At 50.0% G+C, this 115,863-nt stretch overlaps 2 protein-coding genes across 11 annotated transcripts; both read left to right on the plus strand.

Moving 5' to 3' along the window:
- Window positions 1-29,882: 29,882 nt before the first annotated feature.
- FGD3 (FYVE, RhoGEF and PH domain containing 3) lies at window positions 29,883-74,547 on the plus strand. 3 transcript variants are annotated; one of them, XM_047779303.1, is made up of 19 exons: window positions 29,883-30,026; window positions 36,462-36,630; window positions 42,024-42,201; window positions 43,330-43,862; window positions 48,805-48,894; window positions 49,617-49,753; window positions 51,768-51,924; window positions 53,321-53,459; window positions 54,056-54,114; window positions 57,120-57,266; window positions 57,630-57,722; window positions 58,760-58,839; window positions 60,426-60,456; window positions 61,660-61,767; window positions 62,559-62,621; window positions 70,980-71,102; window positions 71,398-71,538; window positions 73,263-73,409; window positions 73,640-74,547. In XM_047779303.1, the coding sequence occupies exons 4-19, from the start codon at window positions 43,380-43,382 to the stop codon at window positions 73,847-73,849; spliced, it is 2,208 nt and encodes a 735-aa protein (XP_047635259.1). In that variant the 5' UTR covers window positions 29,883-30,026; window positions 36,462-36,630; window positions 42,024-42,201; window positions 43,330-43,379; the 3' UTR covers window positions 73,850-74,547. The 3 variants fall into 3 exon arrangements, with proteins under 3 accessions (XP_047635259.1, XP_047635261.1, XP_047635260.1); XM_047779305.1 differs by lacking the exons at window positions 29,883-30,026; window positions 36,462-36,630; window positions 71,398-71,538; XM_047779304.1 differs by lacking the exons at window positions 29,883-30,026; window positions 36,462-36,630; window positions 62,559-62,621.
- An 8,577-nt stretch (window positions 74,548-83,124) lies between these two features.
- SUSD3 (sushi domain containing 3) lies at window positions 83,125-115,550 on the plus strand. Of its 8 annotated transcripts, XM_047779310.1 has the most exons (6): window positions 86,327-86,346; window positions 87,137-87,319; window positions 100,438-100,626; window positions 102,215-102,362; window positions 103,295-103,450; window positions 110,370-111,569. In XM_047779310.1, the coding sequence occupies exons 3-6, from the start codon at window positions 100,440-100,442 to the stop codon at window positions 110,578-110,580; spliced, it is 702 nt and encodes a 233-aa protein (XP_047635266.1). In that variant the 5' UTR covers window positions 86,327-86,346; window positions 87,137-87,319; window positions 100,438-100,439; the 3' UTR covers window positions 110,581-111,569. The 8 variants fall into 8 exon arrangements, with proteins under 8 accessions (XP_047635267.1, XP_047635270.1, XP_047635269.1 ...); XM_047779311.1 differs by lacking the exons at window positions 86,327-86,346; window positions 87,137-87,319 and adding an exon at window positions 83,125-83,226; XM_047779314.1 differs by lacking the exon at window positions 87,137-87,319 and having other exon boundaries at window positions 86,037-86,346.
- Window positions 115,551-115,863: the final 313 nt, after the last annotated feature.

A 115,863-nucleotide genomic window follows, 5' to 3' on the forward strand; every position in this document is an offset into this window, starting at 1 on the left:
AAGGAGAGCCTGAACTGTCATGTCCAGAGGTAAACACTGCTTTCCCACCCAGAACTGCCCTTCCTGAGGAATTTTAAGTTCCTGAGGCATTTTTTCATGTTTTCCTCTGTGAATGGCATTAATGATGCCTACCTCCCTGGGGGCAAGTGATGATATTCTTATGTGAGGGTCTGGCACGCACCAAGTGTCCAAAATGGCACTCATTACGTGTTCAGTATGTGAATATTTAGTAAGTGTTCTTATTTAATTTATATTTGATATACCATGATAGTTTATTCAGAGTTCGTGCATGTCTGGGTGGTTGATTCACTATCTGAGGAAGGCTGATCTCTGGGCTGTCAGCCGGCAGGTCTGACACATGCCAGTGCTGAAGGTGTGAGTTGTCTCAGCTCATCACACTAGCTCAGGAATTTGGAACATGTGGGTGCTGCCACCTGCTCTTTCTCCTAGAGTATCAGACCCATGGGGTGGGGGCTGGCAGGAGTGGGTACAAGTTTGAATCTGCTGAAAGATAGGGAGCTTGTACTTGTGCTTCTGTAAAACGTCCAATGCTCACAGCAAATGCTTCAGAGAAAGAAGGCATGTCCAGCTTTCTGGGGACAAAGGATTTCTGCCCTTTGTGCGCTGTCTCATTGCTGGAACAGCTGCTTGGATATATATTGTCATTTTAGGGCCACACCAGAGGCATATGAACTGCGTCCTCGTGAATGCTAGTTGGGTTCTTTACTGCTGAGCCACACTGGGAACTCCTGCTTGGATGACTTAACCCAGCAGGTAAATGCTTGGAATTAAAGTATTTCTGGGAGTTCCTGTTGTGGTTCACTGGTTATTGAACCAGACTAGCATCATGAGGACGCAAGTTTGATCCCTGACCTCACTCAGTGGGTTAAGGATCCGGCATTGCCATGAGTTGTGTTGTAGGTCACAGATGCGTTTCGGATCCTGTGTTGCTGTGGCTGTGGCATAGGTTTGCAGCTACAGCTCCTATTGGACCCCTAGCCTGGGAACCTCCATATGCCATGGGTGCTGCCCTAAAAAAAATAAAAAATAAAAAGTATTTCTTCCATTTTTCTATGTGCCACAGGAAAATCACACTGCTCGAATATCACATGAAGACACCCTTTTCTTGGCTGAAGTTTTTTAACAAAGAAGTCAACCATGGGCCCAGGCCCCTTGGGACTGAGTTATCTGGTGACACCTGGTGGGGTTTGCATGAGGCCAGCCTCTCAGTAGGGTGAGGGGCTTCTCCTGGGGAAAGACCTGAGTTGAACCCCAGAGGTATTACAGGGCTTGTCCTCCTCGATATTTTATTTTTAAAAATATTTATTTTATTCTTTAAATTTATTTATTTATTTTTGGCCACACCTGTGGCATGCAGAAGTTCCCGGGTCAGGTATAGAACCCACGCCACAGCAGCAACCCAAGCTGCTGCAGTAACAACACCAGATCCTTAACCCACTGAGCCACAAGGGAACTCCCTCAATATTTTAGACTGAGGAGCCTTTCTCTGAGAGGTGGTCAGGTCCTAGTTTGGGTGAAAAGACCTGGATTTGGATGATTAAATGAAGCCCCCTATGGAAAGCACCTGACACATAACTCCTGCTCAGGAAACAGAGGAAATTCCCTTCTCTCCTGGTTTTTGTTGATTATGCAGTTTTCATCACAACAGCATGAGAAAAAACATTTTGGTACAGTTCCACTGTAACTTTGTCCCTTCCTCATTTTCAGAAGTCAGTTTTACAAAGCGGTAATTTAGTTTCTACAACTTGGCCTTTTTTTCCCATGTTGCTACACAACCCTCCTAATTATTTTAAAGGCTACCCATATGTGCATCAGCACTTCAGGAACACATGAGCCTTTAGTGAGACAATGATATTTTTCCTAGATCACAAGCCTGGGTTTTTATTTGCGGATATTCTGGGCATCGTAAAGGCCACATCAGGACATTTGGAGTTATCTCCAGGGGATGGGACAAAAGGAGCTGTGTCACCTCCTGTCACTGACACTGTGGCCATGTCCCTCATCATGTAGGCACACATGTATATGTGTGTGTGTGTGTGTGTGTGTGTCTGTGTCCTTTGATGACAGTGACATGGTCCCAGGAGGCTGGCACTCTGGGTCATAGACTCTGTGGAATTGGAGTGAAGGACGCCTGCCATGTTTCTCCATCATGCCTGTCCTTCTCCAATGTGAGACCTGAGAACACGCCAGATATCTAGCCCTGCAGACCTAGACTATGGGTCTGTCCACAGAATATGTGATCCAGAGGGTTTTGGGTCTACATAGCCTGGCAGCGAGTGGTATCCTGGCTTCAGAGTAATTTCTTCAACCACATGAGCATGTAAAATGGGTCACTGTGGAGTTCCTGTCATGGCTCAGTGGAAACAAATCTGACTAGCATCCATGAGGACACAGGTTCAATCCCTGGCCCCGCTCAGTGGGTTAAGGCTCTGGCATTGCTGTGAGCTGTGGTGTAGGTCACAGACATGGCTTGGATCCTGCGTGACTGTGGCTGTGGCTGTGGCTGGGAATTGTAGCTCCAATTCTACCCCTAGCCTGGGAACCTCTGTATGCATCGGGTGCAGCCCTAAAAAAATAAATAAATAAATAACATAGATAAAGGGAGGAGTCATTGCATGTGATGCTATGACAGCAGTTAAAGCTGGGTGAGTTCTGTGGTTCAGTGCTGAGGGGTACCCATCAGAGAAGGAGAAATCACCTGATCGCTCTTTTCCACCCATTTCCACCTGGTGTCAGGCTGAAGGGGCGGAGGGTAGAGAAGCAGAAAGATGCCCTCCCTCACCCTCCACATGCTCAGCCCTGGGGAAGCAGCACTGACTGGGGCAGAAATAAGAGCATGGCTACAGGAGAACATTTACTAATAGAGGTAAGTTTGCAATATGTTGTGGGGTGAGGGAACCAGTTTCTAAAATGCATGGCGGCCTCTGGTTGGAAAAGAAAAGGCATTCTGGTGAGCTCGCATGAAGGGAGTAATTGCTGTGAGCTGTGCCCTGCCCTGAAGTGTGTGTGGAGCAGCACCTCACGGAATCCTCTGGCAGCTCAGAAGTGGACCCCAGTAGCAAGACCTCCACTTTCCAGATGAGGAGATGGGGCCACCAGGCAGGCAAGGGGTGAGATGAGACTTGAACCTGGGCTGTATCAGCACTCAGGGAATCTTTTTCCTTTAAAAGATCTTCTCTTCATTGCATTTATTTTTAAATTCACATGTACCATATTAGCACATTCTCTCTGCAAGATGTTTGTTTTATTTGTTTAGGCTGCACCTGTGGCATACAGAAATTCTTGGGCTAGGGATTGAACCTGTGCTACAGTAGTGACCCAAAGCACAGGAGTGACGATGCCAGCTTCTTTAACTGCTAAGCCACCAGGGAACTCCTGGAAAGGGGTTTAAATGCTACCACAAGTGTATATGTATAGATAAATTCACAGAATGAGAAGTGAGGACTTTGGGGTTTCAGACCCTCCGTGACCTCCCGGGCCCCTCACCGAGGGAACTTAAGTGGGCATTTATAGGCCTGCAGATGTTGAATTAAAAAGACATTTGGTGAGATTGTGGGTGTGGGTGTGAAGGACGCTTGGAGTTGGAACCCAGACCCAGCAGGAAGTGGAGCATCTCTCCTCAAGCCTTTGGGCTACCAGTCCGGGAACTATGCCCAGCCTGGGCTGCCCGGCAGAGCTGCCCGCTTCACACCTGTGCCCTGCATCTGCCCATTGTGCTCACCGGTTGTGGTTTCAGCACTTACAACAGTGTGTGACATGGCAGGAGTAAACAAATCTGTGTCAAGTTTACAGACAGGGCTCAGGAGGTGACATGCCCCGAGGCTGTGAGTTTCACTTAGCTTTCCCAAAATTGAGGGATAAGGCCAAGGTGTGAGGGTAAAATGTGAGTTGGGGGGCAAGCCTGAATGTGAGGGACACACCAGCATACACACACACACCAAGTCTCTGAACGAAGACCTCTTTAAGAAGATGTGGGAATTCCCTTCATGGCACAGTGATTAATGAATCAGACTAGGAACCATGAGGTTGCGGGTTCGATCCCTGGCCTTGCTCAATGGGTTAAGGATCTGGTGTTGCCGTGAGCTGTGGTGTAGGTTGCAGACTCAGCTGGGATCCCACGTTGCTGTAGGGCGGCGTCTACAGCTCCGATTTGCCCTCTAGCCTGGGAACCTCTGTATGCCATGGGAAGTGGCCCTAGAAAAGGCAAAAAGACAAAAAAAAAAAAAAAGATGTGGATTTCCCTGTATGCCTCCCTAGGCATTTAGTAAGTGTCCACAAACTACAAAAGGAGGTTCACTGTGGTGATGGAGCATTTTAGAAGCCCTGTTGCCTCAGAAACTTCTAAGAGGTCTGTAAGAGAGGCTGAGTGGCAGGGTGTTCAGAACAAGAAATAACACCCCTCCTAGCCTGCCTGGGCTCCCTCCTTAGCCCATGGCTGTAGGGACATCCTGGGTTCTAGGTCCCACCAGCCCATTCCTCACCCTCCCCTCCCTTCCATGTTGCCATGGTGACAGTTGGCAACCCCAGGCTCCAGGCTGCTGGCTGTGCTCCCCTCACCCCTCCTGCTGGCTCTGGAGGAGCAGGCGGGCTTTGTCAGGGCTCAGTGTCTCCTTGCAGCTGCGAGACGGAGAAGAAAAGGGGCTGCTGAGGGTGCAGTAGGAGCCCCTGGAGGGCCAGACCAGGAAGGCAGGGCCACTCCAGACCACCAGCCTTGAGCTTGTGGGGTCCCGGCCAGCCTCACCCTGGAGTGACTGTGGACAGCACAGCATGCCCAGAGGGAGGAGGCCTGCCTGGCCCCAGCGTGGGAGCCCGGGGCAGCGTCCTGCTCCTTGGTGACCCGCTTGGGGATCCTCTCCAGCAAGCTGCCTCAGGCAGGAGTGGCCAGTGGGGCTGCACAGGACACTGTGGGGAACCTCTGGCTCTGCTTGTTTGCGTTTTTCATGGTTTTCCTCCCCAGGGGAAGGCGGTGAGTAGACTGGTGTCTGAAAAGGGGAGACTTTTTCTCTTTTCAGGTGGTGTTGAAATTCTGGGTGGGTTACTTCCCTGGGTTCCTTGCACGAGGCTGATTCTCCAGGGGTGTGGGGCTCTTGCTGTGTGACCTGAGAAGGGGTTCCCACCCCCGTCTCAGCACACTAGGGTCTAGGCTGACAACCTTGGCCAGCTTTGCTGAGGGGTCCCTAGCTCTGGAACAGAATATTTTTTGGGCAAATGCAGGATGTTGGATGCTGTGTGATGGGACCCGGTTTATTTCTAGATTCCCCTCACCCTCACTCCACTCCTCTCATTTCTTTTTAAATGGATGGGAAAGGAATAGAGTGTATGCTTTAGAAATACCATTGCCCAAGTTTGCCAGGAAATTGGGTACTCCATTTCAGAGATCAGGATTGTCTTTATTTAAAAATACAGTTTTGTTTTTTTTTTAAGAGAACTTTAAGTTCACAGCAAAATGATGTGGAAGGTGTAGATATTTCTTTTCTTTCTTTCTTTTTTTTCTTTGATGTTTCTCATATACACCCTGGCCCTGGCACCTGCTTCCCCCATTATCAACATCCCCAACCAGAGTAGTGTATTTGTTACAGCTGATGAACCTACACTGACACATCGTAACCACCCAGAGTCCACAGTTTACATTAGGATTCATTCTTGGAGTTTGGACAAATGTATCCACTTTTATGATATCATGTCCAGTAGTTTCATTGCCCTAAAAACCCTTAGTGGTCCATCTATTCTTCCCTCCTCCTAACCCCTGGCAAGCCCTGAACTCTAACAGTTTTTCCAGAGTGTCACACAGTTGGAATCATATAGTATGTAGCCTTTTCACACTGGCTTCTGTCACTTAGTAATGGACATTTAAGGTTCCAGGATTGCCTTTTCTCAAATGTCTTTCTCATTCTTACTTATGGACTTTCTCATGAGGAAAACCAGCCCTTCAGATTAATATGGGTGAAGGGACTTTTTCTTTTTCTTTTTTTTAAATTTATTTATTTTTTCCCACTGTACAGCAAGGGGATCAAGTTATCCTTACATGTATACATTACAATTACATTTTTTCCCCCACCCTTTGTTCTGTTGCAACATGAGTATCTAGACAAAGTTCTCAATGCTACTCAGCAGGATCTCCTTGTAAATCTATTCTAAATTGTGTCTGATAAGCCGGAGCTCCCGATCCCTCCCACTCCCTCCCCCTCCCATCAGGCAGCCACAAGTCTTTTCTCCAAGTCCATGATTTTCTTTTCTGAGGATATGTTCATTTGTGCTGGATATTAGATTCCAGTTATAAGTGATATCATATGGTATTTGTCTTTGTCTTTCTGGCTCATTTCACTCAGTATGAGATTCTCTAGTTCCATCCATGTTGCTGCAAATGGCATTATGTCATTCTTTTTTATGGCTGAGTTGTATTCCATTGTGTATATATACCACCTCTTCCAAATCCAATCATCTGTTGATGGACATTTGGGTTGTTTCCATGTCCTGGCTATTGTGAATAGTGCTGCAATGAACATGCGGGTGCATGTGTCTCTTTTAAGTAGAGTTTTGTTCGGATAGATGCCCAAGAGTGGGATCGCGGGGTCATATGGAAGTTCTATGTATAGATTTCTAAGGTATATCCAAACTGTTCTCCACAGTGGCTGTACCAGTTTACATTCCCACCAACAGTGCAGGAGGGTTCCCTTTTCTCCACAGCCCCTCCAGCACTTGTTATTTGTGGACTCATTAATGATGGCCATTCTGACTGGTGTGAGGTGGTATCTCATGGTAGTTTTGATTTGCATTTCTCTTATAATCAGCGATGTTGAGCATTTTTTCATGTGTTTGCTGGCCAACTGTATATCTTCCTTGGAGAAATGTCTATTCAGGTCTTTTGCCCATTTTTCCATTGATTGATTGGCTTTTTTGCTGTTGGGTTGTATAAATTGTTTATATATTCTAGAGATTAAGCCCTTGTCGGTTGCATCATTTGAAACTAACTATTTTCTCCCATTCTGAAAGTTGTCTTTTTGTTTTCTTTTTGGTTTCCTTTGCTGTGCAAAAGCTTTTCAGTTTGCTTAGGTCCCATGAGTTTATTTTTGCTCTAATTTCTATTGCTTTGGGAGACTGACCTAAGGAAATATTCATGATGTGGATGTCAGAGAGTGTTTTGCCTATGTTCTCTTCTAGGAGTTTGATGGTGTCCTGAAGGGACTTTTTCTTTAAAGAAAGCTGTAAAGTGGTCACCATTCCAAGGTCTTTGGTGATGCCAGGCTGCCCCTGGCTCTTTGGCGGTGTGTTTCCTGCACCACGTCTATGAATCTGGACAATGAGAATGTCTTAGCTGTTGTGTGGATTTCTAGGGTAACTGGGGAACACAGCATTGCTACCTGAATCAGCTTGAAGTTAAAAATTAAAAAACTGAGTATGTGTGTCATGTCTGTGCACACATGAACACAGACTCAGTGTTAAACTATTGAAACGACAACTCACCCCAGCCACAGATAGGTTGTTCATGAGAGGCTGTATTGTACAGAAAAGTTAAACATGTCTTGGCAGCCATGACTTTTCCTTCTAGGCCCCTGTGTTGGGCCAGTTGGTCAGCTGAAGGCCAGCTGCCTTTGGACACAGGGCCTGCTCTGTGTAGGCGAGGTTTCCAGCCTTGTTCACTCAGTTAGTGACAAGGTGATGGGCGAGCCGGGCTGGGCTGGATCCTGCTAGCACAGAGACCTCATCAGGCAGAGCTTGGACTGGGGCCTCAGTCTCCTCTTCTGAACTTTGGGGGGGCTTCTGAACTTGACAACTTGTCCTCAGGCCCTTTGTGGCCTTAGCTGGGATTGTGGAGAGGGGACCTGGTCATGCTCTAGGCACTGGGAACAGATAGCTCACATGGGTCTGGGGGGCTCAGAGGAGGACACATCTGCCTTCCATGCAGGATGAGGGAGACACACAACTCCAGGGTATGGTCCCCCCCATTCGCATGACCTTGGCCACTGCTTCACTTCCCCAGCTGTCCAGCAGGGCTTGCTGTGTGTTAAAGCAGTTGAAGGGGTGCCCAACCCAAGCTCTTGGATACCAGTTTTGCCTGAGTCCTGTAGCTCTGGGCCAATTTGGAGGACATTAGGAGGAGGGGGTCCCCAGAGCCTTCCAGCTGCCTGGGTAACCCTTGGGAACCAGCAGGTTTGGAGTACAGCCACAGCTCAGCATTCCCAGCCCACTTGGAGCCACCAGACATCAGCTTTGACCAGTGTGTTTCTGCATGGGCCCTGTTCTGTGAGAGGCAAGGCACCAGTGTTTGCTGCAATCCACCCAGGAAGAACCAAGGAACAGTCCCTTCCCAGCCAGCACCACCCTGTGTGCACTGCTGTGCCCACACCCTGGATATGTTTCCAAGGGGTGTGGTGGCCCCTGTCCTCCTGCCACGCTCCTGGAGAGGCTCTCAGCCATCCACTGGCCCAGAACCATAGGCAGAATCCCCATTAGGGTTTGACTAGCCGACTAGCCAGCCACTACGCAACTGCTAACCAACTAGCTGAATTCCTCCTTCTCTGTTCTCACCCACTCCCTCCCTTCACATATTATTCTGGAAAGAATTTGGTTCAGGATATGAAGGATAAAGAGAAGCAGGTGAATCCAAGGGAAGAGCTGGTTGTATTTGCAGACAGAACTTGTGGGGGGGCAATTGGGGGTAGGGGTGAAGCCCCATCACTGAGTTCTGTGTGACTTCTAGACCTGGGCCTGTCTTCTAAGAGTCTGGCATCTTGGGAGAAGGCAGAAGAGGGCAGGGCTCCGTACCCGTGTGTTCAAGTTTGGCCACCTTAGCCCAAGCCCACTCCCCACTTCCAGGTGAGGTCCTTGTGAGTACCTGGAGACCTTCAGTCTAAAGAACAGAACCCAGAAATACATCCAAGGAGCCTACTCAGAGGGGGTCTGAAGAGTGGGAGCCCCTAATTGACCATCTTCCTGGCTGTCTCTCCAAGCTGTCTATCCTGTGTCCCCTGCAGGAACAAGGGAGAGGGGACAACATGGGGTGGACAACCCCTTCCCTGCTTCTTGACCTGTCTGGGAGGTGAGAGCTGTGCCCAGAGGCTGAGCCCCTGAGGCCGTGTCTAGTGCGTTTAGAGGAAATCCCAACTGGCTTTTTATTTTATTTTTTGTCTTTTCTAGTGCCGCATCCTCCACATTTAGAGGTTCCCAGGCTAGGGGTCTGATCAGAGCTGTAGCCACTGGCCTATGCCAGAGCCACAGCAATGCCAGATCTGAGCTGTGTCTTTGACCTACACCACAGCTCAAGGCAATGCCGGATCCTTAACCCTCTGAGCGAGGCCAGGGATCAAACCCGCAACCTCATGGTTCCTAGTTGGATTCATTAACCACTGAGCCATGACGGGAACTCCCCCAACTGGCTTTTTAGAGATCAAATTGGGGCTTTTAAAATGAAAAGTTACTAGTGATGTACCCTTGAACGGATAAATGAAGAAGGCTTGTGTTCTCCTGGTACCTAATTTGGCATCTAAGACTATTCCACCTGGATGAGGCTAGAATTTTTGCTGAATGCATCTCACATTGAACTTACAGCATTCTAAAATAAGTTGCTGTCCAATACAGATGTGGGGTTATATCTGTCCACGCCCATGTTCTGAGTCCTTCATATATCGTGTCTAAAGTATCCCTCACTGCTGTATCCGTGGCTGCCAACTGGATAAAACCTCTGGCCTCTGAGATATAAGCTTGGGGCCTCCTGGTCAACAGGCTGTGACTTTTCAGCACCCTGTGCTGCTTTTTCAAAGACTGGGCCCTGAATAGTGTGGCTGTTTCCTTCTTGTCCAAGGTGATTGGTTAGGGAACCCTGATGTGGGTGGGAGCCTGGCCTGTGTCCACCTGTACGTGGGCATCGTGTGCAGGGAGTGTCTGCAGGAAACCATTGAGGTGGTGGCCTTGCTGGTGACAGGGCTGCTTCAGAGAAGGTCCTCCCTGCTCCCCACCCTCATACGTATGGGGTCTGGGGCAATCTCAGAGTCTAAGATGTTCTGTGGCAAAGGGGGTATGTCCTCAGATTGCCCCATGATCCTTTGTCTGAAGCCAAGTTCCAAAACTTTTTGTCTGCAAAATAAACCCTGCTGCTCAAGAAATAAGTGCAGGTGGGCAGGTACTCCCAGCCTGCTACTGCTTCCTGAGACTGTCCCTCAGCTTCAGACCGCAGCAAAGGGACACTCAGGTCCCTTCCCATTCCCTTTTCCTCTCCCACCTTCTCTGTCCCCTTCCTCCTTTCTCTTGGATGGTGCTGCTGTGATCAGATTCCAATTCTCTCTAGCATCCTTCCCAGATGCTACCCTAGGGTAGTGGTACCCTAAAAGGAAGCCCTCGAAACAAGCAGAGCTGCTGAGTCCTGAGTTGCCTTTGGTTGATCAGGAACTGAGATTCAGGATCTGAATAGGGAAGGAAGGGTCCAAGCGACTGTGCAAATGTCAGATTCGGGTTCAGTCCCTGGCCTCACTCAGTGGGTTAATCTGGTGTTGACATGAGCTGTGGTGTAGGTCGCAGGTCTGGTGTTGCTGCAGCTGTGGTAGCTGCAGCTCTGATTCGACCCCTAGCCTGGGAACTTCCATATACTGCAAGTGCGGCCCTAAAAAGCAAAAAACAAAAACAAAAAAACACAAAAACTTCACTATTTACACAGTATTTTTTTTTCTTACAGGGTTAAAAACAAACAAACAAACAAACAAAAACAAAAAACAAAAACACCCAGACACAGCAGTTTCCTTTCAGTGTAGATCATCAGAGCCCTTTGTTAAAGATGAGGTTGCTTCCACTTCAGGCTTGAATGTCACCGCAGCCCACATCAGTGCCTCTCTGTAATTATCCTGTCCTGTCTGGATAGCTCTTAAATGCCACTTCATCTAAGGGTTTGAGGCTGCAATTGCTTCTCCAGTGCAATGCCAAAGGCTCCTCTTGTCTGAGATGACTAAACTGTCAAGTATTTTTAGAGCAATTATTAAAAAAAAAATGAGGAAGTAAATCAAGTGATGATTAATCAGTTCCTCACTTCTCACACCTTGGCATCTGATGTACACTTTCCCAGGTAGTCCCCATAGCCTGGTGTTGGTGAAAGGGCTCTTTCCCTGTCCTCTGGCCAGGATGTGGCCTCATGGACTCCAGGTCCTGGCCTGACCCTCCTCTGCTTGACCGATGTTGAAGGTGGGTGAAGTTCAAGGCAGGGCCCAATTTTAAAAAATCATTTCTGTCTTTGAACAAAATGCATTTTCAGTTTAGAGCAATCTAGAAAGCTTTTTGCAAAAGTGTTTTAGAAAGCACAATTACATTCAGAGTCCCTTCTTTTTGGGTTTCTTGACCACATTTTTCCTTGGAGAGATTTAAGACAGCTAAGTAGAAATTAAAATTTCCATGTGTAAACAGACGTGGAGACAACTGGCTCTGACTGTGCAATTGCTGGAGGTTTGAATCTCAGATGAGGAATGGAGAAGCTTTTATTCTCTTATTTTTAAATAGATTGGCTTTTCTCTCGAAGCAAATATAATAAATATTCTTTGTAGAAATTTAGATATTACCGAGAAGCATTGGAAGAAAATGAAAGTTCCCAGAACCTCAACACCCAGAGATGGCATGGTTTGTGGAGGTCTAGAAAGATTTCTCTTTTCCTTTTCTTTGTCTTGTCTATTTATAGGTGGAATATTCATTAGGATTTGTCTTGGGGCCTGAAAACTGATAAAGTTGTACCCCATCCAAAGCCTGTTGGGGTCTTACCCCAATTTCCTGCCCAGCTAGTTTGGCATCTCTGTGGCTCTTGCCTGCCTTGTGAGAAGGAAAATGACAGCGCTGGACACTTTGTCCCATCCTTATGGTCTGACAGGCGTCCCTGGTGCCTGTGTGGACCATGTGACCAGTGAGTGGAAGGGGCCTGAGCACAGGGCCCACTTGTGCCAGTGCTTGTCTTTCTCTGTCCAACTTATTTCACTTAACATAATGCCCTCAAAGTCCAACCCTGTTGTCGAAAATTGCAAGATTTCATCTTTTTCATGGCCAAACAGCATTCCATTGTGTATTAACCCCTTATACATATACCGTATCTTCTCTATCCATTTATCTGTGGACACGTTGCTTGCTTCCATATCTCAGCTATTATAAATAATGCTGCAATGAATATAGGGGTATTCAAGTGAGTGTATTTGTTTTCTTTAGAAAAATGTCCAGAAGTAGAATTGCTGGACTGTGTGGTAGTTCTATTATCAATTTTGGGGGAGAGCTCCATATTGTTTTCCATAGTGGCTGCACCAGTTTACATTCTACCAACAGAGCATGAGGGTGCCAAATGCTTACCAACACTTGTTTTTGGTCTTTCTTTTTTTTTTTTTTTTTGCTTTTTAGGGCCACACCCATGGCATATGGAGGTTCCCAGGTTAGGGGTCCAATCAGAGCTACAGCTACCAGCCTACACAATAGCCACGTCCAGGATCCAAGCCGCGTCTTCGACCTACACCACAGCTCATGGCAACGCCAGATCCTTAACCCACTGATCGAGGCGAGGTATCAGACCTGCAGCCTCAGGGTTCCTGGTTGGATTTGTTTCCACTGTGCTGTGACGGGAACTCCAACACTTGTTTTTTGTGGTCTTTTTGATAACAACCATCTGACAGATGTGAGGTGATATCTCTGTGGTTTCGATTTGCATTTCCCTGATGAATGTTGAGTATCTTTTCATGTGTCTGTTGCCCATCCACATGTCTTCTTTGGAAAAATTTTCAGCTTCTCTGCCCATTTTTTAATTGGGTTGGTGTTGAATTGTATGAGTTCTTTGAATATTTTGGATATTGACCCTTTTAAGATATGTCGTTTGCAGGTATCTTCTCCCATTCAGTAGGTGGCCTTTTAGTTTTGCCAGTAGTTTCCTTCACTGTTCAAAAGCTTTTTAATTTGGTGTAACTACTTTTGTTTATTTTAGCTTTTGTTTTTCCTTCCTGAGAAGATATATCCAATGAAATATCACTAAGATTGATGTCAAAGAGAGTGCTACCTGTATTTTGTTCTAGGAATTTTATGGTTTCAGATCTTACATTTAAGTCTTTGAACCATTTTGAGTTTATTTTAGTATGTGGTGTGACATAGTTCACTTTGATTCTTTTGCGTGTAGCTGTCCAGTTTTCCCAACACCATTTATTGAGGAGGCCATATTTTCCCATTATATATTCTTCCTTTGTCATAGATTAATTTTTTTTTGTCTTTTTAGGGCTGCACTCATGGCATATGGAGGTTCCCAGGCTAGGGGTCCAGTCAGAGCTATAACTGCTGGCCTATGCCATAGCCACAGCAACGTCAGATCTGAGCCACCTCTATGACCTACACCACAGCTCACAGCAATGCTGGGTCCTTAACCCACTGAGCAAGGCCAGAGATCAAACCTGAGTCCTCACAGAATCTTGGTGGGTTTGTTAACTGCTGAGCCACAACAGAAACTCCAGATTAATTGATCATTTAAGTGTGGGTTCATTTCTGGGCTCTCCGTTCTGTTCCATTGATCTATGATTCTGTTTTTGTGCCTGTACCACACTGTTTGGATGACTATAGCTTTGTAATATAGTCTCATAAAGTGTGATAACTCCAGTCCTGTTCTTCTTTCTCAAGATTGTTTTGGCTATATAAGGTCTTTTTTGTTTCCATATAAATTTGAGTTACTTATTCTAGTTCAGCAACACTAATTCTTCCAATCTATGAGCACAGTATATTTTTCCATTTGTTTGTATCATTTTCCATTTCTTTCATCAGTGTCTAGAGCTTTTCAAGTATAGTTTTTTTTTCTACCTTGTTGTTTAGATTTATTCTTAGGTATTTTATTCTTTTTAATGCAATTATAAGTGGATTGTTTTCTTAATTTCTCTTTCCAATAATTCATTATGAGTGTATAGAAATGCAACAGACTTTTTCTTTTCTTTCCTTTTTTTTTTTTTTGCTTTTTAGGGCTGCACCCACAGCATATGGAAACTCCCAGGCTAGGAGTCGAATTGGAGCTGTAGCCACTGGCCTATGCCACAGCCACGGCAGTGTGGGATCTGAGCCAAATCTGTGACATACATCACAGATCACAGTAACACCGGATCCTTAACCCACTGAACAATGCCAGGGATCGAACCCACAACCTCATGGTTCCTAGTTGGATTTGTTAACCACTGAGCAACGATGGGAACTCCTAGATTTCTTTATATTAATTTTGTATCCTGCAACTTTACTGAATTCACTTATCAGTTCTAATATGTTTTTGGTGGCATCTTTAGGATTTTTAAGGAAACAGGTTTAAGATGGTGGAATAGAAGGACTGGAGCTCAACTTCTCTCCTAAAAACAACAAAATTACAACCAAATGCTGAGCAACCTTCAACCAAATGGACTGGAAGCTTTCAGAAAGATATCCTACTCCAGAAGACAAAGAGGAGGCCACATCAAGAGGCAGGAGGGGCTATTACATGATATAAGCAACCCCATGCCTCCAGGGTGGGAAGCCCCACAGACTGAAAAGTAACTGTATCACGGAGACTCATCTACAGGAGTGAGAATTCTGAGCCCCACGTCAAGTCCCCACACCTGGGGATCTGGCACTGGGAGAAAGAGCCCCCAGAACATCTGGTGTTGAAGGCCAGTGGGGCTTGTGAGCAGGAGTTCCACAGGACTGGTGGAAACAGAGACCCCATTCTTGAAAGGTGCACACAGACTTTCACGTGCAAAGCAAAGTCTCTATAGGAATCTGGGTCAAACCTGACTGCAGTTCTTGGAGGACCTCCTGGGAAAACAGGGGTGAATGTGGCTTGTTGTAGGGGAAGGACATTGGAAGCAAAACTCTTGGGGATATTCATCATTGTGTGTGCGTTTTTCTCTGGAGGTGGCCACTTTGGGAAAACCTGGCCCCACCTATCAGCTGAGAAGCCCCAGGCCAAACAACAATCCTGGTGGGATCACAGCCCCACCCATCAGTAAACAGGCTGCCTAAAGACCCCCCCAGGCACCCAGCTGCCTCTAATCTCACCCAGAGACAAAGCCCCACCCACCATAGGGATAGGAATCAGCTCCACCTACCAGTGGGCAAGCATCAGTCCCTCCCATCAGGAAGCCTATAGCAAGCCCCCTTACCAACTTCAGCCACAAAGGGGACAGACCCCAGAAGTAAGAGAGGCTACAACTGTATTGTCTTCAAAAAGGTCACCATACCAAAAACCTATAAAAATGAAAAGCCAGAGAATTATAACTCAGATGAGGGAGAAAGAAAACCCCCAGAAAAACAGCTAAGTGATCAGGAGATTCTCAGTCTCCAGGAAAAAGACTTTAGACTATTGATGCTGAAGATGATGCAAGACACTGGAAATAAACTGGAGGCAAAGATGGATAATTTACAGGAAACACTGAGCAAGGATTTTTTTATATTTGGTATCATATCATCTGCAAATAGTGACAGTTATACTTCTTCCTTTCCAATTTTGATTTCTTTCATTTCTTTTTCTTGTCTGATTGCTGTGTCTAGGACTTCAAATACTATGTGGAATAAAAGTGGTGAGAGTGGGCATCCTTGTCTTATCCCTGATTTTAGAGGAAATGCTTTCAATTATTATTATTTTTTTTTTACCATTGAGTATGATGTAGATTCTTAGGATTTCCTTTGTAGACAATCATGTCATCTGTAAATATAGGCATTTTTGTTTCTTCCATTCTGCTCTGTATCCATTTTTAGTTCCTTGCCCTGCCTTATTGCACTGACTGAGCATCCACCACTTTGATGAATAAGAGTGAAATCAAACATCCTTGCCTTGTTTTCATTCTTAAGGGGTGTTATAGGCTGCATTGCTTCCCCCCAAATTCATATATTGAGGTGTTTTTTTGTTGTTGTTGTTGTTTTGTCTAGTTCCCAAGCTAGGGGTCAAATCAGAGCCATAGCTGCCAGCCTATACCACAGCCACAGCAATGCCAGATCTGATCCGTGTCTGCCACCTACACATCTGCAGTTCACAGCAGTATCAGATCCTCAATCCACTGAGTGAGGCTGGGGATCAAACCCACCCTCACGGATACTAATCAGTTTTGTTACTGCTGAGCCATGATGGGAACTCCCATATGTTGAAGTCTTAACCCTCAGCACTTCAGAATGTGACTAATATTTAGATATTGAGCCTTTAAGGAGGTAATTAAATTAAAATAAGGTAACGCAGGTGGACCCTAACCTGATATGACTGGTGTCTTTATCAGAAGAGGAGATTAGGACATAGACACATACAGAGGAAAGGCCACATAAGGACACAGGGAGAAGACTGCTCTCTCCAAGCCAAGGAGAGAGACCTCAGGAGAAACCAGCCCTGCTGACACATAAATCTCAGACTTCCAGCTTCTAGAACTGTGAGATAAGTTTCTCTTATTGTTTCTACAGTATTCTGCATTCTCTTCTTGTTGATACAGTATTTTGTTATTGCAGCTCAAACAAACTAATATAAACCGTCCCACTCCAGAGCCCCAGAGATTACTGGTGCTTCAATTTCATGCTAGTTCTGCCTGCTCTTGAACTTCATCTGAAGTAGTTTTTTGTGCTTAGCCTCTTCTGAGATGCATCTGTATTGTTGGTATATCAGTAATTCATTCCATGTTATGACTATACCATTTTTTCTATTCATTCTCTAGTCTGTGGACATTTGGGTTATTTCCAGTTTTGAATTATTATGAATAGGGCTGCTGCAGACATTTGTGACCAGGTCTTTGTGTGAACAGATGTTTTTTTTTTTTCTCTTGAATAGATCCCCTAGGAGGAAATCATTGGGTCACAGGGCAAGTGTTTAACTTCATGAGAAAATGCCAAGCAGTTTTCCAAAGCAGTTGTATAATTTTATACTTCCACCATCGCTGTGTGAGAATTGTGTCACTCAGCATCCTTGTCAACACTTGGTATTGTCAGTCTGTTGCATTGTAGCCCTATGATAGAGCATGGTGACATCTCATTGTGAATTTAATTTGCATTTCCCTGATGACATAGCACCTTCCTATGTGTTCACTGTCCATTTAGATAATTTTTCTTAGTCAAGTGCTTGGTCTAGTCTTTTCCTCAGATTTTTTGTTAGCTTATTCATCTTTTTTTCTTATTGATTTGTAGGAATTCTTTATATATATTATAGACATAAGTCCTTTGTCAGACAGACGTATTACAAATATTTTCCTTTAGTCTGCTGCTTGCCTTTTCATTTCCTTACTGGGGCCTTTGATGAGCACAGGTTTTTTATGTTGATGAAGTACAGTTTATCAAGGTTTTTTTTGTAGCTAGTACCTAAGAAATCTTTGCCTACCCTGAATGTGCAAATGCTTTCACCTGTGTATTTTTAGAAACTTTATACTTTTAGTGTTCACAGTTACGACTGTGATTCATTTCCAGTTATTTCTATGTGTGTGGTATGAGTGGTGGGTCAAGGTTCATTTTTCCATATAGATAGCCACTCATCCCAGCCTGTTGAGAGAGTTTCCCTTGTCCATTGATGAATATTAGCACCATCACTGAAAATCAACTGACCATGTGAATATGAGTCCATTTCTGGATGCTTTATTCTGTTCCACTGGGCTATTGCTCTATCCCTGTGCCAATACCATGCTGTCTTGATTTTTTAAGTTAATTTAATCATATTATTATAGTAATTATTTTACACAATAAATGTGCTTTTCTAGTAAGTCCTGTGCCATGGTAATATTTTGAACTAATTCTCTGTTGTTGGACATCCAGAACATCTCTAATGTTGCCCTATTACAAATACGACTGTACAAATATGAATGTCATATTTGTCATATTTGCTCATCTGTGTGACCATGAAGGATTGATAGCTGGGGGTGGGCACGGCTGGGTGGGAGGGGGGGGGGTGTGAGCTGTGTATTGTCATCATTGTTTTGGTGGAGGCTCCAGACTGGCTTCCATAAGGTGATGGGGAAGGGGTGCACCCTGACCACGACCTGGCCCCTTTCCAGGCCTTCCTGTCTCTCTAGCAAGGCTCCCTGGTGCTCCTTATGCTTCCTTGTGCTCCCACCTGTCCTCTTCCTCCCCCGCACCCCACTGTTTTGTGCCTGTGCAGTTCAACCCATGTTCTGGTTCTGTGCTTCGTCATGGAGATGAGCCATGAGAAGAAGTAGAATTTTGGAGTTCCCATCATGGCTCAGCAGTAAGGAACCCGACTAGTATCCATGAGGACACTGGTTCGATCCCTGGCCTCACTCAGTGGGTTAAAGATCTGGCATTGCTGTGAGCTGTGGTGTAGGTCATAGACGTGGCGTGGATCTAGTGTTGCTGTGGCTGTGGTGTAGGCCAGAAGCTGAAGCTCTGACTCAGCCCGTAGCCTGGGAACCTACATGTGCTGTGGGTGCAGCCCTAAAAAGAAAAAAAAAATTAGTACCCAGAAAGTAGAATTTTTTTGGTTTGTTTTCATTATTATCGTCATCTTACAAAATGATTAAATTAAAAATAGATGATGTGGTTATATGGCTTAAAAAAAACCCCAAAGTGATACTACGGAAATCTTACTTCCATCTGTCTCCATCTACTTCTTTCCTTTTGTTCTCTATAGATAACCATTTTAAAGGTTTTTTTTTTTTTTTTGGTCTTTTTGTCTTTTTGCCTTTTCTAGGGCCACTCCTGCGGCATATGGAGGTTCCCAGGCTGGGGTCTAATCGGAGCTGTAGCTGCCGGCCTACACCACAGCCACAGCAACTCGGGATCCAAGCAGCATCTGTGACCTACACCACAGCTCATGGCAACACCAGATCCTTAATCCACTGAGCAAGGCCAGGAATCGAACCTACAACCTCATGGTTCCTAGTCAGATTCATTAACCACTGAGCCACAACGGGAACTCCCATTTTAAACTTTTTAAACATTTTCAAACTTGTAAGAAAAATTGTAAGAATTGATTTACCAAGTGTCAATATTTCCCCATATTTGCTCTCTCTCTCTCTGTGTACAGGCAGATATTTTTGTCAGAACCATTTGAAGAATAAATAAATAAATAAATAAATAAATAAATCTTTCCGTGCTCACAGCCAGAGCATTTTGTGGCTAGGTCCTTCCTATTGAGTCACTCAGGCTCTGGATATCCCATTTTAATGACTAGCTGCATCATCCTTTGAGAAGGTTTTGCCTGATGCCCCCACTGTGCAAATGTCCCTCTGCAGTTAGCAGGTGGCCATGTGGTTTATCAGCAAGTCGTCCCTGGTGGGTTTTGGTTGTCCCCAGCCCTCCTCTTACCAGCCCTGACACCAGGAACCAGCTGGCATGCTATACCTGTGCAGGTGTGTCTAAAGAACTGATTTCCAGAGAGATGAAGGCTGGGTCAAAGGGCAAATGTGCCCTTTCACCCTCCCACTCAGCATGTGGAAGGGGTCTCTTCCCACAGCCTCAGACCTCACCCCTGCAATCTCTGGCAAACTGACAGGGAGAGAAGTAATCTCAGTGTGACTGTGGTCTGGAGTTCTCTCATTACCTGTGAGGTGGCGCCACTTTAAGAGCCACTTACCTTTCCTGTGAATGATCTCTTCCTACCCTTTGCCCAGAGTTATTGGTTTCTGGATCATTCCACAACTCCACTCACCCTCATTTGGACTAAATGATAGCAGGTGACTCATCTGATGACAGATCAGCCATCCGAATCTTTTAAAAAAATTAAAAACTGAGCTATTTTGCAATAAAACCAAATCTGGGTTGAGAAAAATTAACTCATCTAACTCTTCATGTATAAATCAAGCATCAGATTGCTTTACATCTGGTAGTCGTTTTTACCATCCCTTTGTCACTCACGCTGCCTCACTGATTGACGCTTGAGCCAGGAGGTTATTTAGAGTGAGAAATACCATAAGAGACAAGATTTTGAGAGAAAAGTAATTTGCTCGTGGCCCCACAACAAGAATGTTCCATCTCATTAAATTATTCAGTACTGAACTAATGTTATGTTCCTTTTGTTATGGAACAATTTTAGATGTACAGACCAGCTGCAAAGATAATACGAGTTCCTGTACCCTTCTCCCAGGTTGCAGCGACGTGGCATTTATACAATCAGGCTCCATTTTCAAGAAATTGGCATTGGTAGAAAACCATAAATTACAGTCTGTAGTCAGATTTCACAAGCATCCAGTCTGGGGTACTATATTATATCCAGTATATTGGATTTTAATATTGTGTGTGCCTGGAGTTCTACAGAAGAGAGAATTAGGTTCTCTTTGTATATGTTTTTATACAAAAAAACCAAACACCTTAATTCTTAATAGTTCTAATGTCTTAAGTCACAGTATATATATATATATATTTTTTTTTTGGTAATGATTTTTATTTTTTCCCTTATAGCTGATTTACAGTATTCTGTCAATTTTCTGCTGCACAGCAAGGTTACCCAGTCACACATACATGTACACATTCTTTTTTCTCACATTATCATGCTCCATCGCAAGTGACCAGACACAGTTCCCAGCGCTGTCCAGCATGATCTCATTGTTTACCCACTCCAAAAGCAATAGTTTGCATCTGTTAACCCCTGATTCCCAGTCCATCCCACTCCCTCCCCCTAGCCCTAGGCAACCATAAGTCTATTCTCCAAGTCCATGATTTTCTTTTCTGTGGAAAGGTTCATTTGTGCTGTATATTAGATTCCAGATATAAGTGAAATCATATGATATTTGCCTTTCTTTTTCTGACTTCACTTAGTATGAGAGTCTAATTCCATCCATGTTCCTGTGAATGGCATTATTTTGTTCTTTTTATGGCTGAGTAGTATTCTATTGTGTATGTATACCACATCTTCTTAATCCAATCATCTGTCAATGAACATTTACATTCAATATCTTGGCTATTGAAGTCACAGTATATTTAATAAATGTTGGAGTCCCCGTCGTGGTGCAGCGGAAACAAATCTGACTAGGAACTATGAGGTTTCACGTTTGATCCCTGGCCTTGCTCAGTGGGTTAAGGATCCAGCATTGCTGTGAGCTGTGGTGTAGGTCACAGACGCAGCTTGGATCTGGCATTGCTGTGGCTCTGGCATAGGCCGGCAGCTGTAGCTCTGATTAGACCCCTAGCCTGGAACCTCCATATGCCACGAGTGCGGCCCTGAAAAGACAAAAAGACCAAAAAAAAAAAAAAAAAAAAGAAGAAGAAAATAAATAAAATAAAATAAAAAGTGTTGGTTTTACCATGTTTTTATCTTTCTATGTTTACAGCAACAGTGAGAGACTTTTCAATGTCCTGACAAACATTTCTAAAGGTGTTGGAACAATGGCAGTTTTTCTCTTTGGGCAGGACCACTGTGCAGGCCATTTTCTTGGTTCCCCACTGCCTTGCAGGGGTAGTGGGATGCTGCCTGCTGCCTGCTGCCTGGTCTGTTAGGAGGAGCTTGCCAGCTCTGGGTCATTGCATTGGTCATTGCATTGCATTAGTACCCCCATAGGGATGCTGAGGTGGTGTCAGCCATGCCATTCTACCCTGATCACCAAGGACATGGAGGGAACTGTGAGGGGTTGGGGACATGTGCAGGGCCCAGCTGCAGCCCTGAGGGAGCTCTGATGGGAGACCAGTAGGGCTGACAGCACTTGAAAGACCTAGAAAAGTGGCCGCTCTGTATGTCTCCCAAGTCACCCAGTACTGAAACAGCGACGGCCTAATGCCCAAGGTCCAGATTGTCCATCTAATGGTTCAAAAGAATGTCCCTGCAGAGGTCAGTGGTACCTGCTGCAGAGAGCAAAGGCTGGGTCAGCTCTGGTCAGCACCTGCAGAAAGAGAGGTCCCCCCTCAGCCCCTCCACTATCTTGGTGACAAGGAAACTGGAGCCTCCATTTCTCCACCCCACCAGGGCCAGAGGATTTGATGAGATCTCCAAGTGCCCACCCAGAAGATATGGGGGTGGGGTAGGCCTCCCCTTTTCCAGCAGGGGCTTCTCCATTGCTGGTGGCTGTGAGTAAAATCTGAATTTGTCCCCACAGGAAAGTGTCTTTTTTTTTTTTTTTTCTTTTTAGAGCCACACCTGCAGCATATGGAAGTTCCCAGGCTAGAGGTCAAATCAGAGCTGCAGTTGCCAGCCTGCGGCGATGCTGATCCTTAACCTACTGAGCGAGGCCAGGGTTCAAATCCTCAATCCTCATGGATACTATATCGGGTTCTTAACCCAGTAAGCCACAACAGGAACTCTGAAAGTGTCTTAAACAGCTTCAGAATCTCGTATGGGAGTCTAGCTATGATCTCAAAGCTCAGTGCTACAAATAGTACGAGTGAGAGGTGACCTTTGCCCAGAACTAGTGCCTTTGCTTTTCTGTGTCCACAGGAGAACTCAGTGAGGCCTGGCCATGCATTTGCTTCTGCATGTTCTGGTGCCATCAGATGTCCACAGCCAGGGACACCTCTCTCTCACCAGAGGACGTACCCCAGTGGATGATCTGACTCTGAGTAACATGTAGGGCAAGCCAATGGGTGCTGAGTTAACCCACAAATCCAGCCCAGGCAGAGTCTAGCTAAGGCTTGTGCTTAGTAAATACTAGTTGGGAAAGAAGAGTCTGCTAGCATGCCTACCAGCAGATTGGAACCACGACAGGAGACTGATAGAGATTCTCATGGAAGGCTGTGGCCCTGCTTCTGGGGCTGGGCCTGGGTTGATGGCAGTTGTTTTGGGAGATGCGGAGTTGGGCAGAGAACGGCAAGGAATGGGATGAACTGGAACCTGCCAGCTCTCCTGTGTGGGTCTCTCCCAGCAAATCACAGTGACTGTGGGGAAAGGGAGGCGCTACTTCATTATCATCTAGATCTTGTTCAGATTTCCCCTGTGACCAGCCCCAGCTTGGGTCCCCAAGGAAAAGGGATTCTGGGAGACATGGGTCCAGCTTCATTCATCGACATTTTGGGGCCTAGTCCCCTCTATCTGGTGGCTCCTGTCCTGACTTGCATGCGTTTGCCTGGCAGATCCTGAGGAAGGTGCTGGAAGATCACGCAGGCACTTTTTGAGCAGCTAGGCCTGGAGGGGACATGTCACTCCCTTTGTCCAGGACTGGCAACATGGCCTACCAAGCAGCAGGAGCAGGCAGGAGTGATAAGATGTGGTCACTCCATTCTTAGAAGAAAGTGGAGGTGATACTGTTCCAAACTCCTCACACTCAAGGAAGTGCAGATAAAAAAGCAGGCATATGCAGAGTTCCCGTTGTGGCTCAGGGGGTTAAGAACCCGTATCCACGAGGATATGGGTTCAATCCCTGGCCTCACTCAGTGGGTTAAGGATCCAGTTTGCCGTGGGCTGTGGTGTAGGTCACAGATGCAGCTTCGATCTGGCATGGCTGTGGCTGTGGTGTAGGCCAGAAGCTGTAGCTCTGATTCGACCCCTAGCCTGGGAACTTCCATATGCCGTGGACAGGGCCCTAAAACAAACAATCGTATATGGCCATTTTATGTTTAATATTTTATACTATAAAATTACTCGTGTGTTTGTGTGTGTGTGTGGGGGGGGGGCCAACCTGTGGCATGTGGAGGTTCCCAAGCTAGGGGTTGAATTGCAGCTGTAGCTGGGCCGGACTTTGACACAGCCAGAGCAACCCTGGATCTAAGCCACGTCTGTGACCTATACCACAGTTTGCAGAAATGCTGGATCCTTAACCCACTGAGCAAGGCCAGGAATCAAACCCTCATCCTCAGGGAGACTAGGTTGGGTTCTTAGACCACTGAGCCACAATGGAAACTTCAGCCAACCTGTCTCTTATTCCAAGGAACTGCCCCATACCTTCCTCAGTGAGGGCTGAATGCTAGGCAGCATCCCCACTTGGGAATTTGGACTCTGCCCCATTTAGCATCTCCTGGACCAGTTTATCCTGGCTGGCTGGGGGCTCTCTCCCTTTGGATCACCTCCTGAGTGAAATCAGTGGACATCCTCTCTAGTAGAAAGGTCTCTGCTCACCTGCTCTCTCCAGCCTTCGGTTCCACACAGGTGCTTTTCGGTGACAGCTTTGAGGGTTCCTCTGTCCTCCTCTAAGGTCATTGCCAGCTGTCCTGGTAGGTGGGGCTAGAGTTTCTGGGGGAAGCCCTCACAGTCCAGGGGTCGAACCCACATCCTCATGGATACTGGTCAGATTTGTTTCCGCTGAGCCATGATGGGAATTCCAAACTACTCATTTTGGATGACTTCTGAGTCCCTGGAGCTGGGGTGCTATACACACTCTCAAAGTGAACAGTGAACCAGGGAGTTCAGGGTTGGGCAGGAAACAAATGTACAGATGTACAGAGAGACTCCGTAAGTGCTGGACTTTATCACCAAGGCTTTTTTCTTCACTCTTTCCATTGTTCTTTGTACAGGCCTGTTTTGTCAAAGGGCACAGAAGTGCGGCCAGGTACAACTCACAGGATTGGAGATGCATGAAATGTAGCCAACATTCAATTCACCAATCACTCGGTTTATTGCTCACAGTTCAGCACAGCTCAGTCAGAGTATGGAGAAAGCAGGAAAGGGGATAATGAACCTTTCCAGGGAGAAGTCCAGGAAGCAGACATCTCAGTGAGCAGGAGTCATCTGGGTCTCTTGACAAGCGTGAGTGGACTTCTCCCTGGAAAGGTTCATTATCCCCTTTCCTGCTTTCTCCCTGCTCTGTACCCTCTGTCCTCTTCCAAGGTCATTGCCAGCTGTCCTGGTAGGTGGGGCTAGGGATTTCTTGAGGGAGCCCTCACAGTCAGTGCCACCCCCTGTGTGGCGAGCTGCTTGAGGGAGGACTGAGCATCTGCCTTGGAGGGCAGGCAGGCAACGGGATGATAGGTTAGGGCACTTGGCCTTCCCCTGAAGAGGCTCTGACTCATGAGACCACTCAAGGCCATCAAGTGTGAATGGCACAGAAGCTTCACCATTGCTACCAGGGAAACCTTCAGGTTTGAGGACACAGTTTGGACCACTGGTCACTAATGAAATAATGGGATAGAGAATTAGGAATGTGTGCCGTTAATGCCCTGTTGTTACCTCTCCACGTGGGCTAGTGCTCCCTGAACTTATGTCACTCTCTGTCCATTTCCTGATAACCATATTATATCATTGCATAATGAATCTATTATTGCAAAATGAATTCCCCAGAGTTCCCATCGTGGCTTAGTGGTTAACGAATCCGACTAGGAACCATGAGGTTGTGGGTTCGATCCCTGGCCTTGCTCAGTGGGTTAAGGATCCAGCTTTGCCGTGAGCTGTGTTGTAGGTTGCAGACATGGCTTGGATCCCACGTTGCTGTGGCTCTGGCGTAGGCCGGCCGCTACAGCTCCAATTGGACCCCTAGCCTGGGAACCTTCATATGCCTTAGGATCGGCCCAAGAAATGGCAAAAAGAAAAAAAAAAAAAAAGAATTCCCCAAAATCAAATGGCTGAAAATGACAGTAAACACTTACCAACTCAGTTAGTTTTAGCGGGTCGCAAATTTGGCTACCATTTGTCTCTGGCTTAGGATCTCTCGTGGGGCCCCCAAGACTTTGCTAGGGCTGGGGGTGCCCTTCCAAGTGTTCACTCCCTCATGGCAAGTTGGTGGTGGAAGTTGGCTGGGGGCTCTCCCCAGAGATGCTTAAGTAGCATCACGATATGGAGGCTGGCTGGGTATGGCGGCAGGCACCTTCCAGCCCAGGCTGGGAAGGACTCAGATGGTCAATCTTCCATAGGCCAGGCTCTTGTTCCTCACAGAAACTTCAACCACACATCCTGTATTATCTCCATTTTATGGGAAGAATTGGGGCTCCAAGAGGCTCAGGGACATGTGAAGGTCACACAGCCCATGAGCCAGAGTGTGAACCCAGGTGCCCCTGAGACCTAGGTCACTCTCTTTTCTGTCACCTGCTGGCTGGGCTACTCTGCATCCTCAGCAAAGGCTGGGAGCCAGATGGAGCTCATCCTCCCCGTGGTCTTCATATTCCTGCAGGGAGATGCACCTGTGTGTCCTGGAGCTGGGCCTGAGTCTGGGGTGGCTATATTGCTAGGGTCCAGCATGTGGTGGCCCTCGCTGAGATTAGACATGGAGGTGAGCAAGAGCTCATCAGTGTTTAGTTATAAAATTCTTCAAATTGGGCTTAAAGGAAGACTCTCTGGAGGGGAAAGTGGGTAGCATCTCTCAGCCTAGTAAACCCTCTCAAACAACTGGCAAATATTTGGTGGAACTGAGGCTGGAAGCAAGTCTCCTCTCCAGCTGGTGTAGGCATCACTTGGGGACTCGTGGAGAAACATGGCTGTGTGCTCTATCAAGGGAGATCAGATGGGCCAGAGGAAGTATCACCCCTTTGATGACTCCATTCATTACACTCACATGTTAACTGTATGTGAGGTGCTGCCTCTGAGGGGGCTCAATGGGGACCCCCATGTAGTAACAAGGAAACCGAGGCCAGTAGAAATTGGTTTGTGTTTTAAAAAGCATATGAGACTGGATGAAGAATCCATCCTTTAGTCATTATTATTATTTAAAATCTTTTTGGCTGCACTTGCAGCATGTGTAAGTTTCCAGGCCAGAGATCGAACCCACACGACAGCAGTGACCCGAGCCATAGCAGTGACAACACCAGATCCTGAACCTGCTGAGCCATTTGGAAACTCCAAGAATCCATCATTTAAATTAGGTGGGAATTCGTGGTCTAAGTGTTGACTAAAAAAAATGTGCACAACCTCAGAGTTGAGAGTTATGTTTTATTTGGTGGACAAAACTCAGGACTTAAGCCAGGAGACAGCACCTCAAGAAACCCTGAGAAAACTGCTCTGAGGAGGTGAGGGAGGAGCTAGGATATATAGGTGTTTTGCAACAAAGGTCAGGCAGTAAGTTTATGCTATCACTTATATGTGGAATCTAAAATATGACACAGATGAACCTATCTGCAGAACAGAAACACACACAGACATGGACAGCAGACTTGTGGTTGCCAAGGTGCGGGGGTAGGGTGGATTGGGATGGACAAGGAGTTTGGGGTTAGTAGATGTAAATTATTACATTTATTTTTTGAGTGTTTTTTATTGTTATTTCCCAATACAATTTTTTTCCTACTGTACAGAGTGGTAACCCAGTTACACATACAAGTATACATTCTTTTTTCTCACATTATCATGCTCCATCATAAGGGACTAGACATAGTTCCCAGTGCTACACAGTAGGATCTCATTGCTTATCCATTCCAAAGGCAATAGTTTGCATCCATTTACCCCAATCCCAATCCATCTCACTCCCTCCCCCTCTCCTTGGCAATTGCAAGTCTGTTCTCCAAGTCCATGGTTTTCTTTTCTGTGGAAAGGTTCATTTGTGCCATATATTAGATTCCAGATATAAGTGATATCATATGGTATATTTCTTTTTCTTTCTGACTTACTTCATTCAGTATGAGAGTCTCTAATTCCATCCATGTTGCTGCGAATGGCATTATTTTGTTCTTTTTATGGCTGAGTAGTATTCCATTGTGTATATATACCACATCTTCCTAATCCAATCATCTGTCGATGGACATTTGTGTTGTTTCCATGTCTTGGCTATTGTGAATAGAGCTGCAATGAACATGCAGGTGCATGTGTCTTTTTTAAGGAAAGTTTTGTCCAGGTTTACTCCCAGGAGTGGGGTTGCTGGGCCATATGGTTCTATGTATAGTTTTCTAAGGTACCTCCGTACTGTTCTCCACAGTAGTTGTACCATCTTACATTCCCACCAACAGTGCAGGAGGTTTCCCTTTTCTCCACACCCCCTCCAGCATTTTTTATTTGTGGACTTATTAATGATGGCCATTCTGACTGGTGTGAGGTGGTATCTCATGGTAGTTTTGATTTGCATTTCTCTGATAATCAGGGATGTTGAGCATTTTTTCATGTGTTTGCTGGCCATCTGTATATCTTCCTTGGAGAAATGTCTACTCAGGTCTTTTGCCCATTTTTCCATTGGATTGTTGGCTTTTTTGCTGTTGAGTTGTATCAATTGCTTGTATATTTTAGAGATTAAGCCCTTGTCATTGCATCATTTGACACTATTTTCTCCCATTGTGTAAGTTGTCTTTTTGTTTTCTTTTTGGTTTCCTTTGCTGTGCAAAAGCTTGTCAGTTTGATTAGGTCACATTGATTTATTTTTGCTTTTATTTCTGTTGCTTTGGGAGACTGACCTGAGAAAACATTTGTAAGGTTGATGTCAGATAATATTTTGCCTATGTTCTCTTCCAGGAATTTGATGGTGTCTTGTCTTATATTTAAGTCTTCAAGCCATTTTGAGTTTATTTTTGCTCATGGTGTGAGGGTGTGTTCTAGTTTCATTGATTTGCATGCAGCTGTCCAGGTTTCCCAGCAATACTTGCTGAAAAGACTGTCTTTTTCCCATTTTATGTTCTTGCCTCCTTTGTCAAAGATTAACTGACCATCAGTATCTGGGTTTATTTCTGCATTCTCTACTCTGTTCCATTGGTCTGTATGTCTGTTTTGGTGCCAGTACCATGCTGTCTTGATAACTGTGGCTTTTTAATATTGCCTGAAGTTTGGAAGAGTGATGCCTCCTACTTGGTTTTTGTTCCTCAGCATTGCTTTGGCAATTCTGGGTCTTTTATGGTTGCATATAAATTTTTGGATTGTTTGTTCTAGTTCTGTGAAAAATGTCATGGGTAATTTGATAGGGATTGCATTGAATCTGTATATTGCTTTGGGTATAAACTTTAACATTTACAGTGGATAAGCAATGAGGTCCTGCTGTACAGCACAGGGAACTATATCCAATCATTTGTGATAGAACATGATGGAAGATAATATGAGAAAAAGAATGTATATGTATTATAATTGGGTGACTTTGCTGTACAGCAGAAATTGACAGAACACTGTAAATCAACTACAATAAAAATTTTAAAAAGATTACTGTTAATAAAAAGAAAACTAGGTAGCTCAAGTTAAGAAATTCAGTGTTTTTCTATGTATGGGAAGATGCAAGAGGCAGGGCTCAGTGAAATTCTTCCTTTAATAGGCACCTCAGCTATTGGGGGCCAGTATCTGTGCTTTCACATCTCAGTCTGATGGCTGCTAGATGGCAGGCATTCTTTTTTTTTTTTTTTTTTTCTGGTTTTTAGGGCCACACCCGCAGTGGCATATGGAAGTTCCCAGGCTAGGGGTCAAATCATAGCTGTAGCTCCTGGCCAGATCTGAACTGTGTCTGCGACCTACACCACAGCTCATGGCAACGCCAGATCCCAGACCCACTAAGAGGCCGCATCTTCATGGATATTAGTTGGACTTGTTTCTGCTGTACCACAATGGGGACTCCGATGTCAGGCATTCTTCATTTCCTTCCTGAGTTCCCTCAGGGCTCACTGGCTTGGCTCACCCTCAGAGGTGAGCTGATAACTGTGACATCTTTTATTTACTGATATGGCGGGCAATATTTTATTTCTCATAAGCCTTGTAGGAACCCCATATCTTTATAAATTTACTTTCACCCTAAAGTCACAGAGCCATCCCCATGGGTGCTGGGGGAGGGGCTGGATCTGGCTGGAGGGACAGGTCTCCTCAGGAAGTGTGAGTAGAGGGGGCACTGGCTTCACTCTTGGGCATACTCTCAGTTTTCAATGGGGCCTTTCAGTTTCCCAACATCTGTGACCACTTTCACCTTTCCAACCTAAGAAGACCCTGGTGGTCCACTGGGCCCTTTCTTTGCGCTGGGAGCCACTGCACACATGGTCTGGGGCCAGTGTCACCACTCAGGCACTCTGCTGAGAAAAGCCCACAGAGACAGAGGCAGGATGGCTGCAGCCTCCACGCCCAGAATAGCTCAGGAGCTCCCAGAGCAGCCTGTTAAACTTTAAACCACTGTCGGTCACAGTGGGGCCAGCATGGCCTGGGCCTCAGACAGCGTTCGAGCCGGTTTGGGCTGTATTTTCTCACAGAAGACTGAGGGAGAACCAGTGAGCTTGGGTGTGAGTGAGGAAATGCAAATACGTCGTCGCTGGGTGACCCGTATTACGAAAACCAGCAAGAGGAAGTTGTGTTTTGTTGCTTCCTGAAGTCAGTCTTGAAGAGAAGTGTGTGTGCCTGCCCAAGACAGGTGAGTGGGGCTGAGTCTGGGGTCTTTGCCAGCCCTGAGCTCTTGTGCTGGTCTTAGAAGGGGCACTTTGTGGGTCCCAGGAAGTTCAGAGCAGGGGCTACTTGGGGTCTGATGTCTTCAAGGCAGGAAGTTGCCATGGTGCCGAATGGTGTCTTCTGTCCCTTTGTCTTCCTGTGGTGCCTCTGGCATGATTTGTAACAGGTCAGGTTATTGTCATCGGACGGCAAGTGAGCAAATCTGCCAGGACAGTGTTGGCTGTCATCTGCGGCAGCTTAGACTCTAGCAAGATGAACCTGAGGACAGGGTCCCTGAGGAAGCTGGGTCACCAAGGAGGGTGAGCCGTCCCAAACACAGTCCCTAGGGGGCTAGGCGTTTCCACACAGTGAGGCTCCAAAAGATTCCTCTGCATGATGCATTTTAGCTACTGTCAGACTGGGCCTGTCCAGGGTTGGCTCTGCTAGGAAAGAAGACTGAGCCCATCAGGGCCTCTTCAGAACTCTACACTGTGCCCAGACAGTGCAAGGTGGTGGCCACGCCACCTGTGAGAGGTTCAGAGACTGGGGGAAGGTCATGGGCATCCATGGGATACTAGGTACCACTGTGTTTGTGCCCATTGTACAGATGGGGCATGTTTAGCACACACCTGCGTCCAGAGCACTTGGCTCCTGGGACCCTCTGGCATTTGCAGTGTCAGAGTCCTCGTGATTGCAGACATTCAGCCCTGTTTACAGCTTCTTGTGGTCAGGGAGGTGCTGTGGAGTCCCCTGGTGAGGTGGAAATATGGGCCTGGGGCTTTCTGAGTCCCCGTTGGAGAGGGGAAGCTGGGCATGGGATGGCAGGTGGCTGGCACCCTGGTGATATTTGTGGCCCACTGGGACGTTTGGCTTGCGGCCCCTCTGCCAGCTATGTGACTTGGGGCAGCTGCTTCAATCACCTGGTTTTTCTGTCTGTGAAGTGGGATTTGAGTGGTGCCAGGCTCCTGAGATGAGCACAGAGCCTGGGAGGCCAGACGTGCTCAGGGGCAGCTCTGCCATTATTCGGATTAGTCCTCAGAGCAAGCCCAGGCGATCTTGCTCTCCCATTCTTGCAGGAGAGGAAACTGAGGCCACTCCTTACTCTCGACCATGGCCTGTGAGCTGCCAAGCTGGGCTCAAGCTCAAACTTTTGGAGCCTGGTGGCTTGATTGGTGAGCGGCCGGGTGGAGCCGGGGGCGGAGGAGAGGAAGTGGTTTGTCCCCAGATAGGTGGTTGCAAGAGGCCAGGGCCCTGGTTCCTCTCCTCGGGCTGACGTCTGTCTCTGCACACAAAAAAAATCATGTCTGATGTACAGTACCCCCCACCCCATAAAGCCAGACAGGACTGCTTCCTCTGCACACACAGAGGCCTGAGCCAAGGCTACAGCTGAGGTGAGATGCTGAGCAAGGCCCCAGAGGATGGGTGAGATTTTGCTGCCCTGATCCCTTTGAGAATCTCGGGTGGGGGATGTCCCTGGACTCAGAGCAGTGACCATGGAAGAGTGGCTGGTCCAGTGCCAGGAGAACCTACCTCTCAATATCCCCTCTACCTGCCCCAGCTGGGCCCCGAGAACCCACTGACAGATGAGGAAACAGGTTCCATGGAAAAGTGGGTGAGCGTGGGAGTCAAAATGTAACTTTGGGTCAGTATGGACTGTAGGACAGATGGGAAACCCAGACCGGAATTGGATGTCCCTTACCTGTAGGATCCCCTGGCTGCCCAGCTGTGTCCTGGCTCCAGCCCCCAAATTCCGTCCCCTTCCTCTCTGGGCTTGCTCACCTGGCACACTGCCAGCTCTTCAGCAGGCCTGACTCACTCTTGTGTGCCTTCGTTCCTTTCCCTCTGTCGATACTGTTCCCTCTGTCTAAGACAATGTTTTCTCTGGGACAACGTTCTCCCTCTGTCTGGAACACTGTTCTCTTGGTCTGAGATTTCCCTCTGTCTGAGATGCTGTTCCTTCTGTCTGAGCCTCTATGTGTGGTGGTGATGACTAGTCACCTAGGTCCCCAGGGAAATGGTGACCAATCTTACATGTCAGTTCTATGGGTTTTGGTAGGGCCACTTGGAGTCCCTTGGTGCCTAGGACACAGAGCTCTTGCTGGTGCAGGTCTGTGGCTTTGGGAGGGTGAATCCACTGTCTGGGCCCCCCTTTCTTATAATAACCTGACGGGGTCACTGTGTAGTTAGATGAGACAATGTGGGGCTGTTGAGTAATAATAGACTATAGGAGGTGGGGTTTGACCTTCTATATTATTGATTTGGATTTTATATTTTCAAAATTTGGACTCAGCCAGAGCACATTTTTGTATGTTGTAAAGTACGTAGTAGAAGGGCAATAAGGCTGCTTCAAATTCATCAATTCACTTACTCACAGAACAGGCTTACTGGCTCCTGCTCTTTGCCAGGTGGGGGACCATGTAAAGGAGGTGAGGTTTCCACCTGTGTGGCCTGCAGCCTGTGGGGAGTGGAGGGGGGTGGTGTGGGTGAACCTGGGAGTCGGGGGGTGTGGGGTCGGGGTGGTGGCCTGTCATGGAGCAGGGTGTGAGTACACAGGGAGCTGAGCCAGGCTGTTCCTACAGAGGGAGCATCTTGCAAAGCCCGCTGAGGTGGCTTTGTGTGGAGGGCGCAGCAGGGTAACATCTGTGTTAAGGATTTCAGTGTGGATTGGAAGCTATGGGAAAGTTCTTTGTTTCATTACTTTTTAAAAATAAAATTTCAAATGTAAAAGTAAATAGAAGTATGTAGTAAGCCCAGGATGCCCAACAGGGGGAGGTCAGAATGGAACAAGAAGCCCCTGCAACCTTGCCCTACCCCAAGTGTGGGCCTAGGGGTCTCAAGTGCTGTAGGCATAAACTCTTTTCCCCAAAAACATTACTGTGAAAAATTTCAAATATACAGCAAATCTCCAAGAATTCTACTTGCTTTATCACATATCCAGCTCCCTATGCAAGGAAGGATTTTTTTTTTTATTTAAAGGTTGTGATTTTATTTTTGGACTTGCTTTAATGTTTGGTAATGGACGGTGTTTATACTCCTTCTATATTTAAAGTAAAAGCAGAAACAACATACAAATTGAAATAAAATAATTAGGTTTAGGAAATTTAAAAATAGAAAAAGTAGGGATTAAAAGAAAAACACTAAGTACATACGTAAAAAGATTGAGAAAGGGAGTTCCCGTGGTAGCACAACAGGATGCAAGTTCCATCCCTAGCCTGGCAATGTGGGTTCAAGGATCACGAGTTGCCACAGCTTTGACTTAGGTCACTTCAGATCCCTGGCCCAGGAGCTCCACATGTTGGAGGGCTGCCAAAAAAGAAAGAAAATTTTAGTAGAAATGGTGCAGTGGTCTGTTTCCTGGGACACCCACCCTGCAGGCAGTGCAGCCCCCCAGGTAGCTCTTCTTGTCATAGCTGCTTGCACCGGGCCCAGTGCACCCCTGCCTGGGTTTGGCATCCGTGAGTTTCTGTCCATCTAGCTTTGGGCACACATCATCGTTCCTGGGCTCGTTGTGTGATCTCACCAACTCCTACTGTAGCTAAGCAGGCCGTGTGACAGGGGACCTGGAGCTTCAGGGGATGCTAATGGGCAAAGCCCACTAGCCTGGCGAGGTGCCCAGGCCGTGTTTGTTAGAGCCACAGAAAACATACGACATGGCCAGCTGGCGGTAGAGTGTTGCATGCTGCCTCAGGCTTTAGGAAACTTTGCAGGACTGTTGTGTCCAATTTCACAGTCAAGGAAACTGAGGTTTGGGAAGTTGAGCTTATCGCTGGTTACCCCAATAAGTGGTAGAAACTGATCACTCTGGACACAGGGCCTCAGGCCCCTGTGTTCCTGCCTCCACACAGGAGGGCCCAAGTTTCATCCTTCAATCCATGGGGGCCCTTGTACCCCCAGAGACCCAAGGGGATGACCTGGGCCTGGAGCAGGGAGGAAGCAAGGCAGGGCCTCTGAATTCTGGAGTTGGCTGCCAGGGTGGTCACACTCTCCCCTCCCTGGGAGGTGCCCCTCCCTGGGAAGCATCTGTGGTCTCAGGAATGTGATCAACCAGGAAATCCCCGCATTTTCCACACAATCATTTATTGAGCCTCTAATACTCATGCTCTGTGCTGAGCTGTCTCTGAGCCTCGTCAGCTGGGGGACCCTAAGACAGGTCGGGGCCAGAGCCACACAGAGTGTGGGCTGTAGTCCACCCACACCCTGGTCTGTGCGGGGCCTGTCCTGGGGGCCCGGTGTCCCAAGGAGCAGGGGGCCCTGCAGGGTTAAATGCATCACCAGCGGGGTGAGAGGTTCACAGGCAGCTCTGGCCCCAGGCCAGGCCTCACCACAACTGCAGATCTCCATGGGCCTCAAGGTTTCCGGGTCGGGCGGGGAGAAGGAGGCAGGGGTTGAGACCCAGGGCGACAGGAGTGCAGGGCAGGGGGTAAGTATTCGGTGCTTTTGAGTCATTCTCATTTTGGCCCTAATTCATTGACCTTCTGATGAGAACCTTTCTGAAATGCATTCCTTTTTTTTCTTTTTCAATGATTTTTATTTTTTTTTCCATTACAGCTGGTTTACAGTGTTCCGTCCATTTTCTACTGGACAGCAAAGTGACCTCATCACACATACATACGTATATACATTCCTTTTCTCATATTATCATGCTCCATCGCAAGTGACTAGATGTAGTTCCCAGTGCAACACAGCAGGATCTCATTCCTTATCCATCCCAAAGGCAATAGTTTGCATCTATTAGCATTCCTTTTTTTTTCTAAGTTTTTTAAAGTTGTGGCACAAAATGCATAATATAAAATTTGCCATTTTAACCACTTTTCAGTGGTATTAATTACATTCACTTTTTTTTTTGTCTTTTTGCCTTTTCTAGGGCCGCTTCTGTGGCATATGGAGATTCCCAGGCTAGGGGTCTAATCGGAGCCATAGCCACTGGCCTACGTCAGAGCCACAGCAACGCAGGATCCAAGCTGCGTCTGCAACTTACACCACAGCTCACAGCAACGCTAGATCGTTAACCCACTGAGCAAGGCCAGGGATCAAACCCGCAACCTCATGGTTCCTAGTCAGATTTGTTAACCACTGCACCACGACAGGAACTCCTACATTCACATTTTTATACACCATCACCCTATGCAGGTCCAGAACAGTTTTTTAATCATTCCAAACTGAAACTCTATTCCACGAAACAGTAACTCCCTATTTCCCTTCCTCAGCCCTGGAAATCACCTTTCTACTTTCTGTTTCAATGATTTGACCACTCCAGGTACCTCATACCAGTGGAATCATAATATTTGTGCTATGTGTCCAAGTTGTTTCACTTGGCATGTTCTCAAGTTTCATCCGTGTTGAAGTATGTGTCTGAATTTCCTTCCTTTTTAGGCCTGAATAATATTCCATTGTATGTCTTCACCACATTTTGTGTATCCATTCATCTGCCCTTGGACACTTGGTTTGCCTCTACATTTGGCGGAGAATAATTGTGAATAATGCTGCTCTGAACAAGGGGGTGCAAACCTCTGTTCGAGTCTCTGCTTTCAATTTTTATGGGAGAAATGCACTCTTGAGGACAAAGGGAATTCATGTTAGAATTTGGCGTTGAAACAAATCCAACTTCTTCAGGAAAAGCAGCAGCACATCTAGGAGCCTTGGGACCTCACACCTCTGCCCACTCACCAGCATCCCACTGCTAGGGCTGATGAATAACTTTTTCTTCTTTTTTGTTTTTCCATAATTTCTAAGTTTTCTAGAAAAGCACCCATCACTTAGATGGTTTTAAAATAACAGTAAGGGGAGTTCCTGTGGTGGCGCAGTGGTTAACGAATCCGACTAGGAACCATGAGGTTGCGGGTTCGGTCCCTGCCCTTGCTCAGTGGGTTAAGGATCCGGCGTTGCCGTGAGCTGTGGTGTAGGTTGCAGACACACTCGGCTCGGATCCCGCGTTGCTGTGGCTCTGGCGTAGGCCGGTGGCTACAGCTCCGATTCGACCCCTAGCCTGGGAACCTCCATATGCCGAGGGAGCGGCCCAAGAAATAACTAAAAAGACAAAAAAAAAAAAAACAGTAAGTTTTGGAGTTCCTGTTGTGGCTCAACAGTAACAAACCCGACTAATATCCATGAGGATGCCAGTTTGAGCCCTGGCCTTGCTCAGTGGGTTAAGGATCTGGCATTAACTGTGGAGTAGGTTGCAGACGCGGCTTGGATCTGGTGTGGCTGTGGCCATGGCCGTGGCCGGCAGGTCTGTTTTGAACCCTAGCCTTAGAATTTCCATACGCCTCAGGAATGGCCCTATAAAAGACAAATAAATAAGTAAATAGTGACAGTAACTTTTAAAAGTGATGGTGTGATTTTTTGGGGGAACCTCTGAGCCGGTTGCCCGAGCCAGCGGGGACGATGCTGTGTTGATCCGTCTCCTTTCCTCTCCCCTCAGCTGGCCCTGGAGCCCCATCCTGCCCTGAGGTCCCACTGACCCCTACTGAATCCCGAAGCGTGTGGCACCCCACAGTGTCAGTGTCCACCTCCGTGTTCTCAGCAGCCAGGATGGAGATCGCAGATGGCGCCAGCTGCAGCCAGAGCTCTTCCCAGGCTGAGACCCCAAGGCAAGTATTGTGCTCCTGGATCCTGACGCTGGTATGCAAGCACCTCCGGGTCATGCACAGGGCAGCTTGTTAACACTCCATCAGCTATTGCAGCTGGCATGGCCAGCACAGCCAGACCTTTGTCACTGCTGATACAGCTTTGGGTGTGTCGCAGCCTCGTCTCCCAGCCTGTGACTGCATGCAGGTGTGTGCAGTGCAGAGGTGCCTGGTGTTGCCTGTGGCACTTTTAGGATTGTTTGGATTACCTCCTGCACACAAACAACCACCCAAACCTGGTGGGGCAAAGGGCAGCCCCGCTGGGCACTGTCATCTCGCACGATTCTGGGCCCATTCGGGTAGCTCTCAGGGTTTTTTTGGGGACTATTGCCAGCCAGGACTAGAGCTGTTTCAAAGGCTTTTTCTAAGGCTCACATGTCCAGTGGCAACTGCCTGTCATCAGCTGGGGCCCCATGTGCCAGGGCCACTAAGCCACGTTGATGACAAGACAGCAGAAGTCCTTGCCCACTTGGGGCTTCCAGGGTACCAGGTGACAGGCAGCAAGGGAGACAGGCATAGTGGTGGTGTCCATGGGGCTCCTTCACTGCTTCCAAGTTGGAGAAATGTGGTGGCAGATGCAGCAGACTTGAGACCCATCTGCAGGACTGTCCCTGCCTGTCTCTGGCAGCTACCAAGTGGCTCTTGGGCTCCAGGGCAGGGACCACAGCATTCACGCCACCCCCATCCACTGGCTGCTATGGATGGGATCACTGAAATGATCCACAATGCCCCTAGAGGGTGGGGCACATTTAACTTCTTGATTCTTCTCCAGTCCCCGCACCTCTCCTAGTCCCAGCTTTGGGGACTTTGATACGTGGTGGCAGCCTCGGGTGTCAGGGGCCCTGGGCCCTGTCTGAGTTCTGCAGCAGGTTGGCTCAGGGAGCTCAGGGCTTTCAAAGGGGGAGCTGAGTGGCTGGGAAGACAGAAATGACAAGTGCTCCTTGGCTCCTGTGTGGTAACACGTCCCTGGCCTTGAACATGTCAGAATGAGCCCAGAGTCTAGTGTAGGAGGTTCAGAGCAGCATGTCTGGTGGAACCAGCTCCTGGGTTCTGGTTCACCCCAGGCTGGCCTGGCCAGGGTCTTCTTTGGTGTCCTTGTCTGAAACACGGAATGTCACCTACCTTGGCGATTGTGACAGAGCAAGCTTACAAAAGCTCTCAGCATGACTCCTGGCATATGGGTGTGTGTGTAGGTGTAATTGTGCGTGTTTATATGTATTTATGTTTTGTGCATGTGTGTATGTGTGCACATGCATCTGTTTTGGAGGCATGTCTGTGTTTACATGTGTGTGTGGTGGGCACCCTTGTACATGTGTGTCCTCTCCCCCCACCTACCCCCCTGCCCATCCCCTCCTCCTCTAAGCAGTGTGGAGGGGAGGCTGGAACTGGCTAGTCTGCCCTGCACTCACTTTGGCCCTGGAGAGGTAGCAGGCAGGCCAATCCTGAGGTAAGTGAGACTGTGAGCTATATCCTGCAGATTTTTTAAAACTATGATTACATTTAAAAAAAAATTATAGTTAAAAAAAAAAAGAGTTCCTATTGTGGTTCAGGGAGTTATGAATCCAACTAGTATCCATGAGGATATGGGTTTGATCCCTGGCCTTGCTCAGTGGGTTAAGGATCAGGTGTTGCTGTGGCTGTGGCATAGGCCAGCAGCTACAGCTCCAATTCAGCCCCTAGCCTGGAAACTTCCACATGCCACAGGTGTGGCCCTAAAAAAGCAGATAAATAAATAGAGTAAGTAAGGCTGATTTACAATGTTGTGCCAATTTCTGCTCTACAGCGAAGTGACCTGGTCATATATGTACATGTGTGTATATATCTCTACTCCTTTTGTTGTATTATCTTCCATCATTGTCTACCCCAAAAGGTTAGAGATAGTTCCCTGTGCTGTAGAGCAGGACCTCATTGCTTATCCTGCAGTCTTTTGAATCAGATCAGAGTGTGGTCTCAGCTGTTCTTTAATCAGGAGCTCCTTCTACCATGTACCCTTCTCCCTGGAGGATGTCTTTACGCTGGTGGAGTATGGTTCGGCTACCCTTGCACAAAAGCCCTTGGAAGATAAGATGGCTGTGGCCAAAGGGCCTCCAGAGGAAGGGGACCTCCCTCCCCTTGACGGGACATCCAGGCAGACACCAGGCTGCTGCAGGCTCCTTAGGCTCTGGGCTGCCACACCCCTCACCCATCTTCTACCTGCTCCACCGACCCTTCTGTAACAAAGAAAATGACACCAAGTGAAAGTGAGCAATTCACCAAGTTTGTACAACACAGAGGTGTCATCTCCTGCGGGGTATAATTAGCATACAATTAACAGCATATGTTTAAAATGTACAATTTGATGTGTCAACACGTGCATATACTTGTGAGAGTCTTGCCACTGTCACAATGATGAGCATGCCTGTCACACCTAGAAGGCTTCCTGCTGTTCTATCATAACCCCCACAGCACACCCACCCCTTCTTCCAGGAAACCCTCCCATCTGCTTTCTGACACCACAGATTAGGGTCCTTTTCCTAGAATTCTGTGTCAATGGAAAAACAAGTAGGTACTCTTTCTTTTGCCTGTCTTCTTTCACTCTGCGTAATTGTTTCTAGATTCATTCATGTCATTGGGAAGTATTCCCTTTACACCTCTGTGGTCGAAAGTTTTGTGTAGAACTAGCATCATTTCTTTCGTACAGTTTTGATAGAATTCACCAATGAAGCCATCTAAGCCTGGAGTTTTCTGTATGCAAATATGTTAAAATACAAACATTTTTTGTGCTTGGTGTTTATTGGGCTTCTTAAATCTGTGGATTTATAGTTTTCATTAAATCTGGAAAAACTTTGATCATTGTTTTTCTCAGTTTTCAAGCTCACTCTTTTTTGGGACCCCAAATATATTTTTCATTTTATTTCATTTATTTAAATTTTTCTTTTTTTTTTTTTGTATTATCTAGGGCCGCACCTGTGGCATATGGAGGTGCCCAGGCTAGGGGTCTAATCGGAGCTGTAGCTGCCGGCCTACACCAGAGCCACAGCAACGCCAGATCTGAGCTGCATCTGTGACCTACACCACAGATCACAGCAATGCCAGGTCCTTAACCCATTGAGCGAGGTTAGGGATCGAACCCGCAACCTCATGGTTCCTAGTCGGATTCGTTAACCACTGCGCCACAACGGGAACTCCCCTTTCTTTCATTTTTAGATAGTTTCTATTGCCTCTTCAAATTTGCTAACTTTTCTTCTACAATATCTCTTCTGCCATCACTGCCTTCCAGTGCATCTTGATCTCACACTCTGTGGTTTTCATCTCTGGAAGGTAGGCGTGCCTCTTTCCATGTCTCTTTTGACCTGTTGAATATAATGCAGGTACTGCATCTACGGATTCTAACATCTGTGTCAGATGTGGGTCACTTTCAAGTCCCTGACTTTTCCTCCCCTCTATGGATTGTGTATTCCTGCTCTCTGTATCTGGTAATTTTTGGTCAGATGCAAGACACTGTAAGTCCTGCCTTGCTGGGTGCCGAATATGTTTGTGCTCCCCTAATTGTTCTTGAGCCTTGTTCATGGCTGCAGTTAAGTTGCCTGTAAACAGATTGACTTTCCTGTTAAAATTCATCAGTGTCTATTAGGTGGGCTCTGAGCAGAGCTCACTGTGGGGCTAATGATGCCCTGCACTGAGACAAGACCCTTCCAAGTTCTCTAACTTCCCATGGAATTTGGGGGTTCCAGTCTGGCTGGTGGGAACAGGCCTATTTCCTGCCCTATGTGAGCACCAGGTGATGTCCTCTGACCCTTTCAAGTAGTTCTTTCTCCAGCCCTCTAGCTTCTCACCCACGCACCATCAGTGCCCTCTTCAGCTCTCTGTGCTCTCTCTGTGCAGCTCTCTCTCAAGTGCTCCGTCCTGGGACCTTCAGCTGCCTTGGTGTTCCCCGGACTCCCAGCTTTGTTGCCTCACTTGGGGGTCAATCTGGGATCCCCTTCACTGGGCAGGAAGTTGCAGTGACAGAGGGCTCACTGTACTCATTCCCACCTCTCAGGAGCACTGTGTGCTTTGCCGCCTGGTGTAAGGTGTCTCTCAAGCCGTTGTGTCGTATATTTTATCCATGATTTGATTTTTTTCAGGTGTGAGAGTAGCTCCGGTTTCTATTATTCCAAAAGCAGGAAACCCTGAGGTGGCACCTGGCCCCAGATGGCTGCACTAGACACATGGAACCTCAGTGCATGGCCTGCATTCCATCTGGCATATTTTTACTGCTGTGTCATGTCTGATTTTTGAAAACTTGAGTTCATCTCCTGTACTATGAGAAGAATGCAACAAAGCATTTATTTTCTCTTTAGAAATCTTGGTATTTCTTCCCATTAAGCCCTATAAGAATGTGGCAGAGCCAAAGATGAATGTCCACCCTGTACTAGTTTTGGTGCCACTCAAAGAAAGGTCCACTCAGAAGAAATCTGACTGCACTAAAAGCCAAGATCACAGAAGACCATTGCAGGGGCTGGCGGTGATGCTTGGCTCCTGGGGCCTTACAAGCCCCTAATGCCACGCGTGTGCAGAGGTGGCTCATGTTTCCCTTCTGAGAACACTCTGTCTGGAGGCCCTTCTGCTGCATGGGCAGCCACGGATCAGGCTTCAGTATGTGTGTGTGTGTGTGTGTGTGTGTGTGTGTGTGTGTGTGTGTGAGAGAGAGAGAGAGAGAGAGAGAGAATTGTCTCTCCGCTAATGGTTCTTTATTTTGTTTTAAGAGTGAGGAAGGGAGTGTGTGAAGAAGCTACTGGCAGCAGAGTTGAGTGTGAGTGTGAGGACAGGACATGTGTGTGTCTAGAAGGGTGTCTGGTGGTGCCCGCTGGCTTTACTCACACTCAGCAGGCACTACACACTCAAGGGGACCCTGCCTACCTGTATCACTGTGTGACTGGGTCAACCTCAATTCTGGCCCCAGTTTTGTTTCGTTTTGTTGTTACTTTTTTTTTCTTTTGACAGCCACACCCATAGCTTATGGAAGTTCCCAGGCTAGGGGTCAAATCAGACCTGCAGCTGCAACCTATGCCACAGCCACTGGAACAGAGGATCCGAGCTGCATCTGCGACCTATGCTGAAACTTACAACCACGCCAGATCTGGCCCCAGTTTTAAGCTGGACCCTAGAAGCTGCTCTACACCATGGTCATTGCCATAGGTGCCACCCTGAACCAGGGGCTAGGGACTCAGCTGTGCTCCATCCACTTGCAGGACTTGGAAGAGGGTGGTGGCATGAAGCTGCCCTTCCATCTTTTCCCTTGAGACCTGGGCCTGTCACTCAGGCTGCTCCAAGTGCCAGTGAGCAAAGGTGTTTTCATTTTCCTTTCCCTTTTTTTTTTTTTTTTTTTTTCTAAGAACCTCCTGAACTGCTCCACTTCAACACTGCTGGGCAAGAAGAAGATTTTCAGCAGATCCCCCTAGCCCTGTGCAAGGCCTGAGGTGGCCAACCTGGAGCGCACCTGGACCACAGGTAGCAAGGAGCCTGACACCCACCCTTCTACCTCAGTGCCTTCACAGAGTCTGACCACCTCAGGTGAGCCACCTGTCACCATGGGTACTAACTGCCATTTCTGGTCCCCCTCCTCTCTCACAGCTCCACTGGTTCAAGTGGAAGATTTCAGGCAATGTCCGTCTCCCCTAGTCTAGCCTCACCTTTGATCCTCTCTGCACACCTAGACTGACACTTGAAGGTGCCCTCCTCCACAAGGGTTTCCGGAAGGGGCACCATGTGAGAGCATAAAGTTGCTCCAGTGTGGAGGAGGAATTTGGGGCCAAGGTCCAGTCTTCTCAATCCCCTAGTCTCTGGAAAGTGTCTGGTCACCTGTCAGACAGAATAGTGACGGTGATGCTGTGGGGGGTCTTGGTGGGGATTCTGCCAGACCCCAGAGCTGCGTCGTAGGATGAAGAATGCCACGGCGCCAAAGCACTGTACAGACCAGAGCCCCTGTGCTTATGACAGTTATAGCTATTATTTTGTGCATGTGTTTTGAATTGAGGAGCAGGTAGCTTCACCCTTCAGGATTCATTCCTGGAACCCTCTCCTTTCTTTGTCTTTCTTTTCTTTCTTCCTTCATTCCTCCCTCCCTCCTCTTTCTCTCTTTTTCTTTCTTTCTTCATTTCTTCCTTCCCTCCTTTCTTCCTTTCTTCCTCACTTTTTCTTTCCGTCCTTCCCCCTCACTCTTCCTTCCTTTCTTCCTCCTCCTCTTCCTTCTTCTTCTCCTTCTTTCTCCTCCTTCTTCTTCTTCTTCTTCTTCTTCTTCTTCTTCCCCTTCTTCTCCTTCCCTTTCTTCCTCTCCTTCTTCTCCTTCCCCTTCTTCTTCTCCTTCTTCTTTGGTAATGCCTGTGGTATGTGGAAGTTCCCAGACCAGGAATCAAACCCACTCTGCTGCAGTGACAACACTAGGTCTTCAACCCACTGCACCACAAAAGAACTCCCTTTTAAAAGGGAAAAAGAAAATTATTTTTAAAATAAATGCTTTCCATTTGCCATTGCCTGAAAGCCAGGACCCAGGAGGCTGATCAGGTGTTGACCTCACATTACAGTCCTACCTCACTCTCACCAGCCCCCCCCCCACCGCCATATTGACTTTCTCCATGAGGTCCTACCTCAGGGCTGGCCCAGGCCCAGCTGGCATTCACTGCACTCATTTCTTTCCCACAGGAAGCTCCCGGCCAGCCCCCCCAAGGAGTTCAGAGAGCTCAGCTTTGAGGATGGAGCCAGAAGGGGGGTCCTCAATGCCCCCTGCCCCCATTGCCACCCTGGGGGAGCCAGATGCTGGGCCTAGCAGCTCCTCCCTGGAGCTCCCAAGCACAGACCCAGGAAAGCTCCAAGCACTCCCTGTTGGACCTGGAGTCCACTGTGGGGATCCTGCCTCTGGGAGCCCTGACAGCCAAGTCTCTGTGGGGGACAGTCCCCAGGACACGGGCTCCATCGGGGAGCCCAGCAGCAGCACTAAAACCCCTAACCGGGACAGCGGAATCGACAGCCCCTCCTGCAGTGTGGTCAGTGAGCACTTTCCCTGTGAGGAGGGCAGTGAAGCAGCCCCAGGCCCCACCATCAAAGGGCTGCACCCAGAGACAGCTCCGGAGGGGACGACACCTCGGGAGGAGGCCGATAGCGATGTGGGCGAGGGCAGCAGTGAGGAGCCAGAAGCGGAGAACAGCCTTCCAAGGGCTGACGCAGATCCAGCCAAGGTAGGCCACCTTCCTGTCCCAGGTGTCAGGGGTTGCAGGGCTGTCCTCCGAGGGCATTTGGGGTTTACAGTGGCATCATGCAGGGCTGGTGCCAGCAGTGGGGTGCACGCTCGGGTGCCATGCTCAGAGAGGGCCCTGTGATGGGTTAAGCTGGCCCTGGGGAAGGATCAAGCAGGCAGGGGTCTCCCTGATACTTTGGGAGATGATCTCACTCCCAAGTCTCTGTTCCATGGCCACACAGCGGCACAGGGACTCCACCCCAGGGTGGCTGTGGCGGTCAGTCTTAGTGGAACACCACTCTTGGTCCGTGCTTGGTGCCTGCCTTGCAGAACCCCCATGAGGAAGACAGCATGCCTTTCACCTTGTTTTATGAATGGGGAAACCCTAGGTCGCCCAGGGGGTGTGACAGAGGCAGGAAGGGAGCCCAGGCATGTGGAGTGGAGACCCGAGCAGATGGCCCTGGGAAGCAGGTGTGCCCACATATGGTGGGTCAGCCTTGCGAAAAAGCTCATTCAAGTCCCTTTAGCATTTTGGGCTCCTGACTCTACACTGGGACTTGCAGGGACACAGAATTAAAGCCGATAGCCCCAGGCTTAGAGGGACCGCCTATGCAGGTGGTGGGGAGCATGGCATGGCTAAACTACAAGTGACTGGGTCCCAAGAAAAGCACAGGTGCCACTTGCCCAGAGTCAGACCTGCTGGCTCCCAGTGGAGATGGTATTGACTAGCGTGGACGTCAGTTACATTGGCATCACCCAGGCCTGGTGCCAGCAGTGAGGTGCGTACTCGGGGGCCATAGTCAACCTGTCAAGAGGCAGCCTTGGTGGGCAAAGCGCAGCCACGGGCCCGCAGCATTCGTTGTAAGCCACAGTCTCAGTGGGTGAGCTAGGGCCTTGTTTTACTCTAGGTTTTATTATTTCACTCATTTGTTGTGAAGCTACCAAATCAGGAGAGGACAACTGCCATTGAAAGACAGTCTATTTCTCCTAGTTTCCAAGAGGAGGGGGCATTTCATGCCAGGGGGACCAGAGGGAAGGCACGAGGGTGGGTCAGGAGGCAGAGGAAGTGAACTGTGAGCAAAAGTCTTTTTCGAAATCATGAAATCATTTAATTTTTTTAATTGAAGTACAGTTGATGTACAAATATTATATGTTACATATGTAGCAGGAGTTTTTATCGTGGTTTCTGAGGAAAGGGATGGGTGAGATGGTCATCAGGCCTAGGATTGGCCAGCCTGAATAATTTCAGTGGGCTCTGGGCATAGGGGCTGTCTCTGGGTATCTGGCACCTTGCCCTGTATGATGAGGGCAGGAATAGGGGAATAGCAAATATAAAGAAGGTGGTTGGGGTGTGGGCTCTGGATGGGTTGGTTTGCATTTGAAAGACATTCTTGCAGGTGAATCCCTTATACCTCTAGGAATTAAGGAACCCTAGGAGGGACCATCCCCCCAGGGTCAGCAAGGCCCTAAAGCTTTGGTATCAGGGTAATGCTGGCCTCACGGAATGAGTCAGAAAGTGTTCCTTCTTCTTTAATTGTTTTGGAAAATTTTGAGAACAATTGGTATTATTTTTCTAGTAAAGGTGTCTGGTCCTAGGCTTTTCTTTGTTGGAAAGTTTTTTTTCTTGCTTATTTAATCTCCTAATTTACTATTGGTTTGTGCAGATTTTCTATTTTCTTCATGATTCAGTCTTGGTAGTTGTGTGTGTCTAAGAATTTATCCATTTCTTCTAGGTTATTCAACTACTGGCATTTAATTGGTCAGAGTTGTCTCTTATGATCCCTTATGCAATGTTTCCTCTTTCATGTATCATTTTATTTATTTGAATCCTCTCTCATTTTTTGGTAAGTCTTGCTAAAGATTTATCAATAGCGTTTGTCTTTTTAAAAAACCAGGTCTTAGTTATGTTGAAATTTTTCCATTGTTTTTCTACTCTGTTTCATTTATCTCTGCTCTAATCTGTTATTTCCTTCCTCCTGACTGCTTTGGGTTTAGTTGCTCTTTTTCTAATCTTGAGGTATAGTTAGATTGTTGATTTGAGATCGTCTTCCTTTTTCAAGTAAGCCTTTACAACTATAAGCATCCCTCCTAGCACTGCTTTTGCTGCATTCCATAAGTTTTGATATGTTGTGTTTTCATTGTCATTTGTCTTAAGTTATTTTCTAATTTCCTTTTTGACTTCTTTGGCTCTTGTTTAAGAGCACATTGTCGAATTTCCACATATCTGTGATTTTCCAGCTTTCTCTGTGCTGTTGATTTCTAGTTTCATTCTGTTGTGATTGGAAAAGATATTTTATATGATTTCAATCTTCTTGAGTTTTTTAGCACTTGTTTTATGGCCTAACATGTGGTCTGGTCTAGAGAATGTCCTGTGTGCACTTGAGAAGAATGTGTTCTGCTGCTGTTGGATGGAGTGTTCTGCATGTGTCTATTAGGTTCATTTGGTCTAGTGTTATTCAAATCCCCTGCTTCCTTATTGATATTGGGCATATCCTGTCCAGTGCTGAAAGTGGATTATTTAAATCTCCTACTACTATTTGGTGGCTATCTGTTTTTTTTTTTTCTTCAATTCTGTCAAAGTTTGCTGCATATATTTAGGAGCTCTGATGTTTGGTGCATAAATATTTATAATTGTTATATTTTCTTGGTGAATTGATCCTTTTACCATTCTATAATATCCTTTTTTTTGTATCATGTTAACAGTTTTTTATTTAAAGTCCACTTTGTCTGATGTAAGTATGGCCACTCAATCTCTTTTGTTTACAATTTGTGTGAAATATCTTTTCCATCTTTCACTTTCAGCCTAAGTATGTCCTTAAATCTAAAGTGAGTTTCTTGTAGGTAGCATATAATTGGATGCTTTAAAAAAAAAAAATCTGTACAACCAATCCATGTCTTTTGTTTGGTGTGCTTAATCCCTTTACATTTAAAGTAATTACTGATAGGGAAGGACTTACTATTGCCTTTTTTTTTATTGTTTTCTGTAAGTTTTGTAGTTTTGTCCCTCTCTTACTGCTTTCCTGCTTTAAATTTAGTTGGTTTTTTGTAATAATATGCTATGATCATCTCTAGTTGCAACCATGTTGCTGAAAATACAGCCTTTAATTCTTAAAGTAAGCTCTGTGCTCCTTTCACTCTCTTCTTCTGAGACTCTGATATTGCTCCATTTGATAGTATTCTTAGGGAACTTTGCTTTGCCTTCATTGTTTTTGCTTTTTGCTCCTATGATTTGATGAGTTCAAATGATCTAGCTTGAGTTTTTCAGGCTAGTTATTAAATTTTTCAGCTTTAAAATTTCTGTTGGCTCTTTTTTATAGTTTCTACTTATTAATTGATACTCATTTAGTTCATGCATCAATTCTGATTTCATTTAGTTTTTTGTGTTGTTTTTTAGTTCATTGAGCATCTATATGACAGGTGTTTAATATTTTTTGTAGGTTGCTCATAGATCTATGTTTCTTGTTTTTTCTTTTTTCTTTCTTTCTTTTTTTGGGGGGGTTGCTGCATGTGTGGCACATGGAAGTTCCCAGGCTAGGGGTCAAATCAGAGCTGCAGCTGCCAGCCTACATCACAGACACAGCAATGCCAGATTGGAGCTGCGTCTTTGACCTATACTGCAGCTCACAGCAATGCAAGATCCTTAATGCACTGAGCAGAGCCAGGGATTGAACCTGCATCTGCATGGATATTAGTCAGTTTCATTTCTGCTGAGCCACAGTGAGAGCTCCATAGGTCTATGTTTCTTAATGGTTGATTTCTGAAATTTTATTTTGTTCCTGTAATTGATCTATGTTTTCTTGTTTCTTTGTAATTTTTTGCTGGAATTTGGACATCTGAAAACCAACCACCTCTCCAGTCTTTGCATGCTGGCTTTGTGCAGGGAGAACCTTCACCAATCAGGCTGAAAGTTCTGAGACCCATAAACTACGTCTGATCTCTTGCTCCCCTGTCATCTGCCTGCAGCACATCAGCTCCAGTGTCCGGCTTGCCTCTGCTTTAAGTGGCTGTCAGGCTCTGGTGCTGGTCATGACAACACTCCAAGTCAGGCAAGACAGAAACCAGTCCCTCAGGCAGTTCCCAGCCAAGGCAGAACATTGGATGCAAAATTCCAGCCTTTGTTTCCATCCAGAGGAAGGAGCCCCAGTAGAGGAGAGGATTCCTCCTAGTCATACTGCGCTGCATGGGGGAGAAGCACAAAAGGCTGTGCCAAACATACCAGATTTCCTTCTCTACTGCTAGACTCTCTTCTTGGTTTTACAGTGGCTTGGAAGCTGTAGCCTCTCAGCTGGTGTCCAGAGTTTTCACAGAGGTATTCTTGTTGCTATATGGTTGCTAGCTCCATGTTTCTGTGGGAGAAGGAGGGCCTATAGCTTTATAATCTGTCACTCCACAATATACATGGAGTTTGTTTGTTTGCTTTTTTTCTTTAGGGCCACACCTGTGGCATCTGGAAGCTCCCAGGCTGCGGGTCAAATTGGAGCTGTAGCTGCCAGCCTGCACCACAGCCACAGCAACACAGGATCTGAGCCGTGTTTGCAACCTACACCACAGCTCACAGCAACACCAAATCCTTAACTCACTGAGTGAGGCCAGGGATTGAACCAAGTCCTCATGGATCCTAGTCTGGTTCGTTACCACTGAGCCACAACGGGAACTCCCTGCAATATATTTTGATTTGACTATTGCAGCTGCTCTGTAATCAAAGCCCCGGGAGGACAGAATTTTCTCTGGGCTGCAGAAGCTTTGGAGGTAGTGGTGGAAACTGTTATGCCTTCTCCAGAAGTTTCCCTGGAAATCCTGTCTCTGAGAACTGAGCCCCACATTCCAGTCTCAGCAGCCTCCTCTGGCCCCTCAGGGCCCCTGATAAAGCAGGTATCCATTGTTAGAGGCTGCTTCTCCAAAGCTCATCTTCCCCAGGTGAGCTGTTGCTCTTTTCTTTGCAGTGCTCTAAGCCTCAGAAGCTGCTCCACATTGCCCAGGAGCTCCTGCACACCGAGGAGACCTACGTGAAACGGCTGCATCTGCTAGACCAGGTAGCCCTCTTGGCTTGAGACCTGCCTGTGTCCACTTCCAGAGTTTCAGTGAGCAGTCTCAGAGGCAAACTTTCTATCTTAGCACTAGCTAGGCCTTGCAATTGGAGTATGACTGTTATGAATACCAAAACTCAGGCAAATTTAAGTCTCCTCAAGAAATTCTTAGTTTTTGCTTTCAGAACTCATGACTCTGGGGCAAAAGTCATGTCCAATTACCTTGGATTTTTCTCTTCCTGGCAGTTAAATTATCTGAGCATGTAAATGGCCTCTGGACTCTTCCTGCCTAAATAGTTGGGACAGTGGGTGGCAGTCTCCTTGCTCACTTGGCAACTTGGGGTTAATAAGCACAGGAAGTAAAACCCCAACAGAAACTGGTGCCGCTTCTGTTTGTAGCTCACAAAGCACAGAAAGGAAATTAGGACTATCCATTCCCCAGAAGAGGTGGATGAAAGAAAGATGCAATGTCCCTGTCTAGAGGGGACCGTCCCTGCCTCACCCCCAATTCTTAGCCATAAGTGAGCTTGCTTTAAGACCATAAGTTTCTTTGAGCTGCACTGATGAAGTGGGAGGTTCATCAAGAAAACACTGGGAGCTGTGTTTTCTTGATGAAAAGAAAGAGGCAGCCTCTCTCCAGCTCCTATACCTGCAGCAGAAGCATGATTATAACTATATCTGCAGTGATGCGCATCAAGTGACCACTGTGCGGGCTTCTCTGTGCCCAGGTTTTCTGCACCCAGCTGACAGAAGCAGGGATCCCTTCAGAAGTTACCACAGGCATCTTCTCTAACATCTCCTCCATCTACCGCTTCCACGGGCAGTTCCTCCTGCCTGAGCTGCAGACGCGGATCACAACTGAGTGGTAAGTGCAGCGCATGGTGCAGAGAGGCAGAGGGGCCGGTATCTCCCAGGCAGTTTCTTTCCAATGCCCTTGGTGGTTAAGGATCATGGTGATTCTGTTGTGGGGTTTTGTTGAATTCTCCCTGCCAATCAGCCTCTAAATACAGGGTCTGCATGCCCCAAAGCCAGGAGGAAGCACCTGGGGGCAGTGGAGGGCTGTCTCATAGTGCCCTGAGCTCTCTTTCTGCAGGGTCCTGGGTCAGTCCTGACCCCACAGCCTCTCTGTGTCTCCAAGTCTTGACTTCTTCATTTGCAAATTAAAGGGACTTTAATACCTGGTCAGAGCTTTGTGGGATTTAAATGAAGTTTGAGGAGTTCCCAGCGTGGCTCAGTGGTTAACGAATCCGACTAGGAACCATGAGGTTTTGGGTTTGATCCCTGGCCTGGCTCAGTGGGTTAAGGATCCGGTGTTGCCATGAGCTGTGGTATAGGTCGCAGATGCAGCTTGGATCCTGAGTTGCTGTGGCTCTGGCATAGGCCAGTGGCTACAGCTCCGATTAGACCTCTAGCCTGAGAACCTCCATATGCCTCAGGTGCAGCCCCAGAAAATAAAATAAATAAATAAATAAATAAAGTTTGACATTTATAAACACCACACAAAGAATAGAGCATACTTGTCGGTTTATCTTCCCTCCTAGGATATAATGCGCCTTTGCTTTAAAAAAATGAAAAGCTTTTCTCCCTCAACAGTGTCCCTGTCTGTCCATCCCTCTGCTGCTTCTATTCACTCATAGCAGAGGAACAGCTCAGCTGCAAGAAATGGTAATAAAACCTCACAGGCCTGGCCGCCAGCTTGCCATTCCTCACCTATGTGCTCCCCTCTCTGTTGTGGGTGCTACTGCAGCTTTGCTTTGGTGGCTCTATCTCCCCTCTTCGCTGGCCTGGCTTGAGCCAGTGTGCAGTTCTCCCACGGTGTCCCCGAGAGCCCATTCTCTAAGCTGCAGCCTCACCAGGGAGAGCACAGAGACTGGGGGGTGGGGGGCATAATTGGGGGGTGTCCCTGCCCCCGCAAGGCTCAGTGAGAGTCCAGGTAAATTTGTAATCTTTAGAAGGACACTCTCCATCTGCAGAGCAGGTTATACTCTGTCCCTAAGGCCAATGGGTTGAAGCTCAGGGCTGGCTTGGCCTTCCTAGTAACATTGCTGAGGATGACTTTGTGCGTACACTTTTTTGATGATTTCTTTAGGATAACTCTCTCACAGTTCTAAGGTTAAAGATTATTAACGTATTTTATGCTTTTTGAGCTTTATTTCCAAATCTTTGTCCAAACCAGTCGTTATTACACAGTGCTGCTTTCCCATAACTTTGCCAGAGTTGATTCTCTCTCTCTCTTTTTTTTAATGGCCCTACCTGCGGCATATGGAACGTCTCAGGCCAGGGACTGAATCCAGGCCACAGCTGCAGCAATGCCAGATCCTTAACCCACTGTGCTGGGCATCGAACCCACACTTCTGCAGCAACCTGAGCCACTGCAGTCTGATTCTTAACCCACTGTGCCACAGTGGGAACTCCTTGGTTCTCTGATAACTGTGGCTTCTCACTGGAGTGGTTCCATTACTGCTAACAACTTCTGGGGTTTTTGCTGTTGTTATTGTTACTGTTTTTGGCTGAGCCCACTGCATGCGGAAGTACCTGGGCCAGGGATTGAACCTGTACCACAGCAATAACCCATGCCGCAGCAGTGACAATGCCACATCCTTAACCTGCTGAGCCACCAGGGAACTCCACACCCCCTGCTTTTGTTCACAGAGCAATGTTTCTGTGCCTGCACTGTTTAAGTACTTTACACGACCCTTTCACTGACCTCCAGCTAACACTCTATTTCTCCATCCTACATGACATAGAGGGTGACCAGCGTGCCCACATCACATGGGGCTGGGAGCAGACCACTGCCCCATAGCCCCCCAGTGAAGTCCCTGTCCTACCTTCGCCCTCTGCTGAAGCTATTTGTCTGATGCTCTCACTCCCCCACGAAGGGATACCAACCCCCGGCTTGGAGATATCCTGCAGAAGCTGGCCCCATTCCTCAAGATGTATGGCGAGTATGTCAAGAACTTTGACCGGGCTGTGGAGCTGGTGAGCACCTGGACCCAGCGCTCACCACTGTTTAAAGACATCGTCCAAGGCATCCAGGTAGGGCAGCCCCACCTCGGCTTCATGGACACAGTGCTGGGTTTGTGTTTCAATGTGGAGAAAAATCAGTAAAATTGGGAGATATGTCCAGATGCTCTACTGAGTCTTTGATCCTTAAAAGAACTCCACGAGACAAGCCATTGTTCTCATTTCACGGGTGAGGAAATCGTGGCTCAAAGAGGGTGTGCAATCTGTGTCGTCACAGTGATTTGCTAGAATCTGGATCATTAATGCAAGCACTTAGGAAAATCTTGCATAAATCTTTTCTTTCTCTTTTTTGCAAAGAGCCTGTTCACACCTCAGGTTGCTGTTGCCTATTGCCATGTTGCTCTTCTTGATTCATTAGGTTTTTATGCGTTAAGAATGTCAGCTGTTGGAGTTCCCATCGTGACTCAGCAGTTAACAAACCTAACTAGCATCCATGAGGACGCGGTTTCTATCTCTGGCCTTGCTCAGCTGGTTAAGAATCCAGCATTGCCGTGAGCTGTGGTGAAGGTCGCAGACAAGGCTCAGATCCTGCGTTGATGTGGCTCTGGTGTAGGCCGGCGGCTACAGCTCCAATTGGACCCCTGGCCTGGGAACCTCTATATGCCAAGTGTGTGGCCCTAAAAAGCAAAAAACATGTCAGCTGTTAACTGTCAGATGCGTTGCAAATTATTTTTCCCCATTGATGTTTCATTTTTTCACTTTATGATGTTGTTTTCTATACAGAGTTTTGGGGGTTTAATTAGCCTCATTCACCAATTTTAAATACAGTAATTTAAAAAAAAATCTTTGAAGTCTGCACCACATGCACATCCATGCACACATGTAGTACATACACACATGCGCATGTGTACATACATGTGTTTCAACACGTGCATAAGTGCATCTACATTCCATAAGTGTATCCTGGAGAGTTAATGGGCACTGAGCCCCTCTCTGCTGAGGATTTGGAGGGCCAGGCCAGATTTGGGGTGGCCCCTTGATAACTTTCTGTGTTTTCCTCAGATCCCACTGTAATCAGGTCCTGCTGTAATCATGATTTCTTAGTGTACAGTCCTAGATCTCCTGCATCTCTCAGCATCCTCAGCCCTTCCCAGAGAGGAAGCTCTGATGCTATCTGAGTGTCTTCTTCTCCCTTCTGCCTGCGCCCCTGCAGCCGCAGCCCCTCACTTACATCTGGGCCTCCCCAGCTGTCCCCAGGGACAGTCCCCAGTGAGGATGTGTATCCAAATGCCAGCACTAGTCTAGAGCTGGCCTGCCTAGGGGTCAGCTCCCTACTCCCTTGTTCAGCCTCCCCAAGCCTCCATTTCCTCTGCTGTAAGATGTGGTCGGCAGGCTGCCTCCTGGGGGCTGTAGAGGCTGGAAGCAGAGGGTGGTCCTGGGACCCATGCCACTTCTGTCTCCCCCACAGAAGCAGGAGATGTGTGGAAATCTGACTCTGCAGCACCACATGCTGGAGCCTGTGCAGAGGGTCCCCCGCTACGAGCTGCTGCTCAAGGACTATCTAAAGAGGCTCCCAGAGGATGCCCCGGACTGGAAGGATGCAGAGAGTGAGCCAGGCCAGCCACAGGCTGAGGGGCTCCTGGGTGGTGGGAACTGGGGCCCCTGCTGAAAACCCACATCTGGAGAGACAGAGGCAGCAAGTCAGAGGCAGAAAGAGAGAAGCAGACAGAGATACTGAGATAGACAGAGAGAGAAGAAAGCTCCAAGTGCCCCTTAAACAAGACACAGGGAATGACTGAGGGTAGCTGAGTGTGAGGGAAAAATGCCCCCGCCCCCATTGCAGTGTAGGGGGTGGATGGTGATCCTGTGGAGAGGGCTGCTAAGTGCTGGCAGAGCTTAGGACCCAAGGAAGACCCCGTAGGGCTGGCAGGACTGCTCCTGGCTTGTTGACAGCAGCTGGTGAGCAGCATGTGGCAGGGTGTGCACAGGAGAGCAGAAGGCTAGCCTTGCAGACCCCCCAGCAAGTGGGATGGATCTGCAGGGCTGCACCCCACCCCCACCCTGGGCCAGGCCTCATGAGCAGCCTAGTACCACCATGGGAAAGGGTGGGAGCAGGGCAGAACCTGGCACCCAGCCTCCCAGGGCCACAGCCTATGTGGAGCCCCTAGGCTTACTGCAACTTGACCCTGTCTTCCTCCTGCAGGGTCTTTGGAGCTCATCTCCACCGCTGCCAACCACTCCAATGCTGCCATTCGGAAAATGGTGAGTCTGGGGGCTCCTGGAAGATGCCCAGGGACCAGCAGTTTGGGGCAGGGAGAGCACAGGGTGGGCCAGGCCTCATCAGCATGCACGCTCACCCATCTGGCCGCCAGGAAGACAGAGGCTCCACTGACATCTGGATGGGCCTGCCCCTTACCAGCTTGGTGATTGCTGGTAAGGTATTCAGCACTCTGTGCCTCAGTTTCCCCATCTGTAAAATGAGGTCACTGACAGAACCTGTCTCATGGGGCTCTTAGTCTTAACTCCCAGTGTTAGCATCATTCATTTCATTGTTCATTCATTCACTGAAGCTCTGTCTTCATTAGTGGGGGCTGCTATAGCAATGCATGGTGGACCAGGCAGCTTCAACAGCAGACATTTACTCTTATTGATCCGGAGGTTGGGAATCCAAGGTCAAGGTGCTGGCAGATTTGATCCCTGGTGTGCAGACAGCCACCTTCCTGCTGTGTCCTCACATGGCAAAGAGAGAGAGCAAGCTCTCTGGTGTCTCTTTTATCAGGGCTCTAACCTCATCATGACAAACATATCCTCACCCCTTCTCCCTTTCCCTCCCCCCATGACATGACCTCCTCTGCACCGAATCACCCACCAAAGGCCCCACCTCCAAATATAGCCTGAAGGTGGAGGAGACAGCATCCCCCCTTGTAGATTTAACACCTCCAGGTAATGGGGTCTGCGGATGGGGAGGTCTCCTAGCCTATATCAGTGCCCTTTGAACCAGGTGGCCCTGCCTCACAGGCCCTTGTTTGGCCCCACACTGCCTGCACATGGTGTAAGAATTTCTAAATCTTTGCCCAGAATTAAAGTTCAGAGCATTTCACAGGAGCATTCAAATTCCTGGCTTTACTGGAAAACCTGGAAAGCCCCAGGCCCACACTACAACCTGGGACAAGGTGAGGCACCCCTTCCATGGGCCAGCTCTCCAGGCTACCACAGTCCCCACCCAGCCCTGGTTCTCTCAATCCTGAGACCTATTTACTTTCCCAAGGCCACTGTTGTTTTTCGAGAGGAAAAAGAAAGTGAAATATTTCTTTGACCCCACATCTCTTAAAAGTGAGAAAGGAGACAGGCCGCTTGTTTGGGGACAGCTCTTGCCATGGGTGGGCCACATCCTGGGTCCTTCTTACCTGCCTGTCCCAGGTTTGGGTCTAGAGCCCCCAGACCAGATGGGCCGCTGTGGGGCACCCATGACACCCTAAACAGGTGACATTTCATTCTAGGTCTTTTTTATCTGCCTCCCCCTTTCATTATTCCCTAAGACTACATCTAATGAAGGAGAAAGAGCTCCTTCGTGGAAGTCCAAGGTCCTGAGCTCACACACAGCCTGTGGACCTTTGGGGACCCCCATGGCCTACATCTCTGAGGGGCATGGACGAGGCCCTGGGTGTGGACACCTGTTCCACTGTAGCATGCCCATGTGTGACAGTTCTCTCTCCAAGTCTGGAGAGTCCTCTGTGACAGGCAGGGGGCTCTAGTCAGGGGTGGGGCAAGGTCTGTCATCAGTGTGTGCTCATGGGAGCCTCCTCATGCTCCCAACCCCTCAGCCTGGACCACCACCCCAGCCTCCCCACTTCCAGTCTCCTTGGCTGCTTTTTTATCTTTTAGGGCCACACCCGCAGCACATGGAGGTTCTCAGGGGTCTAATCGGAGCTGCAGCCTCTGGCCTACACCAGAGCCACAGCAATGCTGGATCTGAGCCGCGTCTGTGATCTACACCACAGCTCACGGCAACGCTGGATCCTTAACCCACTGAGCGAGGCCAGGGATCCAACCCCGCAACCTCATGGTTCCAAGTCGGATTCATTTCCTCTGCACCAGGGAACTCCCTCCTTGGCTTCTGATCCACACTTCTCCACCCAGGGCTTTCTATGAGTCACTTATTTTGTCATTCCCTATTCAAAACCCTCCTGGCCTGCCACTGCCTCCCAGGTACACACAAGCTCTCCTACATGCCCACTGCACACCCAGCCCCCCAGTACACAAGCCCCCTCTGCGGCCCTGCCTTGTCTGCTCCCCTCACCCTCCGTGCTGGCGCCCCCTCCTGCTCTCATGCCCACATCTACTACCTGTGTCCACACCAGAAGGGCCAGCCAAACCAGCCTTGTCCCAGGGGCCTGCAGGCTAAGATGTGTCAGGTCCAGGGGCAGTGGCTGCTGCAGCATGGTGGAACCCAGCTCCCTGTTGCTGGGCAGAGGTTCCTGCAGGCTCAGCTCTGACTTCTGCTGTGTTCACTCCTTCCTTCCTGGCTCAGGCCCTAGTCCTGGCAGCAACTGGTCAAGATCTGTGGCCTCTCAGCTTAGAGCTAGAGCAACGAGCTGCCTACTCTCTTCCCTCACACCCCAGGGGTGTTGGTTGGCCATTCAACCACCACCCAACCAGTCTCGAGGCCAGAGGGAGATGACGTGCAGATAGGCACAGGTCTGGTCCCATGATGCTCTGGGCCCTCTGATGGTGGAGCAGGAAACCAGGTTAAGGCTACCATAAGAGCAGATGACTGTCCAGGGCAAAAGCTGCGGCTGCCCAACATGTCTCCTCTGACCTGATGCCCTTCGCTGCTCCCCCAGAGAAGGAGCTGGAGTGCAGTGTGCGAGCTGCAAAGGCTAGTCCCAGTTCTCTAGCTGAACCATCTCCAGCAACTCACCTGATCTCTCTGTGCCCCAGTTTCTTTGTAAAATTGAAGATAATAATGGCACCCACCTCATAGGATCAGTGCTAGAATTAAACGAGCTGATACCTGCATTGTGTAGAACAGGGTTGGGCACATAGCAATGGTGTTAGCAGTTATTATTATTTATTATTCTCTGCAAAGGGCAGTGACCGTCTTTAGGGTCACCCCGCGTTTTCCCTCCCACCTTATTGTCAGCAGGCTGTGATCCCTTCCTGGTTCTGGACCACACTTGCAGAGCAGGGTTCCACTCACCTCTCGGTTCCCTCCAGTCCGTGTGGCTGCACAGCTGCCTGAGCCCCAGTCTCTCGTTCTCTCATAGGAGAAAATGCACAAGCTCTTGGAGGTGTATGAGAGACTGGGTGGGGAGGAAGACATCGTCAACCCTGCAAATGAGCTGATCAAGGAGGGCCACATCCAGAAGCTGTCAGCCAAGAATGGCACGGCTCAGGACAGGCACCTCTTCCTGGTGAGCCCACCGCCCCACCCCCACCCCAGTCCAGCCACACCCAGCCCAGCCTGCATCTGCAGCAGAGCTACTCCCCTGCCACGCCATGCTCAGCCTGCTCAGCCCAGGTGCAGAGCCTGGCCCCACTCAGTGGCGGAGCCACACCCTCGCCCAACCTAGGTCCAACCAGCTGCAGAGCCACGCCCATCCACCAAGCGAAGCCCCCAGCCCAGCAAACGCCACACCCACAGTCAGCCCAGCCCCACCTAGCCACACACCCCCCGCCGCCCCGCCCTACTAGAGCCACGCCCCACCTCCTCCCTGGGCGCTGAGTGGGATCCAGCGCCCCTCGCTCCGGGCCTGCCCATCCTGTGCTTATCGCAGTTCAACAGCATGATCCTTTACTGTGTGCCCAAACTGCGGCTCATGGGCCAGAAGTTCAGTGTCCGGGAGAAGATGGACATTTCTGGTCTCCAGGTGGGTGAGCCCCTCCCACCCAGTCTGGTCCCTTGGGGGAGAACAGAATAGCTGTGGGGACACTAGGCTCTAGCTGCTAAAGCCTCACTGCTGTGCACCTGGTCGCCTGCGGCTTCTCTGAGCCTTGGTTCTGTCTGTGACCCCAGCAAGGGGGGAACATCTCTGAGGGTGCCTTGGCCTGATATCCTAGGCAGAGTGGGCAGAATCCCCTGTCCCTCTACTTGGCCTACCTGCCAGGGCACGGCTGGCCTCGTGTTCAAAGGATGGACAGTGCCAGGACCTGGGCCATCTCCTGTCCCCTGTGAAGTCAGCCCTCAGGGCCCCATTTCCAGACCCCCAGGGAAGCTTGGGGTGAATGCAGATGAGGTGCCTGTTCTGCCTTGTTTCTGGTGCTCGCTCTCCTGCTCTCTCCTCTTCTGCACCAATTTGGAACCCAGATGAGGTTCTACTGTCACCTGAGCCCAAGGTCCAGATGACCCCTTGTCCTTGATGTCCCTGTTCCCTGAGCCCGTCTGAGTCGCCAGTGCTATGGGACTACTGGAGCTGGAATCAGTCTTTGAATTAACAGGCACTTCAAAAATACTGGCTAAATCAAAGATCTAATCATTCTAAAAAGTGAAGATTTGCATTAGTGATGCAGAAAAAACTCCTGCTGTGGTCAGCCTCTGCACCACATCCAGCCCAGGGCAGTAGGAGTGGGTGTCAAAGGCGATGAGGCTTGGCTCCCCCTTGCAGAAGCCTGCAGACTTGAGGTACCTGCTCACAGGGCCTCAGAACCCCCTGCAGAGTTGTGGAGATCCTCCTGGCTCTTCCCTGAAGATTCCCATCCCCATGTCAGGAGTGCCTGTGGGTACCTTTGTGGGGAAAGACACTGGCACTGACTTCCTGGGAAGCCAGGCACCTTCCCTGCAGACCCTCTGGGTCAGCTCTGCTGCCTTCTCAGAGAAAGATCTCCAACTCTAAGGGTATGAGTCCGCAGTTCAGAGTCTGCTCTGTGACCCTCTGTTTTCATTTTGTCCTTGGTTGGATGTCTTTAGGTGCAGGATAGCATCAAGCCAAATGCAGCCCACACGTTCATCATAACCGGAAAGAAAAGGTCCCTGGAGCTACAAACTCGGTAGGCCCTGCTGCCTCAGTGTTTGCCGCCACGTGAATGTGCTAGACCTGAAATTTTATTTTATTTTATTTTTATTTTTAATTATTATTTTTTTGTCTTTTTGTCTTTTCTAGGGCTGCTCCGTGGCATATGGGGGTTCCCAGGCTAGGGGTCTAACCGGAGCTGTAGCCACCGGCCTACACCACAGCCACAGCAACGTGGGATCCAAGCCGCATCTGCAACCTACACCGCAGCTGATGGCAATGCCGGATCCTTAACCCACTGAGCAAGGCCAGGGATCGAACCTGCAACCTCATGGTTCCTAGTTGGATTCGCTAACCACTGAGCCACGATGGGAACTCCTAGACCTGAAATTTTAGTGAGTGGTTTGCTTTTCTAAACTGGATAACCTTTTGGTGTGTTTTTATTTATCCATCTTACTCACTTATTTATGGTTTTAAATATAGCACTACTAAGGAGAAGTCAGTGAAAATTAAGCCTCTGCCCACCTCCTATTCCCCAACCTCAGACATCCTTGGGTTTTGTTTGTTTGTTTGTTTGTTTGTTTGTTTGTTTTGTTTTACTTTTGAGGGCCGCACCCTTGGCATATGGAAGTTCCCATGCTTGGGCTTGAATCATTGAATCAGAGCTGCAGCTGCCAGCCTACACCACAGCCGCAGCAATGCCATATCTAAGCTGCATCTGCGACCTACACCACAGTCACGGCAATGCCAGATCCTTAACCCACTGAGCAAGGCCAGGAATTGAACCCAAAACCTCATGGTTCCTGGTCGGATTCTTTTCTGCTGTGACACAACGGAAACTCCTCAGCAGACATGCTTAACCATCTCTACAGAATCCTTCCAGAATTTCTGTGCTCATATATATGTCTTTCTTTTTCAAATCACAGCTGACTGTTTTCCATGTAATCTGTTCTGCATCCTGCTTTTTTCACTTAGTTTATCAGAAGTCATCCAATATATGAGCACCATTTTCTAAAGCAACACAGTTTTCCATTGTGATCATTGGCAGGCACCTAGGCTCCTCTGGATCTCTCTTGCAAATGGTGCTGCAAGCAGTGTTCATGAATCAGGTTTTGTATATATGTGTTGTTATGTCCGTCTGATAGATGCTAGCCAAAGGGTAGCATGGCTGCTTTAAATTTTGGTGGCTATTGTCACACTACACTGTAAGATGGTGCCAGGCTCTCACTCTGACTTGTGGCAGTATTTGGGAGAGCCTCTAACTTCCACCCACGATGTGAGATCTTTTCAGTGATATGCCGTGGCCCAGAGAGGTATTGATTTACACCACTGCAGAGGGCTTTGCTGCACAAGAACTTGAACTTGACCACACCCAGCCACACCTGACCCCACATGAACCCACGTGGCCACACCTAACTCTCCCTGGCCACACTTGACCTCACCTGGCTTCATCTGGTGATCCTGGCCAGTGTTCAGAGCCTTTGGGGTCCTTTCATCCAGGCCTTGAGTTGCATTTCCAGGCAGTGAGCTGCTCAAGCATGTGCTGCCAGGCTAAGAGAAGTCTGGCAGGTTATTGCCTGTATCCAGGACCAAATTAATAAAATACTCTTTTGACTTTTACAGGACGGAAGAGGAGAAGAAAGAATGGATTCAGGTGTGACATTCCTAGAGTTTTAAGTAACTAAGTGACCAAATTGGTTTCTGTTTTGTTTTGTTTTTGTTTGTTTGTTTGTTTGTTTGTTTTGTCTTTTCTAGGGCCGCTTACATGGCATGTGGAGGTTCCCAGGCTAGGGGTCTAATGGGAGCTGCAGCTGCCAGCCTATGCCAGAGCCACAGCAATGCGGGGTCTGGGCCGAGTCTGCAACCTACACCACAGCTCACAGCAACGCCAGATCCTTAACCCACCAAGCGAGGCCAGGGATCGAACCCACAACCTCATGTTTCCTAGTCCAACTCGTTTCTGCTGCTCCACGATGGGACCTCCCCAAATGACCAAATTCTTGAGCAGTATGGCCATTTCCTGTTGGAGTAGGGGATGGGATGGCCCCATGTCCCCCCAGCTACTGCCTACCCATCTAAGCCACCTTGAAGTGATGGAGTGACCGAATTTGTAACCACCTTCAGATGTCACAAACCTCTCAATCCATTCTCTTATTTGGGGGCTCCCCAGGAAATAACTAAACATAAAGGCCTAGAAGTGGGCATGCTGGGGGGGGGTGCCCTCATCCTGGGGGAGGATCTCCACTATCTGGCAGCTCCAAAGGGGGACCCATGTTGCCCTCCTCTCCAAGGCTGGCAGGAGCAGTAGGTCTTGCAGGACAAGCAATTTGACTTTCAGGACCAAGCCTGCACTTCCAGAGACAGGCCAGGCAATGCCCTGGGACAGCCAGAGTAGGCTCAGCTCAGAACCGGCCATGGTGGGAACAGGGCTGGAGGACCAAGGCAGAGCAGGGGCCAAGGCAGTGACAGATCACCATCAGGCCAAACACCAACCACTCCCAAGATTCATAAGCAGAAATGTGAGTGAGAGGGAAAATTCATACAGAGATTAGATGGGAATGCCGATGCAGGAAATGGAAATGTGGCCTCTGATCCGTATTAAACGTTCCCAGAGAGCATCTGCCCCTAGCTCAGAGTGGAGCACTACACACGGGATGGCCCCAGGACCCACGGGGATTGGGGTGTGGGAACCTGGTCCGCCGCTGGTCAGATCCCAGAGCCTCATTTCCTCATCTCAGAACGGGGCTCTTGCCAACACGTGAGGCTATTGGTCAGGGGAAATGCAGTGACTGCAGGACTCTGCCCTCGCCCTTCTGGAAGCCTCTCTGAGGACTCGTTCTTTGTGGTTCTGTTTCAGGTCATTGAGGCCACCATCGAGAAGCACAAGCAGAACAGCCAGACCTTCAAGGCCTTCAGTGGCTCCTTTGGCCAGGACGAGGACTCCTCCTTCACTGCAGACCCACCTGTGAGTGCCAGTGCCCCTGAGGGGTGACCCAGGGCTGCAGCCATCCCTTGGGGGTCACCTTGGGCCTTGGCTTCGCCCTCTGTCTGGGCACAACCAAATATGACTTCACAGTGAGGTGCCCTCACTCCACACCCCCATCAGGGACATCCCTGAAGCTGAGGGATGCTCAGCCCAGCCTGGCCAGCAGCCCCAAGTCCTAGGCACCAGGCCTGCTTGTCCCTCCTGTGACCATACCAGTTATCCACATGTTATTTTGTTATCCATTTAATATTGGCTTCAAGTCTCCTTTTTGTCTGCTTTCTGGACCATTTCAGAAGAAAACTTTGTCACTCCCAGGCAGGGAAAATACTGTCCCCTACCTTGAACAGAGATCACCTGGACATAGAAATTCGCCCCCAAACCTGCTGTTAAAGTAGGTGCAGAGGCAGAGCTTGACCATAGAAGGCAGGGTGCAGAGCTCTCCAGAGGAGGCCTGAGAAGGAGCTAAAACCCAGGGCCACCTCACTGTGGTGTGGTATAGCGGGCCAGGCCCAGTGAGCCTCACAGGGCTTCACGCCTGCCCATCCCCCACTCCGAGCTGGGAAATGAAAACTCTCCTGAGATGCCTTCAGGTTACCTGCCAGGCCAGGGAGGAGCAGATTCCCAAAGTCACAGCAAATACTAGGCCCCAACAGTCTTTCTCCTGACCCTGTGGTCAGACAGAAGGAATGGGTGTGCTCACAACCCCGCATTGGAGGTCAGCGTGTGGCTGTGGAACCTCTACTCATGCCAGCTGTGTCTGTCCCTTCCAGATGGTGAGCACCAGCTCCGAGGTGCCAGCAGTGGTAGCCAGCGGTGGAGGGGGTGCTGCAGGGGTGAGTGACCCCCAGATGTTAGCAGGGGTGGGAGGGGGAAGGTAGGCTCAGACCAGGATGACCTGAGGGTGAAGGTTTAGGGGTCAGCCTCCCTACCCCCACACATACCTTGCGACCTGGGTCCTCACAGTGGTGACCTCTGGGGCAAGCCTGCTGGAATCCATGATGTCAATGGGCAGGTGGAGGTCACAGAGCTGCCTTTTTCTGAAGATGTGTGCTCTTTACCATGGGTAAAATATACCTGGACAAAATACGGATCACGGCAGTGCCCATCCCTCAGGAGGCTCAGTCATTCATAGAAGAAAGCTTAGCCTCGTGCACTGGGCAGGGGGCCTGCAGTGGTGCTATTGAGGAAGGCTTCTCAGAGGTGGCATCTGACCAATCTGTCAGGCCCAGGAGGTTGCAGGAAGGGTCTCGCTGCAAACCCAGGAGGGGGTGGTGTCCAAGACCCTAACCCCAAGCCTGCCCACTTTCTCTCTGCCTCTGGGCAGTGTGGGTGGGGAAGGCGTGGCCTGGGGTCAGAGAGCCTGTGGTCATGTCCCCATCCAGACAGGGCCAGGTCATGACTATGCCGAGTCCCTCCTGTTCTGTCAGTGTGGGAGATAAAGTAGGAGGACAAATGTGTGCACCTAGCACGCCTGAGTATCCAGTACAGGGCGCGTCATTACTAACCACTGGGTCTAATAGTTGTGAGGTCTGATGACAGTTGTAACCCTAGACTCCCGGGAAGGTGTTGCACCTGCATCCTGAGAGGGGCTCCTCCCAGGCACCCTCGCTTTGCCCTGTCCCTTAGCTTCCTGGGCTCAGGAGGAACAGGTGGAGCCTGAGCCCAGTACCCCCCACCAAAAAGGACTTTGAGCCTGAAGGGGAACTTCTTCTGTGAGATGACACCACCCCCACATTCTTGCCCCGTGCTGCCTCTCCTTCCCCCCCACCCCCCGCTTCTGTCACACCCTTCATCAGGGCCAGTGTCCCCTTGGTGGCAGGCACTCCCCAGTTGGATGACAGAGTCTGCCTGAATTTAACACCAAATCCTGGAACTCCTCCTTTTCCACTATAAAGGTCACCCCGCTGGTCACCACAGCCATTCTGGGTTGGTGGTTATTAAGGTCACCCATTTTAGGAAGATGAAACGGGCTTGATGGGTGAGGGGACCTGGCTTCTGGCTCCAAACCTCGTGTGGAACTTGGCCTTCCTGGGCAGGCTGAGAGAGGGACAGCTGTCTAGCTGGTTATGGGGAGTGGGTGCTCCTGTCCTGACTTAGATTTCTGGAAAGAAGAATTAATCTCCTCCTCCCACACCATCTGTGCTCCTAGATAGCATAGAGCCCCTAAGGGGGCTCCAGAACAAATATGGCTGGATACCCCCATCCCCTGCTCCATTATAAGAGCAGAAACTTTGCCATGTCACCACACGGCCCTTGACCAGATGTGTTTCTAGGGCCTGTTGGGGTTCAGGGACCAAGTGAGAGAAGGGAATCCTTTTGAGTGGCCCTGCTGCCACACGGTGGTGCTACAGGAGCAGAAGGCAGCCTGTTCTAATGCATGTGAACCAACGTCAGGAAATCTGAAAGCAGCGCAGGCAGCAGAGGGGAGGTGGTCTTGTCATAGCCCCGCAAATTCTCCAAGGAGTTTCCTGCATCGTGGCTCTGTCTGGCCTTGTCTTCCTTCCCGGCCTCCCTCCCTCACCATGCCCCGGCCTCCCTTACTTGGCACTGCCCCAGGGCCTTTGCACCTGCTGTGCAGAAGACCTCACTTATATCTACTCTGCCCCCAAGACCTCATCTGTGAAGCCCTTGAGGCTGCCCCCGCTGTCACTGACAAATGTTCCCCACATGAAGCAGCCCAGCAGCTTTCTGAATCACCAGGCCACAGGGGTGAGGCTGGCAGTGTGTTATCAGGCTCCTTTCTGGAACATCGGGGAATGTCAGGGAAAGTAGTTTATACACTCAAGCTTTGTGCAGATCACTGCCCAGAAAGGAATGATAGGTGGAGTCTTTGCAGCTTTTCAGTCAGCTCCACAGTCACTTGGCCGGGAGTTTCTGACAACCTCCATGACAGCCCTCTGTGTGAAGCACTGCCTCTCCTCGACTCTGCGCTCAGGTCCCTTCTAGCTGGCAGGGACCTGAAGGTCACATGATTAATGTTCTAACCTGTGGAGCAGGTCTTGACCCAAGGCAGCTCCTCTCCTTCGAACCTCACCTTCCCCTGGGTAGGGAGAAGAAAGAGAAGCTGTGTCCAATGCCTCCTGGCCACCCCAGGGCCGGGGGGCATCTCTGATCAGTCCCTTTGCCAGGCAAAATGGTAGCTGAGAGCCCCTGAGGCTCAGGGCCTCAGCCCAGGCTAGGCTGTTGTCAGCAGACCCTCTGAGCAGCGATGGCAAAACCCAGCCAGGGAATGTGCAGGCCACCCCCCCTTCTCCCACCCAGCAGCTCAGGCTTCCTAGGGCTCTGCAGCATCTTCAACTTGCCAAATGCTCAGGATCACAATTCAAGTTCAGGCCTCCTTATCCCAGTCCCTCTACCCACCCCAAGCCAAGCCCAGGCCCTACAATAGACAAACAAGCAGAGTAGCAGACCCACAGCTCTAGCCCCTGTGCAGGTGGCCCGGCCAGGGTTTTTCTTATTTGCGTCTCTGGTGAGCACAGATTTCAGTGGTGCTGGGACAGTGTGGTGTGTGTCAAGCTGTGACCATACGGGACAAGTCCAAGACATGCTCAGTGGACATTTGTAGAAAGTACCCAAAAGTGGGTTTTAATTTTGATATCAGAAAGGCTGATCTTTGCTAAAATATGCCAGATGTAAGCTTTTAGAGAGTACGTGTAAGCCCACTCTTGTGTGCTGGCTTCCTGATGTCCTCAGACACACATTTTGCACAAGGCCCTCTTTGCTAAGAAAAGCTAACCCCAAACAAGGAAGTTTCGCAGGGGGGTCTTGCAGAATTCAAAGACTTCCGCGTTCTGCAAAAGCTGCATCTTTCTTCACAAGCACAGAAATGTCCAAGTCCAAAAGGCTTCCCGGGGGAGTTCTTGTTGTGGCGCAGCAGGTTAAGAACCTGACTAGTATCCACGAGGATGAGGGTTTCATCCCTGGCCTCACTCAGTGAGTTAGGGATCTGGCATTGTCGTGAGCTATGGTGTAGGTCACATACGCGGCTTGGATCCCATGTTGCTATGGCCATGGATGTGGCCAGCAGCTACAGCTCCAATTTGACCCTAGCCTGGGAACTTCCTTATGCCCTAAAGCAAAAAAACAAAACAAAACAAAAGGCCTCCCAGGTCTTCATACCCACTATGGCAACACCCGGACCCCTCCATGTACCAAGAGAGGCCCCACCCCCCATCCTTCGCTCAGCCCACAAACCTAGTGCAGCCCTTCCACCCTGAGCCCACCCTGGGCTCTAAAACAGAGCTGCCTGTAAGAGGCAGAGAAGCTGGGCTGCACCATCCCGTAGGACCGATGATAACTATGTGGCTCCGTCTTTGGGGCTGGTTGTCCGGGCCAATCTTTGGGACTTGATTCTTACCTGAATGTTCTTCACTACTTTATAAGTGAATCTGCAGAAGAGAAAATGCTGAGTGAAACAGGCCCTCAGCACAGACCTCCTCCCAGGTCCACACTCAAGCCATTGGAGCACTCTGGTCAGAGTCACTCAGCGTTCCTGGGGAAGCCACAGCCCTGCACCTCCCTGGTGAGACTTGGCCCAGGCCTTTCCAGTGACCCTACATCCAAAGGGAAAATCTGAGCCCCTCCCTTTGTTCGACCTATTCTTTATCCTTACTCTTTTTTTTTTTTTTTGTCCTTTTGTCCTTTTAGGGCCGCAACGGCGGCATATGGAGGTTCCCAGGCTAGGGGTCTAATCGGAGCTGTTGCCACTGGACTACACCAGAGCTACAGCAACACCAGATCTGAGCCGCTTCTGCGACCTACGCCACAGCTCGTGGCAACAATTGATCCTTAACCCACTGAGCAAGGCCAGGGATCGAACCCGCAACCTCATGGTTCCTAGTTGGATTCATTTCCACTGTGTCACAACAGGAACTCCAGACCTATTCTTTATCCTCATCCAAAAAGGAAGTATGATTGGCCAGGAAGACCTGTCCCCTGCAGCGCAGGTGGGCTCACCTCAGCCACCTGGTCACCAGCCCTCGGTGTCAGGAACTGCCTGGGGGGGGGGTGACATCAAGGGCAGGCCTCAGTGGGGCACAGTCCTCAGCCCCGAGGAAGCTGATACTCAGCCTGGACCCTGTCTGAGCATTCGCTCAGCTACTGCCTGACGAGGAAAGCCAGGGTGGGTCGTTCTGCCGAGGCCAGCCCTGAGATGCCCTGCTCTGGGAACTGCCCTGTGTCCCTCTGGCCAGGACAGGGGCCCTGTTGACCTTCATGGGCTGAGCTCTTGGACACACACCTCTGGCCCACGGTAGCCTCTCCTCCATCTCGGGGCTGGCCCAGTAGCCTCTGCAGACTCTCTGTGTTTTCAGCAGTTGTGCAACTGTTTGCAGGATCTGCAGAGCCAAGGTTCTGCCCTTGGGCTCAGGCGCATGTCAGGGTTTAAAGGCAAGGCAGTGGGTCCAGCCACCCTGTCACCGACCACTGGCACCTTGTGTGGCCTGGGTGTCCTCATGTGGTAAATGGGAATATGACAGGGCCACCGTGAAGGTCGGGGCAGGGCTGGGGGAGGCTACAGCAGACCTTGTGGATGGCCCCTCCCCATCCTGAGAAATGGTCTCAAATAGGGAGCCCTGAATGGGGCAGAGAGCAGTGGTTCAGGGCTGCAGTGAGGCTGAAAGCCAGGGCCGGGTGACAGGGGTGGCCCCAGGTGAGATGTGTGGCCGTGGGGAGCGTTGGTATTGCTTGTAGGTGTGTGCCACTCACTCTCCACCCATGGGCTCTGTGGTCCTGAGCTGCATAGAGTAAACCAAGAGGGCCCAAGACCATCTTCCACCCAACGTCCATGGGGTTGGGGTTGCGAGATGGAGGAGGAGCAGGGTGGGGTCTTGGGCATAGCAAGCATCCCTCTCAACCTCAGAGGGGCCAGCCCTGGCCTCACAGTGGTGGGGCCCACAGTGGGAATGAGGAGCAGAGGCAGCAGAGCCGGGAAGCATAGGCCAGAATTTGCACTGAGTCATCCATTAGTGTGCTTGGGCTGCTGTAACAGAGTCCCACAGACATTTATTCTCTCTCAGTTCTGAAGGCTGGAAGTCAGGATCAAGGTTTGGGCAGGGCTGGCTTCTCCCGAGGCCTGTCGAGCTAAAGAAAAACACAAAACATAAGAATGATGAGTTTAAGTTTTATTCAGGACCTTACTAAGGACTACTGCCCAAGCAGCAGCTCTGAGGAACTGCTCCTAAGAGGTGGGGGAGGAGCCAGTACATGCACGAATTTTAGGAAATACATGTAGTCAAGCATACATCTTGGTAAAGGATGGCTGCTAATCACAAAGAATAAATACCTTAAGTTGATTTTAGTGCATCTCTGTGTATGGAAAATGCAAGAATATGGGGTTATCAACATTTTCCCCTAAATGTGCATCTAACTCTCTCAGGGCTCGTTTGTCTAATGCACAGAATCCCCTCAGGGTGCACTGTCCCAGGCGATTGCAGTGGTTGTGACTTAAACCTTGTATGACTGGATGATGAGTGGCACTCTGTTCTTTTTTTTTTTTTTTTTTTTTTTCCCACGGCCACAGCAGCAGCATATGGAGGTTCCCAAGCTTGGGGTCAAACTGGAGCTATAGCCGCTGGTCACAGCCACAGCCACAGCAACTCAGGATCCGAGCCATGCCTGTGGCCTACACCACAGCTCATGGCAACACTGGATCCTTAACACGCTGAGTGAGGCTGGAGATCGAACCTGCGTCCTCATGGATGCTAATCAGATTCATTTCCGCTGCGCCACAATGGGAACTCCTGTTCTTTTTTTATTCACAGACTCCCTCCTTGGTGTGTGGACAGCTCTCTTATGCCTGTGTCCTCGAGTAGGCTTCCCCCTGTGCGTGTCGGTGTCCTAATCTCCTCTCGTTAGAAGGACACCAGTTACATTGTAGGAGGGCCCTCCCTAGTGACCTCATTTTACCTCAGTCCCCTCTTTAAAGGTCCTTTCTCCAAATTCAGTCACATCCTGAGGTTCTGGGCATGAGGACTGCAAAGTATGAACTTAGGGGAACACAATTCAGCCTGTAACAGCCTCCAACGCCCAAGCCCCTCCTTTCTGTCCCCTCACTCCCAACCAGTGCATCTCTTTCTCCCTAAACTTGCAGCATTTATGTTAGATATGTTTTTAGCTTGTTTTGTTCAAATTTTATTTATGGAAGTTTTGGACACACACAAGTATGAAATAACAGGCAGCCGGGAGACCCCACCCCCACCCCCCACCGCCAGACTGGAGCAATTTCAACTTTTTGCTCCCCCCACCCTGACCCCCACACTCTTCTTTTTTCTGTAATTTTTTTTTTTTTTGTCTTTTTTCTATTTCTTTGGGCCGCTCCCGTGGCATATGGAGGTTCCCAGGATAGGGTTCCTCCATATGCTGTATGAGGAGCTGTAGCCACTGGCCTACGCCAGAGCCACAGCAACGCGGGATCCGAGCCGCGTCTGCAACCTACACCACAGCTCATGGCAACGCCGGATCGTTAACCCACTGAGCAGGGGCAGGGACCGAACCCGAAATCTCATGGTTCCTACTCGGATTCGTTAACCACTGCGCCACGACGGGAACTCCTTTTTTCTGTAATATTTTTAAACAAATCTCAGACATCATTTTATTCTGCTCTGAAACACTAATGTTAAACTCAAGTGTTTGTCTCTCTCTCTCTCTTTTTTTTTTTTTGCCTTTCTTTTTAGGGCCACACCCACGGCATAGGGAGGTTCCCGAGCTAGGGGTCCAGTTGGAGCTGCAGCTACCAGCCTACACCACAGCCATAGCAACCCCAGATCCGAGCTGCGTCTGCAAACTACACTGCAGCTTGTGGCAACACCAGATCTTTAACCACTGATCGAGGCCAGGGATCGAACCTGCATCCTCATGGGTACTAGTCGGATTTGTTTCTGCTGCACCACAACAGATGCCTTTAAATAGTCTTCCAACATGTTGCATCACCGTCTACCTCCCATGCATGATTTATTTATATACCGTTTCTTTTGGACAGTATCAGATTTTTAAAAAGAATTTGTAAATGTATGTAACTATGAAAGGAATAAATACCTTTTTTTTTTAAAAGTAAGGTGACAGAATAAAATGAAAACCCCTCTCCCACTGCTGCCTGCCACTCCCCAATTTCCCTTTGCTCTGAGAGGTTTGATGTGGTTCTTGTCATTCTTTTTGAGAAACCTTACACAAAACAGCTTGTTTTAACTTAAAAGCTTTAAAAAAAAAAAAACCAAAACTTTTTTCAGAGTTCCCATTGTGGCTCAGTGGAAACAAACCTGACTAGGAACCATGAGGTTGCAGGTTCAATCCCTGGTCTCACTCAGTGGGTTAAGAATCTGGCGTTGCCATGAGTTGTGGTGTAGGCCGGCAGCTGTAGCTCTGATTAGATCCCTAGCCTGGGAACCTCCATATTCTGTGGGTGCGGCCCTAAAAAAGGCAAAAAAAAAGAAAGAAAGAAAACTTTTTCATTATAGTTGATTAACAATGTTCGGTCAATTTCTGCTCTGCAACAAAGTAACCCAGTCATACATATATATATATATATACACATTATATATATATACATTCTTTTCCTCATACTGTCTTCCATCATAGTCTATCCCAAGTGATTGGATATAGTTCCCTGCACTGTAGAGCAGGACCTCGTTGTTAAAAGCATTTTCTAATGTGTTCTCGTGATTTGTCTTAAAGATCTTTTGACCTCTGTGAACACAAACCATATGATGTTTCATGACTTCATGTTGTTTCTCTTGTCCTGCTGAAAGGACTCCGCACTGACCTCCTTTGTGGGAAATTCAGGCAGCCTGAGGGAGTAGAGAGAGGAGTCCAGCCCCTGCCCCTCCGCCTCCACCCCAGGAGAGCACTCTCACATGCAGACACCCCAGTCCCCAGTGTCTGGGCTTTTATGCATATCAGCCACAGTTTCTCCCTGTGTGGGCTCCGGTTGTTAACTTTGCAGACACCCCAGGTTAAGTTACTGACGTCTGTGGAGGGCCAGGCCATGCCAGGCATGGAGTTCCTGATCCCCTTAGAATCTCCATGTGTCAGCAGGGCGGCTTCTGGGGAGCGAGGCTGGGCAGGGGGCCATAGCCAGCATGGCTCCTGCCAAATTCCCTTCTGCACATCAGCTCTCCTGCCCTGCGTGTGTATCACACAGCTGTGGCTCCCACGGGCGGGCGGGGAAGCTGACCGCAGCTGTTTGCCTCCCACAGCTGGAGCCCAGGAGAGCGTCCTCTAGGACCAGGCGTGACAAGGAGAAGCAGGGCTGCAGGAGCTGTGGCGAGACCTTCAACTCCATCACCAAAAGGAAGCATCATTGCAAGCTGTGTGGGGCGGTGAGTCCAGCAGCTGAGGCCTCCATATGCCTCCTTCCTCCTCTCCATCTTCCTTCCGTGCACACAGACCCCCGGACCTGGACACTCCAGGAAGGAAGGCAGGTCCTGGAGGCCTGGTGGCGGCTAGCCTCTGGGTCTCTGCCCTCTGGACAAGGCTCCCGACCCCCCAACTCGTGGAGAAGCCCTTCCCCTCCACATGCTGTGACATCCCTCTGGCCCGTTGGCCCTTGCAGCCTCCTTCCAGACAGTCTTCCATCCCTGGGCAGTGTGGTCACAGGTGTCCTCTGTCCTACAGGTCATCTGTGGGAAGTGCTCCGAGTTTAAGGCCGAGAATGGCAGACAGAGCCGTGTCTGCAGAGAGTGTTTCCTGACCCAGCTGGCAGCGCCCTTGAACCCCAGCCCGGATGTGCCCTTGGAGCCCAAGCAGAGCACAGAGGTGGGTGGGCTGGGTCCTGTGAACCTTCCAGGTATAAGTGCCTAGCCCCAGCATCCTTGGCAGACTGTGCTCCCAGAGAGAGCTGTTTTCCTGGGACCAGGACTATTAGGGCCCGCTGGGGTCCACAGGCCACTGACAGCAGCTAGCACCTAAAGGCCAAATACCACATGTGTGCTTGCTGGGCTTCTTAGGATCCAATCACAGCTGAGAGCTTGAGAACCATTTGTGCCCAGGAGTTAGCCAGTGCATTAGTCAGCTCAGGCTGTGTAATGAATACCACAGACTGGGCAGCTTAAACAAGAGAAACTTATTCCCTCACAGTTCCGGAGCTGGAAGTCTAAGACCAAGGTGTCACCAGGCTGGTTTCTCCTGAGGCCTCTCTCCTTGTCTTGTAGATGGCTGTCTTCTCCCTGTGTCCTCTCATGGGCTTCCCTCTGCGGATGTCTGTGTCCTGATCGCCACCTCTTATAAGGACATTTGTCAGATTGGATTGGGTCCCATACATGTGGCTTCATTTTAATTTAATTATCTCCTTTGAGGCCCCCATCTCCAAACGCAGTCACATGGAGGGTTAGGGCTTCAACATGTGGGTTTGAGGGCAAACAATTCCGTCATAGCAGATGGGAACAAGTTTCATCTTCACTCATGGTCACCTGGATTGGAGGCCTGATGACCCCACCAAGGGAAGATGCTGCCTGTGCCTTGTCCAAGCCATGGGGGAGGGTGGGCATGGGGGGGTGGGCACAGTGAGGATACCAGCTTCTCACTTCCTGCCCTCCTGAGGGTGGCTGCTGTCTTCCAAGCTCTCCTTCAAGGGCACTATGCCTAGGTGATGAATGACAGGAAAGCTGGAAAAGAGAGAATGTGGCTTTCCAAAAAAGTGCATTTTTCCATTCTCTCCACATAACATAGTCCATGATTCTCAAGGCCAACTGCACATTGAGATGTTTTGGGAAACTACAATGTCAGGTTCCCTTCCCAGAGGTTCATGTGGGTGGTCCTGGGCTCTGGTTGGAGCCCCAGTTAGGGTCTCTGAAGGTCTTAGAGGTCAAATACATCAGCATATGAAAATGGAGTGTAGGATTATCTCCACAGAAGAGAGAGGGTCCCCTTGCACAGCCCCCCTTGGCCCCCTCATCCCTGTGCTTTAAATCCTGTGTCTGAGCAGGGACCAGCTTTGCCAGGTGTGTCTGAGGGGCTTTCTGATGTCCTGGAGGTTGTGCCCATGACTGCTCTAAACACATCCAAAGAGAGGGAGGGCTGTGTGTAGTGTGTGTGTGAGAGAGATGTGTCTGTGTGTGTATAGTTTGTGTGTGGTGTGTGTGTGTAGTGTGTGTGCAGTGTGTGGGGGTGTGTTGGGGTGGTATGGGTGTATATGTATGTGTGTGAATGTGTGGTGTGTGTGATATGTGTGTGGTGTTATGTGTGAGGGGTGTGTGTATTTGTGTGTGTTGCACGCACACTACCGAATAATAAGCAGGACATTCTGGTTCCCCGCTGTTTCATTTTCCCACTTTATCTTTATTTCTGTCCTGCTGGTGGTCTCACTCCCTAGAGGGTCCAGCCCAACCCCAAGAGGCCTTGCAGTGACCCCAGGGAGGGTCAGGCTGGCCCAGACCCTTGTCCAGTCTGTCTCACCCTCCTGCCTCTCTCCCCCCACAGCCTTGGCCTGTAAGTGACTCTTACAGGTGAGACTTCACCTGACCTATCCTCTGTGTCCCCAGAAGCCAGCCGCTGTGGACCACCCACCCAGCCTGCTCTGTGGCCCCCTGCAGGTGTCAGATGGCAGCACAGCCTGGAGCAAGGTGTGGGCTGCCATCCCTGAGTCTGGCCCCCCGGAGCTGGTGCTACGCCTTCACGGAGGCAGCCAGGTGTGTCCTGTGGGGCTGTGCCGGGGGTGGGGTGGGATGGGGTCCACCTGCTCCAGCAGCCCAGAGCCTCAAGCCCACAGAACCCAGATAGGCCTATGTCCCGCTGCCTAGGACGAACCCTGCTTGGAGGGTGGCTCATGTGACTCAAGGGCCGATTGCCCCGGCGGCCCAGAAGCACTTCTGCTGCCCAGTCATGGTTGCTGTGCTGACACTCTCCTCCTTTGCTTCAGGACGGCCAGCTGCTGTGTGCCATCCCCCTCTCTGGCTGCAGGGTGAGTGTGCCGGACCCCGCGGACAGGCTGGACGCCAGGCACATGTGGCGGCTGCAGCAAGGCCAGCAGTGCTGGTGTCTGAGTGCCCCGTCTGTGGAGCTGCAGCAGCAGTGGCTGGAGGCCCTGAGCATGGCAGCCTGCAGGCCCCCGGCCCTGGCTGCACCGTGAGCTGAGTCTCTGCTGCATCTCCTAGCTCTCCAGCCACCACGCAGGGCCTGTACTCACCTGAGAGGTGGTGTTAAGGCCAAATGCAGGCATGAAGGGAGCCTAGACTGCTGAGGGCCAACAGGCCACATAGCACTTGCCCTTGGAGGGTGCTTCCATGTCACAGACGAGAAAAATGAGGCCCAGAGAGGGCAGCCATCCATCCAGGGTCACTCAGCACGTCAGAGAGCTGGGCTTCTGCCCATAGACCCAGCAGTGTGGCCTGGAGCGGAGCATGGGGTGACTGTCAAGTGAGCCCTGTCTGAGTGGGCCATGCGGGGTTGCTGGGCACCAGGAGGTAGAAGAAGCCTCCTAGGCGGTGCCCGGGGACACTGGTGGATGTCTGCTGTCAGGCCACCTCTGCAGATGGTTGCCTGCCCAGCTACACCATCTAGATCTGTGTGAGATGAACCATAATTGGCTCCCGGGCTCCACCTCCCTCCTCTTTCCTCTTTTGGCCACCGGACACAACCCTGTGCCACCCAGAACCTTGCCACCCCCATTTGGAGATGCCCAAGAGGGTGAGTGGTGGGTTCCTGAATAACCACATTGCAAAACTGCGGGGGGCCCACACAGGCATCATGGGGGGCCTGAGATTTGTGCTTGTCTCCCCAGCAAGTGCTGGATGGTGCTTATCTGCGTAAATAAATGCTGGCAGCCAACATGTGGACACAGCCTGGGGCGGCATCTCCCCACGGTGGCCCTGCTGATGGCTGGATGGGGAACGAGGGTAACAGAGGGGCACAGCCAGGAGCAGGGTGTGCAGGGTGCAAGCAACACCCCTGTGGGGGCCCCAGGCTGCAGTGGCATCAGACAGCAGAGCCTCAGACAAGATGCCCCGAACCCTTTGGGTTCAGAATCTTCTTTTAACAGATGGGTTGTTTGAGGCTCAAAGAGAGACAGTGGCTGCCTGGGGTCACAAAGGCCCAGTGCCCTCCTACCTTCTCTGAGGTCCCTAGGTCTCTGGGACATAGAGCTAATTCCTCCTCAAACATCTGGTCCCATTGCCCAGACCGACAGAGAAGACCCAGCAGGGCTGCCATGACCCAGGAAATCAGCTGAGGGGCATTTGGACCCAGGTGGGTCTCACTCACACCTGTGCCCACCTCCCCCCAGGGTACAGGAGACCACTGTGCACAAGGAAGTGGCAGGACCAGCGCCCGAAGCCTGGCTTACCCTGAGCTGAGAGCCAGGCCCTGGGAGGCTCCAGCCCTCTCCCCTGATGCCCAAAGGATCTTCCTACCTCCTGGGGTCTGACATGGCCCTGGAATCCAAGCCCCCCCTGAGCAGCCAGTCCAGGTGCTAGGCATCTGGGGAGGGGGGGTGGGTTCACCTCCCTAAGAGCCAATTGCAATATGTCTGCAGGTGAGATCCCTCTGAACAAGTCTTCTAGGTGGCCTGGCTGGCAACTGAGGATGGCTGTGTTGTGGACCCCCACTGCCTATTCCTTTGGGTTACCCCCACCTTGAGGGCTCTAGGTGGTCCCAGGGGGCTCTAGGTGGTCCTTAAGGGACTCCATGGGTTCCCAGGGGCTCCAGATAGTCCCTAGGGTTCAGGTGGTGCCCAAGGGTCCCCAAGGGGCTCTAGATATTCCTAGGTACTCCAGGTGATCCAAGGGACTCCAGGTGGTCCCAAGGCAGCCAGCTGTGACAAAAGGCCAGGCTGCCCCCTGATCACATACTCTCCCACATCCAGCACTGCAACGCTTTTACAAGAGAGAAAACTGAGGAGTTCCCATCGTGGCACAGTGGAAACAAATCTGACCAGTAGCCATGAGGACACAGGTTCTAATCCCTGGCCTTGCTCAGTGGGATAAGGATCTGGTGTTGCTATGGCTGTGGCATAGGCCAGCAGCTTAGCTCCAATTAGACCCCTAGCCTGGGAACCTCTATATGCCGCAGATGCAGCCCTAAAAAGGAAAGAAAGAAAGAAAAGAAAGGAAGGAAGGAATGGAATAGAAAGAAAGGGAGAGAGAAAGAAAAAGGAAAAGAAAGAAAGGAAGAAAACTGAGGGCCAGAGAGGTGGGTGGGGCCAGGGCAGGCCTTGGGGAGCCACTGGGTGCCCACCCTACATTCTTCACATTCCATTCTGGAAAGCTGACCTCTCCACCCTCCCGACCATAAGGCCCACCAGTCCCGGCCCTGCCGGCCCCATGGATTTCTGGGCTCGGTGCCCTGCTCACAGTGCAAAATTCTGATGGAGGCCCTCAAGGCCCAGGAAGGCGTTGTCCCATGGCACCCACACCATCTCCCAGCCTGCAGACTCCTTCCCCTCAAAGCCTGGGTGTGCTCAAGCCCCTGTCTTCTGGGTCCCAGTGGCCCCCCAATGGGAGCGTCCCAGGGGTCCCTGAGGATGGTGCCATATCCACATTGTTCTCTCAGCCCTGCCCCACTTCTGTGGCCCCTCTGTGCTATCCCCAAGCTGGACTTAGCCCTCTGGCAAATACTAGGTCATGCCTAGGGTGTTTCCTGCCAAGCAGAAGAGGTGGCCACTCGGGTGGGCTGCCTGGATCCTGGACAGTGATGATGTACAGGGAAGATAAGCCTCTCAGCCTCCCTGGCATGATCTCTCTGCCCAGCTCGTCCGCTCCCTCTGCCAGGGTTGCTCCAAGAAGATGGCCACGTGACCCAAGACAGCCCCTCCTTGGGGGTGGAGTGGGGCCATCCTGGGAGCACAAAAGCAGGAAGAAACCTATCTCTGACTTCACCTGAAGTGGCCATGAGAAATGAAGTTCATTTGGAGTCCAATGTCTTCTATAGCTCTGCCCCACCCACGGCTCCCATCTGCAGGGACCAGCCTGCACCCTCTAAAATATCCTGCCTGTGGAGTTCCCTGGTGGCCTAGTGCTTAAGGATTCAGCGTTGTCACTGCCGTGGGGTGGGTGCAATCCCTGGTCAGGGAACTCCTGCATACCATAGACATGGCCAAAAAAAAACAAAACAAAATGATCTGCCTTGACTCTATCTTCCCACCAGAATCCAGGCTGGCAGTGTCCCTGAGAGGGACACCCACCCCCTTTCCCACCAGGGCCAGGCCTGCCCCAGGAGCCTGGTCTTCAGCACTCCAGCTCTGCCCACACCACTATCTCATGCATCTGTTCTGAAAAGGGCCCTCCACCTCCATACGCCCCTGCAGAACTCAGGAGATTATAGCCCCCCACTCAAGAACAACATTTGCCCCCAAAGGGGCACTGGAAAACTAACTGAGCAGCCCATCCACTTCTAGGAAAAATATTGGGGCCATTCCCAAGGCACCCCACTTCTCAGAGGCAGGGAGCGTGTGTGGCCCTAAGACCAGAGCCTTACAACATTTGCTCCTCTCTCCTCCCCAGACCTCAGAGGAAGGAACCATTGTCATCACTCGTCACTCATCTCATGGAGGGGGACACTGCACCTGCACCTCAGCACAGGGAGTCATGTCTTAAGTGGGTTCCCAGTAGCTCGGGGCAGGAGGCATGTCTTAGCTGGGTCCCCATTAACTCACAGTGTGGGCCTGTGTCTTAGGTAGCGTTCTTCCACAGCAGAGCCCACTACATGGATTGGATGCAAGGAGTTTATCTGGGAGGAGACCCAGGAAGAGTGGTTGGCTGGGAATCACAGGACTGGATAGAATGCAGGGAAGTCAGCTTTACTGAGGGCTTTACTCCTGGGCCTTGTGGACCCAAGAGATCCCAAAGGCTGGTGGCATGGGGCACAAAGCCAGGCAGGAGCAGGTATTCACTGACTGGATGGAATGAAATAGGGAGTCAAGGAAGAGCTGGGCAGGGACTTTTTAACCCAATCACCCTTTGAGTCTGATTTTTTTTGTTGTTGGTTTTTTTTGTTTGGTTTTTGGTTTGCTTTGGCCTCATGCAGAAGTTCTCAGGCCAGTGATTCAACCCGCACCACAGCAGGAACCAGAGACACAGCAGTGATAACGCAAGGTCCTTAACCTGCTGAGCCACCATGGAACTCCTGAGTCTGATTTTGAGAGGTGGTGGCCGTGGGCAAGGCAAGGCACTACCTGGAATCCCTCCCCCAGTCCTCTGAGGTCAGGAAGGACATGATTCCCCCACTGAGGATCATCGGGTTCAACTGACAGGTTGTCTGCTGCACAGGGGCCCCAGTGAGCACAGAGATGCACGGAGACCCAGCCATGCACTACCCTCAGGGTCTTGCCTTCACCAAATGGGCTAGTCTTGGCCTCCCTCAGAGGAGCTGAGAATAAGGTGGTTCCAGGAGGGCTTGGGACCATGGGGGTGTAGGGGACAGGGGGATGGGGTAGTGGAAGAGTGTAGCAATGCGCAAGAGCCACATGAGCTCGGACCCACCCAGGCTGAGCTGACCTCTGTACATCATGATCAGGACTCCATGCCAAGGCAACTTGAGAGATGGCCTTGTCTCTGGTTATGGGCTTTGCCCGCCTACCCTCAGATAACATCATCACAGTCAAACAAATAAAATGTATATTCCTCTGATTATTTCCAAAAGTATGGACAGGCATCAAAAACACAGACATTACCCATGTCCCCGTCAGCACTTCATAGCATGCAGTAGTGCCCTCCAGCCCTCCTGCATTTATATCGCCTTGTGCATATTTTAATCAGAACTCAGTAAGGTCACCCCTACAATTTGGGGTCTGAACTTGATCCTAGTTCTCTAAATCAGAGTGGCCTGCTAGCATGCAGCTCCACATCAGATACCCAAGAAGAGTCTGGGACAACCTGGCTTAGTGCTTGTGCCCCCATGGTGGCACTCAAATTTGCTGAGTGTCCTCCCAGTGAAAGATGAGGTCTGTCTCCACTCCTGGAACCTGAGCTCCATGGCTGCTTGATGAATAGGAAACAATAGAAGTAACATTTCTGGGAGTTCCTGCTGTGGCTCAGCAGTAACAAATCTAACTAGTATCCATGAGGACTCAGGTTTGATCCCTGGCCTTGCTCAGTGGGTTAAGGATCCAGCATTGCCGTGACCTGTGGTGTAGGTCTCAGACACAGCTCAGACCTGGCGTTACTGTGGCTGTGGTGTAGGCTGGCAGCTGCAGCTCCAAGTCAATCCCTAGCCTGGGAGCTTCCATATGCCATGGGTGCGGCCCTAAAAGACAAAAAGAAAAAAGATATCACATTCCTGGCCAAGGCCTGGACAAATGGCTTCCACTCCCTGTCTTCAGCACCATGCCGTAAGGAAGCTCAAGCAGCCTGGCAGAGAAGTGTCGATGCCCTGGGAGGAGCCCTCTCCAGCAGAGTCCCACCATGGAGCACAGTCAAGGAGCTGAGCCCCGCCCGGATTGCAGAGCCATGAGCAGAAAGGACTGTCACTGTCTGTAAACAGTATCTGTGGTTCCACAGGTTCCTGGAACCCTGGCCCACTGAGCACCTCTGCCTGGCTCAGCAATTGGTCCAGGGATGAGCATATGATCCAGTGCATCTCTGGGCTGACGTGTTGGAATGCTGGAAGAGTGGCTCCCCGCCCAGGGGACCTGAGCCTCAAGGGCTTCCCTCAGAACTCTGAAGCTGCCAGCTGCCAATTCCTCTCAGCTGACCTGCCTGGGCCTCTCTCCCTTGCAGCTGACTAAAGTGGCTACTTAGCAAATATGCGCCTCAGAGGCCCGAGCCTCAGTTTCTCACCTGTAAAATGGAGACAGTGAAGCACTCATGATTACTGAAAAAGCAGAGCTGTCAGCCCAGGGAGTGAAGGGGTGAGAGCAAGTATTCAGCCGACAGGCTGTGGAGCAGCCTCTCCCGCTCTCTGCTGTCCACCCCTCCTGCTAGCCCTGACTCTGAAGCTCATACTCATGCTGGACACACTTGGACTTGCACTGTAGGTCTCATTCTCCCTTTAGCCCTGGCAGGAGTGGTGCTAACATGCTCATCCTGCAGGCGGGAAAACTGAGAGGCACAGAGAGCCAGAATGTCAGGCCCCAGAGGCTGGGCCGTAGGGAGGAGGTCTGGGATGAGCTATATTGCTAGGGGCAGACCCTTCCCCCAGGCCTCAGTCTTCCCATTTGCGAAACAGGAGCCCTGCAGGCACCTCTCCTAGGCCAGGTCTCTCCAATGTGTCCACTTGGATGGCCTTGGCCTGCCTTCAGGCCTTGTGAGAAGCCCAGAGAATGCCTCCCCACAGAGCCCGGGCCTCTGAGTTGTCCCTAGGCCACAGCCTTGGCAGGTGTGGCTCGGGGGAGATGAAGAAGGAGAAAGGAGCTGAGAGAAGGGGCAGGGGCAGGGCCCTCCCAGAGTCTACCAGAGGGGTATAGAGGTAGCTAAAATGTCCTGAGATTGAGGGGCTGGTGAGGGCCAGGAGGCTACCGGATCTGTGTTAGGCAGGAAGGAGAGGCCAGCCAGGAACACAGTCAAGAGCAGGCTCTCCTACTTGTGTGGCTGGGGACTCTGGCTCCCTCTGCGCTGGCTGGACAGGTGCATGTCATCAAAGAAGCTTAACTGGCTCATAACCACTAAGCCTCTGGATTGCCCTGGGTCCTGCCTACGTACTTCTTACCCAAGGCTTACTGAGGAAAATCTTCTGGCTGTGAAAACACACACCTGCCTCTGGTTGTGGGGGTGGGGGGCAGACCTTCATCATGATGAGTGAGTCTTCAGAGCATAGAAATGACACATCATCCTAGCAGGTAAATGGCCTTGGACAGGACGGTTCCCCTTTTCTGAGCCTGAGTTTCTGCAGCTGTAAAGATCTGTTCATCTTTTTTTTTTCCTTTTCTTTCTTTCCTTCATTCCTTCTTTCTTTTTCTTTTTCTTTTTTTGTATTTTTATTTGTGTGTGTGTGTGTGTTTTTAGGCCCGCACCTGTGGCATATGGAGGTTCCCAGCCTAGGGATCGAATTGGAGCTATAGCAGCCAGCCTACACCACAGCCACAGCGAAGCCAGACCTGAGCTGCACCTGTGACCTACACCACAGCTCACAGCCATGCCGGACCCTTAATCCATTGAGTGAGGCCAGGGATCAAACCCACATCCTCGTGGTTACTGGTTGGGTTCATTACCACTGAGCCACAATGGGAACTCCCTGTTCATGGAATTCAGAAATGTGCTGTGAATGCATATAACTATTTACATGTACCCCACCCTTAAAATCTTTACTAGTTTCCTGTTTTCTGATAAGAGAATAGATTAATGCTCATTGTAGAAAATTCAGACCACAGAGGAGTCAAGAGGCAGGAAAAGGAGTTTCCTAGTGGCTCAGCAGGTTAAGATCCCGACATAGTCTCCATGAGGATGCAGGTTCAGTCCCTGGCCTTGATCAGTGGGTTAAGGATCTGGCATTGCCACAAGCTATGGTGTAGGTCACAGATGCAGCTGGGATCTGGCGTTGCTGTGGCTGTGGCATAGGCTGGTAACTGCAGCTCTGATTTGACTTCTAGCCTGGGAACTTCCATATGCTACAGGTGTGGCCTTAAAAAGGAAAAAAAAAAAAAAAGAGGCAGGAAAAAATGACCCATAGTCTGGCTGTCCAAAGGTGGAAGAGGAGCCCTGAGCAGCCCATGAGGATCTGTCCCTCCTGTGCCTGCTGTCCCCTGGCTTCCAAGCAGGCCCAGCACACAGGAGGGGCTGGTCCTGTCTGTTCTATGAGTCTAGCACCTGCTTTCACACAGCCCATAGGCCTACCTCCACCCAGGTGCCTTGCTGTGTGTCTCCAAGCCATCACTGTTAACCTGTGGGTTGTGGCTCAATGTCACCTGGGGTGACTCACCTATCTCCCTCCTGAAATCCAAAGAAAGCCTGGCTTGTGCAGGCCTAGGGCCGGGTAAGACAGCCCAGCAATGGTGGGCAGTGGGCTCCAGCAGGGGTTCCCTTCCCTACAGAAGGGACCGGCTCTTGCCTTCCTATGAAGTGGCTAGAGGACCAGTGTGCATGGACAGTGACAAACAGCCTGGCAAAAAATTTTTGGGAAAATTTTCTCTCCCCAAATAGCTAGCTCATTGGAGCTACAAGTGTAGACTACTTTTTGAGTGACTACTCTTAATTTTAAAAAGTATTTTATTTTATTTTGTCTTTTTAGGGCTGCACCCATGGCATATGGAAGTTCACAGGCTAGGAGTTGAATTGGAGCTGCAGCTGCTGGTCTACACCACAGCCACAGCAACATCAGATCTGAGCCCCATCTGTGACCTACACCACAGCTCACGGCAACACCAGACTCTTAACCCACTGAGCAAGGCCAGGGATTGAACCTGTGTCCTTATGGATACCAGTCAGGTTCCTTATTGTTGCACCACAATGGGAACTCCACAAAGGTTTTTTGTTTGTTTGTTTGTTTTTTGTTTTTTTTTTTTAAAGAAAATAAAAGAAAAGAAGCACAGAGTTCCTGTTGTTCCCACGGCTCAGCGGAAATGAATCTGACTAGGATCCATGAGGACTCAGGTTCAATTCCTGGCCTCATTCAGTGGATTAAGGATCCAACATTGCCATGAGCTGCCATGTAGGTTGCAGATGTGGCTCGGATCTGGCATTGCGGTGGCTGGTGGCTACAGCTCCAGTTTGACCCCTAGCCTGGGAACCTGCATATGCCGAGGGTACAGCTCTAAAAAAATAATAATAAAAATAAAACAAATTAAAATAGAGGCAAAGTCCATGAGACCACCCTGCTTCCCTGACTCTTATTCTACAATGGAATTTTCTGGGCTTGGTCCATTTTGAAAGGTTTTTAGGATACAAATTTTATTTTTCTATCAAGTGGGAGCAAAAGTGAACATTTAAAGAAAACCAAAAAGCATTTCACACTTGTGCAGTTATTATCCAATTTGAGGGAAACACACCAGTGACCACCCCCTGACCCCCACCCCTCAGGCTTATGTACTGTCCCCCTCAGGCCATCATCGCCTGTGGATGCTGTGTCAGGTGAATGAGGTTGAGGAAGGCTCTCTGGGACAGGCAACACTCCAGCTAAGCCCTGAGAACAGAGGAGCCCTCACCCCGACCCCCGTCCAGATCTTCATCGTCCCCTGGAAATCTCTGGCAGCATGTGTGTGTAAGCCCATTTCACAGGGTAGAACACTGACACCCAGAGCTCTCAGACCCTCCTCCCAGCCCCAGCCTCCCCAGTTGCTTCCTGCCAGTTCATTCATTCAACAAACATTTGTTGGAGGATATTGTGTGTTGCTCCCAATTACAAGCCAAGATGGGGAGCAGGTACTGGGGCGGGGGGCAGAAAGGCCAAGGCTTGGGTCAGTTCCTCAGGCATCTCTGCTGGGTTCTACTTGCCTCTTCACCAGCTGCCCACACGCTGCCTCCACCAGGGAAGCCATTTGTCCTCTCTGCTTCACAGGCCTTGAGGTCACACAGTGTGGAATGACTCAGTCCAGGCGGAACATCAGGGAGAGCTCCTGAAGAAGGCAGCCAAGGCCTGAGGGTAAGGAGACACCAGCCTGGCATGACAGTGGCACCGTTCCCAGTCTGGGCCAGGACTCGGAGAGCTGGGGGCAGGTAGAGGGTGGTGGCAAGTCCCAACACTGGCAGGGCTTTTGTAGCACAGCTTTCAGGCAGTGCTCCATCCTTGATCATGTGACAGTCTCCCTCACCTTGGGAGGGTGGCAGGATCATTTCTATCCCTCCAATGAGACTATTAAGGCTCAGGCACAGGATGCCCATCAGACCATGATCCCTGACATGCTAGAGGGCGAGGTGGCAGCGCAGACAGTCTGCATCTGTGGTGGGCTAAGTGCCTTTCCCTCCCAGGCCTCAGTTTTCCTCCCTGCCTGTGGTCGGCTTGCTGGTAGTCTCCAGGATCATGCCATTCCAAGAAGCCCCAAAAAAGGCAGATGAGGTGGCCCAGACCCAGGTTCAAACTGGCCAAGTTCCACCTCCAGAACTAAGCCCAATGCCTCTACTGCTTCTGAACATGCCTTTGGCACGAGTGGGTGTTCTGAGCCATGACAAGGTATACAGTTTCCTGAAGTAAGTGACAGAAGTCTCAAGCCACTCCCAGTTCCTTAACGGTACAAATGGAGGCCAGCACTAACGTGCTTGAGTACCCAGAAGATGTAACCATGTCACAAATGGCCAAGGAAATGTGCTGTTTGCTCTCGGCAGGTTATAGGCTATTGTGGGCTGAACTCTGTCCTCCCCCAAATTCATATGATTAAGTTCTAACCCTGGTACCTCAGAACAGGACCTTATTTTGAAATGGGTCTTTCCAGAGGCACTCAAGGTAAAATGAGGTCACGAGGGTGGCCCTATTCCAATAGGACTGGCATCCCTATAAAAAGGGAAATTTGGACACAGAGACAGATATGCACAAAGGGATAAAACAGCTGTGTGAAAACTGGAATGAGGCTGCCAGAAACTAAAGAACTATCAGAAACTGGGGAGGGGCCTGGAACAGACATCTTCTAGTGCTTTCGGAGGGAGCACAACTCTACCACAACTTTAATCTCAGATTAAAGAAATGTGAAAGATTAAAGAAAGCATCTGGCCTCCAGAACCCTGAGACAACACATTTCTGCTGTCCTGAGGCACCCAGTCTGTGGTATCTTGTTGCCACAGGCCCAGGAAGCACACACATCCAAAACCGGCCAGGCCTGGGTGGAGCAAGGTGGTGTAGGCAGCCCGCAGACAGCTCCCACCAGCTCTATGCTATAATTTCAAGGGCCGCCCCAGACCTCTCTTCCCAGCCCTGCGCGTGTACCTACAGGCAGGCAGCTGTCTGGGGTACAGTGGTGTGCACAAAAGGCTTGGTGTGAAGGGGGGCTGATCACAGTGGGCTCTATGAACTCACCTGGCCTGCTGATGTGGCAGTTGGGACACACATGCTTGGTTCATACCAAGGAAAATGAAGAAAGTCATCATGTGTGACCCACAAGGCTGAAGTGGCAATTAGATATTACGGAGTGAACATGACTCTGACCCAGAAGGGGGAGGGCCTTTCTATGTCACACTGAACATCAGTTTCTACCAGGCTAAGGAAGCAGAGGTGGGGAGGGGCTGGCCTTGCTGGAACCCTGCTCCACTGTCACAAGACACCCACCTCTTTGCTACTGCCTGCCAGGCACTTCAGAGCCGGCTACTCTGAAATTCCCCTGGACCTCAAGCTTTCAAAGAATTCCGATCTCAGGGCCTTTGCACCAGCAGTTCTCTCTGCCACTGCTTGTCCAAGGGGGGACCCCTGGGTCCATCTTAGTCTCCGCTCCCTAGTCTAGTTGTAGATCTTGGATCTATCTTGGTCTCCACTACTCAGCCTATGGGTAAACCCCTGGATTTCTCTTGGTCTATAGTCCTAGGTTAATGTTGGATGTCTGTAGTCCTGGTCTAATGGTGGAACCCTGAGTTTAGCTTGGTATGTACTCCTAGTCTAATGGTGGATCCTTGTGCCTTTGTTGGTCTCCACTACTCAGTCCAGTGTGGGATCCCTGGATCTATCTTGATCTCTACTACCTAGTCTGATGGTGGGTCCCTGTGTCTATCTTGTCTCTACTCCTAGTAGAATGGTGCATTCCTGGATCTATCTTAACCTGCACTCCTAATCTAATGGTAGATCTCCCTGTCTATATTCTCTCCACTACTTACTACTGGATCTACTTTCATAGTCTCCACTACCTAGTCTAATGTTGGATCCATGTGTCTATCTTGGTCTCCAACCTACTCTAATGGTGGATAAACTCAGTGACCCAAGACAGACCCTGGGATTCTCCATTGCAGTGAGTAGCAGAGATCAAGATAGATCCAGAGATCCACCATTAGACTAGATAGTGGAGACTAAGACAGACATAAGGATCCACCATTAGACTAGGATTGCAGACCAAGATAGACCCAAGAATCTTCCACCTGCTTTCTCCCAGCCCTGCCACGCTCGTCACCTGGTCAAGCGCTGCCCTGAGATGCCTCAGCTAGGAAATCTGGCCTTACAGCTCCCTCGCGATTGCCTGGGCCTGGGCGGGTGATGCGCCGGGGTGGGCGGGGTCTTAGGGAGAGGAAGGGGCGGGCTGCGGCGCCCAGCCTGGGGCCTCTGCAGAAGAGGCTGGGTAGGAGGCGGTGAGCAAGGAGAGGGAAGGTGCCCCTGGTGTGTTCCGTGTGAACCCTGGGCCAGACTCTGGAGTCTGAATCCTGCCCTCACGACCGTGAGGTTCCTCACTGAGGACCTACAACATCGACATTCACCACAAAGGGCCTGACCCACAGTGACACCGCCGGGGTCCACACGTGCTACTCAACGGGAACACCTGACCTGGCTTGGGGGGCCGGGATGGTCGGAGGGGCTGCGGCAGAGGGCAGCGCCTGCGCAAGGCCTTGGAGCGCAACTTCCCGCTCAGCCTGCTATGCCCCTTCGGGGATGCGGGCTCCCACGGGGCCGACCCCGCCCCCAGCCCTGGGAGGGCGTGTCCTGGCCGCCCCGCCCCCGCTGGCCCCGGGGCGGCAGTCCGGCAGAGCGCCGCGCAGCGCGTAGGGATGCGCGGGGTGGCCGTGACCGTCCGCCGCAGGGCGAGGCCTGGGGGACGCTTGGGGCACGCCACGTCCGCCCCAGGGAACCGCACAGGTGAGGGCGGAGGCCGCGGGTCCCAAGCGGGGCTCTGCGCCCATTTCACGGACCGGGAAGCCGAGGGGCGGGGAGCACAGCCCTGGGGGTGGCGGGTTGGCAGACTGCCGCGGGGAGGCGCACAGCCGGAGACCAAACCTTCTCGACCCTCTCCGTCGAGGGCGCCCCAGCCGAGTCGAAGCTCAGCGGCGGCGTCTAGCCACCAGCCAACCCAGGTGCGCGCCCTTTCCTGATGGGGGCCGCCTCGGGGCGACGGACGTGGGGAAACCGAAACCGGCCTCGCCTCGAGCAGGTGCTAGGGTTCCTGGGCTGGTCCTCCAGCCGCATTCCGCAGGTGGAGAAACTGAACCTGGGAGAGGGGAGCGACTGTTTGACGTCCCCGCGGCAGCCGGGCCTGGGATGAGGGTCTGGTGACTCCGGAGGGAGGGGTGGGCTGGTTGTTACCTTAAGCGATTACTTTCGAGTTGATTCTGTAGGGGGTTCACCTTCCTGCCCTGCTCGGGTATGGGAGACGCGTCCGAGGCTCAGGTTCCAAGATGGGCTTTGCTAAATTCGAACCCTTTTAGAAACATAACCAAACCCTGATCTTGTGCCCCATCAGTGCTCTCTGTCCCCTCTCCCTCAAGCCTGAGGAGTCTCTGCACAACGGTGCCCCAGGCTAGGCGCTGAATTGCAGGGGTGGAAGTTGGGCCTGGAGGAGCAGCCTGGCACAGGTCACACCCTGCCCAAGCTGCAGCCAGTCACGCTTAATGACACCTGCCAACTTGGAGGGATGCCTGCACCCTTTCAGACGGCGAAACTGAGGCATGTGGCTTGGTGCTATGGGAGCTAAGACCCGAAACCTGCCCCTGGCCTGGCGAGTGGATATATTTTCTTGGACTCTCTCCTGTGGCCTGCTGCCCAGCTGTGAGTGCGGTGTTTTGCCCCTGTGTGTGAAGACAGTGTGGGTGTGCGAGTCGTGCCACACTGCCTGGTGAGTGTCCACTGAGAGGAAGAGGGTCGCGTCCAAGGTCAGCCAAGGACAGGCAGGGGGAGGCCCTGGCTGCATACCAAAGGCCTTTGCAGAGGACTCTCCTGGGGAATAGACGGTCTCCAAATCCAGGGACAGAAAGGGACTGTTAGAGTCCAGACAGTCCCTACCCTCTGGCCTGTCCAGCCCTGCTTCTGACCAGCAGCCACTCAGCCTCCTCCCAGATGTGAGCCCTGGGGGGGTCCCAGCCTGTGAGCCCTTTCCTGGGAATTTGGGGTTGAAGCCTCTCTCTGACCTGGGGTGCGTCTCTCTCTCTGCCTTAGTTTCCCTACGTCCTACGTGGTGGGCAGTGGATACCTGCCCCAGGCTTGTGGACAGGACAGGGGGAGCCAGGAGGGCCCAGTGCACCCATCTGGCCAGGGTTCTGCTCCAGGATAATGCTGTTGTCCCGACTCCTCTGCCCCATGACCCCAGTCTCTGAACTTTGTGTTCACCTCTCCCTGGGGGGGAAGTGAAGTAATGGGTATGGGGGTCTTTGGCACCGTCTAAATCCCAACAAGGGGGGGTGGGTGTTTTTCCTGCAGTCTGTAAAATGGGCGCATTTTTCTGCTTTTTCTAGAGGAGGTATGAGAGTTCAACCAGAGAGTCCTAGGATTCTCCCCTCATCTCCCAGGTGAGGGGCAGGTGGCAGGAGGCCGGCTCAGAGCAAGGCCTTAAGTCTCTGTTGAATGACCAACTGGGAGGCTGCCCTCTTGCTACCCTTACAGCCCTAGCTTGTCCCTGGCCCTGTTCCCAGAGCAGCTGCAACACTCCCTGACTGGGGAGATTGTCTGGGAACACAGCCCTGCAGGAGGAGGAAATCAGGGTTCCAGTGGCCGAAGGTGACCCTCCCCCATGTTCCTGAAAGAATTGTGGAGGCAGGGCCCAGAAGGGGGCAGCAGGACTGCTGGCTGGCTGAGTTCGTGCTCTGTGGGTATCCTCTTCATTCCTGCAGCCTGGCCACCCAGCCAGCCTGGGCCCATTTCACAGAGGGGAGACCAAGGCCCAGAGGGAGTGGGTGGCCTCTGTGCTGCTGAGGCCAGCTCTGGCCTTCCGTGAGGGTGGAGGCAGAGCTGCTGGATGAAGGATGCTCCCTGCAGCCTCAATCTTCTCCCCGAGAGGTTTGGAGAGGTGCCCTCTTCAGGGCTGGAATGAGCCTAGTTCTGTTCTGGAGGAGAGTGTGTGTTCCACAGGTGTGAGCTGACATGCTGTCAGGGGAGTCGCTGGGAGACCTGGGTCTAGACTCTGGCCAAGGTAGCTCTGCACCTGTGCCTGCCTCAGGACACACAGCCAGGGCATGGGCCTCCACATGTGGCTGTCCCAACTGCTGGGGTCTTGGGGGGTCCTACTCTCCATGGAGTACCTGTGTACATATCACCCTTTTAAATTTCTCTTTGAGAAATTCCTCCCGAGGCTTCCTCTTTCCACTTTGGGAAACTGAGACTCAGAACAAGGAAGTAACTGTCCAGTCCCATGGGGACTCAGGCCCTCAGTGGGCTGGTCCAGTGGCCTGCTTCCCCCATCTCCCTCCTGTACCTGCGGTCCACAGCCATGGCTGGTATAAAAGGTAACTTATTTACCTGGCCCCAGCCAGTGAGGTCAGGGTTTGGGGGCCTTGGAGGCTCCATGAAGGGGAACGGGAGGGATGGGCCTGTGGTCCAAGGTTCCAGCTAAAAGATTAACAAGCAGGATTGTTCTCACTCCCGCTGGCCAGGCCGCCTGGGGGAGGCAGGCTGGGAGGACGGGCTGTCTAGTTCAGGCCGTACATCCCTCTGTGTGTTAGGGAGTGGGAGGGAGTAAAGCCTGGGCTGGAGAATTAGATGGGGAGTATTGGGTGCTGACCTGAGGGGTGGGTCTGCTTCTCCACTGTCCAGGGAGCCTGTAGGGTTTGCCTTTGGTTTGTATCTTGTTTGCAACAAATCCATGCCCTTTGCTTTTTCTGTTGTTTATCCTCTTCTTTGAGATTTATTTGTACTTAGTAAAAAAGATGGGGGTCACAAAGGGTGCGGAGAGAAAAATACACCAAAGGTTGAGGGGTGCAGGGACCCAGCCAAAGGAGGGCTGGGGGAGGTACAGCATCCACTGTCTGAGTAGGGCTGCAAGTAGGTGGGACGGGCACCAGGGCTGGGCGGTGCTGGAAGGAAGGGACAGCTGGCAGTGGGGGTAGCCTCCTGCAGGGACCAGGCCTAGGAGGCATGTAAAGTGTCTGTGAGGGTTTTCAGCAAGGGAGGAAGGAGATGGGATTTGCTTCTTAGACACCAAGTGTGGGGAGGGGCTTTTGGGGGGCCAACTAGAAGGTCCAGGGCTCTCCAGGGCTCTGGAGAGGGCAGTAAGAAGTGTGAGCAGAGGCTGGGTTTGCAGTGGTTAGGTCGTGTGGTCACTGGAGCCCACTGGCCCACGTGCCAGCTTTGGTGATTTCTCGGAATTGCCTTGGAAGGTGGGTAGACTGAAGCCCTGGTAGCCTTCAGCACTGTGCCACCTTCCTGTCCCACTGGGGCCACTTGCCACCAGTCCTATAGAAAGGTCTGATGGGGGCACTGCTAGTGTATACCTGGGACCTTCAGCAGGTCTGTGGGCCTTAGTTTCCTCATCTGGAAAATGGGCTCAGCCCTGAGAAGGGAGGCAGGAGATCCTCTTAGAGTTGGGGTGGGGATGGCAAGTTCAGGTGGTCTGGGTGTCATGGTCTCTCAGGGGACTTGGTCAGGGTGTGGGTGTGATGGATGGAGGTGTCCTGAGTTCTGTGGCTTTGGGCTCGAGGGGTAGGAACTAGGTATTGAGCCTCCTTTTCTGGGGCATTCCTGAGCTCCCAGCCTGGGTTCAAGATCTCTCCCAGGTGGTCCCACTCTCCTGTGATCCTAGAGGGCAGGTCTCCCTGTTTTGCAGATTGGTAAATTGAGTCTAAGCAAGGTGAGAACCAGGTTCTGAACTTGAGGCTGGGAGGTGGTGGCACAGAGTCGGACCTGGTGGAGAGGAGGTGGGAGTGTGAGGGGGGTGTCCTAGCTGACCAGGCCCCCCTGGCTCCTCTGCCTTAGCCTCTAAGCTCTCACACTTCTGGGGACTGAGCTTGCCACCTCTCAGAGAGGGGAGGGTTCTGTGAGGTACCCAGTGCAGGGGGGTGCTGTGGGAAAGGCCCCCCCCTTACCAGAGTTATTTCCTCAGACCTTTCATTTTCATTTTCACAAGAAGATCCGTTCAAACAATACAGCAATGCTAGGAGCGGGGGCTCCCTGCCTCTGATAGGGGTGTGAGCCCGTACTGGCTGGCTGGAAATGCAGAGTGTGAGAGCACAGGTCTGGGGAGGAAGGGCACCCCCATGCCGAGTCTCCGGGAAGCTGCTCCTACCCCCAGCCCTGCAGCATACCTAGCTCTAGGCCACTGTGTTTTCACGGGGCCTGTGCTCCAAATTCTCTTTAACCTTCCCCTTAAGACTTCAGTTTGCCAGTCAGGCCTGTTCCCTCTCTGTGGCATCACCCCTTACCCTCCCACGTTGATGAGGCTCCAGGAAGCAGGGCATGCTCTGGGCCTCATGGAGGAGGGGGGTTCATTCTGTCCTTTAAGATGTGTGACCCCTGGGCTGGTGAAACAGCCCACATTGCTGTCTTAGGATGGGCGTCCTTGCCACACCGGAACCCAACCACCTCGCAGGATGTGGCTGTTGGCAGCCGGGCCCTCTCCCCACAGCAGTGGTGGTTTCCTCACTGGGACTGGGACTGGAGCTGCACGTCGTCTCAGTCGGCCCCTACCTGGCTGCCCGCTGCAGCATTTACACTAATCTGGTCACTCAGCTGGTCAGTGTGGTTTGTACCCAGACACGTGTGGCTGCAGAATTGGCCTGCTGCCTCACTTCCTGGAGCCTCTGCTGCCCTCTGTGACTCCCCATGCCAGGGGCCATCCAAGCTGGTAACATAGGATCTGGGTTGGGCCCTGGGTAGGGAGTTGGGTGGCCATGCCCCGGAGCCTGGAAGGCCCACCAGGGCACATCAGGCAGTCAGTTAAATTCAGCAGTGACACTTAAGGATTTCTCCCCACACTTAAAATTTTTTCAAATATATTGCAGAGTTGGAGTTCCTGTTGTGGCTCAGTGGTTAACAAATCCAACTAGGAACTGTGAGGTTGCCGGTTCAATCCCTGGCCTCACTCAGTAGGTTAAGGATCTGATGTTGCCATGAGCTGTGGTGTAGGTTGCAGATGTGGCTCGGATCCCGTGTTGCTGTGGTGTAGACCGGCAGCTACAGCTCCGATTCAGCCCCTAGCCTGGGAACCTCCATATGCCTCAGGTGTGGCCCAAAAAAGAAAAAAAAAATCGCAGAGTTTAAAGACTTCATGACCACACACCCGCAATCCCCACCCCCAGCTCCATCTTACCCCTTAACATGTCACTAGTTCTGCTTCATCACATCATTTTCTCTTTGCCCATCCTTCAGGGGTCTTACTTTTTTGATGAAGTTCTAGTTGTATCTTTAAGGGATGGATCCAAGTTCATCGCTTCCTCCTTTCACGTGCCAGGTGCTGGTGCGGGTGCTGGGCAGACAGCCGCAAGTGCTCCCACTGCTCTCCCCTGTGCTGAACCCCCCCACAGGGGCCTCCCTTCCTGGAGGGCTGCACGGGAAGGTGCTTGGCCATGGAAAAATGGAGAAGTGGCAGCTCTAATTTGGGGACTGGGAAGTGTTTGCTGCCCAGTCACTCTGGGGAAGGCTCCACGTGGCTGCCCTGTGGCTGCCCTGCTGTGTCTACCCAGTTCCAACCCCCAATCCACTTCCCTGGCTGAAAGAACAGCATCTATCCAAGTCCAGCATCCTGAAAAAGGAAAGAGCTTCTTTCAGGGGAGTGCTGATCACAGCTCTCAACTGATAGGTCATTCATTCATTCATGCATGAGTTCTTTCATGCATGTGTTCATTCCTGCTTTGGCACCTGTGGAGACAGAGCATGGTGATTAATTAAGGACCTGTGCTCTGGAGTCACAGTTGGCAGTATCACTGAGTATTGGGTGACCCAAGACCAGTGAGGGTGAGTGTCCAGATTGGGGGCACAGGGTGGGTACCATGTCCTCCGCACCCTGCTTCTCTGAGGCTCCCCACCCCTTCCTGCCTGCAAGGATCTGCCTGTCTCCTGCTGCAGCTGCAGGGCGGAACAGCCTCCCAGGTCCTCCCTGCTGTGCCCTCTGCCCCAGGGGTTTTGTGCCCCTTCCTCTACACCTTTACCAACCTGGTGGGCTGGTCTTTTTGATCCCAACCAAGCTAAGAAACCAAAAGTTGTATCTTAATTTTTAAATTTTCATTTCTTTGAATTGATACATATCCCCTGAATTTTTCCTACAGCTTTATCGAGGTATTATTCACATGCCATACAATTCACACATCTCAAATGCACAGGAGTTCCCATTGTGGCCAAGCAGGTTAAGAACCCTACATAGTCTCCAGAAAGATGCGGGTTTATCCCTGGCCTGGCTCAGCATTGCTGTGACTGAGTCTTAGGCTGGCAGCTGCAGCTCTAATTTAACCTCTAGCCCAGGAACTTCCATGTGCTTCAGGTGTGACCATAAAAAGAAAAAAAATTTTTTTTTTAAATAAAGTGCACAACTTGGAGTTCCCTCTGTGATGTAGTGAGTTAAGAATCTGAATGCAGCAACTTGGGTCTCTGTGGAGGTGCAGATTCGATCCACAGCCCAGTGCAGTGGGTTTAAGCATCCTGTATTTGTCGCAGCTGTGGCTTGGATTCAGTCCCTGGCCCAGGAACTTCCATATGTCATGGGTGTGGCCATAAAAGATAAATGAATAAAGTGTACAACTTGATGGCTTTTAGTATATTCACAGATATGCGCAAACCTCACCGCAGTCAATTTTAGGAGATTTTTATCACCCCAAAAGGAGGCTCCACATCCCTTAGAGGTCACCTCCCAACTACTCCCCCCTCCAGCCCTAGACCACTACTGATGTACTTTCTGTCTGTGTATGCCTGTGCTAGACATTGCATATGAATGGAATCATACAATATGTGGGGTTTTGGTGACTAGTTTCATGGGCTGAGCATCATGTTTTGAAGGTCCATCCATGTTGTAGCATGTATCAGCGCTTCTTTTTTTTTTTTTTTTTGGCTTTTCAGGGCCACACTTGCGGCACATGGAGGTTCCCAGGCTAGGGGTCCAATTGGAGCTACGGCTGCTGGCCTTTGCCACAGCCACAGCAACACAGGATTCAAGCTGCATCTACAACCTATACCAGAGCTCACAGCAACGCTAGGTCCTTAACCACTGAGCAAGGCCAGGGATCGAACCTGTGTCCTCATGGATACCAGTCAGATTTGTTTCTGCTGCGCCAGGACAGGTACTCCACTTCATTTCTTTTTATTTCCAGATAATAGTCCATTGTGTGCATGGACCACATTTTTCTTTATCTAGATTCATCAGGTGATGGACATTTAGGTGGGTTCTACTTTTTTGGCTATTATAGTCCTTCTATGGACATTTGTGTCCAAGTTTTCCTGTGGATGTGTTCTCCTTTCCCTTGGGTACGTGGCCGGGTGGGGCATTGCTGCATCATATGGAAATACTCGCTGTGACTGTTGGAGAAACTGCAAAGTGGCTGCCCCATTTCCATTCCCAGCTGCAGTGTGTGAGGGCTCCAGTTTCTCCACATTCTTGTCTTTTTTTGTTTTTTTTTTTTGTTTGTTTTTTTGAGTTTTTTTAGGGCCACATCTGTGGCATATGGAAGTCCCAAGCTAGGGGTCTAATCAGAGCTGTAGCTGCTGGCCTACACCACAGCCACAGTAACACCAGATCCTTAACCCACTGAGTGAGGCCAGGGATCGAACCTGCAACCTCATGGTTACTAGTTGGGTTCGTTAACCACTGAGCCATGACAGGAACTCCTCCACATTCTTGGTATACCTGTTATCGGGTCTTTGTCATGGTGGATATGAAGGAGTACCTCCCGTGTGAAGCTAAGGATGTTGAGCGTCTTTTCACGTGCTTATTGGTGGCCTTTGGAATGTCTTTAGTGAAATGACTTCATATCTTCTGCCCATTTATAAATCGAGTTGTCTTTTTGTAATTCAGTATAATAATAATTTATACACTCTCTTTTTTCTTGTTAGGTCCACATCTGCGGCATGTGGAAGTTCCCAGGCTAGTGGTAGAATCAGAGCTGTACCTGCTGGCTTGTGCCACAGCCACAGAAATTCCAGATCCAAGTTGCATCTGTGACCTACACCACAGGTCATGGCAACGCCAGAGCTTTAACCCACTAAGCCAGGCAAGGGATAGAATCTGCATCCTCCCAGACATTATGTCAGATTCTTAACTAGCTGAGCCCCAACAGGAACTCCCAATTTATACATTCTTAAAATAATCTCTTATTAGATAGAAGATTTGCAAATATATTCTCCCACTCTGTAGGCTGTCTTTCCCCTTTTCTTTCTTGCCTGCCTGCCTCCTCTCTTTTTTGCCTGCGTCTGCAGCCTACAGAAGTTCCCGGGCCAGGGATCAAACCTAGGGCTATAACCAGAACCACAGCAGTGGCAATGCCAGATTCTTAACCTGCTGAGCTGCAAGGGAACTCCCTTAACCTTCTTGATAGTATCCTTTGAAGCACAAATTTTCTCATTTTAATGAAGTCCAGTTTATCTGTTTCTTTTGTTTGTTTTTTGAGAAGCCATTGCTTAATCCAAGGTCAGGAAGATTTACCCCTATGTTTTCTTCTAAGAGTTTTATAGTTTTCTCTTATATTGAGGTATTTGATTCATTTTAAGTTAATTTTTGTATATGATGTAAGACCGAGGTCCAACTTTCTTCTTTGGCATTGCATGTATTGTTCTCCCAGCACCACTTGTTGAAAAACGATTCTCTTCCCATTGAATTGTCTAGGCACCCTTGTTGCAAATCATTTGACTACATATGTGAGTTTATTTCCGGACTCTCAGCTCTTGGCTTGGCCTGTATGGCTGTCTTTATGCCAGTAGCACCCTGTTTTGATCACCGGAGCTTTGTGGTAAATTTTGAAATAAGGAAGTACGAGTCCTCCAACTTTGTTCTTCTTTTTCAAGATTGTTTTGGATTATTCTAGGTCTTTTGCATTTCCGTATGAAATGTAGGATCCGTTTCTACAAAGGTGGCCACTGGAACTCTGATGGGTTCATGTTGAATCTGTAGATGAACGGAATTGGGATATTGCCATCTTAACCATGTTAAGTCTTCTGACCCATGAGCATGTAATGTATTTCCCTTTATTTGGGTCTTCTTTAATTTCTCTCAACAGTGCTTTGTGGTTTCCCCAGAATTTAAGTTTTACACTTCTTTTGTTAAATTTATTCCTAAGTGATGCTCTTATAAATGGAATTTTACTTTTTTGGCCACACCTGCAGAAGTTTCTTGGCCTGGGATTGGACCTGTGCCACAGCAACCACCCAAGTGGCTGGACTGCAGTGACAACACTGGATCATAAATCCACTGTGCCTCCAGGGAATTCGTGGAATTTCTTTTTGGCCACGCCCACAGCACGTGGAAATTCCTAGGCCAGGGATTGAACCTAAACCATAGCAGTGACAATACCAAATCCTTAAGCACTATGCCACCAGGGAACTCCTGGAATTGTTTTTCTAATTGCTTTTTTTTTTTTTTGTCTTTTTGTCTTTTCTAGGGCTACACCCATGGCATATGGAGGCTCCCAGGCTAGGGGTACAATTGGAAACCTCATGGTTCCTAGTTGGATTCATTAACCACTGAGCCACAGCCAGAACTCCTGCATTTTTAGTTTACTCATTGCTGCTGTACTGAAATACAATGTATTTTTGTGTGTTGCTCTTGTATCCTGCAACCTTGCTGGACTGTTTACTGGTTCCCATAGACTTTTTTAGCAGCTTCCTAGGAGTTTTGAAGATACTTGATCAGGTTATCTAATAGAGAAGTTTTGTTTCTTCCTTTCTGATGTGAATGCTGTTTAATGTTCATAATTAATCGCTCTGCCCCCTGGTTTGGGGCAGTATTTTTGTTTCCTTATTTACCCATCTTTTGGTCATGATTTTTGTCTTATTAAGTGCTATTTATGTAGGAAGTATACTCAGCATGTGTGTTGCAAATACCCACACTCCCTTGTTCTGCTGTTCATTAGGACTCTTAAGCCCTAGGTCAGTCATGTCTTCGGGCACCCTCTCTTATCTGTGGGTGTTGGGCAGGTCAGCCACCTCTCCAAGCTTGGTTCCTTGTGTTAAAATGAAGATAGTAACAATTTTTTCCCTACTCTCTTCTGCGGATGGTTGAGCACTGCACAAGGTCAGGAATTGGGGCCTTTTAGAGTCTGTCAGAATTGCATTGCTGTTGTTAGTGTGACTCGAACATTGGATATCTGCACATGGAAGCCTGAATCCTCCCAGACATGCCATTTACATTACCCAGCACACTTGCACCCCTGCCACCCTCAGTGTGTCATCCAGCCTTGCTATATTCAGTTGCCCCATCTGTAAGGTGGAGATGGACCGCCTTCCTCATGTGGCTGTAATACAGTGAAGCACTTATTAGATGCCCAGTGTTGTTTGTACTGTTCCAGAAGTCAGCCCCCTTTTCCTGGCTAAGTGCGCAAACCCGAAGGGCCCCCTAGACTCACACATCACACCCCACCCCCCAGCATTTCAGCCTGGTGAGGCCCCGCCCAGTATCTGGGTTGGGCAGAGCTTGTGGGTGCACTAAATGTGGCTTGGCCAGCCACAGGCAAGCACCGTCCCTCACTGTCATTGCCCACAGAGAGGGTCTGGGGCAGCCTCAGCCTCCCCGAGGGGAGAAGGCAGAGCTGAGGCCCTATGAACACCCTCACCCAAGGTCAGGCAGGGCCAACGTGGCCATGGAAGGGGTGTCTTGACCTCCCTGAGCCTCACTTTCCTCTGGCGGGGCTGCTTGTGCGTAGACATGGCACGTGTGATCACAGGGTGCGTGGGAGCATGTGTGCAGCCCTCCCCAGTGATAGCCACCATCCTTGGGCTGTCCCACTTGTGCTCTGTCCTTATAGCCCATGTGAAATGGTGTTCCATGCATCCCACAGTGGATCCCCTAAGTGGCTGCTTTCAGGTGGATGTGGATTTTGGAGGCCTCTCCATTCCCCCACGGATGTCCTGGGTACATACTTTGAAAACAGAGCCCTCCAGAGTTTGTTGGCAAATTGGTCGTGGATTGAGAAAAAGCATCCAGGTAGGTTCTAAGTTTGGAGCCAGGAGCAAGTGAAGAATGGAGGACCTGGTGACTGACATCAAGGTTGGAATGGGGGAGGCCAGGTGATGAGCAGGTTGGCCAGTGCAGGAGCCCAGCTGGGTGTGGCAGGCTGAGTGGGCAGCAGGACATCTGTGCCTGGGTGACAGTTCTAGCTGGGGGCATCACGTGGAGGACAAGTGAGGGGGTTTTGCAAGTTGGTGTGCAATAACCGGGTCCTCAGCCTGAGCAATGCAGCCTCTGTCCCAGCCTCCACCATTGCTCCCACCAGGCCCCTGCCCCTGTGAGGCATGGACACTGCTTCTGGTCAATGTTGCCACAGGCCTGGGCCGGACCACCAGCACAACCAGTCACCCCTTTGTTTGGGACTAACCACTTTATGCACTAGTATTACACCGTGCTCAAAAATCAGAAAGTTCCAGGAGTTCCTGTTGTGGCTCAGCAGCAACAAACCCGACTAGTATCTATGAAGACACGGGTTTGATCCCTGGCCTTGCTCAGTGGCTTAAGGATCCGGTGTTGCCATGAGCTATGGTGTAGGTCGCAGATGTGGCTTTGATCTGGCATTACTGTGGCTGTGGTGTAGACTGGCAGCGGCAGCTCCAATTTGACCCCTAGCCTGGGAACTTCCATATGCCGCAGGTGTGGCCCTAAAACTAAAAAAAAAAAAAAAAGTTAGAAAAGCAGAAGGAAGGGAGTTCCCATTGTGGTGCAGTGGAAATGAACCCGACTAGTACCCATGAGGATGCGGGTTCAGTCCCTGGCCTCATTTGGTGGGTTAAGGATCCAGCATTGCCATGAACTGTGGTGTAGGTCCCAGACGCAGCTCGGATCCCTTGTGGCTGTGGCTGTGGCTGTGGCGTAGGCTGGCAGCTGTAGCTCTTATTCAACCCCTGGCCTGGGAACTTTCATGTGCCATGGGTGTGGCCCTAGGGGGAAAAAAAATCAGAAAAGTTACAGAAAAGCCCCTTGCACTCAGGCACCAGGAGGCATGCTCCAGAACATTGGAGCAGCTTCATTCCTTATTCTTGGACACTGGAAACAACTCACACACCCACCACCAGGGAACTGGGAAGCAAACAGGGCCATCCATACAATGGGACTCTGCTCCACTGTAAATATGACGTCTCACACGTGTGTATTGAGAAGGTTGGCCCAGAGCCTCCTTGCCTGGTTCTGAATCTCTGCCCTACAGAGACAGACATCGGGACATCAGGAGGTGACGTAACCATCCTATGCCTCAATTTGCTCCCCTGTCAAGTGAAGAAAATGATGGTTCTCCCCTGGAAGGTGCCTTGTGGACTGATGTGTTAACGCACATAAAACGTTTGGAACGGTGTCCAGCATGCAGTAAACTCTATATATTTGCCCACTATTGTCACTATTACTGTTGTATAAAAATGCTTATGACTGCCACTTTATCTGAAGTGCCTCTCTGTGTCCTTATGTAAGGACATCATTGTAACACTTTAAGACACCATTGCTGCCATTCATGTCACATGTCCTTTGATGAACTCAACCCCACAGCTGCAGATGTAGGTGGTTTCCAACTTCTCTCTCTGTGTACACCTCAGAGACAAATCTGGTATAGAAATCCTGGCAGCAGATACATAACTATTTCCTTTGGCTAAATACTCAGAGGTATACACAATACAAAGCTCTTTATATACTTTATCAAACTCCACCTAGAAATGTTTGGATTGGAGTTCCTGCTGTGGCACCAAGGCGGTGTCTTGGGAGCACCGGGACGCAGTGGGTTAAGGATCTGGTGTTGCTGCAGCTGCTGCTTAGGTCAAGACAGGCTTGGATCTGATCCCTGGCCCAGGAACTCCATATGCCATGGGGTGGCCAAAAGAACGTTTAGATCTGCACCCCCACCAGCAAGACGGAGGGAAGTGGCTCCCAGACCCTTGCTAACTTCACATGTGGTCTTTTTTCCTTTTCCTTTTTGCCAAGTGGAGGAGTAAAAGTTTAGTTCTCATTTGAGTTAGTGTTTCTTCAGCTACAGTGAGGCAGGAATTTTCTCACATCTGTTGGCTACTCATACCTCGTGATGTGCTTATTCACACATTCATCTGTTCTGTTTTACTTGCATGTTCAGCTTTTTTTTGGTTCGTTTTTGGGTTTTTTTAGGGCCATACCTGAGGCATGTGGAAGTTCCCAGGCCGGGGGTTAAATTGGAGCTACAGCTGCTGGCCTACACCACAGCCACAGCCATGTGGGATCCAAGCCACATCTGTGATCTGTACAGCAGATACACGCTGCACTGGATCCTCAACCCACTGAGCAAGGCCAGGGATTGAACCTGCATCCTCATGGGTACTAGTCAGATTCGTTTCTGCCGCACCCATAACAGGAACTCCTGTTCAGCTTTTTTTTTGATGTGTTAAGATCCCTTTATAAATTATGAACCTTTGGCCTATGTTTTCCAAATATCTTTTCCTATTTTTTTTTCATCTGAGTTTGTTTTTCAATTATTATGGAGTAACAAAAGTGTGTATTTTTTCCTTGTCATGAAATCACATCTGTTCACCTCTCTCCCTCCTTCTTCCCCCTTGATTCTGCCTTTGGGGCTACACTTGGATAATTATTGTCTTTTATTATCTTTAGATGTGTGTTTCTTTGATCACCCCCATGAACATCTAGAGTTCACTTAATGTAGGGATCAGCTCCACTTTTGTCCCCAGGCCCCTGGCCATGGGGATGCCACTCCCAGTTGTCTGGGTGGCTGCATGACCTTCTCCAGCGCATTGTGTGGTCACTGGGGCAATGACACCTATCCTAGGCAAGGGCTCCTGCCCAGCCCCTGTCCTCCAGGTCAGGATCCTCATGCTGTCTCTCCTCTCTTCTTTTTTTTTTTAATTTTTTTCTCCTCTCTTCTCTCCTAGGCATGTGTATGCAAGTGCAGTCGCCCTCACAGGGTACCTTCCAAGTACTTCGTGGGGACGGCACTTCTGTGGGAACTGTCATCATGTTCCACTGCCCCTTGGGCCACCAGATGGTGGGGTCGGGCCTCCTCACCTGTGCCTGGAAGGGAAGCATCGCTGAGTGGTCTTCAGGGACCCCCACGTGCAAGAGTGAGGCCCACTCCCCCTGACCCACCCCCAGCTCAGCAGCAATCCTTGGGGCGTGCTGATCTTGTCACGTGGATGGCATGGGTGTCCACAGAGAAGGTGCCATGGACCTCTGTATAGGGTCCTGCTCCCAGTGCTGGTGGTCTCTGGGGCTCCAGGTAGCTCAGGGCAGGTAAAGACTCAAGTTCTAGCAGCTACTCCAGATTCTAGCTCTGCCACCGACTTGGCCTGTCAACTCCAAGAGGTTACTTGTGCTGTCTGAGCTAGCACTTTATCTATTAAGTAGAAAGCTTGTTCATTCATTCATTCCTTCTTTCATACACACATGGCAAATCTTAATAGGATATTCCATGTGGCAAGAATTCTAGAACTGGGGACACCAGGGGCCAGGATGTCTGGGGGAGGAAATGGTTTTCTAGTTATATTTGTTATACAGGGTGTTGAAGAATAATACCCAGCATAGCATTTTCCAAAGAAAGGCTACATATGTTCTATGAATGTGTATTATGCATTGAAAAGGGCTCTATAGTCAATATGGCTCAGAAAAGGCTAAGTTCATAGGCTGCAGGACTTCTTAGAGCCTTTAAAATATTCATTTGGTGGTTGAATCTCTGAGGAAAGTGTTAGGATTAGATTCCGAGAGATAGAAAACTCAAGATAATGGGGGTTACCAAAATAATGGGGGCTATGGGAACTTCCTCTTGTCCATGGCTCTGGGGATGGGGAGAATGGCACCCTGTGGTAGTGACCCAGGCCCTTTCCATGCCATGGCTCTGTTGGGCATGACCTCAACTACATGACAGCAGCAGTAGTTACAGGATTAGTTTCAGGGCAAGAAAGGAAGGAAGTCGCCTAGAGGTTGTCCCACACTCCTCCCCCCTCTTTGCCACTGGCCAGAATATGGTCATGTGACCACAGGTAGCTGCAAAGGAAGCTGTGAGATGTAGTCTTTAGTCTGGATGGCCAGTGTCCAGCTAGGGCAGGGGACTAGGGACTGGGAGGTATGATCAGTGTCCGCTACAGGGGAGAGTATGCAACGTTGTTCAAATTAGGATCCTGGGCCTTGATTTCCCAGAACATCCTTTAGAACCTGAGAGAACTAGTTTTTACCATATTGCTAGTTCTTGATCACATAGCCAATATGTGCCAAAGGTTCTTTGACCCCCAACACTGGCAGTTTCCTTGCTTTTGCACTTTCTTGGAAAGTGACCTGAGAGACACATATGTTCCTGAAGGGTTTCACCAACTTGAGGTATTGTGAAAATAGACCGTGTGCTGTCTGCTGTTCTCTGGTCTCAGGGGCCCAGGCTACAGTGGGCAGGACCCAGGGGCACCATCACTGAACTCCCTGTCAGAGCTTCCCCCAGTGCACCACCAAAAACTCCTCTACACCCTCCAAAATCCTGTTCAAACACCCCCTTCTTGAGGGGTCACTCTTACCTGAGAGCCCCACCCTACAACTGTTGCACAGACCTTCACCTCCATTGCCAGTGCCTCCCACCTCCCCGATGGAACCAGGCTGGCTGAGGCCAGGCTGGGCCACTGGTCTGGGCAAGCTGTGCCCAAGTACTGGTGTTTGTCTCCCTCACAGCTATACCACCCTATGAGACCTTTGGCTTCAGGGTGGCCGTGATCTCCTCCATCGTCAGCTGTGCCATCATCCTGCTCATGTCCATGGCCTTCCTCACCTGCTGCCTCATGAAGTGTGTGAAGAAGAGTGAGCAGCAGCGGTCAGACAGGTACAGTGGCCCAGCACTGCCAAGGGGCATCTTCTGTAGGCATCCCAGGCCTCCTGGGCGCATCAGGGAGCAGGGCTGCGGGGAGCTTGCATCTTGCTGTTCACAGAGCAGCAAGGGCATGGAGGACTGTGGCTCATTGGCTTGGTGTTTCACAAGACAGGCGGTGAGTACCTGGGAGATTGTCTTGGTCTGCAGCCTGAGTGTACACAGTGTGTACTCTGCTGTGTGGGGGGCATGCAGGATGGACACACAACCCCGTAACTATGGCCTGCACCTGGGGTCTGGCCTCTACTTTGCTTCACTGAAACTTATCCACCATTTTCATTTTATTTCTTTCTTCTTTTCTTTCTGTTTGTTTGTGCTTTTCAGCAACGCTAGATCCTGAGCCACAGTAGGAATATCCCCCTCCCCTCCACCTTTGTTTAATACACTTTTTTTTCCCTTCTTCTTCTTCTGTTTATTTTTTCGCAGGGGGTTGCGGGGGCGGGGGGCTGCATCGGTGACATATGGAAGTTCCCAGGTCAGGGATCAAACTTGAGCCACAGTAGTGACAACGCTGAATCCCCACCCACTAGGCCACCAGGGAACTCCAACGTATCCTCCTTTTTTGGTATTTTTTAATTGTGGTAAGACACTTACTACATCCAAATTTCCATTTTAACCATCTTTAAGTGCACAATTCAGGGGAATTCGTTACACACACAACATTGTGCTGCCATCAGCTCAATTCATCTCCAGAACTTTCCACCACCTGTCTTTGTAAGTAGAGTTTTCCTGGTATTGATTCATCACCCATGACTGCTTTTTCCCTACAGCAGCAGAGCTGAGTCATTGCGACAGGAGCTGTATGGCCCTAAAATACTCACCACAGAGGCTTGCAGGTGGTGTCCTGGGCACACACATCTGAATGTCCTTCCCCCGTCTCTCTGCAGGGCAGCCCAGCTGTGGCTCCAGTTGAGAGGCGAGGACTTGGAGACAGTACAGGCCCCCTACCTTGGCCTCAAGGGCCTCAACAACAACAACAGCAGCAGCAGTGGGGATCCCAGAGTCCAGCCCATCCATGGGCACGACAACCACAGCTTTACCACGTGAGCATGGGCAGGGCAAGGGGGCGGTGGGACAGTGGCGAGGGCGGGACCTGACTTGGCCAGAGAACCTGGACCCCATGGGCATCCACTGTCCCCACACACTGGGAGCCTAGGCTCACCAGGGCTTCAACCTCCACCCCCAAGGCAAGGGCCAGTGACCTTCCAGCACCTGTGCCCAGAGCTGCCTCCGACCCCATGTCTATCTTGTTCACCCCATGTCCAGAGAAGGAAGCTTCTAGACATGGGTATTTCTCTCTCCAGGACCCAGCAGGGCTCCATGGTGCCCTGACAACCTGCTGGCTCCTCCCATCCCCCTCCCTGCTCCTCAGTTTCTGTCTCTCTTTCAACACATACACACGCCCACACACACTCACACACACTTTTTTTCCTAAACCAATACAAGGACATTTCTTCCATATGTATATATATATTTTTTGTTTGTTTTTGTTTTTTTAGGGCCACACTCACGGCATATAGAGGTTCCCAGGCTAGGGGTCTAATTGGAGCTACAGTTACCGGCCTACTCCGCAGCCACAGCAATGCCGGATCCCAGCCACATCTGCAATCTACACCACAGCTCACAGCAACACCGGATCCTTAACCCACTAAGTGAGGCCAGAGATTGGACCCGAAATCTCATGGTTCCTAGTCAGATTCATGTCTGCTGCACTACAACAGGAACTCCTTTTCCATACATTTTTTTGATGCAAGGAGTCTTCTCTAAGCTGAACAAGGACTGCAGTTAGAACATCTCCTAAGAGTTCCTGTTGTGGCTCAGTGGGTTACAAACCTGACTAGTACCCATGAGGATGCCGGTTTGATCCCTGGCCTCACTCAGGGAGTTGAGGATCTGGCATTGCTGTGAGCAGTGGTGTGGGTCACAGATGCAGCTCGGATCCTGTGTTGCCGTGGCTGTGGGTAGCCATTTTGACCCCTAGCCTGGGAATTTCCATATATGGCCCTAAAAAAAAAAAGCAAAAGAAAAGAACATCTCCCAATGTTGCCAGCTTTGAGTGAGCACCCTCTGGCCTAAGATCACAGGGCTGCCTGGTCTCTGGGCTTCTTAAATGGGACAGGATATTTATCTTCGGTGGTGCTGCTTTTTGTGGGCCCCAGGCTAGTGGTCTTCTACAGACACTATGTTCTGGACTGTCTGGCGGCCCCTTGTGACTGCACTTGGGCAGCATTCCTGGAGCGGGTGCCCCATAGGTGGTGCTGGTACAAATCACAGACATGGGTCAGGCTGTCCCCCTCTGGGCACAAGGACGGCATGTTATTGGCTGAGATGAGTCCATTGTCAGGTAACAAAAAAGTGATTCTGTGGAGTTCCCATTGCGGCACAGTGGAAACGAATCCGACTAGGAACCATGAGGTTGCGGGTTCGATCCCTGGCCTTGCTCAGTGGGTTAAGGATCCAGCGTTGCCATAAGCTATGGTGTAGGCTGGCAGCTACAGCTCCGATTAGACCCCTGGTTTGGGAACCTCCATATGCCCCAAAAAGACAAAAAAACAAAAACAAAAAACAAAGAAGCGACTCTGCTAAGGGTCACTCTGCTGCCCCCATGACCTCTGACCTGTGGCTTTAGTGTCCAGGGATGATCCAGTCAGTCAGTTTTGACCCTGGGAGTTATGGAATAATGATTTTAATTCTATTACCATCCTGTCCTTCCTCCTATGGGGAGTGAAGTTCTGGTTTTTCCTTCAATTTTGTTTTGTGATTGTCTCAGTATCACTCTGAATTCATGGGTATTCTTGCCTAAAACCTTATTATGGGGAAATTTCAGGAATACATAGAAACAGAGAGAATAGTGTAGTAACAGGTCTCCCCATCTGCCATCCTCCGCAGTCGCGTCCTCCCATGTCATCTGGACCCCTGTTTCCCATGAGCTCCTGTCCATCCTTGGTGGGGGCTCTGCTGTGCTGCCTCATGATCTTGCCTTTGTTCTCTGAGGGCCTCCTTCCTCCCACAAAGTGTTCCAGCCCATTTGGAGGTTCCTCTGTCCCCCCAGGGGGCTGAGCAGAGGTGGCCTGCCCATTTCCTCAGCCCGCCCCCCAGGAGCTTCCAGGGAGCCAGGTGCTGCCCCCAGTCTGACGCCGCACTGTGTGCTGACTGTGCCTCAGTGTCCTCCCTTGTGCAGTGAGAACCATGGAGTGCCTGCCACCCAGCCCTGTGGAGTCAGTGATCTGGACCTGGCCCGGGGTACGGGTTCAGTGAGTGCCAGCCATTGTTATCCATTCTCCTCTTGTTCCCGGTGAGCATGGGAGGAAACCGAGGCTCCGGAGATGGCAGGTGTCTGTCTGATCCCATGTCCACACTCAGCATGCTGGGCCTGGCTGACTCTGGGAGCGGCCAGGCCATCAGGAAGGAGCTGACTCCTCCATCCCTCTCTGAGCTGTGCGTGCACCTTAGGCCACGGCAGAAATGCTGCCTCAAGCCCTTTCCACCTAACTTGACTCGTCGTTGTGTTGCCTTGGTTGTCCATTTGCTCCAAATTACTTCAACTGCTGTGCTCAGGTTCATATGTGCCTGTGCTTAGAGCTGGTTTGGGGGCTTTTTTTTCTTTCCAAAGATGACATTTTGGGCCGATCTTAGGAACGAACGGCCTGTTTAGGCCAAATTGTCCATATATATTTAGTACCAAATTTTTTCTCCAGCAATCTGGCACTAGTTAAACCATTTTTACAGCCATGCTACATCAAGTGTTAATGATTTGTTTTCTTTTCCTTTTAGGGCTGCAGGTCCAACATATGGAAGTTCCCAGGATGGGGGTCAAATCAGAGCTGCAACTGCGGCCCACACCACAGCCACAGCAATGCCTGATCCAAGCTGCATCAGCCACATATATGCCACAGCTCACAGCAGTGTGGGATCTTCAACCCACTGGGTAGGGCCAGGGATTGAACTCGAATCTTTATGAACACTAGTCAGGTTTATTTCCACTGAGGCATGACAGGAACTCCAGTGATTTGTTTTCAATAGCTCACTTAGCAGGTATGAGTTACCAAGGTGATTCTCATCAGCATTTCATTGGTCAACATTGAGAAGAAGTGTTTCCTCCATACCTTTGCTTGCCAGTTGCAGTGCTGGTTTTAGTCATTTTCAGTTTGCTCTGCTGAATCACCTGCTGATGCTTCTTCACATCAACACCAGAAGCTCTGTGTACACTGTCGAAGAGATTCTTACCTGTTTATTGGCTGCAAGCACTTTTCTTTTGGCTTCAGTTATGTTGGGGTTGTCTCCTTTTCACAAGTCATGTTTCCCTGGTGGGTTTCAAATCTTCTCCACTGCCCCCTGCCCTGTGGCGGCCCCTCCCCATTAGAGACCTGTGACATATTGTCTTGTGTCTTAGTTGAGAAGAGTCCCAGTGAGTTAGGGAAGGAATTGTGGCCTCTTGGGAGGTGCCATCCTAGGCTAGGTGCAGGTACCCGTTCTTCTACTGCTGGGTGGCAAAATCTGCAATAGGGCAAGTTTTGCCCCCTTGGCCTCATTTTTATTTCATATATGCTTCCCAGGACTCACTTTGTATGGAGGTGTGTTGTAAGCTCTTCCAAATATTACCTGTTCTAACCTTAGGAGTGGGCACTATTTTTATCCCATTTTAAGAAAACTGTCCAGGACTTCCTATTGTGGCTCAGCAGGTTAAGGATCAAACTAGTATCCACGAGTATGCAGGTTTGATCCCTGGTCTTGCTCAGTGGGCTAAGGATTGATTAATAATTAATTGGTTCATTCACTTATTCATTGAAGCAGCAGATAACTTCTTAATTTCTACTGCTCCCTAGAGCTTTTCTGAGCATTAGGTGTGGGTGGGAACAGAGATCTGGGAAAGCTTCCTGGAAGAGGTGATGCCTGCAGTGAGCAGACTGGGGGAACCTGCATTGGAGGGGAAGGAGAGAGACAGTGTCTTAAGGGGAGGGAGCAGCCGGGCAGCCTCAGGAAGCAGAGGCCAGTGTAAGTGGGAGATAGGAGCAGGGCCAGGTGGGGCCAGGGTCTGCTCAGCCTGGAGAATGAGTTAGTTTGTGGCTCAAGTGCTAAGGGAGGCCACAAAGGAACTGAAGATATAGAAGGTGGGATATCGAGAGTTCCCATTGTGACTCAGTGGGTTAAGAATCTGACTAGTATCTATGAGAATTCAGGTAATTGATCCCTGGCCTTGCTCAGTGGGTTAAGGATCCAGCATTGCTGCAGGCTATTGTGTAGCGGCTGATGTGACTTGGATCTGGCGTTGCTGTGGCTATGGTGTAGGCCAGCAACTGCAGCTCCAGCTCCAGCTCCAATTTGACCCCTGGCCTGGGAACTTCCATTTGTGGCAGATACGGCCCTAACAAGGAAAAATAAAAAAAGAAGGTGGGAGACCTGGTCCCAGGCTGCCAGGGGAGAGCCAGACAAGAGTGAGAGTGTCCTCCAGAATTTCATGGGGTCTCAGTGTCCCTTCTCTGCCTGGGCATCCTGGGCTGCATCGTTTATGCTCATCCTGAACAAGCCCCTTCCTCTCCAAAGCCCCAGGAAGCCCCATCCAACCCTTGCAGGTGGGTGTGCTACTCCTTGGGTCTCCCTCCAACAAGTAAGGGGCCTGAAGCCCAAGGAGAGGCACCAATGGAGGGGCCTCCTGGGTGCAAGGCAGCTCTGGCCAGAGGAAATGGGGCTCCTCACCTCAGGGCACAGTCTATCCCAGGCCCACTGAAGCCAGGGCCCAGGCACCCAGCTTAGGGGCAGAATAGGGATTCAGTGGGGTCTCCACTCTTCCCCCAAGCTCACACCTCCTCTCCCTGCAGAGACCTCGGCGAGGGCACCAGAGGTCTGGCCAACATGGCCCGAGGCATGGACAAGGACCCCTGGACCCTCAGTGGCCCCACCAGCTCACCCCATGCCCAGGTGATGGTGCACACAGCAACCGCAGGGCAGACCCCGCCTGCCCCCACCATGGGAGTGCTTAGATAGCCTGCAGCCTATGTCCTGGGGTGACAAAGGCAGAGGCCAGAACCTGCCCTCCACACCAAGAGGGCCAGCGGACCCCACCAGCCGGCGACTTGCATCTCAACATGTGTCCAGTTCAAGATTGGTCAGTGAAATCAGCTTCCTAGTTTAGGGATCTCTCAGGGCATTAAGCTGGGGACCCTAACAGGGGGTGTCCTGTCCTAGGGGATCCCAGCTGTGGCAGTTTTTATAGATAGGCTTCCTTGAAACCACTACTGAGTTCCCAGAACCAGCTGCGGGCTCCCTCTAGCCAGGCTCCTTTGAAGAGACTGGGGGACACTTTAAGCACACGTAGTTTTGCATAGCAGAGTGGGGATGTGGCAGCAGGTGACAGTGGCAGCAGGTGACAGTCACAGCTGGCCGCCTTGTGTGTTCCCTCATAGGGCGTGCTGCCTATAAGCAGGGACCCAGATGAGGCCCTGCATCCATTATCTGTAAAGTTGTGGGAAGGGGTATGAAATAAACAATTCTGTGAAAAAGTAAAAATCACTGTCTTTGAATTTCAATCCCTGCATAACAAAACCTCAAATGAAGTGGCACAAAACCTTGTTACAGCTCGGGGTTCCAGGTTTGCTGGGGAGTCCCTCCCATGTGGTTGAGGTCACCTGGTAGCACGCACTGGCTCATGTCGAAGGCTGGCTGGGTTGCTGCCAGGTGTCAGGAGAGACCTCGTGGGGTGGTGGCCACCTCAGGTGGCCTGGGCTACCTCACATCCAGGCAACTGGTTTCCACAGTGAGAATCCCCAGTACAAATCTTACCTTTCTGGGCCTTAGAAGTCACCCTGGGTCACTGCTGCTGTATCCCAGGGTTAGCAGTTGGATGACACTTCCCTCCTGGGCCAGTTGAGAGAGATTTGCTGTGTGAACTGTCTGACCATTGAGGACCCTCAGTGAGGTTTGCCCTCTGACCTTTCCTGCTTCCTGGAGGCCTTGCAGCCACATTGGGGCCATGAGGAAGAGAGCCTGACAGAGAAGAGCAGGTGTTCTTGAAGGAGGTTGTGCTACCCCCTGAACCCCCTGACCTTAGGCCACATGGCTCACTCCCACACCTGCCTTCTTAGCTCAAGAAATAGTAACCACTGTGGTTACATCATGCGGGATGGGTGAGATTGTGCTGCTGAAACAAACAACCCCTATCTGAGTCAGCTCACGCTTCCATAGCAAATACCACAGGCTGGGTGGCTTAAAATACAGAGATTCATGTCAGTTCTAGAGGCTGGAAGTCCTAGATCAAAGTGATGGCTGCCGTGTTTTCTGGGAAGCACTCTGACTGACTGGCTTGCAGGTGGCCACCTTCTCACTGTGTCCTCACTGGGCTTTTTTTTTTTTTTTTGTCTTTTTGCCATTTCTTAAGCTGCTCCTGCAGCATATGGAGGTTCCCAGTTTAGGGGTCGAATCGGAGCTGTAGCTGCCAGCCTATGCCAGAGCCACAGCACCGCAAGATCTGAGCCACGTCTGCGACCTACACCACAGCTCACGGCAATGCCGGATCCTTAACCCACTGAGCAAGGCCAGGGATCAAACCCGAAACCTCATGGTTCCTAGTCAGATTCACTAACCACAGAGCCATGACGGGAACTCCACGCAATGGGCTTTTCTGGGAGCACGTACAGAGTGCTCTCTGGTGTCTCTTAGGGGGATGCAAATCCCATGGGATCAGAACCCCACCATTAGGACCTCATTTTACCCTAATTACCTCCTGAAGACTCACCTGCGGGGACAAGCCACACTGGGAGTTAAGGCTTCAAGATGTGGATTGAGGGAGGGGAATAAACATTGAGTCCACGACAACCCCCTAAGGCTCGGGGCTCAAGCAACCTCGTGTATTTCTTGCTCACGCTGTGTGTCCAGTGCAATCAGCAGGGGCTCTGCTCAGTGGGGCAGTAGGGCCTTGGCCTGGTGGAGAAGCCCCTTTCCAACTCTCACCTCCACGGTCTCCAGGGATGCTGGAATCTCCTCCACCAGCAATGCAATGCTCCGGCCTGAAAGAGACACCCCTCGCTTCTATGCACGACACATCCACCACACTGACCTCAGAGGCCAGGAGGGGGGCTCTCCTGGGTGTGCAGAAGAAGAGGGAGCAGCCAGGCATGAGCAACACCAGGACCACCATGTCATCCTGCATCCACTCTTTCACATACAGTGCTGGTGAGACCCATGGTTTTCAGTTGCTGTAGAGCTGAGTTATCAGAGAAACACCAGTCAGCCATAAGTACGGGAGTAGCGCCATTCTTGTCCCTAGAAGTGGCTGTGCAAGATCAGGCTAGGATGTCACAAAGAAGACTTCCTCACCCAGCAGATGGGAAAAAAAGTGTGTCTCATGTGTTGATTCCTCAACAATTTGGTTATCTCTGTGCTCCATTTATCATAGCAGGATAGTGACTCATCCTGAAACTCGGTGGCTTTACACTGCAGCTGCCAGGTTGTCATCTCTTCTGGTTCTGTGGGTTCTTGCCTCCCCTGTGGCTATGGTTAGCGAGTGTCAGCAAGCGTCTAGGGCTGGAATCTTCCAGACGTGTCCACCCACACAGGTAGCAGTTGACACTAGTTGTCTGGGACCTCAGCTGGGGCTCTAGGTAGAAACGCCACACGTGGCATCCTTCGGCATGGTGACTGGGCTTCAAGGGTGGGGTGTCCCAGAAACCTGAACTGGGGTTTTTGTTCCCTAAGGCCTGGTCCCAGACGATTGACCAGGCAGATTTAGATGTGCTCATGCCTGATGAACTCAGTGGTCCAGAGAAAAACTCTTCATTCTACCTCCCTCCCTCCCCGCTCCCCAGGCCAAAAACTCAAAGGCTACTTTCTCTCAGACCCCATATCCAATCCTGCAGCCATCCTTTTGGTTCAACCTAAAAATTCAACTGGAAAACACCCTATCTCTTTACTCCACAAGCCCTGCTCTGCTTCCATCTCGCCTGGACTATTCCAGTAAACTCCTGGCCTCCCCTGCCCTGCCTTGGGTCCCCCTGCCTCCATTCAAACCCCTACCCATCCTGCCTAGGGTCAACAGCTACCAGAGAATTACTTTTCTAAGTTTTTGTTTGTTTGTTTGTTGCCTTTTAAGGCTACACTTACCACATATGGAGTTTCAACCCCCAGGCTAGGGGTCGAATTGGAGCTGCAGAGGCCGGCCTACACCACAGCCACAGCAACACAGGAATCTGAACCACATCTGCAACCTACACCAGAGCTTGTGACAATGCTGGATTCTTCACCCACCGAGCGAGGCCAGGGATCAAAGCCACATCTTCATGGATCCTTGTTGGTTTCTTAACCCACTGAGCCAGAACGGGAACCCCTTTTTAAGTTTTAATTGTGGTGAAATATACATAACCTAAAGCTTACTATCTGAACCATGTTTATTAAGTGTGAATTTCAGTGGCATTAAGAAACACATTCACACTGTTGTGCTACTGTCACCACCATCCATACTCAGAAAATTTTCATCTTCCCAAACAGAAAATCTGTCCCCTTTAAACACTATCTTCTCCTTGCTCTCCCGCAGCCCTGGCACCCATCATTCCTCTCTGTCTCTATAAATTTGAACACTCTAGGGACCACATATAAGTGGGAATCACACATATTTGTCCTTTTGTAGCTAGCTTACTTCACTCAGTCTTTTGTGTTCTGAGCACCTGATGTAGGGAGTTCCCCACACATCCAACAAGCAATTCTCCAGACACCAGCTGGGTAGTCTGCAAGTCAACTCAATCCTGACATCATCTACCCAGAGGCAGCATCATATTTCACAGATTAAGGGCTCAGTCCTACAAGACTGTTCCCCTCTTTTTGTTGTTGTTGTTGTTGTTGTTGCCTTTTCTAAGGCTGCTCCTGAGGGATATGGAGGTTCCCGGGCTAGGGGTCTAATCAGAGCTGTAGCCGCCAGCCTACACCAGAGCCAGAGCAATGTGGGATCCGAGCCGCGTCTTCAACCTACACCACAGCTCACGGCAATGCTGGATCCTTAACCCACTGAGCAAGGCCAGGGATCGAACCTGCAACCTCATGGTTCCTAGTCAGATTCGTTGACTACTGAGCCACGACGGGAACTCCCTGTTCCCCTCTTAAGGTGCCAATCACTGAGTTTCTGTTGTGGCTCAGCAGGTTAAGAATCCACTTAGTATTCATGAGGATGCAGGTTCAATCCCTGGCCTCCATCAGTGGGTTAAGGATCCAGTGTTGCCTCAAGCTGTGTTGTAGGTCGCAAACACGGCTTGGATCCTATGTCACTGTGGCTGTGGTGTAGGCTGGCAGTTATAGCTCTGATTTGATGCCTAGCCTGGGAACATCCATTTGCCACAAGTGTGGCCCTAAAAAAAAGAAAGAAAAAAAAGGGGGAAAAAAAATGCCAATCACAAGTCTAGGCTGTCACCTGTGCTTCTGACCATCTGGTCACAGTTCAGAGTTTCCAAAGACCACCCCCTCCTTGGGTTAAATTAATTTGCTAGAGGAGCTCATAGAACCCAGATAAACATTTTACTTAGTAGTTTACTGATTTATTAGAAAAGGATAGGAGTTCCCGTTGTGGCTCAGTGGTTAACAAATCCGACTAAGAACCATGAGGTTGTGGGTTCGATCCCTGGCCTGCTCAGTGGGTTAAGGATCTGGCATTGCCATGAGCTGTGGTGTAGGTCACAGACGCGGCTCGGATCCCGAGTTGCTGTGGCTGTGGTGTAGGCCGGTGGCTACAGCTTCAATTAGACCCCTAGCCTGGGAACCTCCATATGCCACGGGAGTGGCCCTAGAAAAGGCAAAAAAGACAAAAAAAGAAAAGAAAAGAAAGAAAAGGATATAATTCAGGAACAACCAGATGGAAGCGAGGCAAAGGGCAAGACGTAGGGGAGATGAAGAGCTTTAGTCCCTCTCCCCACTCCTCTATGCATTTACCAACCTGGAAGGTTTCTGAACTCTTGTCATTTTTAGGTTTTTATGAGGCTTCATTACACAGGCAAGATTGATTAAATCATCGGCCATTGGTGATTGATTCTACCACAGCCTCTCTGCCAGCACAAGTAAGAGGGTGGGACTGATTATTCCAACCGTATAATCAGAGAGTTGGTAGCTGTAGCTCCAATTCAACCCCTAACCCGGGAACTTCCATATGCTGCACCTGAGGCCCTAAAAAAAAAAAAAAAAAAAAAAAGGGATCAGATCTCCAGGCCCTCCCCTCAGCTCATAACTCTCATATTGTCAGCTTCCAGCTACCTGGACCCAGTGTAACCTGCCTGTCACTGCCTGACCACACCCTTCTGTTGGAAACAATCATTTATTATCTCTCACAGTTTCAGGTGAGGCTTGGCAGGGTGGCTCTGGCCCTGGGTCTCTCTTGAGGCTGCAGTCAGATATCAGCCAGGGCTTCACCTGAAGACATGACTAGAGCCAGGGATCCACTTCCAAGTGACTCACTCCCTCATGACAATCTTCCTTGAAGCCCAGCTCCTCTCCACACTCCTCAGCACTGCTTGGGCATCCTCACGACATTGCAGCTGGCTCCCCAAGAGAGTGACCCAGGAGAGAAAGGCAGAAGCCACAGAAGTCACACACCATCACCTCTGCCGCATTGCACCAGTCAGAAGACTAGCCTGACTTGCCGTGGAGAAGACTGAAGAGAGGTGTGACCCAGGATGCTCTAAGGAGCTTTTTTTTTTTTTTTTTTTTGTCTTTTGTTTTTTTAGGGCCACACCTGCAGCATATGGAAGTTCCCAGGCTAGGGGTTGAATCAGAGCTGCAGCTGCTGGCCTACGCCACAGCCACAGCAACACAGGATCTGAGCTGCGACAGAGACCTACATCAGAGCTCACAGCAATGCCAGATCTACGTGAGGCCAGGGATCACATCCTAATCCTCATGGATACTAATTGGTTTCTTAACTGCTGAACCACAACGGGAACTTCTGTAAGCAGCTCTTTTACCCCTTTCCTATTTGTTCATCCCTGTTTTCCTCAGACCCTAAACATAAAGATGAGATCACTAGACAACATTTAACCTGGCTCCTGATTTTTGCTTTACTGAATATATGCAGTGCCTTGCCAGACCTATTGATGACTTTTCTCAGATTAAAAGGAGTAAGAACGAAGAACTAAGTAGTTAAAGAATGGCTGACTCCTTTCTATCCCAGCTTCCCCTTAGTAAATTTTCAGGTGGATCCCACAGGTACAGGCAGATCACTCAGGCAAGAGAGCATCCCACTGTGAAAACACCTCTGACTCAAACCCAACCTAAACCCAGACTGGAACTTGAAGCCATGCTTTTTAATTTGAATCACTCACCTGGTGTCTGGACTAACTGAGGCTTAAGTCCTTTGAGTCTTAACACAGAAGGAATTTAGTGAGAGACAAAGTGATAGACAAGAAGTAGATTTTTTTAAATAGGACAATTGTGAGAGATACAAGCAGGCAGGCAAGGAGGCTCTGCCCTGAGGATTAGGTGGGCTGCATTTTTATAATCCAAGGAAAGTGGGGAGGAGAAAAGACCGCCTTCTTCCTTGGGTTTGCATCACTACCTCCTCCTTCATATTGGGTAGGAGAGTATTTGACCCTATGAGGTCAAACTAAGACTGTCAAGCTGTTTATGCAAATCAACAGAAGGGGGGTAAAATATGCTAAAATATGTTGAATCACCTCAGGTTTCCAAATAATGAGGGTCTTTGGAATGTCATCTTTCCCTTAAATTCCTGTCCTTGGTTTTAAGGATCATTGTCTTGCTGACCTTGAACGCAGACCTCATTTTATCTTTCACTTAAGGACCTGCAGCATACCTCATGCTTTTATTTATGGTTTTACAGTTAAGCAAGCCAGCTTCATTCCAAGATGTTCTTCCAAAATTTCCTAGGTTTCCCTCTTTATCTAAGGTCCCCTACTGGGACTTCTACAGCTACCTGTGTAACAATCCTACTCTCTCTCTATCAATTGCAGGCAGACCATACAAGCCAAAGAGAGTCCAAACGAAGATCAGAAGTCAGCACACAATGGAAAAATCTGACCTCCTACCTTAATGATTAACTGCAATTTTTTCTGCCTATTTCACTTTAAAAATTGTCATGGCTGAGCAGAATCTTCTCCAGACAAGAGTCTTCCTTCTCTCCAGATTGCTGGCTTTTTTGAGTAAAGCACCTTTCCTTTGAGAAATAAAATATTTCTGCCAACCAAAAATGTCACAGTCACCAGCCATTACAGTGCTGACTAAAAAAAAAAAAAAAAATCTGAAAGTTGAGAGTTAAGCTTTATTTGGAGTGAAATTAGGACATAAACCCAGGAGACAGCATCTCAGGTAGCCCTGTGAAACCAGAGGAGGCAAGCTACATATATGAGTTTTTCCAACAAAGGGGAGGTAGTGGGAACAAAGATTTGCAGATAACCAGATTTACAGAAGATTTACAGAAAACCCATTTCTTTTTACCCTTTTTTTTTCTTTTCAGGGCCACACCCAAGGCTTA

The sequence above is a fragment of the Phacochoerus africanus genome, chromosome 5, assembly GCF_016906955.1.
Source record: "Phacochoerus africanus isolate WHEZ1 chromosome 5, ROS_Pafr_v1, whole genome shotgun sequence".
Taxonomy (NCBI): Eukaryota; Metazoa; Chordata; class Mammalia; order Artiodactyla; family Suidae; genus Phacochoerus; species Phacochoerus africanus.

What these genes read in the sequence shown, in the direction of transcription:
- FGD3 (XM_047779303.1), top strand. Translation starts at nt 43,380, where the DNA reads ATGGAGCCAGAAGGGGGGTCCTCAATGCCCCCTGCCCCCATTGCCACC. An exon ending in ACATCGTCCAAGGCATCCAG is followed by an intron (nt 51,925 to 53,320) that starts GTAGGGCAGCCC and finishes TCTCCCCCACAG; the next exon opens with AAGCAGGAGATGTGTGGAAA. An exon ending in ATGCTGCCATTCGGAAAATG is followed by an intron (nt 54,115 to 57,119) that starts GTGAGTCTGGGG and finishes GTTCTCTCATAG; the next exon opens with GAGAAAATGCACAAGCTCTT.
- SUSD3 (XM_047779314.1), top strand. Translation starts at nt 86,259, where the DNA reads ATGCGCGGGGTGGCCGTGACCGTCCGCCGCAGGGCGAGGCCTGGGGGA. An exon ending in GAGCAGCAGCGGTCAGACAG is followed by an intron (nt 102,363 to 103,294) that starts GTACAGTGGCCC and finishes GTCTCTCTGCAG; the next exon opens with GGCAGCCCAGCTGTGGCTCC. An exon ending in GACAACCACAGCTTTACCAC is followed by an intron (nt 103,451 to 110,369) that starts GTGAGCATGGGC and finishes CACGGTCTCCAG; the next exon opens with GGATGCTGGAATCTCCTCCA.